Below are 140,387 nucleotides of genomic sequence, written 5' to 3'. Positions count from 1 at the left end.
TAGCCAGCTGAAGTGGTAGTGGGCAGGCCACGTCTGCCGCAGAACCGATGTCCGCTGGGGCAGACGTGTTCTGGAGTGGAGACCGCGTATCGGCAAGCGCAGTGTGGGACAACCTCCAACCCGCTGGACCGACGACCTTAAGAAGGTAGCGGGAAGTGGGTGAATGAGGAAGGCAGAGGATCGTGTGTGGTGGCGCGCACTTAGGAAGGCCTATGTCCAGCAGTGGACGCAAACAGGCTGATTGATTGAATATACCTTGGCGATACATGCTTGTGTGAGTAACCGCAATAAATGATGTAAAGGTGTATCCACAATGTTGCAAATAAAGTTACGACTATTTTGTCGTCAAAAGCTCGATGAATATACCTTGGCGATACGTGCTTGTGTAAGTAACCGCAATATATACATGGTGTAAAGGTAATTTAATTTAATTTAATTTAATTTAATTTAATTTAATTTAATTTAATTTAATTTAATTTAATTTAATTTAATTTAATTTAATTTAATTTAATTTAATTTAATTTAATTTAATTTAATTTAATTTAATTTAATTTAATTTAATTTAATTTAATTTAATTTAATTTAATTTAATTTAATTTAATTTAATTTAATTTAATTTAATTTAATTTAATTTAATTTAATTTAATTTAATTTAATTTAATTTAATTTAATTTAATTTAATTTAATTTAATTTAATTTAATTTAATTTAATTTAATTTAATTTAATTTAATTTAATTTAATTTAATTTAATTTAATTTAATTTAATTTAATTTAATTTAATTTAATTTAATTATTATTAATTTATTATTTAATTATTATTAATTTAATCTTTGTATTTTGAACTACTTACCTAAATAAATAAATAAACTCTAAAAAAATTATTTATTAGTAGGTATAGATTATTATTGGTGTCGTTATTATTTGGTCTTCACTCACTACCCTAATATTAAAAGTATTATGTGCATTTTTATATTTTTCACATTCAAAATGAGACAAAAAACAAGTTTAAATTTAACTACCTAACTTTCAATATTAGTTCTGTGCAATAGTTATTGTAATGTTGCAGAAGCCTCAATAGCTCAATGGGTAAAGGAGTGGACTGAAAACCGAAAGGTCGACGGTTCAAACCCCGCCCGTTGCACTATAATTGTCGTACCTACTCCTAGTACAAGCCTGAGGCTTAGTTGGAGAGGAAAGGGGAATATTAGCCATTTAACATGGCTAATATTTTTATTAAAAAAAAAATGTCATAAGGAATAAAAAACCCATTAGTAAATTAGTAAATGTACTTATATGAAAGCAAAGGGTGACTGACTGATCTATCAACGCACAACACAAACTACTGGACGGATCGGGCTGAAATTTGGCATGCAGATAGCTATTATTAGCATCCGCTAAGAAAGGGTTTTTGAAAACTCCACCCCTAAGGGGGTGAAATAGGGGTATGAAAATTGTGTAGTCCACGCGGACGAAGTCGCGAGCATAAGCTAGTCGCATAATAAAGCAACCAATATAAACGAAACCTTACTTCTTACATCGCTAAGCAATGGCTGCCCAAGCGAAGCCAGTCGCGTCAAAGCCTCCACGGACTCATGTCCGTTGCCCGTGTTACAATTTAAAAAAAACCTCTTTTTGGCATATAAAACCTCCTTGGTTACAAACAATAGTGACATAATCTGTGCCTGTGACAGTTTCGTTTTTGACAGTTTACTTTTTTTTAAATAATAACTTTAGTGCATGCAAAGGGATAACTTTTAACGGTATGTAGAACTTAGAAGCTTAGAGAATAAAATTATTATGTAATTATACGTTTTTAGTAGGGCTTTTACACATTTTTTATAACAAAAGTTTTAAGTGTTTTCAATTATCCATACATATTATAAAAATTAATGTTTTTAATTGTATTTTCGTTCATTCGTTCGTTCGTAATGCGTTCGCGCAACGTTCATCCAATAGAGTTGAAACTTTGTACACTTGTTATCGATACTTGCGGGAAGGTTTCTAACGTAGCATCATCAACGTACAACAGATGGCGCGAAAATCATATTACAACTGCACAAGACTCACATTACAGCTAGTAAGACAAAAAAAATTATATCTTACATGATTTTTAGGGTTCCGTACCTCGAAAGGAAAAACGGAACCCTTATGACTAGATGATGCCCGTGACTTCGTCCGCGTGGATTTAGGTTTTTGAAAATCCCGTGGAAACTCTTTGATTTTCCAGGATAAAAAGTAGCCTATGTCCTTCCCCGGAATGCAAGCTATCGCTGTACAAAATTTCGTCACAATCGATTGAACGGATGAGCCGTGAAAGGCTAGCAGGCAGGCAGACGGACAGACAGACAGACACACTTTCGCATTTATAATATTAGTATTAGTATGGAAGTATGGATAAATTGGATAAAAAAGCTGTGATAGCCTATTTAGGACGTCCGCCTTCTAATCGGAGGTCGGGGGTTCGATCCCGGGCACGCACCTCTAACTTTTCGGAGTTATGTGCGTTTTAATTAATTATATATCACTTGCTTTAACGGTGAAGAAAAACATCGTGAGGAAACCTGCATGCCTAAGAGTTCTCCATAATGTTCTCAAAGGTGTGTGAAGTCTGCCAATCCGCACTTGGCCAGCGTGGAAGACTTTGGCCAAAACCCTTCTCACTATGAGAGGAGACCCGTGCTCTGTAGTGAGCCGGCGATGGGTTGATCATGATGATGATAATTCCTCTTCTAATCTCACCTAACTCTATATCTCTATACATATGAAGTATGTATGTATGTTTATATGTTATGCAGAGTCACGTAACACTTTTCGTAACGTTTTTTAGGGTTCCGTACCTCAAAAGGAAAAACGGAATCCTTATAGGATCACTTTGTTGTCTGTCTGTCTGTCTGTCTGTCAAGAAACCTACAGGGTACTTCCCGTTGACCTAGAATCATGAAATTTGGCAGGTAGGTAGATCTTATAGCTGACATTTGGGGAAAAACCTGAAAACCGTGAATTTAGGGTTAGATCACACAAAAAAAATTAAATTGTGTTCATGAACTAATAATTAGTTTTTTCAACTTTCGAAGTGAGTGACTATATCAAGTGGGGTATCATATTATGAAAGGTCTTCACCTATACATTCTAAAACAGATTTTTATTTATTTTTATGCATTATTGAACTAATAATAAGTATTTTCAATTTTCGAAGTAAGATAACTGAGATAAGTGACCCCACTTGAATGAAAAGTCTTCACCTGTGCATTCAACAGATTTTTATTTATTTTTATGCATCAAAGTTTTTGAATTATCGTGCAAAATGACGAAAAAATACGACTGTAGTACGGAACCCTCATTGCGCGAGCCTGACTCGTACTTGGCCGGTTTTTTTTGTAATGCAGTTATAAACTTGTTCAGGATTTGGGTCACTCGTTCCGAATTTATTTTTGTTGATTCAAAAATACCGTACGCTGTACAAGTATGGTTCATTTGTTTAATACATACCTATAAAGTCTCGCAAATTGCCTGTATGAGGCGAGGGGACGCCCCGCCCCGTACACCCGCATGTCACCCGCGCTTGGTTTATGCGGGCGGGGGATATGCGGGTGTGCGGGACGTCCCCACCTCAATTGCGATCTCGACCTGTCACGTACTTTAAGTATACGCGGCAGAAAGTAATGTACATCGGCCTTTAGAGTGACACTGGGGCCGATTCTCTTGTACACAATCTCTAAACTAAACTAAACTAACAGGTCTAAATCTATTGCCATTCTTTTCCGCAAGCAACATTATGAAAGGGATAGCAATAGATTTAGACGTGTAATTTTAGTTTAGTTTAGAGATTGTGTACAAGAGAATTAGCCACACTAGCTTATGCCCGCGACTTCGTCCGCGTGGACTACACAATTTTGGAACCCCTAATTTACCCCTTTTATTTTTTTTAACTGACAGACTTTCAGACAAATTTCAAACCCGTTATTTTTCTACTTTGGAGCTAAATTTTTCAAAAACCATGATACAAGTTTTCTATGTTTATAATAATTTGTGTAAATAAACAATTTCACGATTCTAACTTCAAAACTGATAGACTTTCATACAAATTTCGAAACCCCTATTTTACCCCTTTGGGAGTTGAATTTTGAAAAATCCTTTTTTTTCTTTTTTTTATTCAGATACAAGTTAGCCCTTGACTGCAATCTCACCTGGTGGTAAGTGATGATGCAGTCTAAGATGATAGCGGGCTAACCTGGAAGGGGTATGGCAGTTTCTATTAAACTCATACCCCTTTGGTTTCTCCACGGCATCGTACCGGAACGCTAAATCGCTTGGCAACACGGCTTTGCCGGTAGGGTGGTAACTAGCCACGGCCGAAGCCTCCCACCAGACCAGACCAGAAATTTAGAAATTATAAAATTCCAAGCCCCTGCCAGGAATCGAACCCGGGACCTCCCACTATTAAGACCGCAGCGCTCACCACTGCGCCAGGGAGGTCGTCAGCCTTTCTTAGCGGATGCCACGTCATAATAGCTATCTGCATGCCAAATTTCAGCCCGATCCGTCCAGTAGTTTGAGCTGTGCATTGATAGATCAGTCAGTCAGTCAGTCAGTCACATTTTCTTTTTATATATTTAGATAATAAAGTATAATAACAACAGTTTTTTTAAAGTCAAAAACTTCATATGTCCTGCAAATTGCTATTGCGCTGGAACCATGTCTCCTTAACATCGAAATTACGTCATTTTGACGTCATTTGACGTATATTTAAGTAAAAATATACCATCAGTACTTCACTGTAGTGCTGACGTCACTAAAATGGCGGCCACGCGCATTAGTAATTTGCAGGACTTTTAACACAATTAATTGATACAAGTTCTCACGGTTAAACGAAAGTTACCTTTATTTTAATTAAATTTTAATGAAGTCATTGCAGACATGTCGTAACTTTAGTTTTGCGGCTATTTGCTAATTTCGTGCTAGGATTGCAAAAAAAGACATTAAAAAACCTAATTACGACGTTTTGTATTAAAATATTTACGTAGAAACATTATTAAAAATGTGTTTGTTAAACGCTCATTATCTTAAAATCTTGATTATGAATTCAAAATGTGTCTCTTATTGACATACTTTATTCATTGTAAATCTTTAAATCTAAATATATAAAAGGAAAAGGTGCCTGACTAACTGACTGATCTATCAACGCACAGCTCAAACTACTGGACGGATCGGGCTGAAATTTGGCACGCAGAAAGCTATTCGCATAGGCATCCGCAAAGAAAGGATTTTTGGAAATTCAACCCCTAAGGGGGTGAAATAGGGGTTTGATTTTGGTGTAGCGGACGAAGTTGCGAGCATAAACTGCATAGTATGAAATAAAATAAAAAAAATTTGAATGATTGAAAAATATGGTATGTACCTAGGTATAGGTAATAACGAAAATTTAAATCATGTCTGGTAGAATCTAAAACCTTAAAAAATATTAATCTTTCACGCATTTGTCGTATATTTATTAATTAGTTAAGTGCTTTAGTTTTTTTAATACGTCTAAATATGTGTAATTTTTTTGTAACTACCTAGAAACTCTTTGCAATGTAAATTGAAAAGTATAATAAATTAACAAAAAAAACTACATTTTGCAATTTTAAAGATTACATAACTCCTTTAGGAGTCGACACAAATGAAATAAATCAATCAATTATTCATATCTTACTATTTAATTACCATTATTCGAAAACCCATCGCTTAATACATTTATAAAGAGTAACTAGACCAAATTATACTGGTACTATTAAGTCATGGACTAACCATTTAAAGAGAACTATGATTGAAAGTGAATGTTAGGAGTTTGTAGTTCAAGTTATATTTGTTGTGTGCTACGTATTTTATACTTTCACTAAACGTAAGGCCATTTGTTACATTGAGTTAGAACATAGAGTAGCAAACTCTATACAACTGGCGTCACATAAGTGGTTAGCTGAGTAGACACTTGCGGTAGAGGAGCGGTGCGGGAGAGTGAAAATTGTCACAAGTTGACGAATCACTGACCTCTCGTGTCACATCGTCATCACACCCCTCCCGCACCGCTCCACTATCGCAGGTACCTACTCAGTTATTCGTTGTGCTTGAAGTTATCTTATCACTCTTTTTTTTTAATGCTGGGAAACGCGTTTATGCATCGGCAAGGCATACGGCATCGGAAGCCAGCCAGCTAACTGGAGGGAAGGTATGCGGGACTCGCCGGCCGAGACGCGACCGGAATACCCACTAAAACCCTGCGCGTCGCTTGGCGAGTGGGTCACAATAAATAAATAAAAAAATAACGGTCACGGCAACACCGAAGCAATCAGACAACCCCCCTCCATAATATTCTCAAAGATGTGTGAAATCTGCCAATTCGCAATTGGCGTGGTAGACTATGGCCAAAGCGTTCTCATTCTGAGAGGAGACCTGTGCTCAGAATCGAGCCGGCGCGTGGTTGATCATGATAATGATATCATCCATAGATCTCGATATTGAATTATTTTGAGTTTCACTTAGTTTTAAGATGTGATGTGTGGCACAATTTGCTAAATAAAAGTTTTTTTCTTTCTTTCTTTTGCTCATTGATACTCTAGTGACTATCAACTCTCTGGCTTGTTGTATGTACGCCGCTAAGTAAATAACTTAACGCTAGATTTGCTTGAAAAAAAATTAGAGTGGGAATCGTAGAAAATCGTGGTTTAATACATTAATGTTTTTATTTTTTGTGACATATTTATAGCTATGAAGCTATATCCAAGATTACGATGTTTGGGATGCAACTTGTGTAGACATTTTAGCTGCATCCCACATTCAGGCGACCTCCTCTATGGCGGGTGCAGCGGCCATCAGCGCCGAACAGGCCAAGAGGCGCAAATATGGAAACCTAGATGGGAGCTCCGTATTCGTGCCTTTTGGTGTGGAGCCCTTGGGGCCGTGGGGCCCGAGGGTTCGAGCTCTTTTTGAGGAAATTGCGAAAAGAGTTATCGAGTCAACCGGGGACCCGAGAGCTGGCAGCTACCTTGGTCAAAGAATTAGTTTGGCCATCCAAAGGGGTAATGCTGCCAGCATCTTGGGTACAATGCCTCGCTGCGGTGGTCTCGATGAGGTTTTACATTTAATTTAATTTTTTTAGTTTTAATTTTATGTGGTTTTTTTAGATTTAAGTTTATTAATAGTTTATTTGTTAACCATAATAAAATTAGATTACGATGGGAATTTTATAAATGGGAAGGTGAGTCTGTCTATCTGTTAGCCTTTCACGGCCCATCTGTTCAACCGATTCCGACGAAATTTGGTATAGAGATAGCTTGCATCCCGAGGAAGGTTGGCTACTTACTTTAATTCCGGAAAATCAAAAAATTCCCACGGAATTTTTAAAAACCTAAATCCCTACCAAAGAAGTCGCGGGTCTATCTATATAATATATAAAATTCAAAGTCCTGACTGACTGACATAGATATCAACGCACAGCCTAAACCGCTGGTCCTAAAGACATGAAATTTGGAGGGTCTATCCTTTGTGAAGAGTAGGTATCCACTTGGATTTTTCGAAATTCCACCCCTAAGTGGGTTAAATAGGGGATGGAAGTTTGTATGAAAGGCGGTCATTTTTCAAGTTATTTGCATGAAAATTGGTATTTGGGTTTTCGGTTACAAACTAAGAAATACGTGTTTTAGGATTTTTGGAAAATTTGCCCATAAGGGTGGTAAAATATGGGATGTAAGTTTGTATGGGAAAGTTTTAATTATTGATATTATAATTGACTTGAAATTTGGAAAGTAGGTTTTTTCTTGAGGTTAGAGGTGAGCTAAGAAAGGACTATGAGAAAATCCCCCCCCTAAAGGCGTGAAATGGGGGTTGGAAGGTTATATGTGTTATTCGGTGCTGTTCAGAGTGCAAAATGCCATTTGTTTCCTGTAGCCCACGCGGGCGAAGCCGTGGGCAGAAGCTAGTCAACTAATACAATCATAACTTAATATCCGAACGCAAGACAGCATGACGTGTTACATTAGTCCCCGTGTCATATTCCCGCGACTTCGTCCGCGTGTACAACACAAATTTCAGACCACTTTTATACCCCCCCCCCCCCCCCCCCCCGGGTTGAATTTAAAAAAAATCCTTTGTCCAGCAGTGGAAGTCTATCGGGTGATGATGATGATGATGATGACGATGATAGGTCGGTATGATAGGTATGCCTCCAATGATCAGCCGAGCATACAATGTTGAAAGCGAAGTATTTGTCAATCGACCGGCTCTGTTTACTCAATTTTGTAATCGATCGGTTCGGATTTGTCGATAACTTGAGATATTAATAGCTACAAGAGATCTTGTATTCGAGTTTTTATGGTTCCGTACCTCACAAGAAAAAAAACTGGCCAAGTGCGAGTCAGGCTCGCGCAACGAGGGTTCCGTACTACAGTCGTATTTTTTCGACATTTTGAACGATAATTCAAAAACTATGATGCATAAAAATAAATAAAAATCTGTTTTAGAATGTACAGTAGGTCAATTTCATAAAACCTGCATCAATCATTATTACAATCTCAATTGTTGTGATTGGCTGAATTTGTGCGATTCTTGTTGCAACAATGCATTGTGGCCAATAGTGAGCGAGCATTAACCAATCAGAGATGATTGCGATCGTGACATTGTAGCGGTCATTCTACCGCAATCGCGCAGCTGTTGCCAGTGCATTTTTGACAGTTCCCACGTGACAGTTGACAGTTCAACAGCCGCCATATGTTGACAGCTTGACAGCAGCTACCGTCGGCCGCACAGATAACATTCTGTACATGTTTACGTAACGCTCTTGTGTAATTGGTGTGGAAATTGCCGACGTAACCACGCGCCGGTCACACTCAAGGGCGGCGTGCGATATTGGTTATTGGGTTAGAATTTACAGCCGTACTCAGAGTCACTTAATCGTTACTTAAATTCAATCATATATTCAAATTAAAAGTTAATTAATTAATAATTTAAACTAAAACTAAAACCTTAAAAAATATAATATTATAACTAAAATATATATTCTTTTAAAAAAAAAAAAAAAAAAACTGGCAGCGTTCCCTCTTTGAATAGCTAGGCTAATTCTTTGTCCGAGGTAGCTGCCAGCTCTTCGGTCTCCTGTGATGTCGACTAACCTTTTTGTTTTTTAGTTAAAACAAAACAGAGCTATATCTCTCACATAAATCTGTCTCGTTTGAACTCAATCTTAAGTAACGATTAGCGACTCTGAGTACGGCGGTTAGTGTTTAACTTGTCATATAGCATCATGATCAACCCATTGCTGACCTCTACTGGGTACAGGTCTCCTCTCGGAATAAAAAGGGTCGTAGTTTGCCACATTGGCAGACTTCACACACCTTTGAGAACATTTTTAAAAAAAAAAGAATATTAGCCATGTTAGATGACTAATATTCCCCTTTCCTCTCCAACTAAGCGTCAAGCTTGTGCTAGGAGTAGGTACGACAATAGTGCAACGGGCGGGGTTTGAACCGTCGACCTTTTGGTTTTCAGTCCACTCCTTTACCGGTTGAGCTATTGAGGCTCTAAACATTATGGAGTCCCTAACTATAATATCCCTAACCATATTATCTGTACCCATATTATAAATGCGAAAGTGTGTTTGTTTGTTGGTTCGTTGGTTGGTTGTTGCCATAGTCAACCATACTGGCCAAGGGCGGATTGGCAGACTTCACACCTTTGAGAACATTATGGAGAACTCTCAGGCATGCAGGTTTTCTCACAATATTTTCGTACACTGTTAAAGCAAGTGATATTTAATTACTTAAAACGCACACACTCGTAACTCCTAAAAGTTAGAGGTGAAAAGGGAAAATATTTTCCGACAGAAATTACTTTATTTTAGTGCTAAAAAATTGAAAAATATTTGTCGTTTATCACCTTGTGACGGCTTCCGTACAGCGTGACGTTAATAATTAATTATGTTAAAAATAAATAAAAATCATGATTTTTTTAGAATTCATTTATTAAAAATAACTAGCTGATTCCTGCGACTTCGTCCGCGTGGATTTACGTTTTTTAAAATCCCGCGGGAACTCTTTGATTTTTCGGGATTGTTGTCGTTGCTTGGTACCTACAATATGAATTCACTATGAACACTTCCTGAATCTTGATAACTCAGGCGGGCAGTAACCCTGTAGCATCAGGATTAACCACCTCCTTTTTGACAGTCGGTTAAAAACCGATGACCTTGAAATATTTACGGAACAATCTTTAAAATATCCCCTTTCTAACAAAAAATAATGAATGAAATCGGACTACGCGTTAATGAATTACAACTCAGTATACATTTTAACTTTCGTCCCCTCTCCTACGGGAACCATGCTGAATTTCGGGATAAAAAGTATCCTATATTCTTCCTCATAGTATGACCTCAAATCGTACCAAGTTTCATTGGAATCCATTCAGTAGTTTCAGCGTGATGCGCGGCCGTGATACAGACAGACAGACAGACAGACAGACAAAAATGAAAAAAACTACAGTTTTGGGTTCAGTATCGATTATAGAGTGCCCTCGAAAAAAAAATTTCAAAATATCTTCAATGTACAGAATTTGACCTGTTACAGTTTTATTATAAGTATATACAAAATATCTTCAATGTACAGAATTTGACCTGTTACAGTTTTATTATAAGTATATTGATGATTGATATTGATAATTGAATTCTAGCCCCATAAACTACCAATATATTACAAAACATCACATCATTTTATTAGTACAGTCCAAGACCCTATTATTTAGGTTAATGTTTGCCCTCAAATAGTTTTTAGTTTACCCCGTCTAAAACCTTTATTTTAATAATTGTAAATTAAAGTTAAACTCGCCCGAAACACTCGACTTTCTCTCTTACGCAAAAGTAAAGCGACCAAGGTACTTGTAGAATGCTAAATAGCAAATAAGTTACAAATCTAATGTAGCTATTGCTTACTGATCAGTTTCGAATTACTTTCTTAGGTTTTAAGTGTTAAAAACTAAAGCACTACTAACAGAAACAAGAAGTTTCCCTAAGGGATAAGATGCCGGAGGATTTCCAGCGAAACATATAAAAAAACCGGCCAAGTGCGAGTCACTCTCGCGCAAAGGGGATCCGTACTACGTCGTACGCATGTCGTCGGATTTTATAGACATTTTGCACGATAATTCAAAAACTATGACGCATAAAAATAAATAAAAATCTGTTTTAGAATGCACAAGTGAAGACCTTTCATATAATATGATATAATAAATAATAATAAATAATCTTTATTTGATAAAAATTTACAAGGTATATATAAGTACATAACCCTGGTAGTAGCAATGCAAAGTTCCTGGCCCCCAAACTAGGATTCCCTGTGCTATGGGAAGCCAGTCTTTCGCCCGAATATAAATAGGTAGGTACAATTAATGTAAATAACTTACTTATAAATACATAAACAGATTACAGTTAACAACTAAACATTAAAACAAATAAGTAGTTTTCTTATTAGATGTAGGTAGATATAAAAGAGAAACAAAAAAAAAACATTAATAGTCGATATTCCTGGCCCCCGAACTAGGATTCCCTGAGCTACGGGAAGCCAGTTGAATATACTTAGTTGTACTTAGAGGATAACAATATAATTTAGTTAATCTAATTCAAAAGATTTCGTTCATTCCTTCATAGAAGTAGGCAGGTAGCTGTTGAAACTATAGTGCCAGAGGTGAGCAGAGTGACGACTCCACGCACACAAAGTAAATGTGGTAGTATATGCAAAACATTGAGATGCTGGTGGATTGTTTAAGTGTATTTAATTTATTATATTTTTCATTATTTACATTATTTTATTTAGATATGTTATATTCCTGTATAGGTATTGCTATGTATACATGCGTAATTTAGTTCCGTTTTATGTTTTGTTATGCCTTAAGATGTTTTCCGTTTCCTCGTAGGATTTTTGGAGGAGCCAATTAGATAATAATTTGCGACATGTATATTTAGATTTGCGTAATAGATTGAGTTGTTTGTTAGCGATTGTGTAGAGAAAAGGTGCTGTGTAGCGAAATAATCTCTGAGCAAATGAAGTTTTTGTTATTGGTTTTGGCCACAGTATTGTACGTTTAGTTGATTGATTATTTGAGTTTTTGTCTAAGTTGTATTTATGAAGTACTTCTGTGGTTTGGTGAAACTTTAGAATAGTTTGTAAATAGTATTGCTGTCTGATTGTCAATATATAGTTTTCCGTATGTAGTTTATAAGTTGAATATCTACGAGGCTTGCCGAATAAAACCTTTAGAGATGATACCCCACTTGATATAGTTATCTTACTTCGAAAATTGAAAATACTAATTATAAGTTCATGACCTTTTTTTTGTGTGTGATGTAACCCCACGTAACAAATTCACCCTAATCTAACCCTAAATTCACGGTTTTCATATTTCCCCCGAATGTCTGCTATAAGATCTACCTACCTGCCAAATTTCATGATTCTAGGTCAACGGGAAGTACCCTGTAGGTTTCTTGACAGACAGACAATAAAGTGATCCTATAAGGGTTCCGTTTTTCCTATTGAGGCACGAAACCCTAAAAAACCAGTCAAGTGCTAGTCATATTCCCGGACCGAGGGTTCCGTACTCGGGTATTTTTTTCGCCATTTTGCATGATAAATAATAGAGGATAGAAGTTTGTATGAAAGTCTATCATTTTTAAAGTTACATCGATGAAAATTGGTAATCAGGCTTTCCGTTGAGAAGAAAAAATACGTATTTCACTATTTTTGAAAATTGTACTGCCAAGGGGGTTAAATAGGGGATGAAAGTTTGTGTGAAACTCCGTCTTTTTTCAAGTTGTTTCCATGAAAATTAATATTTAGGTTTTCGGTTACAAAAGAAAAAATACCAATTATATAAATTTGTATTATAAAAATATAAAAGGTCCCAATTTCAGAATTTTTGAAAATTCTACGATCTTCTAAATTCCACCCGAGCGAAACAGGGGATGGCCAGCTAGTTTTATATAATTTCAAGGTTGTTGACCTCTAATTCTAAAAAGTAGACATATACCTTCTGTAACCTTCTTCCGCATTTTTATTATTTAACAAAACAATACAATTTCACCAGAAATAAAAAAATAAAAGCACGATTAGATAACAAAGTCCCATTCAATTGTCACTTGTCAGTTTATATATCACAATGGTATCTCTAAAACAATCTGTTGGGTATACGCTATCAGTCTTTTATATACTTTCATCATTTTGTTTGTTTATTTTATTAATCACTCGAAAATAATTAACACAATGTTATTTATTATATTTATATATAATTTTGTATTATACAATACAAATATAACTATTACCTACTTAAATCAATTTAATTCTATAAACTTTTTAATTATTATGTAACTTTTTTACTTTTATTATGTAACTGGCTGATGCCCGCGACTTCGTCCGCGTGGATTTAGGATTTTTTTTAATCCCATGGGAACTTTTTAATTTTCCGAGGTAAAAAGTAGCCTTCTGTCCTTCCCCGGTATGTAAGCTGACTTTGTACCAAATTTCATTAAAATCGCTTACTGCTGGGCCGTGAAAAGCTAGCAGACAGACAGATAAACACACTTTCGCATTTACATCTACACATTCGTATTTCGTCAAATTTTCCGGCGAAAATAGTGGCGCAACTATCTGTTAGAATTAAATTAACATAGTAACTAATATGAAAGTCATCAACATTTCTTAAACAAAGATATAATTTAAGCTTAACGACATAATATTTTACAAATTAACAATTAAAATTAACTAAATTACCTTTTTCTTAAACCAAATATTTTATATTCCACTAGCTGATGCTCGCGACTTCGTCCACGTGGACTGCACAAATTTCAAACCCCTATTTCACCCCATTTAGTCACCCACTGACTGACTGATCTATCAACGCACGGCTCAAACTACTGGACGGATCGGGGAAATTTGGCATGCAGATAGCTATTATGACGTAGACTTCCGATAAGAAAGGATTTTTGAAAATTCAACCCCTAAGGGGGTGAAGTAGGGGTTTGAAATTTATGTAGTCCACGCGTACGAAGTCGCGAGCATAAGCTAGTAAGAAATAATAATCATAATACTTATCTCACCTGATTTGACCTGCAGCTCGTTCCAGCAACGCACAAGACTGCAAATACTATTTTATACATGGCATAATCTTGTACCTATATCAAATATTTCAAAAGAGCAACCGCCGAGTTTCTTGCTGGTTCTTCTCGATAGGAAAGGCATTCCGAACCAGTGGTAGATGCATCCGACTATTCGAAAGTACTTGTAAAAGTTCATTTGAATAAAAAAGATTTTTATTTTATTTTATTTTATTTTATTTTATCAATTATTGTCATAAAAACGAGCTTCAAGCGCGTTGAAGTCTAATACACATAACCGTTCATAAAAGTTCATTTCGTTTAAAAATTATGAAAAAGTACTTAATTAAAACTAAAATTTAAATTATACTTAATTGTTAAATTAATAATGAGCATGTATCTTCTATTTACATTATGCATTAATTCAAATTTTCTTAAGAGATTTTTAAGGTTCTTTCGGATATTTTTTAATTCACATACATAATATAAAAGCCCCTTTGTTCTCTTTCTTGTTCTTTAAAGAATAAATGTATAATATAAATAGATGCTATTATGCTGAATATTATTTAGGAAAAGGGATTTGGTAATAGTCCACCACGCTGGCCAAGTGGGGATTAGCAGACTTCACACATCTTTTTAGTTTACGCACCACGGACAAATTTAAACCCGCTATTTTACCTCCTTAGGGATTTTTCAAACATTCTTTCTTAGCGGAAGTCTACGTCATAATAGCTATCTGCATGCCAAATTTCAGCCCGATCCGTCCAGTAGTTTGAGCTGTGCATTGATAGATCAGTCAGTCAGTTTTCCTTTTATATTATATATAGATATATATATTTATAATTATAAAGCCAAGCATAGGCATAGTAATCTTACATAATTATTCGTATTAGTGTAATAAACTGTCCGTCTGTACATCGCATAGAAAGTGGTCCGCATCGCTGGGCATGCGACACGTTGTCACGCAAGGCAATTATATGTGTGTTTGTATCTCCGAGCATTACCCTTGAATATAAAACGAAATACTAAATACTAAACGAATTACTAAATATATAAAACGAAAAGGTGACTGACTGACTGGTCTATCAACGCACAGCTCAAACTACTGGACGGATCGGGCTGAAATTTTGCATGCTGATAGCTATTATGACGTAAACATCCGCTAAGAAAGGATTTTTGAAAATTCAACCCCTAAGAGGGCAAAATGAGGGTTCGAAGTTTGTGTAGTCCACGCGGTCGAAGTCGATATAGTTATCTTACTTTGATAATTGAATATACTAATTATTAATTTCATGACCACAATTTAATTTTTTTGTGTGATGTAACCACAAATTCACGGTTTTCAGATTCCCGTGTCTGCTATAAGACCTACCTACCTGCCAAATTTCATGAATTTCTAGGCCAACGGGAAGTACTCTGTAGGTTTCTTGACAGACAGACAGATAACAAAGTGATCCTATAAGGGTTCCGTTTTTCCTTTTGAGGTGCATAACCCTAAAAATCAATTCCTGTTAGGTCAATTACAGAGCCTCAATAGCTCAACCGGTAAAGGAGTGGACTGAAAACCGAAAGGTCGACGGTTCAAACCCCGCCCGTTGCACTATTGTCGTACCTACTCCTAGCACAAGCCTGACGCTTAGTTGGAGAGGAAAGGGGAATATTAATCATTTAACATGGCTAATATTCTTTATTAAAAAAAAAAAAAAAATGAGGGAAATGACCTTTACTTACTTTTTAAGTGTATGACTCAATCTCAATAAATTAATCAGTTGATTAAACTAATGTGTTATTAGAACGCATAGTAACAGGTTTTAGAAATTAGTTATAACTGACTGGGCTATGTGAGTCGCAACTTGATCGTCAACTTTACACATTAACAACATTAGGTTACTACGACCAGTATCAGTGATTTACCAATAGTTATGATGAAAATTGCCGACTCCTTACTTTTGCAGGCTTTATTCATTTTATCTTACTTTTGCAGGCTTTATTCATTTTATCTTAATTTTGCAGGCTTTATTAATTTTATTTCTCGAACTTTTCTCTACTTTTGTCTTACCTTCATTTGCGAAAAAAAATTAAAATATTAGCTAATCCATCCCGGCTTCGCTCCTAAGCCTCCGCTGTCCGTCCGTCCGTATGTCTGTCTGTCAGCGGGCTGTATCTCGTGTAGTAGGTAAATACTTGCAATTTTCACATACTGTGTACATTTTCTTTTGCCGCTATAACATCAAATAATAAAAAATTAAAATGGCTGCCGTGAAAATTAAAAAAAAAAACAATGATCAACCCTTCGCCGGCCAACTGCTGAACACGGATCTCCTCTCAGAATGAGAAGGATTCGGGCTATAATCTGCCACGCTGTGGTTCAGTGTAGATTGACAAACGCACCTTTGAGAACATCATGGAGAACTCTCTGGCATGCTTCCTCATGACGTTTTCCTTCACCGTTAAGGCAAGAGATATTTAATTGCTTAAAAAGCACTTAACACCAAAATGTTAGAATTTCCTAGGTTTACACCCCCACTATCATTAGCCTATAATTACCACCGTTAGTTATAAATAAAGTTAATAAACAGACATTGATTAGGTAACTGCAAGTGGAATACTAGGCCGAAGAACACTGCAACAATTAATTAATGGGCTGTCTTTACAAAACTTTGCGTGTCTCTAAAAGGAACTTACGTAAGCGGGTTCCGTCCAATTAAGGAACTATATTAAATAGGAAGTTGTAAAAAGTGTAATTTATACGAAAATCTAGGAAATCATTTCCTAACACGACTCAGTTATTTTCGTTTACTATGTTAATAGGTTTAGGTTGGATACACAGACAGACATGCTTGAATTGTCTAATACTCGTATATTGGGTTAATCTATATTAGGTATATGTACTAGCTGACTCGGCGAACTTCGTACCGCCTAACACGTCACTCAATTGTTTTGCCTTCCCGGAACCCCTCCACTAACACTTAAACTTTATGTTATGGTATTAAAGTTCTAATTGACTTTTAAGTATTTTACGAATCTTTTGTATGGGAATATAGAAAAGTGTTGTTTTTAGACTTTTTCAGGCAATTTTTAAAAAAATTCTCTCCGTAAGAAACATCCTCGTACTTCAAGGAATATTATAAAAAAAGAATTAGCGAAATCGGTTCAGCTGTTCTCGAGATTTGCGATCATCAACACATTTAGCGATTCATTATTATATACAGATATAAAAGAAAAAGGTGACTGATCTATCAACGCACAGCTTAAACCATTGGACGACGACGACTTCCATCTTAAACTGTATCATCACTAACCACCAGGTGAGATTGCAGTCAAGGGCAATTTGTATCTGAATTTTAAAAAAACTCAAAGAATGCCAAAGTTCAAACAAATGTACGACATGAAAAGTTTTCATATTTATGTAAAACCTTAGTCATTAAAGAAAAACCTTTTATTAGCAAAGTTTGTCTGACCTTTGGGATTTTGAAATCGTAGTAAGTATACAAATAAGGTTTTTTATCAATATCGGTTCAGTTTTCTAGTTTGATGTAGTATTGTTACTATAAAAAACCAAAATACACTGTTGTAAATAATATTATGTTAATTTTAATTTTTCTATTTTTGTAAATATTTTATTTATAACTCTAGCACAATAGGGTCTTGGACTGTAGTAATAAAATGACGTGATTTTTTGTATAGCGATAGTTTATGGGGCTAGAATTCATTATTATAGAAAATAATTAAAAAAAAAGATTTTTATTTATTTTAACATGAACGTCATGCTGTACGGAAGGTGAATAATAACGTCACAATCCATAGACCTATAGATACAAATCGTAATTTTTAAAAAAAAACGTAAAATTTTCACATTTGAAAAAGACCACAACATTCAGAAGTTATGGTGGAATAAAGAAACTCACATGTATACATATAATTCCGCACAAAATTCAATAGATATAATGTAAATGAGTGAACACTTAATAGGCATATGTACAAACTAGAAATAAGTAGCTAAGTAAAAATGTAAAAGCTTTTTGTGTTCCATAATAAAAAATAAAAAAAAATATACTCCTTTTTTGGGCAGTCATGTAAAAAATCTTGTGTGTATCTAGGTATATCTATGGTGTTCAAATAAAACAAGTAAGCAAGCAATCGGGCTGGTCTTATTTATGTTAATGTTGGTTTCATGCCTTCGCAACTGCATTATTGTCCGATGCACGCAATCCCCTAGTGTGGCATTGGCTTTATGGAAATGAGGGACAGTCTACCATCTACCATTATAATAAATAATTAGTCTAAGTAATTTTCTTTTTAAATGAAAATCTATACATTTAAAAGGAAAAGCTGACTTACTGACTGATCTATCAACGCACAGCTCAAACTACCGTACGGATCGGACTGAAAGAAGTTTGACGCGTTTGGGAAAGCGATTAACGACGTCACAATGCGTAAACTACAAATATTTTTCATTTATTAACAAAAAAAAATCCAGCAAAAATTACTCTATTTTTAAGTTAAAAAACTGAAAAGACGAAGTCGTTCACGGATTGTGACGTCATTATTAACTTTCCGTACAATGTGACGTTATGTTAAAAATCATGTTTTTTTTTTAATTATTCACTATAAGAACGAACTCTAGCCCCATAAACTACCGCTATACAAAAATCACATCATTTTATTACTGCAGTCCAAAACCCTATTGAAGATGTATACTTACGTGTACATTTTTTAGAATCTCCAGATTCGTAATTTCGCATAGCCTCAATAGCTCAACCGGTAAAGGAGTGGACTGAAAACCGAAAGGTCGACGGTTCAAACCCCGCCCGTTGCACTATTGTCGTACCTACTCCTAGCACAAGCCTGACGCTTAGTTGGAGAGGAAAGGGGAATATTAGTCATTTAACATGGCTGATATTCTTTTTAAAAAAAAAGCAATAAAAAAAATTGACGCGCCTTTTTAAAACCTATTAAATCTAACAACTACAATTCAGTTTTATCTCCACCCCATCTTAAAACTACGTTGTACTATAACTTATATCTACTACAAGTTCCCATACCATACACACATACCAGTGATATAAAATGTACCACTAGATAGGGCGCTTCATAGTAACATGTTCTAACGAACATCAGTAATCGTAATCCGCTTTAGACGTTTGTTAAAATTAAACTTTCGGGATATGGGACATTATGATTTGGTAAACTTATTAAATAACTAGCTTATGCTCGCGACTTCGTCCGCGTGGACTACAAAAATTTCAAACCCTTAGTAAACCTTTCCTTCCCTTCAAACCCTTACCACTTTAGGAGTTGAATTTTCAAAAATCCTTTCTTAGTGGATGTCTACGTTATAATAGCTATCTGCATGCCAATTTTCAGCCAGATCCGTCTAGTAGTTTGAGCTGTGCGTTGATAGATCAGTCAATCAGTCAGGATTTTCTTTTATCAAATTTAAATATTGTGTAAAACACTCTTATTAAGTCAAGGCTATTATACAACTGATGAGTTAATTAGTGATAAAGTTGCGTGGAAGTAACCGGTTGAGCTTTCAGTTACCTACAAAATGGTGTAAGTAGTTGTATTAATACATATTGTAACTTTTTATGATTTAAAAAGACCTACTGCTGAGTTTCTTGCTGGCTCTTCTCAATAGAATCTACATTCCGAACCAGTGGTAGTACAAACGTAGCATGAGAGAATGCTGTTTTTTTAATGAAAAATTACAATAAAACTTAAAGATAGCCTTATCTAATTACTATACAAATCATGCCCGTGTGGAATGGTGTCAAGAATCCTGGCTGCATTTCCGCGCTGGACGGCCAGGCTGATCCGTTGCGTAAAAAATGAGTCAGCCTTTCTGTCACCAGATGAGGCTATTAATCGCGGTGGAATGTCTCGTATAAATGTTTTAGCATTAAGACTGCATGGCTGCATGGTCCCAGAGTCTCCACGGCAAACGGAACAAAATGTAACTCTCGATAAGAGAGTCATACTTGCGCTGCTTGCCGTTTTCAGCTGTTTCTGCTGCGGCTCCCGGTCTTTTATTTATTATTATTATTATTTATTATTTATTTATTTATTATTTAATTAGAACGGCCATAAAGCCAATTACACTAATTAAACTACGAGTACAAACTAACATAAACATACATACAAAAATTGTTAAAATTATAAATTTTAAAAAGCAAAATTATAAATTTTCACAAAAATGCAAAATCTGACCCATGAGGTCTTGATGCTGTCATGACACGGGGCCGATGTGTCAACGCTAGTTGCGTCCCACATTAGCGCGTAGTTGTTGTTTTGTTGCCCTACACTACGTGAAATAAATAAATTATTTTTATTTCAATTTTGGTCACGTCGTTACTATGAAGCGCCCCATCTAGTGGCATTTTTATATCGCTGACCTATACCTACTCCTTTCATTTCCTCATGGTCACCCTATCCCCCCCCACTCGAATCACCAGCCAGCTCTAGTGCGCGCTGAACGGTTGGAAAGTGTGGTTCTTAGGTTCTTAGACACTTTGTGAAATAGTGGTACAGTGAATTGAGGTATTTTAGCGTTTAAACTATCGTGAGTGATTTCCATTATATATATATATATATATATATAACTAGCTGATGCCCGCGACTTCGTCCGCGTAAAATTTCTGGTTTCTCATAAGATCTGAAATTTTCCCGCTTCAAAAGGCCTCACTTACCTACACACAAGTGAACTATACAGATTTTTATTATTTAAAGCTAATAACCTAAATGGCAGTTTTCATATCTCTAACTTCAAAAACATAGGATTTTCATATAACTTTTCAACCCCCATTTCACCCTCTTAGGGGGAGATATCTGTCTACGGCTTTACTCACGTATTTAGTCGACGTTAGCCCGACTATAACCCATCCGGGGTCCTTTTTCAAGGGACTCCCTTGAAAAAGGACCCCGGATGGTATCGAAACCAGTCGGGCTAACGTCGACTAAATACGTGAGTAAAGCCGTAGACAGATATATATAATGAATTAAGGTATTTGATTTTTAGTGTTTTAAACAAAAAGGTTGGAAACTAATACATACCACGATTAATTCTCCCGTCCCGTGCAATTGGCTTGAAATATCGACAAATAAAAGCAAAAATTACCCGTTATATACATTAAAAAAGGTAGGATTTTATATCTGTTTTTTTCTATAAAAAGATTCGAAATAGACGCGTGGAAACTAGATTTAGGTTTTGATAAGTTTTCATAGTTTATCTAGGTATGTTTTTTCTTTATCGATTTTTTTCCTTTTTTAAAAGTTTGTTGTGGGCTCTTCTCAGACCTGGGCGCGTTTGGAACCCTCATAGCTTTAGTTTTAAATAGATACGTATTAATTATCACCACTATATCATCTTACAAATTAAAATTTTGACCATCAGTAAAACTTTACCTATTCTGAATAAATAATTTGAGTTTGAGTTTGAAATATATAATTAGCAGTTACATTTTTCGCAATTATATAATTAGGGACATTATCCGCCAATCCGCACTAGGCCAGCGTGGTGGAATATGGCCAAACCCTTCTCATACTGAGAGGAGGCCCGAGCTCTGTAGTGAGTCGGCTATCGGTTGATAATGATGATGATGATGAATTACATTATTGACGTATTTTTTGAGTTGAAATTTGAAAATTGATAGGTCTGTTGTATTTTTCTTACTTACTTTTTCAATAATACGCGTATCTACGAGGTAGATTTTTAGCCCTTTTTACCATGTTAGACCTACCTATTTTCTTCTGAGAAATAAGTTAAAAACCGGCCAAGTGCGAGTCAGGCTCGTGCAATGAGGGTTCCGTACTACAGTCGTATTTTTTCGACATTTTGCACGATAATTCAAAAACTGTGATGCATAAAAATAAATAGAAATCTGTTTTAGAATGTACAGGTGAAGACCTTTCATATGATACCCCACTTGATATAGTCCCTCACTTCGAAAGTTGAAAATACTAATTATTAGTTCATGACCACAATTTAATTTTTTTTGTGTGATCTAACCCTAAATTCACGGTTTTCAGATTTTTCCCCAAATGTCAGCTATAAGATCTACCTACCTGCCAAATTTCATGATTCTAGGTCAACGGGAAGTACACTGTAGGTTTCTTGACAGACAGATAGACAGACAGACAACAAAGTGATCCTATAAGGGTTCCGTTTTTCCTTTTGAGGTACGGAACCCTAAAAATGTCCAAAGGTAATTTAACGGACGAAGTCGGTGGCATCAACTAGTAAACAATAAAAGTACCTAGTCAATAAATAAAACCTAATGACCAGAGCAATCGCAAAGAGAATGTGAATCGTAATAGCAATCCAGACATACCTACCTTTTACATATATCTATATTTTATAATTCATTCCCTTCACATACCTATGCTTGCTCAAGAATACATTTAAAACCTAACAAGTGCGAGTCGGACTCGCGTACTGAGGTTTCCGTACTACAGTCGTGTTTTATCGACATTTTGAACGATAAAACAAAAACTATTATGCATAAAAATATATAAAAATCTGTTTTAGAACATAAGGGCTGCCTGCGTCAAATGTACTAACATTTGACGCCTGCCAGTGACGTCAAATCCTCGACGACGCGACGTTTTGTTAGAAGCTCCCTAACAAAACTTTTTTCTAACTGTCAACTATCTCCAAAAAACCCCTATTAGGTATTATGATTCATCACATCATGATCACCTCATAGCCGGCTCACTACAGAGCACGGGTCTCCTTTCAGAGTGAGAAGGGTTTTGGCCATAATCTACCACGCTGGCCATGTGCGGATTGGTAGACTTCACACAACTTTGAGAACATTATGGAGAACTCTCAAGCATGCAGGTTTCATCACGATGTTTTCCTTCACCGTTAAAGCAAATGATATTTAATTAATAAAAACGCACATAACTCCGAAAAGTTAGAGGTGCGTGCCCGGGATCGAACCCCCGACCTCCGAGTACACGTCTTCTAAACTGTTGTTGTTAACTCTTGACACTGTAAAGAAAAAGTAGTCTAATTTAAAAGGTCATAAGTCTGGTCCTTGACCTGTGACTTTTGTCGCCTGTAGACTACGTGACTTAGTTGCTAAGCTGTTATTTTTTTGTATTAGGCGTGTCTTTGAAATTTTTAGGGTTCCGTACCTCAAAAGGAAAAAGGAACCCATATAGGATCACTTTGTTGTTTGTCTGTTTTTCTAGCGTATATGTCTAGCCCCATCAAGGGAATAACCTATAGCAATATCTTTTAGAACAAGTAAAGAGAAAAATCTGAAAACGGCCAAGTACGAGTCAGACTCGCGCACTGAGGGTTCCGTACTACAATCGTATTTTATCAATATTTTGCACGATGAATCAAAAACTGTAATACATAAAAAGAAATAAAAATCTGTTTTAGAATGTACAAGTAAAGCCCTTTCATATGATACCCCACTTAGTATAGTTGTCTTACTTTGAAAATTTAATAAAAATAAAATAAAATACTAATTATTTGTTTCTGAACACAATTTTTTTTTGTGATGTTACCACATATTCACGGTTTTCGGATTTATTCCTTTACTTGTGCTATATTAAGACCTACCTACCTACCAAATTCCATGATTCTAGGTCAACGGGAAGTACCCAGTAGGTTTCTTGACAGACAGACAGACAGGCAACAAAGTGATCCTATAAGGGTTCCTTTTTTCCTTGTGAGGTACGGAACCCTAAATCTAAATATATAAAAGGAAAAGGTGACTGACTGACTGACTGACTGACTGACTGACTGACTGATCTATCAACGCACAGCTCAAACTACTGGACGGACCGGGCTGAAATTTGGCATGCAGATAGCTATTATGACATAGGCATCCGCTAAGAAAGGATTTTTGAAAATTCAACCCCTAAGGGGGTGCAATAGGGGTTTGAAATTTGTGTAGTCCACGCGGACGAAGTCGCGAGCATAAGCTAGTATAAAATAAAATTCAAATGCCGGGCAAAGCATGTCGCGTATAAGTTGCTAATGCGCGCGGCCGCCATTTTAGTGACGTCAGCACTAGACTGGAGTTTCGAGCTGATGGTGTATTTTTACTTAAATATACGTCAAGGGACGTCAAAATGACGTCATTTCGATGTTAATGAGATATGGTTCCAGCGCAATAGCAATTTCCGGGACGCGTAAGAGTTTCTGTGAGGAGTTTTCTGAGAATTACATACACAAACTTTCGTCAAGAGCCCCCTCGAAATTTTCCGTCACCTCTTCATCTCTTTATTAACATTATTATTATACCTATATAACAATATTGCCTTAGGCACTTGTCCCACCGCCGACGATTAGCGAGCTAAACGAGATGAGTTGAAAACTAGAAACGAGTTGACGAGCAAAGGGAAGCGAGTGTGTGAGTGTGTAATATATTTGTCTTTGGGTATGAAACGAAATGAATTTCTAGTGCCTTATTAACTCGTGGACTACACAAATTTCAAACCCCTATTCTACCCCATAGGGGTTGAATTTTCAAAAATCCTTCCTTAGCGGACGTTCACGTCATAACAGCTATCTGCATGCCAAATTTCAGCCTAATCCGTTCAGTAGTTTGAGCTGTGTGTTGATAGATCTGTTAGTCAGCTTTTCCAGCAATAGAAAGTTTCTTGAGCGACAACATATTGGATAGCTAATGATCGCCCCTCGTCGCCGGTGGGACTAGTGCCTTATTAGAATTCTAAGTCTATTAAATAATAGATTGCAAAAGACCTTTTAGGAAGCTCGTTCTATAGTTTAATAGATTAATTACCCAATATTTCAAGTCGGTTAAACTGGTTTTAACGATTTCCAATTACTAATAAATACTTCCTGACTACGCATGCACTTATTTGAGTTCTTTAAGTAATATTAGGCCACGGGAACACAAAATCTATACTGATATAAATTCAAAAATCTGTCTGCCTGTCTGTCAGTTATCTTTTCACGGCTCATCCGTAGGTCGATTTTGTAAAACCTGCATCAATCATTATTACAATCTCAATTGTTGTTATTGGCTGTATTTGTGCAATTCTTGTTGCAACAATGCATTGTAGCCAATAACGAGCGAGCGTCAACCAATCAGAGGTGATTGCGATCGTGACATTGTAACTATCATTCTCCCGCAATCGAGTAGCAGATTTTGACGAAATTTGGCACAGTACACAGACGAAAACATCATATAGGTATGAGTGACAGAGACAACGCTCTACAAAGCCAAAATGTCATTCTAAAGGCCGATGTACATTACTTACGGCTGCGTACTGCACCTACATATTTTACTTGGACTTTTTATTTCCGAAAATTAAAATTTCCCACGGAATAAAAAAAAATTGAGGATAGTGATATTTTACTGGTTTTTGGAATATACTCGCACAGACAAACATGCAAACTATATTTTTTTTGAATAATAGGTACTTACTACATTTTTTTACATTTCTATTACAGAATTAAACTTAAAACTTTTATAAATGCAAGAAATCGAAAAGCAGAATACGAGTTTTTTCGCCACATTTTTGAAAAATTTCAAGGACTTTTTGTACTTATATCTGAAATTCGTTTTCTATGCTATAGTTATTTACATAATTTTCTATTATTACGACTATTATTTGGGTTAGAAATTTTTAGTGAATTTAGTGATTTTTAGTGTTCTAGAGACAACTATGTGAAGTGAAAGTGTCAACTTAGTGAAAAGTTAAATGAACTGATTTTTGGGATATTTTTCGTTTTTTGGAAATTTCAACTGTGATACTGGAAAGGAAAGACGGTAAGCTTTTACTTTTTCTTTTTTCCCTTTTACTTTTTAGGGTTCCGTATTCAAAAAAAATCGGAAAAAAGGAACCCTCATAGGATCACTTCGTTGTCTGTCTGTCTGTCTGCCCGGTTGCCCGTCGTGTCTGTCAAGAAAACCTATAGGTACTTCCCGTTGACCTAGAATCATGAAATTTGGGTTGTTTCAATAAAATTAAGTTAAATTAAATTTATTTATTTATTTAATAGGCAGCTCAAAGTCTTATAGCACAAGGAAAAAATCCGAAAACCGTGAATTTGTGGTTACATAAAAAAGTGTTGTTTCTTTTACGATGACACCGAACCCTTCGTGTGCGAATGCGACTCGCACTTGACTGGTTTTTTTATATTTTTTTATTTTCATGGCGGCCATTTTGAAATTTATCATTTGTTGTTATAGCAACAATAGAAACACACACTCTGTGAAAATTTTAACTCTACCTATTACGGTTCATGAGATACAGCCCGCTGACAGACTGACAGACAAACAACGAAGGCTTAGTAAAAGAGCCCTTCGGGCACGGAATCCTAAAAATAAATTAACATCTTTGATTACTAGGCCATCCAAATACATAAAATTTTAATATGTTAATAATTTATCATTATTATTTAATATCGAATGTGTTAATGAAATATGATACCAATATATATATATATTTATTTCCTTATTAAAACCAGTTTAGTGAGTTGTTAACTTTAAATTAGTAATTGTTATGTATAAATGAAATATAACACGTCGTAAAATTATACAATAAATGTATAATATTGTATAATTTATTAGTAAAATGTTAATCAATTTTATCTAGTTTAAGGAAGTCAAAAAAAATCTTATTTTAGTAAATCAATATTTTTTTCTACTTTCGTGTAATATTTATCTGCAGATTTTTCGCTTATCCTATTTTGACTAAAATCGATAGTATTTTTTAAAATAATAAACATAAAAACCAGCCAAGTGCGATTCAAACGCGCAGCGAGGGTTCCGTACTCGATTATTTTTTTCGTCATTTTGCATGATAAATCAAAAACTATAATCATGCTTAAAAATAAATAAAAATCTGTTTGAAAATATACAGGTAAAGACCTTTCATATGATACCACACTTGGTACTTCTTACTTTTAAAATTGCAAATACTAATTATTTGTTCATTAACACATTTTAATTATTTTATTGTGTGATGTTACCACAAATCCAACAATAGGTCAACGGGAAGTACCCTATAGGTTTTCTTGACAGACACGACGGACAGACGCACAGACAGAAAACAAAGTGCTCCTATAAGGGTTCCTTTTTCCTTTTGAGACACGGAACCCTAAAAATAAGTGTGTGTTTAAATTTAAACTTCAATAACAAAATAAATAAATAAATATCATTGATGTAAATAGCTAATTAACTAATGAATACTAAATTAAAATGTTTCTATTTATAGCTAATGACCTCACTGAAGTTATTTCTAAATTCTAAGCAACATATTACGACCTTAGGTGACGATGTCATGCGATTGTAACAAAAAATGGCGAAACAGACATTCGAATTTCATGAAAAAGCAAAATAAGAAGAAGAATTGATGATTTCGCAACTTGTACACAAGCCAAAGATATCATAAAACTAGCTATTGCCTGCGGCTTAGTCCGTGTGGATTCATGATTTAAAATCCTGAATTTAAAAACTAAAAAAAGATTTTTGTTGTTTTCTGGTATAATATTATAGCTATTAGTCTATGTCACTCTCCAGGTCTTTAACTATATCCATGCAAAAAAACTACGCCAATCCGTTGCTTCGTTGCTGCGTGATTGAAGGACAAACTAATAACGGAAATACGAAGCTCTAAACACATTTAGCAAGAATAAATAAAATGGTAAAAGCGTGTCTTCCACTCAGCAGTAGCCAGTGACGTAATATCGACATCGATAAAATCGGTAAATAATCGAATTGATCGACTCGATTCGACTCGCCACCTGTCGATGGTTCCGCCGATTAATTGAGCTGCCGAAATTATGAAATTGCAATATCGATGTTTTTATTTTTAGTTCTTGTTTCGATGATTTTCACTTTTAAAAAAACTTGTTAGTGACTTCGCACGGGCGGGCTTTCCTTCTGAAGGCTAATCATCATCATCATCATTTTTTTTTTAATGAATATTAGCCATATTAAATGACTAATATTCCCCTTTCCTCTCCAACTAAGCGTCAAGCTTGTGCTAGGAGTAGGTACGACAATAGTGCAACGGGCGGGGTTTGAACCGTCGACCTTTCGGTTTTCAGTCCACTCCTTTACCGGTTGAGCTATCAACCCATCGCCAGTTCACTACTGAGAAACGGGCTCCTCTCAGAGAGTTTTGGCCAAAGTCCACCACGATGGCAAAGTGCGGATTGACAGACCTAGGTAGGCTATGAAACGACTAGATATCTTTGATTTTTTTATTCAAATATAGCCTTGACTGCAATCTTATCTGGTGGTAAGTGACGATGCAGTCTAAAGATGGAAGCGGGCTAACCTTTTTTTTTTTCGCTTAGGAGGGGAAAATCCTCATGGACATAGTGCCGGACTCCTAGCGACTAAAAACCCCTCCTTTCTCTAAGCAGTAATGTTCCCGCCTTGTTGGCCTACCATTACTGCCGCAGACTAACTCAACTTTCTCCTCTTTCGTCCTTCTCCTTACTTTCCATTATACCTTCCATGTATTTCTGAATCTGCCACTTCTTTTTGTCTTCCAGCATTGTGCTTATGAGGCTCTCCACTCCAAACGACCGACGACCTCCCTGGCGCAGTGGTGAGCGCTGTGGTCTTAAAGTGGGAGGTCCCGGGTTCGATTCCTGGCAGGGGTTTGGAATTTTATAATTTCTAAATTTCTGGTCTGGTCTGGTGGGAGGCTTCGGCCGTGGCTAGTTACCACCCTACCGGCAAAGCCGTGCCGCCAAGCGATTTAGCGTTCCGGTACGATGCCGTGTAGAAACCAAAGGGGTATGGGTTTAATAAAAACTGCCATACCCCTTCCAGGTTAGCCCGCTATCATCTTAGACTGCATCATCACTTACCACCAGGTGAGATTGCAGTCAAGGGCTAACTTGTATCTGAATAAAAAAAAAAAAAAAAAAAAAACTCTCCCAGCTCGGCTACGACATTACATCTTTCTTCCTGAAACTGAGGACAACGGAACAGTGTATGTTCTGCATCGTCTATCGGTTCTATGCAGTACATACACTTACTGCTGTCTCTTTTTTTTATGCGCTCTGTATACTGCATGAACACCCCATGTCCTGTGAAACACTGTGTCATTCGAAAGCGGGCTAACCTGGAAGGGGTATCTTTTTCCTTTTGAGGTACGGAACCCAAAAAATCAGAGATCAACCAAAATAATCATAAAATCGATTTTTAACTATTATGGTCAGGTGACATTTAAAATGGCGAACATGAACAACATTTTACCTTGTACGACTCCAAGCGCATCTAAATATATTTTTTATTTCTTTTGGATAATGTCATCGGATGTAAAGGTCACTTGCTCAAGATGTCATGAGCGCGCTATACAAGAAGAGTTCAAAATGTATAGACAGGATTGATACCCAATTTCACGAACATCCCCTAAACAATCACATAGTTAGATGACCTAAGCTAAACGGTCCCCTAAACCATGACTAAAATTTTGTCTACGTCATCTAAATATATAAAAGGGAAAAGTGACTGACTGATCTATCAACGCACAGCTCAAACTACTGGACGGATCGGGCTGAAATTTGGCATGCAGATAGCTATTATGATGTAGGCATCCGCTAAAGGATTTTTGAAAATTCAACCCCTAAAGGGGTAAAAGGGGGTTTGAAATTTGTATAGTCTACGCGGACGAAGCCGCGAGCATAAACTAGTACTTAATAACTATCTACATGCCAAATTTCAGCCCAATTCATCCAATAGTTTGAGTTTTGTGTTGAGAGATTAGTTAGTCACCAAGATCGGTCAGTCAGTCACCTTTTCCTTTTATATTTAGACTGATGTAAGCTAACTCTTTACCAAATTTCATGAAAATCGGTATAACTGTTGGGCCGTGAAAACCTAGCAGCAGGCAGACAGACTCACTTTCACATTTATAATATTAGTATACGTAATTTCTAAGCTTCGTTTTTTGGTGTCAAGTTCTTGACATTTCTAACACTATGTCAATCTCAGACACTCAGATTACAAATACCTATCTTATTTGTAATTTGACACTTCTAATAGTTTTTCGTCACTCGCAAATACAAAACGGCCTTGTAGTTAGTCCGCTCACCTGTAGAGTGGAGAAATATAGAAAATTAACCTTTTTCCTTTGAAATAAAGTCGCTAATTGCTTAGCAACAATTTATAAATAGACCCAACTAGGTTTCTAGGGTTTCGTACCTCAAAAGGAAAAACGGAACCCTTACAGGATTCAACAAAGTGATCCTATAAGGGTTCCGTTTTTAGGGTAGGTCGAATGCTCGAACGGTCCTCGAATGCCTGCTATAAGACCTAACTACCTACCTGCCAAATTTCATGATTCTAGGTCAACGGGAAGTATCCTGTAGGTTTCTTGACAGACAGACAGACAGACATACAGACAACAAAACGATTCCAATTTTCCTTTTGAGGTACGGAACCCTAAAAATATTAGAAACATTAGTATAAAATCTACATAATATATTGATTATCGAGTTGTTACATAAAAAAATATTTTCTGAATGACCTCTATTTGTAAAGTACTATAGTTTAATTTGGCATAACAAGTTTTTAAAGATTGCACCTTATGATTATGTATTATAGAGGTCAAATTAGAATAATACAATCAATATATTATACTTATCTAGATGACTGCATATTAATAGACTGTAGGAGGTCAGCAAATAAACTTAAAATAAATCAACAAGTAACACGCCTAGGGGATGACATAGAGCTCTTTTCTGATACAAAATATTCTGACATAATAACATGCGAAGAAACAATTTAAAACAGACAAAGACAAAATATAGGGAAATAGGTGTTACTTATTTGCTTTGTGCTGGCTTATTTAAAAACCTGTATATATAAAATTCGAAGTCCTAACTTATAAATCAACGCACAGCCAAAACCGCGGGTCATAGACATGAAAGGAGGTTGTGTTCTTTGTAAAGAGTAGGTGTCCACTAAAAAAGGATTTTACGAAATCCCACCCCTAAGTGGGTTAAATTGGGGGTTTGAAATTTATGTAGTCCACGCGAACGAAGTCGCCAGCATAAGCTACTCGTAGTATAATATAAAATAATAAAACAAATAGGTTAGCTTATTTAATAATTGTGTAAAATTAATTTACTAGCTAACGCTCGTGGTTTCGCTCACGGCCCAACAGTTTAACCAATTTTGATGAAGTTTAATACAGAGTTAGCTTACATCCCGGGGAAGGACATAGGCTACTTTTAATTCCGGAAAATTTAAGAGCTCCCACGGGATTTTTAAAAAGCCCTAAATACACGCGGACGAAGTCACGGGCATCACCTATTCATGAATATAATCCATCAATTATTTGACTCATTGGTCCGGTAGCTTGGCAAACAATCTGTTTATAGTTATTTCTTCCTTTCGAAATGCGTATTACTTTTTGACAAGCACACTTATTAAATCGTGCTAGACTATTATATAACATACTAAGTGTTAAATAATATCCTGAACTGAATTCGCTTGATCACGATACCACCTGATGGTGAGTGATAATGCAATCTAGATGGTACGTGGTGACCTGTTGAGGTTCTAGATTCAAATCTCTCGCTATTACAACGTAACTAGCAACCCGCCCCGGCTTCGCACGGGTGCTTGAAAATAAAATATAGCCTAGCAGCTGATGCCCGCGACTTCGTACGAGTGGATTTAGGTTTTTGAAAATCCCGTGGGAACTCTTGTATTTCCCGGGATAAAAAGTAGCCAATGGGGCCGATTCTCTTGTACACAATCTCTAAACTAAACTAAATTAACAGGTCTAAATCTAGTGCTATCCTTTTCCAAAAGCAAAATTATGAAAAGGATAGCAATAGATTTAGACGTGCCATTTTAGTTTAGTTTAGAGATTGTGTACAACGGAATTAGCCACTATGTCACTCTCCAGATCTTAAACTATACCCATGCAAAAAATCATGTCGATCCGTTGCTCCGTTGAGACGTGATTGAAGGAAAAACCACCAAACAAACACACTTTCGCATTTTTAATATGGTTAGTGATTAAAAAGTGTACTATTGATACCTTATTTGAATAAATGATTTGATTTTCCGGGATAAAAAGTAGCCTATGTCCTTCACCGGGATGTAAGGCCGCATCATCACTTTCTATCAGGTGTGATTGTGGTCAAGCGTTTGCCTATAATGGATTTTAAAAAAAAACTACTCCAGGGTCTAACATGCGCCCCGCGAGAAAATTTTGTCTACGCATTATCTCGTGTTTTTTCATACAAATAAGACTAAATAAAACTAAAATTTTCTCGTGGTGCGCATGCAGGTGAGCGTTGCGCTTTAAAAGAAACAAGAAGCTATAGATTATAGGCTATATATAGTTATAATACAATAAACAAAACACAATACTTGTTCTGGTGACCAACTTAAGTCCGTTATGCAACCTTTATGTAAGAGAGGTTACACCGATATTTCCGTCGGGTTATGACCACAATAGGGCACTAATACAACTGTTTATCTTGTCATCAGTAGCTTTGGGGATCCGTGGTGAAATGGTTCTAATTTTATTGTTGACACAAATTATTAATGAGTTTTTGAGGTACGGAACAAAACTGTTGCAAAGTTGTAATACACAATACCTAAATATTTTATGTAAACTATTGTAAGCTACATTACCTTTGCTAAGTATTTTAATCTAAATATATAAAAGGAAAAGGTGACTGACTGACTGACTGACTGACTGACTGACTGACTGACTGACTGACTGACTGACTGATCTATCAACGCTCAGCTCAAACTACTGGATGGATTGGGCTGAAATTTGGTATGCAGATAGCTATTTTGACGTAGGCATCCGCTAAGAAAGGATTTTTGGAAATTCAACCCCTAAGGGGGTGAAATAGGGGTTTGAAATTTGTGTAGTCCACGCGTACGAAGTCGCGAACATAAGCTACTTTAAAATAAAAAGATAATTGCTTTGTAGATCAAAACGCTAGAATCCAGAGATGTAATATGGATTATTAAAAAAAGAAACATATTGGAAAAGGGGCTGTTGAAGAACCTTTTTTGGAATATTGGGGAGAGAAAAACATGGCGTCGGAGAATCGACACCGTAAAAAAAAGATTCCGACGAATTGAGAACCTCCTCCTTTTTTTGAAGTCGGTTAAAAAGGGTTGAATGTAAAAGTTGTACTATATGCAATGGAAAATATTGAATTAATACAGTGTATTTAATTAGTATTTGGCATTTTATTTAGGTGTATATTTTATATTATGTTAAGATGACAAGTATATTAAATTACTATACATTGAGATTTTCGGTTATTTATGACGATTTTATTAGTTTATGACTGTTTAAATGACAAATTTTTCCATAAAATTACACGTTTATGATATTTTTTGAATAGATTGACATCAGTTATATGATACCTAATTTATGATATGAGGTTTAGACGACAATATATATTAGTCATAATATTAGTTCTTTTTTACTTGACACGATAATTGCAAATGTTATGTACACTTATTATCGATACATATATCAGTGTTTGTGTATAAATGATAAAGTAAATGTAAAATATGTGTTTTACGTATGTGTTCCTAATAAATAAAATAAAATAAAAAAATAAAATATATCTAACAATCGTAATAATTTTCAATTTTTCGACGGTACCTCCCTGGCGCAATGGCAAGCGCTGTGGTCTTGTTAATGGAAGGTCTGGGTCAGGGACTTGGAATTTCATAATTTTTTTCTAGTCTGGTTTGGTGTAAGGCTTCCATCTTAGTGCATCATCACTTTCCACCAGGTGAGATTGCAGTCGAGGGCTAACTTGTATCTGAATAAATAAATAAACTAGGAAAAGGCTTTTATAAAAATAACGTTTCATTCATTTTCCTGTGTACATCGATAAATGACAAGATATGCCCAAGCGAACAAAATTTTTCACGGTTTTGGAACCAGATAAATCAGCGTCATCTCTTAGACACTAATGAACGACCCGTTTGAAATCCAGACGTCACTGAGGTTGCATTGGTCCTAAATAAACATTTTAGGACCAATGAGTCGGTGCCATTTTGCTTGTTTAATGGCCCTGTCCTTACGAAGTAATATTTCATTCTTTTTCCTGTGTAGCATTTTGCAAGTGATTATTTATTCTCTCAAATTACCATGCTGCGTGCGTAGAGATAGTTAACTTGTCTGGCTATAATGTATTCTACCCTTTGTGTCGTGTCCAGAAGGTATGCGTGCGCACGACACTGCATTTCTCGATGCTCAGTGAAATATTGTTCTTAGTTGGACGCCGACTATACCTACTTATTTATTCGACTGCAATCTCACCTGGTGGCAAGTGATGATGCAGTTTAAGATGGAAGAAAGAAAGAAAGAAAGAAAAGACGTTTATTTTCAAAACTGTGCCACACATCACATCTTAAAACTAATAGCTGGTTATTTCAGCGCTTCTTCCACTTGAAGCGGGTTAACCTGGAAGGGGTATGGCAGTTTTTACTAAACCCATATCTCTTTGGTTTCTACACGTCATCGTACCGGAACGCTAAATCGCTTGGTGGTGCCTACACAACTAACCACGGCCTAGGCGTCCCATCAGACCGAAAATCAGTGTAAACATGAGCAATTTTTTTTTAACTTATTTATTGATGTCTAACTTTCACATTGTCTACTTTTATTCCGGGAAATCAAAGAGTTCCCACTTGATTTTTAATAATCTAAGTCTACGCAAATGAAGTGGCGGGCATCTGTAATTTAAAAATACCTATAAAATAAAAAGGTGACTGACTGACTGACTGATCTATCAACGCACAGCTCAAACTACTGGACGGACCGGGCTGCGATTTGTCATGCAGATAGCTACTATGACGTAGGCATCCGCTAAGAAAGGGTTTTTTAAAATTCAACCCCTAAAGGGGTAAAATAGGGTTTTGAAGTTTGTATGAAAGTCAGTCAGTTTTGAAGTTTGAAGTTTTGTAGTTAATATTTATGCAATTAGCAGCATGACATATTTTATGTTAAAATCTCATTGTGAAAGATCAACCCTAAGGGTGTACAATAGGGGTTTAAATTCTGTTTACTCCACGCGGACGAAATCGCGGGCATAAGCTAGTCTAAATATATAAAAGGAAAATGTGACTGACTGACTGATCTATCAGCGTACAGCTCAAACTACTGGACGGATCGGGCTGCGATTTGGCATGCAGATAGCTATTATGACGTAGGCATCTAAGAAAGGATTTTTGAAAATTCAACCCCAAAGGGAGTAAAATAGGGCATCGAATTTTGTGCAATCCGCGCGGACGAAGTCGCGAGCACTAGCTAATCTATATATATAAAAGGAAAAGGTGACTGACTGACTGACTGACTGAATGACTGACTGATCTATCAACGCACAGCTCAAACTACTGGACGGATCGGGCTGAAATTTGGCATGCAGATAGCTATTATGACGTAGGCATCCGCTAAGAAAGGATTTTTGAAAATTCAACTCCTAGGGGGGTGAAATAGGGTTTTGAAATTTTGTAGTCCACGCGGACGAAGTCGCGAGCATAAGCTAGTAGTATATAAACAAAGTCATTACCAGCCAATACATAAGTTGCGTTACAAAACCTATCTATCATTCAGCTATCGGGGTCAGACAAGTATTGCAACACTTTTGTCACTCGAAAGTCTATAGGTAGGTCTTGACTACCTCACGGCACTAAAAGTACCTATTGTAAACATACTAGCGACCCGCCCCGGCTTCGCATGGGGGCAATGTAGATACTAATGTGGTGCCATTGAGGTGTCATCGCCTCGGAAACTCTCAAATGAGATTTTTTCCGACCTAATTCACATTATTTCGATTTCTCTAGGGATCTCTAATTTTTTGAGAATTAAACTATAACTGTAAACCTTCCTCTTGAATCACTCTATCTATTGGTGAAAACCGCATTAAAATCCGTTGCGAAGTTTAAAAGATCTACGCGTTCATTCATACAGACAGCGGGAAGCGACTTTATTTTATGCTATGTAGAGATTTAGCTGCTAAAGAAAATATTTGCAAATGCCTAACGCTTAAATATCATGAATATGATGATCAACCCATCTTCAGCTCACTACAGAGCACGGGTCTCCTCTCAGAGTGAAAAGGGTTTTAGTCATAGTCTACCACGCTGGTCATGTGCGGATTGGTAGACTTCACACACATTTGAGAATATTATGCGGAACTCTGGCATGCAGGTAACCTCGCGATGTTTTCTTTCACCGTTAAAGCATGTGATATTTAGCGTGCGTTTCCACTGACGCAGAGCTGGGCGGAGTGGAGCGGAACGGAGGTTACACAGTTTCCACTGATGTGGAATGGGGATTTCAAGCACTGTGATTCGCTCCGCTGCGCTCCAATCCGCCCAGCTCCACGTCAGTGGAAACGCAGCCTAAACCTTCTTATTCTGAGAAGAGACCCGTACTCAGTAGTGGGCCGATGTTGGCTTGGTGTTATAGCGGCAATAAGAATACATATTCAGTGAAAATTTCAACTAAGTGTTTACCTTTTTTTTAAATAGATATAGCGAGCAAACGAGCAGGCGGGTCACCTGATGTTAAGTGATTACCGCCGCCCATGAACATTTGCAGCACCAGAGGAGCCGCCGATGCGTTGCCGGCCTTTTAGGAATTTGTTGGTCCGCCCCTTGAATACCCCTATGTTGTAATCTAGTGGGAACACCGCCGATGGCAGTTGGTAGAGTTGGACCTATTACGGTTCACGAGATACAGTCCGCTGACAGACAGACGGACGGACGGACAGCGGAGGCTTGTAACCATAATAAGGCTGACCTATGAAGGTCACACATTAACCTGGTGGCATGTAGGCTAATAGGTCTCAACATATAAGGTTCTATGTAATGAGTCCTCAAGCCTTATCTATACAAGCTATACGTTGCCTGAATACAATATCTGTATTATAGGTTATTAAAAAGTATTTAATTTTTTTAAATCGTAATTCAGGCCAAGGTATAACGGTATTTTGAACCTTGCCCATATGATTGTCTTTCACCGATAATTTACATTTGAAATTTAAAAAAAAACCATTTAATTCAAATCAATGAAATACATCACTATGCACACCCATTATTAAGGTCCCAAGAGGGGATTTTGGAGTTTACTCGAGCGCGTCAGATTAAGACAAGGATGCAGAAAAGTGTGCATTTCGTTGATCAGACAATTTGAGCGTGACAAGGATATGGGAGAGTCACAAAGTTTCAAAAATCAGCCATGACTTTTGGTTGCGTCCAAATTGCGTCAGTTTTTTGAAACTATCGATAAATATTTTTGGTTCTATTTTTTCTTTTCTTTTTTAAATTTATAGACTCGCGCTTGGCTGCAATTAGACCTGGTGGGAAGTTATAATGCTTAGATGGAGCGCCCCCTTCTACCCCTTCGTACGACCACCCCCACCTTGCAAACCGGCAGATAAATATTTTTACGATAAAAAAGCAATTTACACTATTATTATCTAAAGCGCTCGAGTATTTCTTTGTGACTATATTTTTTTTACATTTTTGAAAACCTGTACATTATATAACCTTTTTTCTTTTTTGCACCTAATCTTCACAATCCAATAGGTCCCCACGACGCTCGAGTAAATCCGTATTTAGCATTTTTGGCTCCCCTACTATCAGTCTGTAGCCAAGCCAAAACTTTAAAACAAAAGGTCTAAAACCTAAAATGGCGGACCGTTATATTTTTCAAACGCACTTCGAATGTAGGTCTCGAGACGCATGCAAATCACGTATCCGTCCGTCTGTCTGTCACGTTGCATAACTGTCAAACGCTAACGTGAGGCGCAACCATTATTTGGAGGCTTGATTTAGTTTTTGGAGAAGCATATCGACAATGAACTGGGGTACTACCACCGTTTCAATATTGTTTTGACATTTTCATACAAGTTTTGTCAAAACAAGGGCCCCTAGGGTCAACGGGAAATACTACCCATAGGTTTTCAACCTACGACACGACAAACAAATGGATAGACGAACAGACAGACAACGAAGAGATCCTATTAGGGTTCCGTACCTCAAAAGGAAAAACGGAACCCTGAAAGGATCACTTTGTTGTCTATCTTTCTGTCTGTCGGTCTGTCAAAAAACCTACGGGGTACTTTCCGTTGACTTAGAATCATGAAATTTGGCAGGTAGGTAGGTCTTATAGCTGACATTCGGGGAAAAATCTGAAAACCGTGAATTTGTGGTTACATCACACAAAAAAAATTAAATTGTGGTCATGAACTAATAATAAGTATTGTCAATTTACGAAGTAAGATAACTATATCAAGTGGGGTATCATATGAAAAGCCTTCACCTGTACATTCTAAAACAGATTTTTATTTATTTTATGCATCATAGTTTTTGAATTATTGTGCAAAATGTCGAAAAAATACAACTGTAGTACGGAACCCTCGTTGCGCGAGCCTGACTCGCACTTGGCCGGTTTTTTTTTGAGGTACGGAACCCTAAAAATGATCGTCAAACTTCGTTAGGAAGAAGGCACACATAGTTTTTTTTTTTAAGAATATTAGCCATGTTAAATGACTGATATTCCCCTTTCCTCTCCAACTAAGCGTCAAGCTTGTGCTAGGAGTAGTCTTATGTTGATGAGTCTAATAGATGATGAGTAGTCTAATGTTTGGAAGATGTGTATAAAATCCCACGTCGGTTCATCCACGCATCGAATCGTACGGAACACTCAATGCAGTGAAAGTAAGCAGCCGAGCGCGGCGCACTGTCTCCATTGTCTACATACAACACAATTTATTTTTGTCAAACGATTTTAATGAAAAAATTCATCATCATCAACCAATAGACGTCCACTGCTGGACATAGGTCTCTTGTAGGGACTTCCACACGCCACGGTCTTGCGCCGCCTGGATCCAGCGGCTCCCTGCGACTCGTCTGATGTCGTCCGTCCACCTAGTGGGGTCTTCCAACGCTACGTCTATCGGTTGTACGAACTATGTGCCCTGCCCATTGCCACTTCAGCTTCGCAACCCGTTGAGCTATATCGGTTACTCTAGTTCTCCTACGGATCTCCTCATTTCTGATTTGATCACGTAAAGAAACTCCAAGCATAGCTCTCTCCATCGCCCGCTGAGTGACTCTGAGCTTTCTTATGAGGCCCATAGTTAGCGACCATGTCTCGGATCCTTATGTCATCACTGGCAACACGTACTGTTCGAAGACTTTGGTCTGCAAGCACTGAGGAATTTTGGACAAGAAGACATCTCGAAGCTTCCTGAACGCTGCCCAACCGAGTTGGATTCGGCGGTTGACCTCTTTCTCGAAATTGGACCTACCCAACTGGATTGTGTGTCCTAGGTATATATTCTCGTCTACACTTTCGAGTGCAGAGCTCTCAACGATTAAAATTACTTAAATAAAAATCCTCAATTAGTTTTTACAGATGTGAGGACATCAGCGATTTGATTGCGGTAGAATGACATCTACAATGTCGCGATCGCAATCACCTCCAATTGGTTGAGGCTTGCTCACTATTGGCTACAATGCGTTGTTGCAACAAGAATGCTATAAATTCAGTCAATCACAACAATGGCGATTGGAATGATGATTGATGCAAGTTTTAAGGACTCGAGCTACGGGGTCACCATACTTTTTGTTTGTTTGCCCTTATGATGCAGGCATTACGCTGAGCGGTTTACTCACTTATATTGCCACAGACGAACAATATTACATTAGTACGTTTTGTCTGTGATATCGTTAGTGATTTTTTTTCATTAAACATGGAAAGTTATTTACATAAATAAGTAATTATTTTATTATAGTTTGCTGCAGCCATAAATACCTACCCATTAAATAACCCAGATAAATAATTATATCATTAAATCTCATTAACTTCTATATGTTCTGAACTTATGAATAGTGTAGACTATTGCTTAAAATACTGTTTCAACATAATAGAAGCCAATAACTGCTAAACGCATGCTATAGGTTAGAGGCTGGATAAAATTCAAATATAAGCATGACATTTACACAAACACATTTTTTTTTATTATTCAGAAACAAGTTAGCCCTTGACTGCAATCTCACCTGGTGGTAAGTGATGATGCAGTCTAAGATGATAGCGGGCTAACCTGGAAGGGGTATGGCAGTTTTTATTAAACCCATACCCCTTTGGTTTCTACACGCCATCGTACCGGAACGCTAAATCGCTTGGCGGCACGGCTTTGCCGGTAGGGTGGTAACTAGCCACGGCCGAAGCCTCCCACCAGACCAGACCAGAAATTTAGAAATTATAAAATTCCAAACCCCTGCCAGGAATCGAACCCGGGACCTCCCACTATTAAGACCACAGCGCTCACCACTGCGCCAGGGAGGTCGTCAGAAAATCGAATCCGGCTTTATGCGGCTGACGTAAGACGTGTAAAGACAATGGAAACGTGTACTAGTGCACACGCTACGTCGCTCGCGACCTCGGCTCTATTTAATTGGTTACAGACATTTGGTAACTTTAACTGACGTAATCTTGTACGAGGTCCATTATGTCAACAATGATAATGTACTGTCGACCGAATTTCAGCCAATCTCAACCCCAACCTAGACTAGCTGGAGATTATAAGATACTGACTTATGCTGGCGACTTCGTCTGCGTGGGCTATTTTCATACACAAAGGAGATCGCCCGTGAACCTCGGCCGAACCGGGAACCGGGCCCTCTTTTGTGGCGTCGTGTCAAAACTTAAATTATTTTTTTTTAAATGTGTTATTTTTTTACGATTATGTTTTATAACGACTTTTTTTCATTCTATTATTGAAAATATCCACAATTACAGTTAGAATCGTAAACATGCATTTATTTTGAAGAAGTATTAATTAAATATAACCTCAATATCAGCAATATAAAAAATAAGATTTCTTTATAACCAGGGTGAATAAATAAAAATCGTTTGCAGAATATAAAGAGTTAATTATTTGTCTACAAAATAAAATTTAAACCATGGTGACATAACAATTATATTAGGGGGGGCCCAAAGCTCCTAAGAAAATGGGCAATCTCTTTTCAAACCTCTATTTTACCCCGTACGGGAGCGGTGTGTTGTGTAGGCTCGACCTAAGGGAGATGGTTGGTTTTGCTCAGTAGCGCCAGCTGGGCCGACGGTTGTATCTTGAAACTTCTTGATATAGTCCAGCAGGGCGATTGTCTAAAACCTGCATCAATCATTATTACAATCTCAATTGTTCTGATTGGCTGAATTTGTGCGATTCTTGTTGCAACAATGCATTGTAGCCAATAGTGAGCGAGCATTAACCAATCACAGATGATTGCGATCGTGACATTGTAGCTGTCAAACAACCGCGGTAGGGCCACAGACTAGCTGGAGATTATAAGATACTGACTTATGCTGGCGACTTCGTCTGCGTGGGCTATTTTCATACACAAATTTCAAACCTCTATTTTACTCCGTACGGGAGCGGTGTGTTGTGTAGGGTTGTGTAGGGAGGTGGAGATGGTTGGTTTTGCTCAGTAGCGCCAGCTGGGCCGACGGTTGTGTCTTGAAACTTCTTGATATAGTCCAGATTGCAGAAAACCCCGTTAGTGCGAGTACTGTCGGCGGTACATTTGTTCGGGACTACGTCATGAAACGTCAGTGGTGATAATAAAAAGAATACCCGGCTGAGTTTGTTGTGGGCTCTTCTCAGACGTGGGCGCGTTTGGAACCCTCGTAACTTTAGTTTTAAGTTTGCGTAATAATTATCACCACTATATCTTAGTGTTCCAACATCTGACCGTTCAAAAAGAGTTATTTATTACCTATTTTGAATAAATCATTTGACTTTGAAACGTAATCAATTGAATAGCGCCATCTAGTTGCAATTGTGGCAACTGCCACAACCCCATTAAGGGTTGAATTTTCTGAAAACATTTCAGCCTTTACAATCTACTAGGTGCCGTGAGGTCTGCCAATGCTTCTCTTTCCGGTGCGAGGTCGCCATTCCAGCACCTTGAGACCCCAAAGTCTATCGGTTCTTGGAACTATAGTACGCGACAGGTTGAGATGGAAATCGGGGGGGAAACGCCCCGCACACCCACACAGCCCCCGCGCTAACCCGGTGCGGGCGAGCGTGGGTGACGTGCGGGTGTGCGGGGTATCTCCCCGCCTCATGCCCCGATTACCATTTCGATTCGTCGCGTATTATATATGCCTCGCGCATTGCCACTTCAGCTTCGCAACCCGTTAAGCTATGTCGGTTACTCTAGTTCTCCTACGGATCTTCTCTCTTCTGATTTGATCACGTAGAGAAACTCCGAGCATAGCTCTCTCCATCTCTGAGCTTTCCCATGAGGCCCATAGTCAGCGACCATATCTCTGATATGTACAGCAACACACACTGTTTTGTTGTGACTTTGGTTTTCAAGCACTGCAGAATCTTCTATGGATCTAGTTCCTCTATGGATATTTTCAATTCTGACTTGATCTCTTAGAGAAACTCCGAGCATAGCTCTCTCCATCTAAGTCCGAAGATAATTATTGTTATACTACTAAATGCTTGGAAATATTTATAGCTAACTTTCAAAATGGCGATTTGGTTCCAAGGTTGGAATCCAAGCTTCCAGAGACGTCTAAAACCTTTCACTTATCCAAATACCTAACCAGGAAAACTACCATTAATATTATGGCATATTTGCCGTTAGGGTTGTCAATCTTTTATCTAAAATAAAAGGAAAAGGCTGACTGACTGATGCCCCGTTTTTGTAGTCTTTTTAACGACAGTTTATCTATTCAATAGCGCTATTGATCCGATAACTCGTGACAGTGCGTTTCTGAACAACGCAATGCAAGATAAACTCCGTTTAAACTTAACTGACCAATGGTACTGATTCTGAGCACAGTATTTTAATAGTAAGTTATTCATTACTTTGCAAAAACAGTGCATAGAAAAAATACTATTATTAATAAAAGTAATATTGATGGCGAAAAAAAAGAATAAAGTATGCATTTCAAACTAGTTCCCTGTAACAGACCCATCTAGCGACAGAATAATGAACTGGTTATCGGGTTCATAGTTATTGTTGTATTCAGAAACGCATGGACAGTTAACCGACGTTTATCCTATACCTACATAACTTTATTGAATCAATAGCTAATGAGAACGTTAACTGGCGAGTTTAGAAACCGGGCATCAATGGGCGACAACAAATGGGTCGCAGCTATTGTCAGAGTGGCAGGCGGCAATCTTGCGCGCGTTGCCTAGGGGACCCTTTTTCGGCGACGGAGAGGGTCCGCAGTTTCGCGAGGTGACAACCCTATGTCATGTTGGGTGTCGGCCCCAACTCGTGGGTCGTCGACCTTGCATTGTCCTTGCGTGCACTTTTACTATTATTGTAACATTACTGAGGCTGCAACAGGTTTCCTCATATGGGTTTATAGTATATAGTTTCCTCAGTACATAGTACTATGTAAATTACACTATATGTATTGGGAGTTGAGTGTAATTCAAAATAGGTAGGTAATAGGAAAAGCTGACTGACTGATGTATTAACGCACAGCTCAACCTATTGGACGGATGGACCTGTTTGGCATGCAGATAGCTTATTGTGACGTAGACATCCGCTAAGAAAGGATTTTTGAAAATTCCACGCCTAAAGGGGTAAAAAAATAGGGGTTTGGAATTTGTGTAGTCTACGTGGACGAAGTCGCGAGCATAAGCTAGTAATATTATAAATGCGAAAGTGTCTGACTGTCTATTTTTATATGATTTTGATGATTTTGATGAAATTTGATACTGGGACAATTAGTGACAACTTGCATACATGTGGCCATTCTTAGTCCGGAAGTCTCGTTCTCAGTAGTTAGCCGGTGACGGGTTGATGATGATGTAGGTAAGGTCACGTATAGAAAACGTTACCCACAAAATAAATCCTGTTACTTATAAGAAACGTGATATGTTTTTAGGTCACCTTCAGATAGTTTATGGTTTAACCAAAATGTCAGTTATTGAATTTAGAAAGGATCGTCAATAATTCGAATCAAAGTAGGTATCCTAATACTAATCCTAATCCTAATCCTAATATCCTAATTCCTAATACTTAGGGTCTGTTTCACAATCGCCAGATAAACTCTATCTATAGGATAAATATGTAATTTTGACAGATTTTCAATACAAAAACTGTCATAACGTCAAATTTATTCGTTAGATAAAGTTTATCTGGAGAATGTGAAACAGGCCCTTAATATTATAAATGTTACAGCGTGGATGTTTGGATGTTCTTTACTCAATCACGCAAAAACGGCTGAACGGATTTGGATGAAATTTGGAATGGAGATAGATTATACCCTGGATTGACACATAGGCTACTTTTTATACCGGAAAATCAAAGATTTGGAAATTGAATGGAATTTCCCGCGGGATTTGGAAAAATGAAAATCCACGCGGACTAAGTCGCGGGCATCAGCTAGTTTTTTTTTATATTTTCTTTGCAATAGTATTAGAAATAACGTTATGCATTGCTAGACACTAAGGCTGAGATCTATAGAGAGCACTTTGACTTTGCTCAGACTTAAAGTGGAGTTGAAACGAGACAGACTTATGTGAGAGATATAGCTCTGTCTCGTTTTAACTCTGTCTTAAGTCTTACCTAAGACTGAGTGCGCTCTATAGATCTCACCCCTAGGGCCGGTTGTTTCAACAAATTTTGACGGACACGTAACCTTTAAATATGGCGCTAACGAACGTAAGTAAAGAAAAAGCGTTGATTCAGCATCTATTAGCGCTAACGTTCGTTAAAAAGTTACGTTTACGTTAACCAGTGCTGGCGCCATTGGTGATCGTCAAATCAGTTCGTAACTTCATACTTCTTACAAACGGAATATTTTATTTACAAATTATAATGGAATCAATTTAATTCAATGCTTTTAATGGTAGTTTTTTTGAAGATAAAAGTGAATTTGTAAGAAAGAAAAAGTATTTAAAATGCGAAGTAGCAATATTAATAACTATGTATATAATTTAATATACTTAAAATGAAATAAAAAAAGGATACGGAGAAGTAAGTTAATTTTTAGGGTTAGTTTCGCAACCAAAATAACAATGACGAACAGTTTTTTGTACAATGAAGCAACGCACTTAAATTAACAGATGTTAAAGTTCGTCTACGTCTGTTAAATTTTAACGAACGTATCTTACGAAGACCAATGGTTTGAAACAACCGGCCCTTAGTGTCGTGGCTACACCACAGATATCTACGTGTGTGGCTACACCCTGCCAGACGACCTTGAAGTTTAGTCTGGCAGGTCTCTTCATAGTCGCTGATTGTTCCTCCCTGTGTTTGTATTTGTATTTATTTCGATTTAGACTCATTACAAGCGCTTACGAAAGTCAGATCGGCAGAAGGCAGATGTTGAAGAAAATATGGATAAAAACTTTTATAAAATAACGAAGGTCTGGCCCTCCCGGGTTCTCTATAAGTTTTTTCAACACACATACGGACAATACACACTTAATGGCGTTTCTTGCATGCTAATAGTGTTTTGCGTCATTATATAGCTCATTGTTTGGCTTTAGTTTTTGGTTCTTTGTGTGAGACAATAAAAAACTGCAATTGTATACAACAATAGACATTACCGTTAGGTAATATGCACTAAAATGGCATAACAGATCTAACTGTGTGCTTTTAAGCTATTCGAGCCAAACTTCTAAGAAAACGTCGCGTTGAGGCTTCGACGTCACTGGCAGGCATCATAAAATAAAAATAAAATAAAATAAAAATCTTTTTATTCAAATAAACTTTTACAAGTACTTTCGAATATTCGGATGCATCTACCACTGGTTCGGAATGCCTTTCCTACCGAGAAGAACCAGCAAGAAACTCGGCGGTTGCTCTTTTCAAATATTTGATATAGGTACAAGATTATGCCATGTATAAAATAGTATTTGCAGTCTTGTGCGTTGCTGGAACGAGCTGCAGGTCAAATCCACGCTCTTTTATCAAAGTACGCGGCAGAAAGTATTGTACATCGGCCTTTAGAATGACATTTCGGCTTTGTAGAGCGTTGACTCTGTCACTCATACCTATATAACGATTTGTCGGTCTCAACGACACAGACAGTGCTCTACGAATCTGCTATCACCTTCTAAAGGTCGATATACATCACACACCTTTGAGAGCATTATGGAGAATGATTTCCTCACGATGTTTTCCTTCATTATTAAAACATAACTCTGAATAGTTAAAGGTGCCCGGGATCGAACCCCCCATGTAGTCCCGTTGTCCCCGTTAGCCGTATCCCCGTTAACGGGGACATCGGGATTTGAATAAAATTATTAAAAACTTATCCCGTTGTCCCCGTTGTCGTTTCTGTTTAACGGGGACAACGGTATTTGAATAAAATTATTGAAAATCTATCCCGATGTCCCCGTTCTCTATTCCCCTTCAACGGGGACTGCGGTAAATGAATAAAATTGTTAAAAACGCCCGACCTACCGAAAACAAAATTTAATTGTGTTTTATTGGTTGTTACAGGTTACACAATGAAGCGATCTCGGCACAGATGGCTGGGGATCGGATTATTTTGTAAGTATTTTCTTTATTGAATCTGACTGACTGACTGACGCACAGCACTGATCTATCAACGCACAGGTCAAAGGCTGAAATTTGGCATGCAGAATGCAGATAGCTATTTTGACGTAGACACACGTAGACATCCGCTAAGAAACCTTTTTTTGAAAATTCAAAACCCCCCCCCAAGGGGTAAGGAAGGGTAAATATATATAGTACGAAGTAAATATATAAAAGGAAAAGGTGACTGACAGACTGATCTATCAACGTACAGCTCAAACTACTGGAAAGATCGGGCTGTTTTGCATGCAGATAGCTATTATAACGTAGGCATCCGCTAAGAAAGTATTTTTGAAAATTCAACCCCTAAGGGGGTAAAATAGGAGTTTTAAATTTGTGTAGTCCACGCGGACGAAGTCGAGGGAATAAGCTAGCATAAAATAAAGTTGTAATAACTTTTTGTCAAAGTATAAAAACCTCTGGAAAAACCTAAAGTTTGTGTTAAGTTCTCACATTAACATTATTTCTGTTACGTTCGTAATATTGCGTAAGTTCTGGCCTCAGAGTCCAATACGGCCTTGTTTCTATAATTTAATGCTTTGACATTTTTTATATGTTTAGCTACGTTTTCCTCTAAAATTAACTTAAAAATGAGTTTTATGCTTAAGTTATAAATAATACTAGCTTATGCTCGCGACTTCGTCCGCGTGGACTACACAAATTTCAAACCCCAATTTCACCCCCTTAGGGGTTGAATTTTCAAAAATCCTTTCTTAGCGGATGCCTACGTCATAATAGCTATCTGCATGCAAAATTTCAGCCCGAACCGTCCAGTAGTTTGAGCTGTGCGTTGATAGATCAGTCAGTCAGTCAGTCATTCAGTCAGTCAGTCACCTTTTCCTTTTATATATTTACTTCGTACGATATGTAATTAGTGTAATTAGCTTTATGGCCGTTCTAATTAAATAATAAATAAATAAAAAATAAATAAAAAAATAAAAAAATGTAATATAATATAATCATCGATATATGTACCTAAATGACAAGATATAGTCAAGCGAACAAAAATTTTCACGGTTTAGTAACCAAATAAATCAGCACCACCTTAAAAAAATCTTGATAAAAAGTACCATGTGTCACATGTGCAAAAAAATCATATCGATACGTTGTTGCTTCGTTGCGACGTGATTGAATGACAAACCAACAATCCAACAAACAAATAAACCAACAATCAAACACACATTCGCATTTATAATATAGGTAGTAATATGGGTATTGATTGACGATTCAAATCAGTAATGTTAGCGGCATCGCTTTGCCTAGAGTTGAATATTTTAAAAAAAGAATTGTGAGCAGATGTAAAATGGCGGCCAGAAAAGCCGGAGCTATCGATTTGAAGCAGGGAAAATTAGAATTTATAATTATGTCTTGAAGAAGTTAATTAGTTTAGAACTAAAATTGAAGTTTATTAAGCCTTTGTCTAAATGGAATTTAAAGTCAGTTCCTATAAGTTGAGATTATTTTTATTAGTTATAAATGTGTACAAATACAAATACAAATTTGTTTATTGCGAATCTAGGTAAACAGTTGAAATGTTACAAAAACAAAAAGGTACAGTCAAATTCTGCCTATTAACATGCAATATGTTATGATATACCTAGTTTTGATAAAATAAGTCACATCTAATACTTAGTCACAGAGAAAGAAAAATAATAATAATAATAATAGGTTAACGATTGTCTTTTGGCGGTTTTTGTCTTATTTTTGTTTACTTATTAAATATTGTTGGTTTGTCCTTCAATCACGTCGCAACGCGAACGGTGCAACGGATTGACAGGATTTTTTGCATGGGTATAAATAAAGATCTGGAGAGTGACATAGGCTACTTTTTATCCCGGAAAATCAAAGAGTTTCCACAGGATTTTTAAAAACCTAATTCCACGCGGACGAAGCCGCGGGCATCACCTAGTAATTTTATCATTAAGTATGCACGACTAGTACATTAGAAATCTAAACATTCATTAGAATTCAAGGATTTAGGAATGACATGACATTTGACGTGTTTTCAAGAAAACCAATTATAAAAACACAATTTAACTACATTTTAATTATATTACTATAAATTGCTGTTATAAACGACTTCATATAAATTGCAAGTTATCAAAGTTTATTGCTAGTGTTAATTGCAATTTATTGAAAATCATAGCAGATGTTATAAATTTGGTTGGATCCAAAAGTCTTGCGAATCTTTGTTTTTTTTTTAATTTATTTAATACTAGCTTATGCACGCGACTTCGTCCGCGTGGACTACACAAATTTCAAACCCCTATTTCACCCCCTTAGGGGTTGAATTTTCCAAAATCCTTTCTTAGCGGACGCCTACGTCATAATAGCTACCTGCATGCCAAATTTCAGCCCGATCCGTCCAGTAGTTTGGGCTGTGCGTTGATAGATCAGTCAGTCAGTCAGTCAGTCAGTCAGTCAGTCAGTCAGTCAGTCAGTAACTTTTCCTTTTATATATTTATAATATATAATACTAGCTGATGCCCGCGACTACGTTTGCGTGGATTTAGGTTTTTAAAATTCCCATGGGAACTCTTTGATTTTCCGGGATGAAAAGCCGGCCTATGCCTACGTCCTTCCCCGGGATATAAGCTAACTCTGTACCAAATTTCATCAAAATCGGTTGAACGGTTGGGCCGTGAAAATCTAGCAGACAGACAGACAGTCAGACACACTTTCGCATTTATAATATTAGTATGGATAATGCACACGTTATATTACAATTTCTATCTCACCAAACTGCACATCAGTTTATCGGCGAGTGCGCTCATAGTGGATTAATCTAAGCTTACTTCAAATAAAACTGACTGACTGACTGACTGACTGATCTATCAACGCCCAGCTCAAACCACTGGACGGATCGGGCTGAAATTTGGCATGCAGATAGCTATTATGTCGTAGGCATCAGCTAAGAAAGGATTTTAAAAAATTCAACCCCTAAGGGAATGAAATAGGGGATTTGAAATTTGTGTAGTCCACGCGGACGAAGTCGCGAGCATAACCTAGTTAAATATATTTTGAAAATCTTGCCATGTCAACCTGTCACGTACCAAATATGTAAATAAATTTTTGGGTCACATCATTATTAAAAATTTGCCTCTCAAATTTTCCTTATTTCATCGAAATCTCAAGTCATTGAACGATTTCTTGTAATTCGGTCGAAAATTTGTATAAATCCAAGGTTGCAATAAGTAGGTAGGTACATACCAATATTATTTGAAACCTGTTTGATTTTTACTTAGTTTTAATAATAATGTCAGGGTTTTTGGATGCGACCTGTTTTGAATTTATATTTACCTCATTGCTTAAGTCAAGTAAAATGTTATTTTTAGGGTACCTACCTCAAAAGGAAAAACGGAATCCTTATAGGATCACTTTGTTGTCTGTCTGTCTGTCGGTCTGTCAAGAAACCTACAGGGTACTTCCCGTTGACCTAGAATCATGAAATTTGGCAGGTAGGTATGTCTTATAGCTGACATTCGGGGAAAAATCTGAAAACCGTGAATTTATGGTTACATCACACAAAAAAATTAAATTGTGGTCATAAACAGCTAATAATTAGTATTTTCAATTTTCGAAGTAAGATAACTTTATCAAGTGGGGGTATCATATAAAAGGTCCTGTACATTCTAAAACAGATTTTTATTTATTTTTATGCATCATAGTTTTTGAATTATCGTGCAAAATGTCGAAAAAATACGACTGTATTACGGAACCCTCGTTGCGTGAGCCTGACTCGCACTTGGCCGGTTTTTTTATAAATAATCATACTTTATTTTAAACTAGCTAATCATCGATTTATGTTTTTAAAAATCCCGTGGGAACTCTTTGATAGTCTATCCGCATTTCAAATTTCAGCTAAAAGGTACGGACAGACGTGCTCAAAAAAAGCGTGCTTTTATGCTTGCTTAATGTTAGCATGCTCATGCAACTGTTCACATTTGCCAGCAATAAGCATGCTTAAATAAACTGTAGAGTTATATGTTGTATGTTGTACTGAGTACATGCTAATAAGCAAACCCTGTTCAGACGCGCTCGGAGCACGCCCCCTTCTACCCGCGCCTCAGGTAGCATGCTCGAAAATCAAACGTCGGTTGATTTTTGAGCATGCTCGAAATAAGCATGCTCATTACATGACACACGTGCTACTAATGAGCACTTGCTCAATAAAAGCATGCTTTCGTGCTAGTAATGAGCACGTCTGTCCGTACCTTTATGAGCACTTGCTCAATAAAAGCATGCTTTCGTGCTAGTATTGAGCACGTCTGTCCGTAGCTAAATTAAAAAAAATAGGTTTTTGCGTGAAAGAGTAACAAACATACATACACACACACACACACACATAATCACATATATAAACTTTCGTCTGCACTGCGATTTAGAAGAGTAAAATATAGACTATACTTTTTGATTTTGGATATTGTCAATTTCCAGGTGTAGCCCTAGCAATCCTGTCAGCGGACGTCCCCGCCACGTCCGCAGCGCGCGCCACGTCGCTCACCCACGCTAAAACCACAACCACCACCACCGCGGCTCCCGAGGAGGAACCCACGGGGACTGACGATGAAGCTCAGGTAAGGATTATAATAAAAACCAGCCAAGTGCGAGTCAGGCTCGCACACTGAGGGTTCCGAACTACAGTCGTATTTTTTCGACATTTTGCACGATAAGTGAAAAACTAAGATGCATAAAAATAAAAATAAATCTGTTTTAGAATGCACAGGTAAAGCCCTTTCATATGATACCCCACTTGATATACTTCTCTTACTTAGAAAATTGAAAATACTAGTTATTAGTTCATGACCACAATTTAATTTTTTTTGTGTGATGTAACCACAAATTCACGGTTTTCAGATTTTTCCCCAAATGTCAGCTATAACATCTACCTACCTGCCAAATTTCATGATTCTAGGTCAACGGGAAGTACCCTGTAGGTTTCTTAACAGACAGCCGTACGGACAGACAGACAGACAGACAGACAGACAGACAGACAACAAAGTGATTGTATAAGGGTTCCGTTTTTCCTTTTGAGGTACGGAACCCTAAAAAGGCCTTAGGGGTTGAATTTTCAAAAATCCTTTCTTAGCGGATGCCTACGTCATAATAGCTATCTGCATGCCAAACTTCAGCCTGATCCGTCCAGTAGTTTGAGCTGTACGTTGATAGATCAGTCAGTCAGTCAGTCACCTTTTCCTTTTATACACCTAACTACATAATATTTTATTTTATTTTATTTTATTTTATTATAAAGGCACACAAAACAGGTTTCAGCTATAAATGGTCCAAATAAAAATAAAAAACAATAGATTAATATCTAAGCGGTAACCCTTAATATGTGTACACAACAATTCTTAAATAAATATATGCACTAACTAACTGATAAGATACAATTTATAAAAACACAGAAAAAAGAAATACAAGAAAGTTAACTATGAAAAATATACTTAAAGTGGAGAAGATGCAAAATGTTGATAAATATGTTTTTTAAATATGTTCAAATTATTATTAAAAATGTCAATATTATGGTTAGCTGTGAAAAGATCATTGTAAAATATAAAAATATAAAACGCATAAAGGAAATATAAAACCGACCAACCTTGATAACAAGTAGGATTCCGAACCATTTCCTGTTCGATATAAAAGTTGCCATTTCCGGTATTTTCTTTTGCCTTCAATAGGTAACATTGTTTAACTAACACTTAAATACTACATATTGTATTTAATTAATCTATACTAATAAAAAAAAAATTAAGTGTCTGTCTGTAATATCGAAATAACTACCTCTCTTCCAACGCTGCGTCTTCCGGTGCGAGGTCGCCATTCCAGCACCTCGCCTGAGGTGGACGAACAACAACAGGCGAGTCGCAGGGAGCCGCTGGATTCAGGTGGCGTAAGACCGTGGCGTTTGGAAGTCCCTACAAGAGACCTGTCCAGCTGTTGATGATGATGATGATGATGATGATGATGATGATGATGGTGATGATGATGGTGATGATGATGATGATGATGATGATGGTGATGATGATGATGATGATGATGATGATGATGATGATGATGATGATGATGATGATGATGATGATGATGATGAATATGTTATTTTCGTTTTCAGGAAGGAGAAGGTGAAGAATCCAACTCAACTTCAAAACTGACCGGGATCCCCCAATTGGACTACATCCATGACCCCAACTTGCCCCGCGAGCTGAACGGGTACAACCTGTCCGAGTACCCCTTCTACGCCACCGTCCCCCCTCCCGAGACCATGGACTTCAAGTGTGACGGGCTACATGATGGCTTCTATGCTTCGGCGCCTCATAAATGTCAAGTAAGTCAAGAAAAAAACTTTTTTAGACTTTAAAATGGCCGCCAAACACACCAGCTGTTTTGAGGCCGCCATCTTTAAAGTACCAAATAGTTAGTGCTATAATTAAAAATCTTTTTATGAACATGATGGGTTCTATGCTTCTCCGCCCCATAATTAATGTCAGGTAAGGTTTCTTTCTTTATTGTAACTGACGAAATTCCCCAGTACCAGACCAAATTCTTCGGACTATGCGTGTTGCTAGTGATGACATATGGATCCGAGACATGGTCGCTAACTATGGGCCTCAGAAAGCTCAGAGTCACTCAGCGGGCGATGGAGAGAGCTATGTATGTGCGGAGTTACTCTACGTGATCCAAACAGAAATGGGAAGATCTGTAAAAGAACCAGAGTAACCAACATTGCTCAATGGGTGACGAAGCTGAAGTGGCAATTGGCAGGGCACATAGTTCGTAAAACCGATAGATGTTGGGGTCCCAAGGTGCTGGAATGGAAACCTCGCACCGGAAGACGCAGTGTTGGAAGACCCCCCCACTAGGTGGATGGACGACATCAGACGAATCGCAGGAACCCGTTGGATGGCGGCGGCGCAAGATCGTGGCGTGTGGAAGTCCCTACAAGAGACCTATGTCCAGCAGTGGATGTCTATCGGTTGATGATGATGATGATGATGATAATAATGATGAGTGTAGGTTAGCCTCGACGTTTCATTACTGTTAACTTTCGTGAACTATGGAAAGGACCAGAAGTAATATAGTTTATCTTCTTCACATTTTCCAGGTATACCACCACTGTCTCTTCGGCACCAGGTACGACTTCCTCTGCGCTAACTACACGGCTTTTGATCAGAAGACATTCATCTGCCAATTCGTGTCCGAGGTCGACTGCCAGAACTCCGCTAAATGGTTTAGCAGGTAAAATCACAGAATACTTAATAGGTGTAGGTAAACCGCTGTAAGCTTGACCCTTTTGGTCGTCTGCGGGACGCGGGGCGCGGCGCCGCTCAACCAATCAGTTAGTCTACCGCTGTTCGTAACTGATGTCTGATTGGTTGAGCGCGCTCCCGCCCCGCGTCCCGCAGACGTTCAGAAGGGTCAAGCTTACAGCGGTTTACCTATAGCACCTTTCAGCACAAAAGAATCACTTCCATTTTTTTTTAATTAATTTAGGGACACGCTTGACCACAATTACACCGGTTGGAAAGTGATGATGAGGCCTAAGATGAGACACGTTTACCTCGAAGAGACCTATTCACACTTTTTTAAAAGATACCGGATTGTAATGGTGATTGGCAGACTTCACACACCTTTGCGAACATTAAGGACAACTCTCAGGCATGCAGGTTTCTTCTTACTGTTTTCTTTCACCGTGAAAGCAAATGATATTTAATTGCTTAAAACGCACAACACTCCGAAAAGTTAGAGGCCTCCCGAAAAGACGGCTGATGTCCTAACCCCTAGGCGGTACCTCTAGGGTCTGGTGCAGCATAATATTATATTCATGGTTGACAGTCATCACGTAATCATGACCATTAGGGTCAATAGGCTCGTTTACCCAATTTTTCTTAAAATTAACCTTAAATTTTTCAGAAACGAAGCCCTGTACAAATCCGCCTCAACAGAAGCACCATCAACCACCACCACATCGACGACAACCACCACTACCACCACAATGCGCCCCCCGCGTCCCGGTCGTCGCCGCCCTCACCCCCGCTACGATTACTACGATGATGATTATTACTATCCAAGGGATGATTACGATTATGAAGAAAGGTATGATGCTTTTAACAACAATTTTACAGTTACTTTTACATGCACATAACTATCTATATCCTGCTTCGTTTAAAACAATTTTAAAACAAAACGTTTTAAACAGTAATCAACCGTTCCGATACGAATAATTAATGAAATAGGAGCTCTTTTCCATCTTCAGCTGCTTCTTGGCTCGCTTGCTTTCTTTATTAGAGTTGCCTTTAAATTTACATATACTCTTATTTTACCATACCAGAGTAAGGCTCAGTGATTTTGATCTCTGGTACGATTCCTGATAGAAAATATTTCATTGACTTTGCATCTTTGATTTTGCAAAGTACAAAAACATTTTCTTACCTATGGTACGTTGTTGATACTATGGCAGATACATTCATGCAAGTGTCGAAAACAACTATACGAAATTGTAACTCAACAAATTTAGAGAATATCATTACCTAAAGGATATATTATTTTACTTTTCAGGGGAGGTAGAAGGAGTAGGCCACGCTCTAGACCAGGCAAAAGAAGGCCAGTTGCTGACTATGATGACAGGTTTGTATTATAAACTAATTGCTTACTTTTTATCCGATTATCGATGTATAATGAAGCCATCGACGTAATAAACAAAACTAGAACAACACTGAAACATATTGTAGGGCAAAAGTGATCTCAAAATATTAAAATAAATAACTAAAACAGACTATTTTAGTAGTTGAGTAAAATAAGATAAAAAATAAAAAATTCTTTCAGGTATGAAACTCGTCCAAGACCTCGCGATGAACCCGGAGAAGACTATGAAGAAAGGAGAGCATACGATAGACCTAGACCTGGTAAAAGACCATTTTCAGATAACAGAAGACCTTACGATGACGAAGAAAGAAGACCATATAAAGGCGGCAGAAGACCTGGTAGACGCGATGAAGAAGAAGAAAGATACGTACCGGATGACATAGAGGAAGAAAGACCTAGAGGTGGTAAAAGGGGAGAATATAAACCTAGAGATAAGGCTAGGCCTAGAGACGATGATAGAGTAAGAGATGAAATAAGACCTAGGGATGAACCTAGAGACGAGTTAAGTTCAAGAGATGAAATCAAGCCAAAGGATGAAGTTAGGCCCAGAGATGAGATCAGATCCAGAGATGAAATAATACCCAAAGATGAAATAAGACCTAGAGATGAAATAAGACCAAGAGATGAGATAAGGCCTAGAGATGAAGTCAAATCTCGTGATGAAATAGGACCTGAAATTAAACCTAGAGATGAAAGACGGCCTTTTAGAGATGATACAACAGCACCAGACAATTCTAGACCTCGAGACCGTTTTAAATCAAGTGAGGGTAGAAGACTTTATGACCGACCAGCTAGAGGTAGAGATGAAAGGCCCTACTTAAGACCCGAAAGAAATTACGATAATGACGATAGAACTGAAGAGAAACGTCAAATACCTTCAGCTCCTGAAGGACAAACGATGGTTAAACCAAATGGTCGTGGAATTTTCAGTAAACCAAGGCCACCGCCAAAAATTAAAAGGCCCGTACCAATTAATGAAAAAGATAAGTATGATTATGTTCCCATAGCTACAACCAAACCACCGCCAAAAGCTGATGATGAATATTATGACGATTACGAGGAAGATGATATGAGAAAACCTTTGCCCTCTGCGAAAACAAGCACAGTACAGCAAAGGCCGAAACTGGAGCCCGTAGAAAAAGAAAAGTTTAAGCCCACACGACCACATTTCACCAGTCCCGCTGAAAGGTTAAAGAAACCGAAAAAACCTATAGATTACGAAGAAGAGGAATATTACGACGAGCCACCGGCAAAATCTCAAAAATACATCCAAAAAGGAGCGAAAGAACGACCATCGAGATCTAAAGATGATGATTATTACTATGACGATAAAGATAAAATTGCTGAAAGTCCAAGAAAGAATTTGGATGAAGATGTTACGGCCAAAGTTAAAGAAGTAAGGCCCGGAGTTAAAGTTATCAGACGGCCTTTTTTACCGTCTAGGGGTGGGAGTCCTTATCTCCCAAGAGGACTGCAACCGGTAGCTGGAAAGAATCTCCGTTTACCCCCTAACACCACCCCTAAACCTACCACCACTTCTACTACTACGACCACTACTACTTCTACCACTACTACTACTACTACACCAAAACCTACGACTACTACTACTACAAGACCAACTACTACTACCACACGAAAACCTACTACTACTACAACTGAAAGGAAGACTACTACAACCACAACAGAAAAACCTACAACAACTGAACGCCTCACAACAACAGAAAGAACGACAACAACAATCGCAACAGAAAAACCAAGCACAACAGCTGTCCCCGAAGAGGAATACGAATATTATGACGAAGAAGACATAGAATACGAATCGAAAGATAAAAAAGAACCAATCGAATCTACTCCAGCAGAAATTAAAGAACCGTCAACAACAACTGTTCTTACAACAACAAACGCTCGTGAAACAACAACGTATGATAGAGCGCAGTTTTTAGAAGCAATAAAAGATCAACCAAGACAATCAGTCACTACAGATGAAGCACCTATAATTACCACCAGTAATGAAAGGTTTAGACCAGTTACCACAGTACCACCTAGAACTAATCTAGATAACGAAAGGCCTAGGAATCCAGCCAGAAATGAAGAACGAATTCGATATTCAGACATAGATGATAGACCAAGAAAACCATTGTCATCAGACGAAAGAGCTAAAAATCTAGCCAACAAAGTATTAAGAAACTTCAATGATAATTACGATGCTATTAAAGAGCAACTAGAATCCACCTTAACACCAGGAGATTATCTAAAACCTTATTTAAGTCAGTTACCTACACCGTATAGAGAAGTTAAGAGACCAGAAATCAAACCAGAAATCTCTAAAGGCTATACAGCCACTGGCAAACCATTAAAAATACCAGATATAAAACAAAATCTTGCTGATTCTATAGAAAATGAGTACGATGTGAGATTAAACGAAGCGCTAGCCCCAAATTTGCCTGTTAGGATTCCAAGCGGATTTGTTATTCCGTCCGAAAGAGATTACACTTTTTCTAGATTTAGGAATAATCTACATGCTGAACCTCAGTTTGCAGCATCTGAGTTAAGCCATTATCAAGTTAGGAAACGACCTCAGATTTCGGGAGTTAGTATAAGAACGCCTACGTCCTATTATTTGCAACCTCAGAGGATAATTTATGAAGAAAGCCTGGCTAGACCGGCGAGGCAACTGTATAGACAATTAGGGAATATATTTTAGGTTTAAAATGTTAGTGACACGTCAACAGAGATCTCACCAGCGCTTTTCATACAGTCATAGTTTTGAACATTAACCAATCTAACTCAGAACAAATATATTAGATATAAGAATTCCAGATTTCTGTAAAAATGTATTTTTTTAAAGTTCCACAGGCTCAAATTGCCGAACTCGAACCCCTACAAAGTCGAAATTCCACGAACTCTTCTCGCAGCTAATCACTTTCTCGTTTCTAATCAAGTCAAGCCTAAGCTTATAAAATAATAATAATTGTAAATAATGCAAGTTAATATAAAACTATGGGTCGATATTAAAGTAATTTTGTTTTGTATTTTTATATTAATCTTTTTTATAAAACTCTTGCTGGTTCTTTGTTGACGTCTTACTTATAATACAGGTTTGGTTCAAATTATCGTGCTTTTCTTGAGAGAAATTTCTCGATCAAGACTACATCAATATTAGCACGTGATTTGAATCTAATCATCATATGACATCTAGTATCAAACTTACCATCAAGCTGGGTACTCACTAAAGAGGTATAGCAAGTAATTTATCTGGCTGTAATCATAGTCAGATGTGCGGTGATAGTAAAAAAGCGTATACGGTACGGCCCCACCTTTAAAATAAGGACTAAAATCGTACTTTTGACATGAAATTTGACACTTAAAGTCAAAATGGCGCGTGAGAAGACATTTTTTACGCATTATACTCATTTGTCGACTGTGACAAAATTACACACATTACATGCTCCACCTCTAAATGAGTACCCCGCTTAGCTGTGATCACCACGATTGTTGTTATTGTCAGGAGTTGGGGCACTATTGATAAAGCTGTCATTTATAGATAGTTCAATCCACGATGACGCGCCCCACTCTTTGTCCCAATCGGTAACAATGCAAAATATGCTATGTGCTGAGACTGTAAGTTCTATCGTAAGATCAGCGATATGGGCACACGCACAAGAAGACAAATTATGTAGAGATCACTCCCCGCACCCGTGGTTTCCCTGCACGAAAAATAGTGGGGCACGTCTTCGTGGATTGAACTATCTATACTATTGTACACTTTTTGATTGATCAATTGGAATGATCATGGTGATTGCATCGATTACTGACATAGTTTAATGCTAGGGGTCATACAAAGTTGTAACTGCTAGGTGTAACCTTTGAGAGATGGATAGAAAAACCTTGAGCGGTCTTCGATAGACTCCGTAGGTTTTAGTTAGCGTTTTATACATAAATAATAACTTGAACAGAAATGAAATGTACAATTTTAATTCTGATTAAGAGAAAACTGGTTTAAGTTGGAAATAACTGCTATTTAATAAATTATTTTGTTTGATATGCCTTTTTTAGTATTTAAAATGTGTATCTGCTTAGTTAATACTTACAAATATATATAACATATAAATTTTATTTATTAATTTTCTTAATATTTTAATTGTAGGCAAAATCGTGCAATTTATTTTACATATTTATCTACCAGGTCTATATTATTTTATTACTTAATTTAATTTTTAATATTATTTTTTAATTTGTTAGCATTGTAATTGTTCCTAAAATGATTTGTTTATCTAATAAGGTTGTCATTAGATACAACAACAAAAAAACTATATATATATAGTACTAGATATATATTTTGTATTATAAATTTTTATTATCTACACAATATGATGTAGTTTTCCTTTTCAGCTTGTTAATAATACTCCTAGTTACCTAAAGTTGACTAAAATTCTGTAAAGCTAACTTTAACTTAACTAAATTTTGCAGGACTAAAAATGGTATAACCTACCAATCCTTTTAGAAATATTTTCCTTACTGTACCTAGTCCTTAAAACTTGGTTAAACTAAAGTTGAATTTACAAGACATTTTAGTTATCTATCAACAAATTTTAAGGAAAGTTAGGTATTTTTCAAAGGTTACCACAGTTACGGGAAACTTTCTAGTATTAACTGATATGAGTACCTAGGGAGTAAATTTTTGTACAAACTGGACTGACTCGTAATTAACGAGTTTGTTTACTCAAAAATTTACTCTTGACGTATCTATTTTAAGTAATCATTTCATACTACCAGGTTTCATAGGGGCACTGATTTTATTGGTAATTGAAAAATGATCAATTCTTGTAATTATTATTTTAGTGTTTTATAAGACTTTTGTAAAAAATCTAATAAAAATTATACAAATTATTATATATTTTTATTTCCTGTTTATTCTACCTAGATGATTTATTAGTTTATTAGTAACGGACAGCGGGTTATTATTAAAATATTATAATTTATAACATAACTAACTAAGTTGCAAATAACTTAATATTAAATTTTACGTTTAGTTTAGTTAATTGTTAAATTAAAAAAAAACTAAAATTGCTGACCTACCTTATTATTATTATTTTTTTAAAATTTTTTTAACTTTAGCATATTTCAGTTAATGCAGCTATGCCTGAAATTTTTGATTTAGAGATATGTCACTTTTTAGATGAATTTAGTCTTTCAAACTTGTACAAAAAACTGATGCTGGCTGAATAGAAATTTTAGTAATTTTAGTTCGCTCAAATTATAACTAATGTGAGTTATCAGAGTATTAAATATAAAATCAAATCGCATCTGATCAGCGTGGTATAACCAGTGGCGTGCACAGTGTTTGAAGCCAAGGCAGGCTAGGTAGGGTAGGTAGGAATATGCATTGAGCTTATAAGATAAATGGTTAGAGTTGCTATTTATTTCTTGAAATTGCTACTAAACTCTTTAGATTTTGCTTAAGAATTAATTCTAAACCATAGACATTTTATTTGTAAACAGAGGCACGTCAAAATGATAGAAAAAATACTACAGACGTGACAGAACCATTAACAGATTATAAATGGCAAATCTATGGTACTTACATGGCGAAACTCATGAAACTTAATTATGATTTTATTATATTTTAGAAATAAAGTAATTGTAGATTTAAATAGAGTATAATGTAGAAATTGAAGTATATAAATTTAGTAGAGTTTAAACTCTATTGACTCTATTGAATTTAATCTTTACATGGTATCACTATATTTTTATACAGAGGGTGGGAGTTAATCCCAGCCTATAAATGGCTCTGCTTTGACGATAGAGATCATTAATTTTCCTATTTTTAATAAGAAGCTGTGACATACCTACAGGTACGAATATTGTTGATTTTATATTTCTATTGTTATACTATGTATGTTGTTTTATGTGTTGGTTAATGTGTAATTTGTTATACATCTGGTATTCCTTTGTAATAGTTTATGCTTATACCCTATGTGGGTTGGATATGTTATGGTAATACCTACCATAGTTGTATCTATTTTTCAATAATTGTGAATAGACACCGCCGAGTTTTTTCTTGCCAGTTCTTTCTCTCGGTAGATATGCTTTTTCGAACTGGCGGTAGATTTTTCTTAAAGGAAATAATAAATTATATAATGATAAAGCAATAATTAATGGTAAAGATAAACTTTGATTTGGAGGGACTTTTCCCTGAATAAAACAGTTTATTTCCTTATACAATCTTTTATTTTGTTTTCTACCTTCAACCACGCCCTAGCTTTTTGATAACGAACTAAGGTTTAGGCTCTCAGTAGGTGATTCCTGACTCTATTGTCTCTATACTAATGAGGTTAATCTAGCATCAGAAGTGGGATACGATATGGCTGAATTGTGCCTTTTCTAATGCAGTTTGTACAAGTTTCAGAAATACCGGCGAATTCGGATGGCTTTGTGAAAAGCCATCAAAGATGTTCCAACAGGCGTTGTGATGACTGACGTCCACGAGAGGTACCACAATGGACATTGGATACCCTAAATCTGGAAATCTTAATATGAAAATATGGTATGAAAAAAAAAGTGAAAGTGAATTAAAACTTTTTTGCAAGACAATTTTTCAGGCAGGTAGGCCTTAGAAAGTTTTATTGCGTAATCATGGACCTATTAATACTCTGTGTAATGTAGTAACACAGTTTCATAGTACCTGTCGTCATTTTATTTGTTTTAAAACTAATTGTATTATAGAAATAAAGATGTGGGTACTAAATAAATAAAATTTTTGCGGGTAATTTTGTGTTCAGTATAGATGTTCTGTTTCAATGACTCAGATTAATGTTTGAAGGTGTTTAATCGCATGATGTCCCAGCTAGTAACACAAATCGATATTACGTAAATTAATGTTAAAAATTTGCAGGTAGTTAGTTGGTATGAAATTTTTATTAAATGATCATACGATAAAATGTGGTTAAATGTCAGACTGACCGAGCGGTGAAAAACTAAAGCAAGTTTGTCAGTAAATATTTACTGATGATTAATTTGTGTTCTATTTTAATTTACGTCTGACGTCTAGCCGTATATTCGTAATTTATATGATAGTGATGTTGACATTGAATCATTGAATATTGTTTTACGAGTGATGAGTCATCTTACTTTTTTTTTTAGTTATGTTCTTGAGGCATTTCCTATGTAAGTACTTCGAGAACGAAGTACTTTTCAGGTTGGCCGAATAGATGTATATAATTTATTTATGTGTTACATAATGACAGAGAGAAAAGAAGGAAAAAAAAAGAACCAAAAAAAAAAAGAAAAAAAAAAAAAAAATTTTTGTTGTAATTTTGTTTCAAATTAAGAACAATACAGAAATACATATTGCATCATTCGTTAAATATTGATGATTCATTGATCAGAAACGCGATTAGCGTGGCCATTTTTGTAAATTTGCTATTGACTTTGCATCGGAGTTCTCACTCGCGAAACGTAGAGATGAAAGATTTGTAATACCTACCTACAATAATTAAGAAATTTTGTTGGAGTTTATTTTTGTAGTTTTTATATAAGGATAGGTTAGGCTGCTGATGTCTTATCCTGTTGCTATGCCGCTAAGTCTAGTAGCTACTGATTGTTTGATGTCATTGTTTTTTTATATATACCCACCGTTATGTAATGTGATGTAATGGAGCTGCCAATCCACACTTGGCCAGCGTGGTGGACTATGGTTAAACCTGAAACTTAAATTTAGAATATTGGAATTTAGAGATTATTGACTACCCACTTGTGTTTAATATTTTTTAATGCCGTATTTTGTTGTTTTGTTTGAATAATACTTTTGATTTTTTGACGTTTTTGATGTTTGAAGTGTTTAACTATTTTTGATATTGATTACTTCTTTGACGATCTTTTTAATGTAAATTATTTTTGTGGTATTTTTTGACATTTTAGTTTTTGATACCTACCTTTATGTTTTTATTTACGATCTTTTTGGATTTTTATATTTTATTGTGGAAAAATGTTTTGGTATTTATTTAAAAAGGAAGGTTGTTGGCACATCATTGGATGTGGGAAGCAACAAATGTTTTTGTATAGTCCAAGGACTGATTGCAGATAGACAAAAAGAGATTGAATAGAAAATATTTTTGAAAGTAAATAACGATAATTAGATAAGTTTACTCTTTGATTATTTTTACTTCTTCTAACATAGTAGTTAGTTTTGTTTTGATATATCTTACATATAATTACTTTTTATATACCTACCCTTTGTTTTTGACTTTGGTACTTTAGGAGTAAGAGTCGATGGTATTTTATTATTTTTGCAAAATTATTAACTTGAAATTGAAAAAAAGTTCTTATGATTTAACTTATTTTGAAATATTAATATTTTTGTAACTTTTTCATTTTGATGGTTCTTTTTTATGAAACATATTATTTTAAATTCTGATAATTTACAATTTGTTCAGTTGCAATTTTTCTTTGTTTAATATTCATCTCTATATTTTATTGGAATTTATTTAAAACTTTGATCAAATGTTCGATCAATGGGAAAATTGTATAGTGATATATGGATCAAAACCAATGGTGTTAAGGGACAATTTTATGATGGTTTACGATGTTGCCTTAAAACCAATGGTGTTGAAGGATATTTTGTAGATGATACTTTAAAACGTTGGAACCAACGGTGTTGAAAAGTATTTTTATAATATCGCTTTAATACCAGTGGTGTTAAAAATATTTTTTGATATTGGTTTAAAACCAATGGGGTTAAAGGATATCTTGTTTGGAAACATTTATGTGCTGTGGCGAGAAAAATATTTCTTGTATTTTTGAGAGTAAACTGTGTGGTAATTTTGTATGTCACACACATGTTTAAAATGTTTTTTTTTATTTTGTTGGAAGCCACAGACATGTTGTTTGAAAAAAAATGTTTTGATGTTGTTTGACAACTTTATTTACTTTACGAATTGTTTGTTTTTATTTTGTTGCTTCGAGAACGAAGCAATTGTCAGTTTGGCCGTATAAGATAAATGGTTAGAGTTGCTATTTATTTCTTGAAATTGCTACTAAACTCTTTAGATTTTGCTTAAGAATTAATTCTAAACCATAGACATTTTATTTGTAAACAGAGGCACGTCAAAATGATAGAAAAAATACTACAGACGTGACAGAACCATTAACAGATTATAAATGGCAAATCTATGGTACTTACATGGCGAAACTCATGAAACTTAATTATGATTTTATTATATTTTAGAAATAAAGTAATTGTAGATTTAAATAGAGTATAATGTAGAAATTGAAGTATATAAATTTAGTAGAGTTTAAACTCTATTGACTCTATTGAATTTAATCTTTACATGGTATCACTATATTTTTATACAGAGGGTGGGAGTTAATCCCAGCCTATAAATGGCTCTGCTTTGACGATAGAGATCATTAATTTTCCTATTTTTAATAAGAAGCTGTGACATACCTACAGGTACGAATATTGTTGATTTTATATTTCTATTGTTATACTATGTATGTTGTTTTATGTGTTGGTTAATGTGTAATTTGTTATACATCTGGTATTCCTTTGTAATAGTTTATGCTTATACCCTATGTGGGTTGGATATGTTATGGTAATACCTACCATAGTTGTATCTATTTTTCAATAATTGTGAATAGACACCGCCGAGTTTTTTCTTGCCAGTTCTTTCTCTCGGTAGATATGCTTTTTCGAACTGGCGGTAGATTTTTCTTAAAGGAAATAATAAATTATATAATGATAAAGCAATAATTAATGGTAAAGATAAACTTTGATTTGGAGGGACTTTTCCCTGAATAAAACAGTTTATTTCCTTATACAATCTTTTATTTTGTTTTCTACCTTCAACCACGCCCTAGCTTTTTGATAACGAACTAAGGTTTAGGCTCTCAGTAGGTGATTCCTGACTCTATTGTCTCTATACTTCTGAGGTTAATCTAGCAAGCTCTTCTCATTCTTCAGAACCCTTCTCATTCAGACAGAACCTTTCTCATTAGTGGGACGGCGATATGTAGAGATGATGACAATGATCAAAAACAAATTCAGTCTCTAAATTGTTTATTTACTAATACCATTATTAATATATAACTTAGAATAATTCCTTAAACAATGTACAAAATGTTACACTCCTTCTTAATAATATATGATAATTAAAATATAAAAGTGATGACAAATATCAATAAAAATTATTCCAAAATATCAATTTTATTCTACTGTATTAAAAATGAAATTATTTCGAAATTTTTATCATTTTCTAAATTTGTACTTTGTTCATCACCTTTTCCATCACATTTTAGTACTTACTAGCTGATGCCCGCGATTTCGTCCGCGTGGAATTAGATTCTTTAAAAATCCCGTGGGAACTCTTTAATTTTCCGGGATAAAAAGTAGCCTATGTCACTCTCCAGGTCTTTATCTATAGGCATGCAAAACACGTCAATCCGTTCCACCGTTGCAACGTGATTGAAGGACAAACCAACAAACAAACACACTTTTGCATTTATTATTCAACTTCGTATCACTTTCGTATTCAAAAGTAAAATTTTAATTGTTCCATTTGTTACTATTGCTATGCTATGCTATGCTTGGCGTTTCTCAACGTGATCAAATCAGAAATGAGGAGATCCGTAGGAGAACTAGAGTAACCGACATAGCTCAACGGGTTGCGAAACTAAAGTGGCAATGGGCATAGTTCGTAAAACCGATAGACGTTGGGGTCCCAAGGTGCTGGTATGGTGACCTCGCACCGGAAGGCGCAGTGACCCCCCAGTGACGCTGGAAGAGCATTCCACATCTAAGCGGTTCGTATTAAGGGCTTATTCCACCTTCCTAAATCCTACATCCTAAATTGTAGAGTTACCGTCAAACTAGCCAACTTTGCCCAAAAAGAAATTTATAACCAAATTTGCTTTGTAATTTTTAGGGTTCCATACCTCAAAAGGAAAAACGGAACCCTTATAGGATCACTTTGTTGTCTGTCTGTTTGTCTGTCTGTCTGTCTGCCTGTCTGCTGTCGGTCTGTCAAGAAACCTTACACGGTACTTCCCGTTAACCTAGAATCATGAAATTTGGCAGGTAGGTAGATCTTATAGCAGAAATTCGGGGAAAAATCTGAAAACCGTGAATTTGTGGTTACATCACACAAAAAAATTTAAATTGTGGTCATGAACTAATAATTAGTATTTTCAATTTTGGAAGTAAGATAACTATATCAAGTAGGGTCTTATATGAAAGGTCTTCACCTGTGCATTCTAAAACCGATTTATATTTATATTTAGGCATCTTAGTTTTTGAGTTATCGTGCAAAATGTCGAAAAAATACGACTGTAGTTCGGAACCCTCGTTGCGCGAGCCTGACTCGCACTTGGCCGGGTTTTTTTTTTGATAAATTAACATTTAAACCAAAATTTGTTCGATTTCGATGGCGGGCAAAGTAATCCGGACTTTCAGCCATCATTGCCCATATATGTGGGCAATGTGTGCAAATGTGTACAAAGCGAATTTGCTTATAAATTGCCTTTTGGGCAAAATATCATTGAATGGCAAAGTTGGCTAGTTTGACGGTAACTAAACCATTTAGGACTCAGGATTTAGGAAGGTCGAATAAGCCCTTCAGAAAGGTTGAGCAAAAAGTTTAGGTACCTATACGAGATTCTTTCTTGTGACCATTCTTAAATTCACTTATACTATTACTATAATCACACCATAATCTCATCTAGCACTAATCATAATCACTATAGCTATCGTTTTTGAATTTTACGAAGACGAGTGGATCATGCTTGTATCTAAGGCTGAGATCTATGGAGCGCACTTTGACTTTGCTTAGACTTAAGATTGAATTAAAACGAGACAGATTTATGTGGGAGATCTGTCTCGTTTTAACTCTGACTTAAGTCTAAGCAAAGTCGTAGTGCACTCTATAGATTTCACTTTAAGTCGTATCGGTATAAGTAAAGTACACTAAATGTGTGCGTTTGCGAGCGCTTGCTCGCGACTGATTGGTCCGACATGCACGCACACTTACGCAATGTCCGTGTATCTGACGTAACCACAAGTAAAGTTCACTCGTCTTCGTAAATCGCAAGAACCATACAATGATTTTAATCATCACGATCACTAAATGATTATAATCATCACGATTTACGATCACAATCGAGAATTCTCAACATTATTTTTTATATTCCTAAATTTCATACTCCAAGACTTTTCTGGCAGACTTGTCTCTAAGTCCGCATTAACTTTACCGGTTTCATCCGGATTTAAAACGTCTGTTTGTCTGTCGTTATCATGCAATACATCGTTTATATGTTTCTCTTCGTTATTGTCTGGTTGGGGGTCTGATCCATGAATTAGTCTGTTGAGGGGGAACTGCATCTTGTAGAAGAAGTAGGAGATTCCCCAGATGAAGAGTTGGTACAGGCAGACCTGCCACCAGTTCATGACCCCGAAGACCTGGTATAACCACCTGTCGGTCACGAAGTAGATTGTGTAGTATCTGGAAATAAATTATATAAATTTTAATCTTTATGAACATTGTTTGTTAAATAATTTATTATTATTTTATATTATTAATCTATACTAATAAAAAAGGAATAGGTAACAGACTGACTGACTGACTGATCTATCAACGCACAGCTCAAACTACTGGACAGATCGGGCTGAAATTTGGCATGCAGATAGCTATTATAACGTAGACATCCGCTAAGAAAGAATTTTTAAAAATTCTACTCCTAAGGGGTCGTGTGTTTTAAACAATTAAATATCACTTGCTTTAAAGGAAAACATCGTGAGGAAATCTGCATGCCCCATAGTTCTCCATACTGTTCTTAAAAGTGGTATTATATGGCTAAAACCTTCTCAATCTGAAAGGAGAGCCATGCTTAGTAGAAAAAATTAGCCTGCCCGTTTGCTCGCTATATCTATTTAAAAAAAAATGTCAGTCTGATTGTCACCAATGCATATGGGCATTGTTCAATTGAGTTGAAATTTTATACATTTTTTGTTGGCCTTTGTTGGATGTAACAAGGTATCTGATAATAATATGACTACCATCAAAATGCAATAGGTGCCCACAAGAGTCGTTCAAACAAATTCCCAATTCAAAACAGGCATTGCAACTCATGTCTTGAAATAGTCGATAATAAAAAATTAAAAATTATCATATTCAGCCATGCGTACATCCTTAAAAAATATTAATAAAAAACCTACTCTGAGGTAGGTATTAGCAAAAAACCAACAAAACCAGTCCAGTTGTTTTTAAGGAAACAACCTCTCACCTCTAAACTCATAAGATTATTGTAGTAGATATGAAACCTGCAGAAATATGTTTTATCGTAATATATAAGTATTTTCTCTTTTATCAATGAGCTGACTAGAGTCTAGAGCCGACGTGCTCTGAAGTAGATAGCGTAGGCACCAGAGAAATTTTAGAAATTATAAAATTCCAAAATTTCTCTGCCAGGAACCGAACTCAGAACCTCCCACAAAGCAGACCATAGGGCTCTACACTGCACAGGGGATCTTCCGTCCATTAATCACATAATGGGGGGTATTTGGATGTATTTTTTTTAATAGAGATAGCGAGCAAACGAGCAGGCGGGTCACCTGATGTTAAGTGATTACCGCCGCCCATGAACATTTGCAGCACCAGAGGAACCGCCGATGCGTTGCCGGCCTTTTAGGAATTTGTTGTTTAGGAATGATCAGGAAATACTCACACAATAGCATTAAATAAGGCCACCATCTAGAACAGGATGTGACTCCAACTTCTGGTTAATAGGATAGGATGTCTCTTCCAAATTTTCCCTGCTGGCAATCGAACCCGGGATCTCCCATTAATATGACCACGGAACTCAGCACTGCGCCAGGGAGGTCGTCCTCCCATTAATAGGGGGTTTCCGGGATAAAAATGACTAAGAAATACTCACACTATAGCATAAGCAAAGGCCACTATCCAGTACAGGATCAACTCCAACCGCTGGTTAGTGGGGTGCCTCCTCGCCTGGAGTAGGGTCTCCACCACCAGCACCACGGTGATGTTGGTGTGGACGCAGTGGTTGAACCACCAGGGGACCACCTCGTCGTAGATCTTCGGGAAGACCAGCTCCCGGTCGATCGCGTAGACGGTCCAGAACATTCCTGTTACGAACTGAAATGAAAAAATACGGGAATATAGTGTCAGCAACACTGGTTAGATTACTCCTCAAATACAACTTCTGTGTAATAACTCTATGATAAGTATCAGTAAGAATGATAAATATAAATATATATATTATATAATAAGAACTTAATCAGTAAGAATAAATGTAATTGATTATTGTAAAATTAATACTGTGGCTCTACCGCGGTTGTTTGACAGCTACAATGTCACGATCGCAATCATCTCTGATTGGTTAATGCTCGCTCACTATTGGCCACAATGCATTGTTGCAACAAGAATCGCACAAATTCAGCCAATCAGAACAATTGAGATTGTAATAATGATTGATGCAGGTTTTAGACAATCGCCCTACTGGATGTGACGTCACCTGACAGAGCGAGGCGGCTCTCTCAACCAATCATAAATTTGGCATATAAAAGCGATGGAGGTGGTCAGAGAAAGTGCGGGGCGTTGAGCCGGCTCGCTCTGGCAGTTGATTTTTAGCAAGTGAAGTGTAAAGGTGAAAAGTGGAATTGTGAAGTGATAAAAGTGTAAGGTGGTATCATTATAATATTCATTACGAGAAGATTATGTGTTATTTCCCTCCATTATCAATTATAGAATAGTCTGATATCTCCTGACATCACAAAATGTAGGATTCTGTCGCGGTAATCTGAAATGGTGCTGACAATAGTATAGGGATAAGTCAGGATTACAACGTATTAGATTAACCGAGACTTCGTGGGCGCACTGACAATATTCTCGCACTATGAGAGACAACACAAACTACCCTCATTAATTATGAGTCATGACAACAACGTCTCCTATGACTAGATAACACTAACTAACCCTACTCACGTCCCTACCTAGATCGGCTCCTCCATCCCCATACCGATCCCAGACCAACCAATACCTAATTATTACAACATCAACTAGTCCAATTAACAGAAAATCTACAGTACGACACACACAGTGTCTGATAGAATGGATGGACTTAAAGTGGCGGGGAGAAGGTTGATGAGGAAGGCCTATGTCCAGTACAGGGCATTCAGGCTGATGGAATGGATGGTGGACTTACCAGAGTGAAAGGTAACACCATGCCACAGAATATGACATCCCTCCAGTACTTGATCTTGGAGCCAAGGTTGCTCTTCTGCTTGTCGAACCATTCCAGCACGTCATGTAGCAGAGACAGACCCAGGAAGATTGTTTGGAAGGTCTGCGAACAAAGAAACATCGTGTTAATCTCTACATAGTATAAAATAAAGTCGCTTCCCGCTGTCTGTATGTATGTATGTATGTATGTATGAATGCGTAGATCTTTCAGATCCGTTGCGTAGTTACGCAACGGATTTTAATGCGGTTTTCACCAATAGGTAGAGTGATTCTAGAGGAAGGTTTATAGCTATACTTTAATTCTCAAAAAATTAGAGATCCCTAGAGAAATTGAAATAACGTGAATTAGGTCGGAAAAAAATCCTCTCATTTGAGTTTCCGAGGCAATGACACCTCAATGACACCACATTAGTAATGTAGTAATTAGTAAAAATAATATAAATTATAGCGGTCATAGCCTAGTGGTTAAGATTCGATACGTCGGAGGTTCGATCCCGGAAACGCACCTCTAAATTTTCGGAGCTATCTGCGTTCTAAGCAAACACCATTATCAACAAAAAAACCGGCCAACTGCGAGTCAGCCTCGCGCACCGAGAGTTCCGTGCTACAGTCGTATTTTATCGTCATTTTGCACGATAAATCATAAAACTATGATGCATAAAAATAAATAAAAATCCGTTTTAGAATGCACAAGTGAAGCCCTTTCGTATGATACCCCACTTGATATAGTTATCTTACTTTGAAAAATGAAATTGAACTAATGTTCATGACCACAATTTAATTTTTTGTGTGATGTAACCACAAATTCACGGTTTTCAGATTTTTCCCCGAATGTCTGCTATAAGACCTACCTACCTGCCAAATTTCATGATTCTAGGTTTACGGGAAGTACCCTGTAGGTTTCTTGACAGACAGAGATATACAGACAGACAGACAACAAAGTAAATAATTATTGGACGCCACGAGTGATTACACAAGAGTCAATAAATCCGTGACTCGGAAAAAATGGTACCTCGAAGGTACATACCTTATAGCTTATAGACATAAAGAAGGATGTATCTTATACGTATTTCCTTTGAGGTACGGAACCCTAAAAACTGAAGTGCAGTCCACAAATATTTTTATCAGAATGACCCTCTAGTGCGTCCAGTCCCTAAAATAATCGTGTAGAAATAGGTCAACGAACAAACAGACACAGACACTTTATTACTAAATAAATAATAGACTCCCAGACGAAAAGGTCGAGTCGATAACGTCGAACTCGTCTGACACAATAATTTATACGTAACTAGCGACCCGCCCCGGCTTCGCATGGGTGGCAGTGTAGATACTTATGTAGTGTCACTTCCTTACTAATACTATAAATGCGAACATCGCCGCCTCCGTCTCGTTTTGTTGCGTGTAATGTTTGTTAATTTTCGATGGAAGCTTGATTTCTTCCGACATTTTGTTCAAATATCGTCATATTTCAACAAATTAACACAAACTAATATTAAAGTATACCTATAAACCTTCCTCTTGAATCACTCTATCTGTTAGTGAAAACCGCATTAAAATCCGTTGCGTAAACTAAAAGATCTACGCGTTCATACATACAGACAGCTGAAGCGACTTTATTTTATACTATGTTGAGATTGGTGACGACAATTATTTAAACAATTAGATTTCTAATTAATTAAATTATTTATTGTTTATCTATACTTATCTGTATATCAGTACCCTTATTATAAATGCGAAAGTGTATTCGTTTGTTGGTTTGTCCTGCAATCACGTCGCAACGGTGGAACGGACCGACGTGATTTTTTGCATGGGCATAAATAAAGACCTGGAGAGTGACATAGGCTAATTTTATCCCGGAAAACCAAAGTTTCCACGGGATTTTAAAAACCTAATTCCATGCGGCCGAAGTCGCGGACATCGGCTAGTATTGCATAAAATTCAAAGTTCTGACTGACTGACTTATATACAGACTTTGTTGCCTGTCTGTCTGTCTGGCAAGAAACCTACAGGGTACTTCCCGTTGACCTAGAATCATGAAATTTGGCAGGTAGGTAGGTCTTATAGCAGACATTCGGGGAAACATCTGAAAACCGTGAATTTGTGGTTACATCACACAAAAAAAATGTGGGGTATCATATGAAAGGCCTTCACCTGTGCTTTCTTAAACAGATTTTTATAAATTTTTATGCACCATAGATTTTGAATTATCGTGCAAAATGTCGAAAAAATACGACTGTAGTACGGAACCCTCATTGCGCGAGCCTGACTCGCACTTGGCCGGTTTTTTTTAATGAAAATATCAGCAACAAACGAGCAGGCGCCACCGTCATGTCACCTGATGGTAAGTGAGTACCGCCGCCCATAAATATTTGTAGCACCAGGGAAATCGCCTTAGAGTTTTGCTCACAACTTGATGTCAGCATAATGTGAATGAAATGAAAATATAATGTCTAAAAAACCCACCAAGTGCGAGTTAAACTCGCGCACCGAGGGTTCCGTACATACGTACCTACTCTACAGTCGTATTTTTTCGACATTTTGCACGATAGACCAAAAATTACTTATACATAAAAATAAACAAAAATCTGTTTTAGTCCGTCTCTTAGAAATAGCCTTTCTATTTATTCACTAACTAGCTTATGCCCGTGACTTCATCCGCGTGGGCTACACAAATTTCAAACTCCTGTTTCACCCCCTTAGGGGTAGAATTTGCAAAAATCCTTTCTTAGCGGATGCTTGCGTCATAATAGCTATCTGCATGCCGAATTTCAGCCCGATCCGTCCAGAAGTTTGAGCTGTGCGTTGATAGATCAGTCAGTCAGTCAGCTTTTCCTTTTATATATTAAGATGTAGTTCTATGATATAGGTAGCAGAAGTCATGTACAAGTCCTAGTTTAGTGACGGAACCACTTTATCGACCGGACAAAGTTCATCACGTTTCACTCACGTGTGATAAGAGTGATAACAGTGATAAGGTGTGATAAAGGGCGTTACGACACCCTTCGTATCACAAAGGAACTATTTTGGGGTTGACTTGATAAAAAACCGGCCAAGTGCGAGTCGGATTCGACGAACACGAAGGATTCCGTACCTTTACAATAAAAAAAAACTAAGTCCCGCGAATTGCTAATGCACATGGTCGCCATTTTAGTGACGTCATTCGTCGTCGTTTTCGGATTTTCCTTTACTAATTTTGCTATAAGACCTACCTACCTGCCAAATTTCATGGTTCTAGGTCAACGGGAAGTACCCTAAGATAGGTTTTCTTGACAAACATGACAGACAGACAGACGGACGGACGGACGGAGGTACTGACAGACAAACTTAAGACAACGAAGTGATCCTATGAGGGTATATTTTCCATTTGAGGTACGGAACCCTAAAAATTACTCCTCACACGCCATTTTAACTTTATGTGTCAAATTTCATGTCAAAAGTACGATTTTAGTCCTTATTTTAAAGGTGAACCGTTTTGACATGACAGTTGACCCATAAAGTGAAAATGGCGCGTGAGGAGTCATTTTTACGGACTATACCTACTTAGAGCCTCAATAGCTCAACCGGTATAGGAGTGGACTGAAAACCAAAAGGCCGACGGTTCAAACCCCGCCCGTTGCACTATTGTCGTACCTACTCCTAGCACAAGCCTGACGCTTAGTTGGAGAGGAAAGGGGAATATTAGTCATTTAACATGGCTAATATTCTTTAAAAAAAAAACGGTACCGCAAAAATTTCATCGCTTACGGCATCGTACGAGAAAATTCTGACCATGAATTTCTAGAGTGAGCCATGGACCCTACACCTATCCTACAGAAGAACACACACATGACACAGCACAGAATGGCACACAGATACACTGAACGTGGTAGGAATACCTCGTTCCACAAGCAATTTTAGCCTTTACACTTGCCTTTACACAAGTTTAAAAAATGTGTTAAAAGTATGCTCCTAAAAAAAGCATATTATACAGTCGCAGACTATGTAAACGATAAAAAAGCTTGGATTTGACTCGCTCCAGCAATGCACGGGGCTGCAATGGCTTTTATAGTACGGTATAATAACATTGTAAATTGAAAAATTAAAAAGAGCAACCGCCGAGTTTCTTGCTGGTTTTTTTTTTATTTTTTTTTATTCAGATACAAGTTAGCCCTTGACTGCAATCTCACCTGATGGTAAGTGACGATGCAGTCTAAGGTGGGAGCGGGCTAACCTGGAAGGAGTATGACAGTTTTTATTAAACCCATACACCTTTGGTTTCTACACGGCATCGTACCGGAACGCTAAATCGCTTGCCGGCACTGCTTTGCCGGTAGGGTGGTAACTAGCCACGGCCGAGGCCTCCCACCAGAATTTTCCAGGTTCTTCTGAGTAGGAGCGGCATTCCAAACCAGTGGTAAATTAAAACTACCTGACTATTCATAAGCACTTTTAAAAGTTTACATAAATAAAAAAAACATTATATTCTTTTCTATTCGTCGCATCGCAAGGTGCGGCACCGCATCGGAAAGAATAAATGCTATGAGTTTGAGTTTAAAGGTAGGTAGGTAAGTAGGTGGGTAGGCAGTGATGAATTTTCCCTTAGGCCCAGTAGGCCCGGGCCTAGGGCGGTCAAATATTAGGGGCAGCCAATCGTGACAAAAATCACTTTTTGTGCCTAGAAACAAAAAAATTGCGCCTGCTGCGCTCGCGCTTTTATTTATCATTGGATTGTATTTTACTGACAAATCGAAGGTAAATTTTTAATTACCCCCAATCTCTCATCAATTCTGGCTACGGCTATGATTAATGGGTGTTAAGAATGGGGCGACTGGTACTTACTAAATCACCTGGGGCCTAGGGCGGCCAAGACTGATAATCCGCCACTGTGGGTAGGGTAGGTAGGTAGATAGGTAGGTAGGTAGGTAGGTAGGTAGGTAGGTAGCAGTGGCGTGCACAGTGTTTGAAGCCAGGGTAAGCATTAGTCAGGCAGGCTATTTACTGGCAGGTCAAAATGAAAAATATGCATTGAGCATATTGCATATTACAACTGGGGTAAGCACTGCATTTATGCCTCTATGACCTGCACGCCACTGGTAGGTAGGTAGGTAGGAAGGTTGATATCAGTTTGAGTTTAAATATACTTCAGATGTTACGTCTTAATGACGTGCTCTGCGAGGCAAGGAGGACATCACTGGGTTTAGAATAGATCTAGAATAAGAAAAGATTTTAAGGCAATTCATTACAAAAAGCGCGATTTAATTCACGCGATGAAAGTATGTGAAAAGTCTAAATATGCAAAGAATTAGCTTATGCTCGCGACTTCGTCCGCGTGGACTACACAAATTTCAAACTCCTATTTCACCCCCTTAGGGTTTGAATTTTCAAAAATCCTTTCTTAGCGGATGCCTACGTCATAATAGCTATCTGCATGCCAAATTTCAGCCCGATCCGTCCTTTAGTTTGAGCTGTGCGTTGATAGATCAGTCAGTCAGTCAATCAGTCACCTTTTCCTTTTATATAATAAGTAGGTACTTACAAAATTCCATCCAGTTAAATAACCAGGTCCTAAAGTATATAGCACTCTTATATCCGGATTGGGGTGACTCTCAATTTTCATCCCCATAGCGAACAACCCGATGTACACATGATGCAAAATGCCGAAAAAATGATAAACCGTACGCCAATACAAAACCGCGTCATTTCTATCAAATAATTTCTCATTTTCCGTTATTAAAAAACACAAAACGTTATAAAATATGTTACTATCCTTCCATAATTCTTCCATTTTAATTATTAATAACGATTATTGGTTAATATTAGTTCTATTTTAGTTAAATTTAACTTTAATGTTAACTTAGAAACTAAACTGACACCCGCGTCGCGTCGGTGATATTTCGGGCGAATATAATTGAGGGTATGTTAGGGTTTCATTGAGATAAGTGTTGCTATTTCAAAGTTGTAATTAGCACTATTTTAAGTTAACGTTTAGTTATTTATTCATTGATTGTACTATAAATAATTTTTTTACATTTATATTCTATTCTATTCAATTCTAATATTAATTTAATCCGCTTCATACTGTGTATATTGTTATGGTTTGTATTTTCATTGCCTGAAATAAAAATTATTTATTTATTATTATTATTATTATTATTTATAAAAAAGAATTAGCGAAATCGGTTCAGCTGTTCTCGAGATTTGCAATCAGCAACACATTTAACGATTCATTTTTATATATAGAGATAATAACATAAAATTTACAATCTGAATGAATCTATGGCACTAACTAACTAACACTAAGGTATTTGGTAATACCTCATCAATTACCCTGTTCTATGATTTATCAAACACGCTCTGAAAATATCAACCTTTAAATAGATAGGCTAATTACAATTGTTACATAATTTTACATGTAAGTAGATGTTTTTCAAAACAACATCAAGTAAATTAATTAAAACATCTAAAGTGAAACAATAACTCGAAAATAAGTTAATAACTTAACATAAAGATGCAAATTGTTATTTTTCATTTCCGCTTTATGTTGTTGGTAATGTTAAAAAACTTTCAAGGATTTCTTGAGTCATCTAAATATATACAAGGAAAAGGTGACTGACTGACTGACTGATCTATCAACGCACAGCTCAAACTACTGGACGGATCGGGCAGAATATTTGTACATGCAGATAGCTGTTATGAGGTAGGAATCCGCTAAGAAAGGATTTCAACCCCTAATTGGGTGAAATAGGGGTTTGAAGTTTGTATGGACTACGCGGAAGAAGTCGCGAGCAAAGGCTAGTTTCAAGATACAAAGAGCTAACTGACCACTTCTAAATTTGTATGACTTTTGAGCACTACCCATTTTATCGCTACACATCTGCGTATTCTGTATCTGTGTTTTCTGTATTGCGTGTAAGTAATATCCAACACACCTAGTTTCTCCCTTCACCAAAGGTTGCCTGGTAGAGATTGCTGTGAGCAATAAGGCCGCCTTTGCATACAATTATTTTTTAGTTTTAGTATCTGTAATAGTTATGTAATATTTTTTGTGTGCAATAAAGTATTTCTATCTATCTATCTATCTATCATCATCATCATTATCATCATCATCATCATCATCATCATGATTATTATTTCGAATTATTATTTCGTACATCCATGATGAAGCTGTGATAGCCTAGTGGTTAGGACGTCCGCCTTCTAATCGCAGGTCGGGGGTTCGATCCCGGGCACGCACCTCTAAGTTTCGGAGTTATGTGCGTTTTAACTAATTAAATATCAGTTCCTTTTAATGGTGAAGGAAAGTACCGTGAGGAAACCTGCATGCCTGAGATTTCTCCATAATGTTTTCAAAGGTGTGTGAAGTCTACCAATCCGCACATGGCCAGCGTGGTAGACTATGGCCAAAACCATTCTCACTCTGAGAGGAGACCCGTGCTCTGTAGTGAGCCGGCGATAGGTTGATCATGTCATGGCATCCATGATTGCAGGTTTCTTGAAACGCTAAACTCAGTTACGTTAGACAGACTATAATTTTGTATCTTATTATGAAAACCTATCATTAGCTTGTAGCTACTTAATTTTAAGATTATAATAGAATAAGTTAAGCTGTTGGTTTTCCCAATAAAATAAAAATAAAATAAAATAATTTCTATTTTAACAAATTCCTAAAAGGCCGGCAACGCATCGGCGGCTCCTCTGGTGCTGCAAATGTTTATGGGCGGCGGTAATCACTTAACATCAGGTGACCCCCCTGCTCGTTTGCTCGCTATATCTATTAAAAAAAAAAAAAAAAATTACCCCCAAAATAGGGTAAAATATTCCTTGAGAGTCTGGCAACACAAATAAGTATACGCAATAATATTACGATATCTAAGTTATCAGTTGAATGTAGTTTATTGGAACTAATAATGTACTTACTTAATCATGGTCAATTAAGTATCTAATTAAGATAAGTTTAGTCCAATAAATTATACATGTGAATAGGTTACTATAGTAAGACTAGAATCTCATGGCACATTACAACATGGGGTTATTCAAGGGGCGGACCAACAAATTCCTAAAAGGCCGGCAACGCTTCGGGCGGTTCCGCTGGTGCTGCAAATGTTCATGGGCGGTGGTAATCACTTAACATCAGAGGGCCTAACATGCGCCCCGCGAGAAAATTTTGTCTAAATCAAATCAAATCAAATCAAATTATTTATTACTTATTTGGGCTTACAATGGTTCTTAGTCATACATTGTGGTAAATACAGCCAAATACCTTATATACTAAGGCATGCAATATTGTTAAAATTATTTTACGTAATTTTTAATTATTATTTTAAATTTGCTTATTTTACAAAAAAAAAATGTATAAATATTTATAAAATTTTGTCACAATAATAAATTAAATAATACATAAATCAATCAGAACACTTATAACCTCCTCAGAACAATATCAATATGGGCTAGCTACCAAATAATCAATTATATTGTCAAGTATATACATATTATGTCAAAATTATACTTTTTTTTTTTTTTAGTTTATATATTTAGGTATTCAGCTACACTGTAGAAACAATTAAATAATAGCCATTCAAATAATTTACGTTTAAGTGTATTCAGCGACATTGAATCTGCTTTCAAATCATTTGGTAGTTTATTATACAATTTAACACTCATTGCATAACAATTTTTACAGAAGAATGTAGTGTTTATCTTATGAGGTATAATTAATCTATTTGTGTTTCGATTATTTCTAGCAGGTAGTTTTCCTTGACGAGCTTTTGTAAATAGTGCATTGTTTTTCTTTACAAATATAATAATTTCATAAATATACATACATGGAAGTGGAAGTATTTTTAACTTTCTAAAAAGTGGTCTACATGGATCGAGACACAAGTCGCCCTAACACATTTCTTTTGCACTCTAAAGACTTTATTTATATCGCATGAATTTCCCCAAATGATTAGTCCATAACGAAGGCTACTTGATATATTATAACCATGGTAAGCCATTAGCGCGGCCTGCACATTCACAGTTTTATACAACCTTCTTAGTGCAAAGACAAATCTATTTAGTTTCTTACATATCTTTGCTATATGTAATTTCCAGTTACAATTCTACAATCTACGCATTATCTCGTGTTTCTTCATAGAAATAAAACGAGTAAATGCGTAGACAAAATTTTCTCGTGGTGCGCATGTTAGGCGTGCAGGTGACCCGCCTGCTCGTTTGCTCGCCCTTATCTCTATTTAAAAAAAAATGGCAAATAGGCAAAGGCAAATTGTCGGCATAATGACGAAAGAGAAATGGCGAAAAAATTATAGAACTAAATCTGGAAAGCACAGAAATGACATTTATACGGAAATAATTCTCATAATCAGTACCTACCCTTATTATAAATGCAAGAGTGTTTTGTTGGTTAGTTGGTTTGTCCTTCAATCACGTCGCAACGGAGCCAGAAATCGACGTGATTTTTTGCATGGGTACAGTTTAAGACCTGGAGAGTGACATAGACTACTTTTTATCCCGGAAAATCAAAGAATTCCCACGGGATTCTTAAAAACCTTTAGGTGTAGGCGACTTCGTAGGAGGAAGTCGCGGGTATCAGCTATCTTCTAAATATATAAAAGGAAAAGGTGACTGACTGACTGACTGACTGATCTATCAACGCACAGCTCAAACTACTGGACGGATCGGGCTGAAATTTGGCATGCAGATAGCTATTATGACGTAGGCGTCCGCTAAGAAAGGATTTTTGAAAATTCAACCCCTAAGGGGGTAAAATAGGGGTTTGAAATTTGCGTAGTTCACGCGGGCGAAGTCGCGAGCATAAGCTAGTAAAAATAAAATAAAATAAAAATAAAGCACTGGGCATTCCGGTTTTACCAGATTATAACCACAAACTTGAACTGGAATTTACTAATATGACCTAACCGGAATCGAACGTGTGACCTTAGTTTTTAGAGTTATTTAATACGATAGACGACGCTCCCAATGCCATATTTTACATCCTAGTGCTAATAAGTATGGCTAGCTTATTCGCCCCGGCTTTGCTCTTTGCGGCTTTGAGTGGAAGTGTGTTTATTGGTTTGTCCTTCAATCACGCCGCAACGAAGCAACGGTTTTACCTGATTTTTTACATAGTTACAGTTGAAGACCCGGAGAGTGACATAGGCTACTTTTTATCCCGGAAAATTTTAAAAAATCCCAAGGGATTTCTGAAAATCTGTATATACGCGGAGGAAGCCGCGGGCATCAGCTAGTCACTACCCATATCTGCGAAAGTGTGTTTGTTTGTTGTTGGTCCTTCAATCACGCCGCAACAGAGCAACGGATCGATCTATTTTTTGCATGAACATAGTCAAAGACTTGTAAGTCGTAAAACCTGCATCAATAATTATTACAATCTCAATTGTTGTGATTGGCTGAATTTGTGCGATTCTTGTTGCAACAATGCGTTGTAGCCAATAGCGAGCGAGCGTCAACCAATCAGAGGTGATTGCGATCGTGACATTGTAGCTTTCAATCTACCGCACCCGCAATCGAGCAGCTGGAGAGTGACATAGGCTACTTTTTATCCCGGAAAATTGGGGAAGGGCTTAGCCACAGATCACCATGCAGATTGGCAGACTTCACATACCTTGGTGAACATTTTCATAATGTTGACTCTCAGGCATGCAAGTTGCATATAAATAACTATCAGGCATGCAGGTTACATTATGAAGAACTCTCTGGCATGCAGGTTATAGTCCGCACCAAACAAATAGTCATATTTAAACTTAACCGCAAGACGCGTCACAATAGCATTTAGACGTCAGTGGGGCGCAACGTACGGGGGAGAGGAGCACACCAACTCGCGCGCCACGCCGCACCCCGCGTTCGCTATCTGCATTAGTGTGAGTGCTACATCCGTACACAGTACACGAGCGCGTGGAACAATACCTGCGCGAGCTCGCATAGTCGCATCGTAGATCGATGCGACTATTTAATTACTCGTAACTAGGTATATACCGGTAGTCTGTCAAAGAGATACAGGGTACATGAGGATACTCACCAAATTCCAATTAGTAAGAAACCCCAACGCATACTGCTTCGTATCCACAATAATAACAGGAGTTATCCCATCGTCCTTTATACCAAAAAGTATGAAAACCCCTAACGTAGACACTGCATGACACCATAGTCGCAAACGCCACCCCATGAAACACTAAGAAGAGTAGGTTCATGTGGTGGGTACGTACGGGAGAGCGGAGTATGAACCAGCGTACCACGCCGCACCCCGATCTGCATTAGTGTGAGTGCTACATCCGTACACAGTACACGAGTGCGTGGAGCAATACCTGCGCGAGCTCGCACTCGCATCATAGGTCAGACGCGACTATTTAATTGCCGGTAACTATACCAAAGAGATATACTCACCAAATTCTTTATGAACAACAACACTTTCGTATTCAACATTTTGTCCTATGGCGCTTAAGACAATTCTCTGCATTACAAAAATTAAGATACCATCGACAAGATATTTGTATCAGTGGCAACAAAAACTTTTGTCCGCTTGATTTATTTGCTATTCTTATTTATAAATTTAAAAAAAAAATAAGATTCGAGCAAAAAATTAGTGAAACCATTAATAAATCATAAAACGTACAAGTTAGATATTACATTAATCAAATATGGCGGTGTTATTCTTAATTCAAACGCATGATGTATTTATGTCTTTACCAACCAAACGTATCGTACAGACTAAATAACAAAATGATGCGAGTTTTGCAAATTTTTTGTGGGCAGATTTTATTAACACTTTAAGGATAATAACTTGATACTGAACTCCGTGGATAATATCTACCTGTTACAGACTTACTCATTAATGTTGTTTTTAGGATTCCGTAGCGAAATACCATCTGTTTAACCGATTTTGAAGAAAATTTGTAGGCAAAGTTAGATTGCTTTCCAGGGATGGACATTGGACAATAAACATGGGCTAATTCTTATCCCGGAAAATGATAGATTTCCAGAAGTAACGGGTAATCCGAAGAAGTAACGGGCATCATACTCATCGGCATGAGCCTCAATAGCTCAACCGGTATAGGAGTGGACTGAAAACCGAAAGTTCGACGGTTCAAACCCCACCCGTTGCACTATTGTCGTACGTACTCCTAGCACAAGCCTGACGCTTAGTTGGAGGGGAAAGAGGAATATTAGTCATTTAACATGGCTAGTATTTAAAAAAAAAAAAAAAATATCATCTACCTATTTGGTACAGAGATAAAGCTTGCATCCCTGAGACGAATGGCTACTTTTTATCCCAGAGAATCATAGATTCCCACGGGATTTTTATTAGGAACCTAAATCCACACAGTAAAAAGCCACGGGTATCTGTCATCTATTTGGTACAAAGACTTGATACTATTTGAAACGTGTCACCAAGTTCAAATATCTAGGTCACTATGTTACGGAGGACCGTAAGGATCAGGCGGACATAGAACGAGAACGAAGAGCCTTAGCTGTAAGGTGTAATATGTTGGCCCGCAGGTTCGCCCGATGTAGTAAGGAAGCAAAAATTACGCTATTTAAAGCTTACTGTCAAACCTTCTACACGGGGGGCCTGTGGACTAACTACACTCAAAAGGCACTCGACACGCTGAGGGTGCAATACAACAATGGTTTCAGGATACTGTTGGGCTTGCCGCGGTTTTGTTCGGCGTCAGGCATGTTTGCAGAAGCACGAACGGATGATTTCTATGCCATAATAAGGAAAAGGACGTCATCCATCCTGGCAAGGCTGCGTTCGAGCTCCAACAGTATCCTGAATATGATGGCGGGAAAGCTGGATACGCCAATTCTCCAGCATTTCATTCAAGTTCTCGTCCGGTAAATACGCAGAGTATTGACCGGACGAGGGCTTGAAAGTGATCCCAAAGTCTAATTGTTTGCGCCCTATTATGATAGCTGTTGTAAAAATAAAATAATAATAAAATGTTTATACTAACATAGTTTTTAAGCATTATACTAACAAAATATACTAACATAGTTTTTTAAGCATTATATGTGTACTAACAAAATATGGGTCTTTGTTGCCTTATTAAATAAAGAATTAAATTAAATTAAATAAATTAAAGACTTAGCTTGCATCCCAGACGATTAGGTAGATGTAGTTATACAGGGTGTAACCAGAACGCTAGCAAAATCGAAGTACTTAAATAAATAAAATAAAAATATTTTTTATTCAAATAAAAGATATATTGCAAATAAAACATCTGACTGATTCTAGAGGTCAACGAACGTTGTGTAAGCAGGCCACTGGAGGCAATGCCGCGTCGTAGGTGGGGCACTGTCTCGAGTTTTGGACGCCATACATTGCGGGTTTGAAAAATAGTAAATAACTAAAACTACAAAATGAAGCAAATGGTTATTGCTATTAGTTTGTGTTTAGGTAGTATAACAATAATGCGAAGTTTTTGCCAGCGTTCTGGTTACACTTTTCATCCTAGAAAATTATAGAGTTCCCACGGCGTATTCAGTCTACTAATATCGATATATCGATATTATTTGTTCGATATATCGATGTATCGATATAAAATTCCAACTATCGAAAAGGTATAAAAATCGATATTTTTTTCGGACCGACAAACAAAATTACTTAGGCTTTTACCTACTTTTAACTTTAACTATATATTTTCATTCAAAATATCGACGGTATGCAGCATCCGCTAAGAAAGGTTTTTTGAATATTCAACCCCTAAGAACGACGACGAAGTCGCGAGCATAAGCTAGTCACTTATAAATGGATGAAAAACAAAGTTCATTTGGGAAGCAGATTGGCCGTGGCTGCAAACATTATTTCATGTTTAACTTACATGGAAATCGTTATTTTTCGAATCATGAAGTATCTAGTAATGTACTTTTGCAACATGGGTAATTAATATAGATTGCATCGCATCATGTTTATGGCCATTGTATTAGCTAAATTACGCCTTTTGAAGTACTTATGAAATGTAGATTGCAATAATTAATAATTAACTAATAGGGAGAGCCAGCGCGTGCCAGACCTTCGTTGTTTTATAAAAGCTAAAAGTTTATCTGCGTATTGTCCCTAACACTGAGAGGAACGATCAGCGACTATGAAGTTTCATTCCTGGCTCTTAGTCCATAATGACGACTGCGACTTGCGAGAATAAACAAGTGGTTGTTTTAATTATATGTTTTTATTAATTAGTTTTTTAGGGTTCAGTGCATTTTTTTGATATTCTTAATCTTCTATACCTTTTTATATTATATATATATATATATTATATAAAGAGGTAATGTCGTTAAGTTTGTTTGTAGGGGGTAATCTTTGGAACTACTGAACCGATTTAAAAAATTCTTTCACCAGTAGAAAGCTACATTATTCCTGAGTGACATAGGCTTTACGGGATCTTTAAAAACCTAAATCTACGCGGGCGAAGCCGCGGGGATCAGCTAGTTTACTATATAACGAATTTTTGAACGACTTCAAAAAAGTCATATTTAATTCGGATTTTGAATGTACTTTTAAAATCTATTCATTACTTTGACTCATAGATATTACTAGCTTATGCCCTCGACTTCGTCCGCGTGGACTACACAAACTACAAATCCCAATTTCATCCCCTTAGGGGTTGCATTTTCAAAAATCCTTTCGTAGTGGATGCCTACGTCATAATAGCTATCTGCATGCCAAATTTCAGCCCGATCCGTCCAGTAGTTTGAGCTGTGTGTTGATAGATCAGTCAGTCAGTCAGTCATTTTTTTCCTTTTATATATTTAGAATTATAGTTACCCATTTACATAGTAAGTAGTACTCTAGGTATGCGATTGAAGCCGTGATTTTGAAGCTACTATAGTCGTGTTTGGAATTAATGTAAGTGTATTTAATTTAGTAGGTATAAATAAATAAAACCGGCTAAGTGCGAGTCAGGCTCGCGCAATGAGGGTTCCGTACTACAGTCATATTTTTTCGACATATTGCACAATAATTCAAAAACTATGATGCATTAAAATGTGTGGTATCATATGAAAGGTAATCACCTGTACATTCTAAAACAGATATTTATTTATTTTCAAGCATCATAGTTTTTGAAATATCGTGCAAAATGTCAAAAAAATACTACTGTCGTACGGAACCCACGTTGCGCGAGCCTGACTCGCACTTGGCCGGTTTTATCTCAAGAAAATCAAAGAGTTCCCACGGTATTTTCAAAACCTTAATCCATGCGGACGAAGTCGCGGACCTTCAGCTAGTATTATATAATATTAATATTACGTGTAGTGTAGACTAGGAAGCAGATATCTAGGTATAAATAAAAAACCTGTATTTTGAAGGTTATAAAATGTAGTATAAAGTTACAATATCGCTAATTCCTTAAAACAACAAGCATTTAAATAAAAGTACTAAATCTTACTAATATCCTTACTAATATTATAAATGCGAAAGTGTGTCTGTCTGTCTGTCTGTTAGCTTTACGGCCTAATAGTTTAACCGATTTTGATGAAATTTTGTACAGAGTTAGCTTACATCCCGGAGAAGCACTTAGGCTGTATCCCGTTAAATCAAAGAGTTTGAAAAGCGCGTGATGCCAGTGATGACATATGGATCCGAGACATGGTCGCTAACTATGGGCCTCATAAGAAAGCTCAGAGTCACTCAGCGGGCGATGGAGAGAGCTATGTGCGGAGTTTCTCTACGTGATCAAATCAAAATGAGGAGATCCGTAGGAGAACTAGAGTAACCGACATAGCTCTACGGGTTGCGAAGCTGAAGTGGCAATGGCCAGGGCATATATTTCGAAAAACTTATAGACGTTGGGGTCCCAAGGTGCTGGAATGGCGACTTCGCACCGGAAAGCGCAGCGTTGGAAGACCCCCCACTAGGTGGAGGGACGATATCAGACGAGTCGCAGGGAGCCGCTGGATTCAGGCGGCGCAAGACCGTGGCGTGTGGAAGTCCCTACAAGAGACCTATGTCCAGAAGTGGATGTCTATTGATTAATAATAATGATGATGATGATGAATGCTTGTTATACCATGATGCAATAATAACGTACCATTTATTATTGTCCGTTAATTAATTCATCTCAATGATTTTTCCCGCTATTTTTAGCAACAATAATAATATAATAATAATAGCGTGTTATAAATTCTAGAACTTAATAATCTTCTATAGATAATAGGTCTAGGACATGTTATAAATGATTATATTATTTTTACTGGCATTTACCTCAATATAAAAGGAAAAACTGACTGACTGATCTATCAACCCACAGCTCAAACTACTGGACGGATCGGGCTGAAATTTGGTATGCAGATAGCTATTATAATGTAGGCATTCGCTAAGAAAGGATTTTTGAAAATTCAACCCCTAAGAGGGTAAAATAATGGTTCGAAATTTGTGTAGTCCACGCGGACGAAGTCGCAGGCATAAGCTAGTCTCAATATTTAAAAGGAAAAGCTGACTGACTGACTGATCTATCAACACACAGCTCAAACTACTGGACGGATCGGGTTGAAATTAGTAGAGTGGTAACTAGATACGGCCGAAACCTCCCACCAGACAAGACCAGAAACTAGAAATTACAAAATTCCAAACCCCTGTCGGGAATCGAACCCTGAACCTTCCAGTAATGACACCATAGCGCCTACCACTGCGCCAGGGAGGTCGTCAAAACTACATCTTAACCACAAAGCTTACCCACAATTTCATAGCTCTAAAATAAAATAGGTACCTACAGGTTTTTAAAACAGGTCTATTAGGTAGTTATTTAAAAAAGACCGATTTAAAAAATCTCATTGGGGAAAAAATGCCATTAGAGGCGATACTGCGAACTTTTGCGTAAACCAATGACGCAAACTATGTTTTTTCTACTACCTAACTAAATACTAAAAACTTTCAGCTTAAACCGATACGAAAAATTTTTTTCTCGATACAAACTGCAATTGTGCATTGTAAGGTCTAAATCTCCGGTGTATGTCGGGGCGAAACGTGCGTCGAGTGTGTTTTGGGATTTGTGTGGTGCTGCGTGGTGGTGGTGCGTATTGCTTGCCGAGTGGCTGCTTTTCCCGCATGGTTAGCAGTGGGAGGGCGGGCGGTGCATTTCGCATGCTGCATGTTGCATCATACAGATTCGACCAGTTTCAGCGGATATGCTTTTGGTTCATTGACTATCGTTGCCGTCAAGTGTCCCCTTTATTCTTGTTTGAATAGTCTAAAGTCTAAACCATAGAGATATAGAGTTGCCCTAATGTCCTATAGAAAATAGCGGATCGGAAACTAGCTCAAGCTTATCGAAATTTTCATAAGTGTGTAAGAGACAACACTACATTTCAAACTATAAAAACAGGGTTTCGCAACAATCCGCCATTTGCTGTGCCAGTGTAAGTACTTGTTTTTCTTGTAAATAAATAACCTAATCTTTTGTTATGACAGCTGATTAGCTGATACTATCTTGATCTTGATACTATGAACAAGCGCCGCCATTTTCTGTGCCAAAAAATACACGGTAAAACCATAGATATTTTCTCTCTATTAGTTTAAATACTCTAAGGTCTAAACTAAACCTTTGTTCTCCAACAGCGCCCCCCTGTCAATGTCATTCAAGTGCCAAGAGAGCCTTGTTCCACTGTATTTACTGCCTCAAAATTACAGTGAAATAGATAAAACCAAAAAAGAAAAATACTCACAAAATTCCAATTCGTGAAGAAAAATGGCGCCAAAATCTTCAGATCCTTCAGAATGGGATGCTTCAGTTGGTCGTCGGTTATCGTGAACCAAATCACACAACCCCACGACAACACACACACAAACCACACAAAATATATCACGTGAAAAGTTGTGCGCAAAAATAGGTTTATTGTGAACTTTTCTTTAATCGTTTTTGTTGACTGTACTTGGGATTCGACGTCACACATTTTGGAAAATTAAAAAAATCGTCTTAAACCACTGCCATTTTTGTTTTACGGTTTAATTTTTTCAGTGTTTGTTTTAACTTTTGAAATTTAAACAAAAAATATTTGTTTTTTTTTATTTTTTATTCACTTTCATTATCACTTTTACTTTTTGGCTGGCAAATTAAATTGGGTATTTGACTACATCATCATCATCAACCGATAGACGTCCACTGCTGGACAAAGGTCTCTTGTAGGGACTTCCACACGCCAAGGTCTTGCGCCGCCGCCATCCAGCGGCTCCCTGCGACTCGTCTGATGTTAATACGGACGACATTTGACTAGATTAAAAATAAATTATTTCTCAGAAGTATTATGAAAAACCCTCTATTAAATAGAAATGCGAAAGTGTGTCTGTCTGTCTGTCTGCTAGCCTTTCACGGCCCATCCGTTTAACCGATTTTGACAATAGCTTGCATCCCAGGTAAGGACATAGGCTTCTTTTTATCCCGGAAAATTGAAGAGATCCCACGGGATTTTTAAACCTAAATCCTTGCGGACGAGGTCACGGGCATTGTCTGGTATCGAAATATATAAAAGGAAAAGCTGACTGACTGACTGATCTATCAACGCACGGCTCAAACCACTGCTGGACGGATTGGGCTGAATTTGGCATGCGAACAGCTATTATGACGTAGGTATCCCCTAAGAAAGGTTTTTTGAAAATTCAACCCCTAAGGGGATAAAATAGGGATTTGAAATTTGTGTAGTCCACGCGGACGAAGTCGCGGGAATAAGCTAGTCTCAGATTAATCATTCTAGAACTAGCTGCCCCGGCGAACTTTGTATCGTCTAACAGTCGATTATTTTTTCAGGCCATTTTTAAATTTTTCTCTCCGTAAGAACCATCCTCGTACTTCAAGAAATATTATAAAAAAAGAATTAGCGAAATCGGTTCAGCTGTTCTCGAGATTTGCGATCAGCAACACATTTAGTGAGTCATTTTTATATTATAAAAAAGAATAATTAATCTAAGAAGCTAGTCGTTAATAAAATTATAAGTAGGTAACTCAGACTGATTTAATTACTTAAACCTGTTTTTCTATTTACAGCTTAATTTTACACGCTAAAGTCTTTAATCTAAACTAGATGATGCCACCGATTTCATCAGCGTAGATTTAAGTTTTTTAAAAGACTGAAAATGTAACAGATAGACAGACACTTTGAATTTATAAAATCGAATGATTATAGAACTACTCCACTAGGTGGACAGACGCAGTGTGGATATTCTTACAAGAGACCAGCAATGGACTTCGTTTGAGACAGTGGTACTGATTCTGAGCGCAACTAAATTTTAGAGTATTCGCATCCTCTTCTTACTAATGTTATATGAAAAAGACAGACAGAGTTTGACAGTTTTAAATTTAATTTAGAGCTGTCAAGCCGCGTGGCTTCAGCTGCCAGTCTATTGTTTAAATTTGTAGCGTGCATAAAAGTTTAGAATTCTTATATGTAAAATTCATGTTCCGTCGTTTTTTAGCAATATTAAAAAGAAAAAGATGCAGATACGCTAAATTTAGTTTAGCGAAAAAGACAACTGAATCAGCGCCAGTGAAACGTGTTATAAAATGATTTAGCCTTTAAACATGAACATTCAACGATTTTGTTTTATTTTAATTTACTCACGTATTTTTGAATTCTTTACCTATATCTGTGTATATACCTAGATTTTTAGGATTCCGTACCTCAAGGGTGCCAACGGAACCCTATTATTAAGCCTCCGCTGTCCGTCCGTCTGCCTGTCTGTCTGTCAGCGGGCTGTATCTCATGAACCATAATAACTAGAGAGTTGAAATTTTTACAGAGTCTGTATTTCTATTACAATAAAATGTACTCCATATCCATTCTAATATTATAAATAAGAAAGTGTGTCTGTCTATCCGTCTGTCTGTCTGTCTGTCTGCTAGCTTTTCACAGCCCAACAGTTTAACCAATTTTGATGAAATTTGGTAGAGTTAGCTTACTTAACTCCGGGGTTTGCAATAAAAATTTATGAATTATGAATTATGAAGGACATAGGCTACTTTTTATCCCGAAAAATTAAACAGTTCCCACTGGATTTTAAAAACCTAAATCCAGGCGGACGAAGTCGCGGGCATCGTGTACTAACTAATAATTTCAAACTGGCCGCCATAAACATTAAAAAAATTAAAGAGTGTTTTTTTGTACGATGGTGCGGAACCGTTCGTGTGAGAGTCTGACTTGAACTTGACCAATTTTTGGGGTTCCGTAACTCAAAAGGAAAAACGGAACCGTTATAGGATCACTTTGTTGTCTGTCTGTCGGTCTGTCAAGAAACCTACAGGGTACTTCCCGTTGATCTAGAATCATGTTTGGCAGGTAGGTAGGTCTGAAAACTGCGAATTTAGGGTTAGATCACACAAAAAAATTAAATTGTGGTAATTAACTAATAATTAGTATTTTCAATTTTCGAAGCAAGATAACTATATCAAAAGGGGTATCATATCGACACCCCCCACGTAAGTCGTTGTAAGCCACAAAATTGGCATTTTGCGTTTTTTACATAACAAAGCCTATTTTTATCTATTTTACACATTCAAATTTAAAAAATGCTAAAAATGCTATTTTTTAAGGTACTTATGAGACGTATAATGTTGTATTTTACAAACGACGACGACGTAAAACATCACATCGACCTTTACAACGTTTTACGTAGGACGAGGTCACGCATTTGCGCCTTGTATGTAACACATACAACAGATCACGCCGGACTTCAAACACCAGGTTTGTGAGTCAAGTCTCCGATATATCTCGGTTGTCTACGCATTTTTTTATTCTATTATCATATTTTACTAAGTTAATAGTGATGCCAAGCTAAACTATTGTATAGATTACTTACAACAATTTACGTCGTTGAGGATACAAAAAACTGTGTTGTATAATGACATACAACCGTTTACGTTGCAGAATTATATTGATTTTTGTGTTAAGTAATACATACAACATTTTACATCAGCATTTGTAACTCAAAATTTTATTGTATGATCACATGCTATATTTTACGTTGCTATGACATATTTTTTTTCTTACATACAACATTGTACGCCAATAAAACAAAGCTAAAGTTTCGATTGATGACGATGTAAACCTATGATAGATAGTGAAATAAGTACTCGCTTATAATACCACTAGGATATCATGTAAGTAACCAAAAATCAACACAATATTGTATTATTTCAGAGCCTACCTTACCAATAATAGGTTGGTAGGGACTGTCAGACTTTCAGGTGGTTCAGACTTTCTTTACGACCTATCGTCCGAAAATAATAAATAATTTCTATGACCATACTCTCAAGCTCATGGAAAAAAGACAACAAATGTGACTACAATCTAGAGCAGATGCATTTGCTCTGATACACAAACTCGCAACTTCGGAACTTTAACGCCGGATTAAAGATACCATACCAAGTTCTTTGGGCACATTACGAAGAAGAGTGGTACCATCGAACACCTCGTGGTATAAGGTCAGGTGGAGGGCACACGGCCACATGGGCGTTCCCCAACTAGGTGGACAGACTTAATCCACTCCGCAACCAACACGCCTGTCTCCACGTGTGCACATAATGCCACCAACAGAAGTCGCTGGAGGGAGATCGCACGAGCATCAGTGAAAAATTCATAGCCACGACCACTCTGTCAAGAGTGAACGACTCAGAAGAAGAAAGATATTATCATAGAGTGGAGCAGGAGCTTAAAAATATTGGCAAAATATAAGAGCATGGCACAGGAGCGTAGTGGTTCTTATTATTTTATTTTCAAAATTTTAAAAGATGATTTGTTTGTAGTGTAACGGTCCTGTTCTTCAAAAAAGGCGATAACACCTTAATAAATAATAGTTTATTCACTGGAATTTGCATACAGAAGCAGTTTTTGTATTAATTGAGTCACCTTACACATTCTACTAGGTACCTTCTGGTGTGCAAATTAATAGTGAATCTTATATTCAAGTTAATTTGGTTTATTGCATACTGTAATTACAAAGTTAAACATTACTCAAGAAGAAACATAGACTCATTTCGCTTTAGAGACATGTCTACAAGCTGTTGTTATCGTAAGTCAGTCTTATAGGTTCGACGACTTTCAGCATCCTGAACAAGCTTGATTCTCAAATAGCTTAAGCACCATAGATCACATTCAGAAGCTGCAACATTTTATACATACATATAACTGAAGACTATAATCGGCCACTTTGCTAAGCGTTTGTGAACTTTGAGAAAGCTTTCGATTCAGTGGAAATTTGGGCTGTATTAAGGTCGCTATTGAGATTCCGGATTGACTACCGGTACATACAAATGCTGAAGTAGGTACCTGTACGAAAACACCACCATGTCAGTCCACATACAGGGCCAGACGAGGAGGCCAATCCAATTGCAGTGACAGAGAGTAACACTTAACGGGAGACGCAACTCTCCGAAGCTCTTTACTGCTACTTTAGAACACGTCTTTAAGCTTCTGGATTGGAATGAACTTGACATTAACATCAATAGCTACTCACCTTCGATTTTTCGATGACATAGTTGTTATCGCAGAGACTGGGAAACCGGATATACTGCACAGTGACCTTATTAAAGTTTCATATCAGGTGGGCCTGAAAATGAACATGACTAAGACGAAAAGCATGTCTAATATCTATGTTTCGGCCCACCCAGTAGTCTTTGAGAGCTCTTTGCTCAAAAATATAGAAGAGTGTGTAAAACTGGGACACACAACCAAGTTAGGTAAGTCCAATTTCGAGAAACAGATCAGCCACCGAGTCCGATTCAGCTAGGCAGCGTACGGAAACTAAAGTCTTCGAACAGCGCATGTTGCCAGTGATGACATAATATTATGGATTTGAGATGTGACACATAAGAAAGTTCAGAGTCACTAAGTGGGTGATGGAGACAGCTATACTTGAAGTTTCTCTACGTGATCAAATCTGGAATGAGGATATTTGTCCAAAAGCCAGAGTACCTGACATGAACGGTTTGGGAAGCTGAAGTGGCAATGGCCGGGACCCATAATTCAAAGGACTCATAGACGTTGGGGTCCTAAAGTACTTGAACCTCACACCAGAAAGCGCAGCGTTGGCAGACCCACACTATGTATACAAATGACATCGAATGAGTCTCAGGGAGCCGCTGGATTCAGGAGACGCAAGAGCGTGGTGACTGAAAGTCCCTACAAGAGACCTATGTCCAGCAGAAGACTTCTATTTGTTGAAAATGATGAATAGTATCACACATACAATACTATTTTTATAATTTAAGCAACGTACACCGTTGTAATTAACACATACAATGACACACAGTCCTTGTTTTCCCCTGTAAGTTGTTGTAAGTATCACATACAACATTTTCCAAAGATAAAACACCACGTAAAATGTTGTATGAACAAAATCTCAGAAATTTGAAGTATTTTTATAAAGTATTTTTCAGAATAGTTAAAAGTACTGTAAATTATAACCATATACCGAATTTCACAAAAAAATATTGAAAAATGAAGCTTTAATTTCAATTTGTATCTTTAAAACGCTCTACTGAAAAGTTGCGGTTTTGGGGATACAACAACTTACGTGGGAGGTGTCGATATGAAAGGTCTTCACCTGAGCATTTTAAAACAGATTTTTATTTATTTTTATGCATCATAGTTTTTGAATTATCTTTTACCTAACGTACAAGTATAATATACTTATTTTGTATTTTAGATTGCAGGTTAATAAAACCTTAGTCACTTACTATATTTATCCTCTTTTTATTGTTAATAAATAGGTGTTTTTCTTTTTCTTTAACGTGAATAACATAACATTTTTTTAAACTTATGGAAAAATCCCTTTTTCCACAATTTTTTATTTCACTTAAAATTTAAATCTAATAAAACACTTTTTTCAGATTGTTTAATTTAAAATTTAAACAATTGCATTCGATTTATAATTTTAAATCACTTGCTATTATTGTACAAGGATATACCTACTTAGCACCTTTTTATACGATATTTTACACTATTTTTACTAACTTATTTTTTCTTTAAATTTAAAGTAAACAATGCCAACGAAACGAACGACAGTCTCGCGACGTGGATTGTGTATGAAAAAATCAGGTTGTATTAGTTCTTGTGTACGACCTTACGACGAGCGCAAATCTATATTAATATTATAAAGAGGTAAAGTTTGTAAGTTTGTTTGTAGGGGACAATCTCTGGAAGCCTCAATAGCTCAACCGGTAAAGGAGTGGACTGAAAACCGTAAGGTCGACGGTTCAAATCCCGCCCGTTGCACTATTGTCGTACCTACTCCTAGCACAAGCCTGACGCTTAGTTGTAAAAAAAAAAAACTACAGAACTAATTTTGAAAATTCTTTCTCCAGGAGAAAGCTACATTATTCCTGAGAGACATAGGTTGTGTTTTAATTTCAAAAAGTTAGAGATCCCTACGAAAATTGTAATAAGCTATCCGTGCGAAGCCGAGGCGGGTTGCTAGTCGCTACATAATTACAAACCTACTAAATATACCTAAGTGCGCTAGTAAAAATGTCACTATAAAACTTGTCAACTTGCGTGGAATGGTGCCAAGAATACTGGCTGCATTTCCGCGCTGGACAGCCAGGCTGATCCTTTGCGCAATAAACTATTTAGGTAAGATTACAAAATCGATTCAATATTATTATTGTAGGCAATCAATACGACGACGGGCTTTGTAGGAATGGATATTTTTTAAACTTTTAAAAATTCACTTTTTTCACACTTTTTTATCAAAAGCTTAATTTACACGTATTAAGTTGTCAAGTGATTAACTTAATTTTAAGTACTTAATGCATCCACACAACACAAGTAGTTTAGTAAAGCTCTCAAGTTCATATCACATTCAATTTATCTTTGAAAATCACTTGCTATTTCGTCAGCAATAGGACCTTTTTTACAATTTTTTTCACTTATTTTTTTAACGATATTTTTCACTTGTTTTTCTTACAATATTTTTCACTTTTTTTTAATTTTCAAGTAAACAAAGCCAACGAAGGCACGACCGTCTCGCGGAGTGGAATGACTATGAAAAAATCAGGTTGCATAGGTGATCAAACTAATTGTAACTTGTAGTGTATGACCTTACAAACGACGAGTGCAAACCGCTACGTTATTACGTATGCACTAATTATACCTTACCGCAAACTATGTAGTTAGGTTAGATTTCATAATCGGTTCAATATAAAGGTAGTAAATAGTATGATGATGAGCTATGAATTAATGAATATTTATTTAATATTCTGAAAAAAAAAACACTTTTTCCATAATACTTTTTTCACTAAATTATGAAGTTAATCAATATTGTTTTATTACATACCTGAATTTAAAATTTAAGCATTCGGTTTATTATTTGACAATCACTTACTCTTTATTGTTACATTAAGGAAATAGAAGCCTTTTTTTAATTTTTTAATTTATTTTTTAACGATATTTTTCACTTTTTTTTTTATTTTAAGTAAACGAAGGCACGACAGTCTCGCGGAGTGGAATGACTATGAAAAAATCAGGTTGTAATCAACTAAGTAGTTGTAACTTGTAGCGTATGACCTTACTAACGACGAGTGCATAATTACGTATGCAGTAATTATACCTAACCGCGACCTATGTAGTTAAGTTACATTTCATAATCGGTTCAATATCGTTATGATGGGATTTGAATGAATTACTTATTACGTTACGTCGCATACGAAAGGTTCCGTACTATCGTTTAGACCCGTGCTCAGTAGTATGCTGGTAATAGATTAATGATGAATAGTTGTTAGCCGTTAGAAATGACCCAATTCCTTAAGGGTTCATTTTCCTTTAAAGGGATTTATGAAGCCCTATGATCGCCCATTCTTTTATTGGCTTAAACCTACTTAGTTATTGCAACAGTATTGTTAACATATAAACTTACTAATTGGACAACAGTATAGGAGACTCAGACTATACATAAGTACATAATATGCAGGGCATATAGTCAGGTCCATCTTTCCCACTGGGCACTCTGGGCACGTGTCCAGGGCCCACGATAGATAGGGGCCCACTAATCCCTGCCAGATCTCCAAACTATAACGGACCGACTGATATTTTATTACCGAAAAACATATTTATTTCGATAAAATCAAAGGTCAAAAAGGCCCACTCAAACAGAGGACCATAGAGATAGTTAACTATAGCCAAGACTGACTTATATTCAATCCTTCTTGTTTACCCCCGACCCACTACTCTGTCATAGTCGTAGGAGCCCAATTATTCTAATGTGCCCAGGGCCTCCAATAGGTTAAAGATGGCCCTGCATATAGTTCTAATCGATAGACGTTGGGGTCCCAAGGTGCTGGAAAAAGTAGTAGGTAAGTGTTTTAGACCATATTTGTAGATAACTTTATTTAAAAAAAAAATTCCGACCTATATGCTAAAACTTACTAGAACTTACTTTTTAGCTAGAAAATAGAAAACCCATTTTTGTGAATTTTGACCTTTAATATTTTTTTTGCGAAATCAATATGGACTTTGACAATTCATTTATAATGGTATTCCGAACATTCGTACCAATTATAAGCCCTATGCGAATTATTGTATTACCTCTATTTTTTGAGCTATTTTGACCGGGCTAGTAGGTACTTACTAAACGTCAAAATCTGTTAAACAGATGACCCATGAAAAGCTAGCAGACAGACAGACAGACACTCTTTCGCATTAATAATACGAGTATGGGTTATTCGATAATATTTGTTAGGATTTTACTTAATTTCTAATAATACTACCCATTCATGAAATTCAAGTTTCTATCCTTTAAAAAACGTTTACTTAAAAAAAACTTTATTGTTTATACATTGTACTATTATTGTGTAGAACTAAACTTGCCACGAACAACCAATTCTTGTGTTCATGCCGAAGAATTTAAGAACCAAAATCGTATAAAACTCCGAAAATATCTAGCGAAAGTGTCTTTCTTATCCATAGAAAATCAATTTACTTATGAGCAATTAAAGTACCTACCAACTCACATAAAATCGTGTTTATATAATACTATACGCACTATGGTTGACCATGGTTATTATGGATGGCTACATTTTATGGAATCTTAATATGGGGTAAAGCGGCAGATATTGGGAGAATTTTTGTACTTATTACAAACAAGGGCAATACGCGCAATTTATAACTTAAGACCACGCGATTCTATTCGAGAGAAATTTAAATAAATAGGTATTCTTACAGTAGCCTCGCAATATATTTACAATAACATAATTTTTTTAACAAAATATTCTTAGTTACAAGAAAATTGGTGATCTACACAATAGGCTAACTAGAAACCGTAATAAGCTTGCAACTCCTACCTTCCGTATCAGGAAAGTCTAAAAGTCATTTGTGGGACTGGGTATAACCTTTTATAACGAAATCCCGCAAACTATTTTGCCTGTACACAAGTTTAAAAATCTATTAAAAGTATGCTCCTGAAAAAAGCATATTACACAATTGAAGATTATCTAAATGATAAAAGAGCGTGGATTTGACCTGCAGCTCGTTCCAGCAATGCACAAGACTGCAAATACTTTTCTTATACATGGCATAATATTGTATTTCAAATATTTGAAAAGGTCAACCGCCGAGTTTCTCGCTGGTTCTTCTCGGTAGGAAAGGCATTCCGAACCAGTGGTAGATGCATTTGACGATTCAAAAATACTTGTAAAAGTTTAATTGAATAAAAAATATAAAATATCGCATTTTAACGAACCCTGCAAATGAGTAATACATCCGTATACAAAAGAAGGTCGCAATTAAACTTACGCACGGACACCCGCCACGCGAAGAAAGTATCCGACTCCGTGCGAAACGGTCTGCGATACATGTATCACTTGCAGTGTAACTGTGAGCGAGACAGGTATATGTTTGTTGCTATCACTACTTCACTACTAATCCATACTACATATTATAAATACAAAGTGCTTGTAGCTTTAGTTTTAAGTTCGCCACTACAAAAATTATCACCACTATAATCTTCTAAATCCATCAACCGACCATCAAAAAGTGTAATTTATTACCTATTTTGAATAAATTATTTGACAACTTTGACCTAGTGTGTCTGTCTGTTTCCTAGCTTTTCATAGCCCATCCGTTAAACCGATTTTGATGAAATTTGCAGAAATAGCTTACGCGGGAATCATCTAATATTACAAATGTGAAAGTGGGTTCATTTGTTTGTCCTTCAATAACGTCGCAACAGAGTAACGGATTAACGTGATTTTTGCATTGGTGGGTGGGTTTAAAGACTTGGAGAGTGACCTAGGCTACTTTTATTCCGGAAAATCAAAGAGTTCCCCTGAGATTTTTAAAAACCTGAATCCTCGTGGACAAAGTAGCAGGTATCAGCTAGTCTCTCCATATTATAGTCTCAGACCAGGGTACGTTTGTAGTCTCGTAGGTGTTTTTTTAAGTTTACGTAATTAAGAAATCACCATTAACATTTGATAAAATCAAACGATGTACACGCGGTAGGAAATAATTACATCGGCCTTCGTAAAACTAATAGATTAGATAGGTATATAATATTGTGTCAATGATACAAATGTCAGTCAATAATATAATAACATAATCGAATTCATTCTAATTCTTGTTGTGCTTAAATTCTAAAAACTCATCAACGCGACAGCCACTTTTTTGATGCATTTTGAATTTTGTTTACTGGTAGTGCAGTTACAGATTTAGGAATCTACACTAATATTATAAAGAGGAAAACTTTGTTTGTTTGTTTGTTTGTTTGTTTGTTTGTTTGTTTGTTTGTTTGTTTGTTTGTTTGTTTGATTGTACTGAATAGGCTCAAAAACTACTGGACCGATTTTAAAAATTCTTTCACCATTCGAAAGCTACATTATCCACGAGTAACATAGGCTATATTTTATTTTGGAAAAAAATAGGGTTCCGTAAGATATTTGGGTTTTTCGGACACAAGGTGTAAAAAATCAACCAGAAAAGTTACTTATTTTGCGTACGCTGCCTAAACTATAAAAGATAGAACCATAAAATGTTCTAATTAATTGTAGATCTTATAAATATCTACAAAAAAGTCCGCGACACACTATACCCATCTATGTCGAGTGAGGCACAGCAACCATTTTTTTATTTAAAAATCTTGAATTTTTTTTGGACTACATTTAAACGCGTTTATTTTACTCATGCTATTAATTCGTATCAAAATAAATGATTTCATCACTAAGAACAGTTTATGGAGATAATATTTGGTCTTTGAATGATTAAAATTGGACGTTTGGTTTTGAAGTTATGGCGAAATTAAAATATTACGATTTCTGCTGCACGGCCCGTTGTATTATATAAAGAGGTAATGTCGTTAAGTTTGTTTGTAGGGGGTAATCTTTAGAACTACTGAACCGATTTTAAAAATTCTTTCACCAGTAGAAAGCTACATTATTCCTGAGTGACATAGGCTATACGGGATCTTTAAAAACCTAAATCTACGCGGGCGAAGCCGCGGGGATCAGCTATTGCATTATAAATTTCTATACACATGAAATCAACATTGCTCAGTACTAGGATAGGTAGGAATATCTCTGAATTGTGTAGCCAACCATTTTCTACCTGTCTCTTTTCATTTGAGTCCACCACACCGCGCAAACCATTCTACACATATACCCCAGCAGATATATTAGATGACTTTCACACCAGCCCGCCAGTCTAACCTTGGGCGCGAAAGCATTTCACCGCCGAACTGCGCGCGCATCATCCGTCAAAACGCCAAAATGGCGGACAAAAAAGTTCTCATATTATTCCTAATTTGTTTTAATTCCTTCCACATTGTAAATAGTGCTAGTCTTTTTGAAAAATCTTATGAATATGTTATTAATTTTGGAAGAAATGTGGGACCTAGTTTGATGTCGATTTTGGACTGTTTCGGGGAAAATGGCGGGGATTCGTGGTTATGTGCGCGGGAAAAGGCGGGAAAATTACTTGACAGTTGGGACAAGGAGGTTGACAAGCAACGGATGATTTGGGCAGGTAGGCAAAGGTTTATAATTATACAGCCTTATAGAGAAAAACCGGCCAAGTGCGAGTCAGATTCGCGCACCGAGGACTCCGTACTCGGGTATTTTTTCGACATTTTGCACGATAAATCTAAAACTATAATGCATAAAAATAATCCGCATACGATTCAACCTTCCTATTACTTAGGTATGCGTTTTATTTCGATAGTCATTAATAGTTTCATTTTCTATCTAGGCACATATAGTTACCACACGCTAAAATCTCCTACCCCAGATATAAGTTGAACTTTTAAAAAGGACAAATCACATTATAACTGCATATAGGCAAAACCAGCAAAACTAACTTTTTCTCAATTTAAAATTCAATATTTTAGGGTTCCGTACCTCAAAAGGAAAAGGAACTGAACTCTTATAAGGATCACTTTAACGTCTGTCTGTCTGTCAAGAAACCTATAGGGTACTTCCGTTGACCTAGAGTCAGACACGTAAGGGGGAAAATCTGAAAACCGTGAATTCGTGGTTACATCGCAAAAAAAATTTAAAATGTGTTCACGAACAAATAATTAGTATTTTCAACTTTCAAAGTAAGATTATAATATATACCAAGGTAAAGCCCTTTCACATGATAACCCAGTATAATATGAAAGGGCCTACCTGTACATTCTAAAACAGATTTTTATTTATTTTAATGCGTTACAGTTTTTGATTTATCGTGAAAAATACGTACTTAATAGTACAGAACCCTCGGCGCGCGAGTCTGACTCGCGCTTGGCCGGTTTTTTGTTATTAACTTACATAACAAATGACAACAGTTAATATTTTATTATAAGTAAACCTAACAATAAATGTTTACCGCATGAAGTCAGCGACCCCAGTTATTGAAAACGTTTTTCTTTTATAGCTATAGTCTAAGAGCCAAGAGTAAATATTATAATAATACATCCATATTGAATACTAGCTTACGCTCGCGACTTCGTCCGCGGATTTCAAACCCCTATTTCACCCCCTTAGGCGTAGAATTTTCAAAAATCCTTTCTTAGCGGATGCCTACGTCATAATATCTAACTGCATGCCAAATTTCGACCGGATCAGATCATCAGATAGATCAGTCAGTCAGTTAGTCACCTTTTCCTTTTACATATTTATATTTTTTCTAGTCTTATGCTTACATATGCTTAAACTTATGTCTGTCTACTGAAAGCTAAGACTGAACAAAAATGGCGGCAAATAAAAAACTTAGGTCGTGAATCGATTCAGCTGCTCGATTGCGGTAGAATGACAGCTACAATGTCACGATCGCAATCACCTCTGATTGGTTGTCGCTCGCTCACTATTGGCTACAATGCATTGTTGCAACAAGAATCGCACAAATCCATCAATCATAATTACAATCACAACAATTGAGATTGTAATTATGATTGATGCAGGTTTTACGAAATCGACCTACGGGATCAAACCGAGTGCTCACTCACTCTAGTTCACTCTGCATCGAAGGTGTAATCTGTGCGTTGATAGATCAGTCAGTCAGTCAGGACAAGTCTTTTTAAATATTACCTATGTAATTGTATATACAGTAGAAACTCGATTATTCGGCCCTCAGTTATACGGATTCGCGATTATCCGGACTACCAACCGAAAATTGTTCGGCCAAGTGCGAGGCAGACTCGCGCACCGAGGGTTCCATACTCGGGTATTTTTTCCGCCATTTTGTACGATGAATCAAAACTATTATGCATAAAAATAAATAAAAATCTGTTTTAGAATGTACAGGCAAAGCCCTTTCATATTATGATATCCCATTTGGTATAGTTATCTTACTTTGAAAATTGAAAATACTATTATAGTGAACAAAACCCGCTTTTCTTCATACATTCGATTATCCGAGTTTTCGATTATCCGGATCCCTAACGACAACAATTGGTCCGGTTAATCGAGTTGCCACTGTACTGAGAATTATTTTTTATATTCACGTTCCAGCAAAAATGACAACTGTCTCTTACACTAGATGTCAATTTGATAAATAGAAATTCCGTACCCAACCACCGTGTCTTGAATTATCTCTTTAACTCATTTTCACGCATTTTACTTTATTTCTATCATATTTTATATGCCTTAACACCATGGGATAAGGTTCAAAATCCCGTGCAACATTTTCTTTTTGTGGTACATGATGGATATAATTGAGGTAGATTGTTGTATGATGTATCCGTGTTTGAAACGTATGAAACGTTTACTAGATTTTATAGATAAAACTACCTTAAGCCCGCGACTTCGTTAGCGTGGACTACACAAACTTCAAACCCCTAATTTACACCCTAAGGGTTGAATTTTCAAAAATCCTTTCTATGCGGATGTCTACGTCATAATAGCTATCTGCATGCAAAATTTCAGCCCGATCCGTCCAGTAGTTTGAGATGTGTGTTGATAGATCAGTCCGGCAGTCGGTCAGTCAGCATTTCCTTTTACCCAAATTTCGAACCCCTATTTTACCTCCTTAGGGATTGAATTTTCAAAAATCCTTTCTCATCGAATGTCTACGTTACTATCAGTGGCGTACAGGTCATAGAGGCATAAATGCACTGCTTACCCCAGTTGTAATAGCTCAATGCATATTTTTCATTATGACCTGTCAGTAAACAGATTCCTACCTAACTAATGCCTACCCTGGATTCAAACACTGTGGACGCCACTGGTTACTATCTACGTAGCTATCTGCATGCCAAATTTCAGCTCGATCCGTCCAGTAGTTTGAGGTGTGTTTTCCTTTCGTTGATTTTCCAGGCTAAAAGTATGTAAGTATCTTATGTCTGGCATGCAAGCTATTCCTGAACAAATTTTCGTCAAAATCGGTTGAATGTATGGGCCGTGAAAAGCTAGAAGACAGACAGACCAGACACATTTTCGGATTTCCTTAAGTATATTTAAATTAGTTTGGATTACATGACCTTTGCCGTGCATTTTATATGCGTTTCAAGAAATTAAATATCACTTGCTTTAACGGTGACGAAAAACATCGTGAGGAAACCTGCATGCCTGAGAGTTCTCCATAATGTTGTGAAAGGTGTGTGAAGTCTGTCCCAATCCGCACTTGGACAGCGTGGTGCACTATGGCCATACCGAGAGGAGACCCGTGCTCTGTAGTGAGCCGGCTATGGGTTGATCATGATGATGATGACATGACCTTTAAACCTAAGTATGTAATTCAAAATCTTTACCTTTCCAAAAAATTCAAGACAATCAGTTACAATTATTGCGAAATTTTTTGACCATCTTCGTACTTATCTCAAAAGTGTGCCATCGACGTTTTCTCAGGAGAACCAAAAAGCCTGTTTTTGAGAGAGAAAGTTAATTTGTTGTACGAATTACGAATATGATAGTAAGTAATTGCTGAATGAAAGCTGAATAATCTGACGATTTAAGTTGTGATTTGTGATTTAAACAACAATGTAACTATAATGTGCTGTACCTATATGAAACAACATTATAAAAGCGGTGACATAGTCTAGTAATCCATACTTCCATACTAATATTATAAATGAGAAAGTGTGTCTGTCTGTCTGGCTGCTAGCCTTTCACGGCCCATCCGTTCAACCGATTTTAACGGAATTTGATACAGAGATAGCTTGCATCCCGGGCAAGGACATAAGCTTTTTACCTCGGAAAATCAGAGAGTTTCAACGGGATTTTTAAAATCACGCAAATGAAGTCGCGGGCATCATCTGTCTGTATGTCAGCGAGCTATATTTCGTAATCCGCAATAGGTAGAGTTGTCACAGAATGCGTATTTCTCGTATTTCTATTGCCCCTATAACGAGAAATAATAAAAAATTAAAATGGCCGCCATGAATATTTAAAAAAAAAGTGTTATTTCTTGTACGATGGTACGGAACCCTCTGTGGGCGAGCCCGACTTGCACTTGACCGATTTTTTATAAAGATAGTAGTAATAACATTATAACAAATAACACACTTTCATACGTAAGATAAATCAGTTAACAAGTGCAAATTATGTGCGAAAGTTATACCCATTGTTTTAGCATTGTTTATGTGACCACTTTCCATGTTAAGTGCCATGTCTATCGACACTTTCAATCTCACCCAAGGCGAATATCTATAAAGTGTCCATTCTAGTTATTACTAGGTTTTGCCCGAGGCATCCCAGACCCTAGAAATCTTAGAATTAGATTTATTTACATCGATTTGGTACTAAAATATTAACTTAGAAATTGTAGAATATTTTATTTTCGCTTGGAGACTTAAGTCAAAATCAAAGTCAAATCATTTATTCAAAATATATACCACAAGCTGATGCCCGCGACTTCGTCGGCGTGGAATTATGTTTTTTAAAAAGCCCGTGGGAACTCTTTGATTTGTCACTCTCCAGGTCTTTATCTATACCCATGCAAAAAATCACGTCAATTCGTTGCGACGTGATTGAAGGACAAACCAATAAACCAACAAACAAACACACTTTCGCGTTTATAATAAAGGTACTGATAAAGAGTGAATAGAGTTAAGGAAACTCTCGGTTTGATCCTGAGTCGATATCCGCGAAATGTTAGACTAGGAGGGGTGACGTGAAATCAAAGATACCGATAAAGATAAGTCGTTTCATAGGCTTCCTAGCGTTAAAATATGTAAGTAACATTTGACGCCTGCCAGTATAGGTGAAGTTTCGACGTTTTGTTACAAGTTTCCTAACTGAACTGTGTTTTGATGGTGGCCTCTTCGACTATTAAACTAGGCATTGATATGATCTGACAAGAGATACAATACATGTCTATCTACTGATGATCAGTCGACTAGAACGCGGTTAACAAACCAGATCGAACGTAGTTACCTATTTGTTTTATACTTTACTAGATTATGCTCGCAACTTTGTCCGCGTGGACTTCCAAACCAAATTAAAAAGTTATAAGGCTGTGACAGATGGACAGACGGACATGTGCAATTTCACTCAAAATAGACTCAGAGACCTTGCTTCGCTCGGTTAAAAATAAAACATTAAAATAAACTTATGTATGAGTGACAGAGACAATGCTCTACAAAGTCAAAAACTCATTCCAAAGGTCGATGTTCAATATTTCTTACCGGCTACTGTAGGTATTTACTGAATATTGTAAAAATATTTTGCTTGTTTTATGTAAACCGTGATAGCCTAGTGGTTAGGACGTCCGCCTCCTATTCACAAAGTCGGAGATTCGACTTTTTAGACTTATGTGCGTTTTAATTAATTAAATATCACTTGCTTTATCGGTGAAGGAAAACACCGCGAGGAAACCTGCATGTCTGAGAGTTCTCCATAATGTTCTTAAAGGTATGCGAAGTCTACCAATCCGCACTAGGCCAGTGTGGTAGACTATGGCCTCAATCCTTCTCATTCTGAGAGGAGACCCGTGCTTAGTCGTGGGCCAGTGATGGATTGAAATGATGATGAAGACTCAAGCAGCTTTGCGTTGCCCAGGAATTCTAAACCTCGTATCATCATCGTAGTCAATACATCGCTGGCTCACTACGAAGCATAGGTTTTCTCCCAGAATGCCAAAGTACTAGAAGGGCAAAGCTCGCCAAGTGCAGATGGGTAGACTTTACACTGCACCGTTGAGAACTCTCAGGCATGCAGATTTCCTCACGATAGTTTCCTTCACTTGCAAGTGATATTTGCTTAAAACGCACATAACTCCGCAAAGTTAGAGGTGTGTTCCCGGGATCGAACCCCCGACCTTCCCAATAGGAAGCCAACGTCTTAACCACTAGACTATCACGGCTTATACCAATTCTTTACACCTTGGTTACAGAAGCAGCAGACGCTGAAGTGGTATCATCAGGGCGATCCTTCGAGGAGCTACCTTCGAGGCTAGGCAAGGATATCCAGCTCTCCCTGACTGCCTTCACCGACCTGGTGGAAAACGGGATGGCCAGGTAAATGTGCTAATATATTCCTAATCCTACTAAGATCCCGGTATTTATACATTACTAGCTTATGCCTGCGATCTCGAAAATCTAACCCCTAAGGGGGTAAAATAGGGGTTTGGCATAGTCCACGCCAACGAAATCGCGGGCACAAGCTAGTTATAATTGAATGTGTTAAGAATAAGTCCCGCAAATTGCTATTGCGCTGGAACCATGTCTCATTAACATTGAAATGACGTCATTTGACTAAGTAAAAATATACCATCAGCTCGAAACTTCAGTCTAGTGCTGACGTCACTAGAATGTCGGCTACGCGCATTAGCAATTTGCAGGACTTATAGACACTGGGTTAGCGATTCATAATAGGCTGGTCTAAGAGCCAACAACAAACTCAGCCGGATATTCTTTTTATTATCACAACTTTACAAAATCACTTAAACAATATATAAGTCAATGCTTAAACTTATTGGAACTATACTAAGTGCAAGTCATGAGTCAATGACTCATCATAAGTAACATAGAACAACAAAATTGTACTTTGCAAGTAAATTAAGGTCAAAGAACTCATAATTTCTGACCATTAGTATTAGACGCGAGTTCAGTGAAAGTGGAGAAACGTCTCGAATATCGACCAGTGTGGATTCGATTTCCGGTTCGGGACATTTTCTTTTATGACACGCACTAGTATGGTGTAATTTATGTAAGGAGACTTCGGTACTGTTATGTAGCCATATTGATTCTATCACTGACCTCGACTAAAAAAGTACACTGGACTTGCGATTGCCTACCTGTTTTTGAAGCGACTTGATTCCCACCTTTTTTTGCGCTGAGTGTGTTTTTAGTGAGTTTTTAATAGTCCACCACGCTGCATGGCCTAGTGCAGATCGGCAGACTTCTCACATCTTTGACAATGACAACATTATGGAGAACTCTTAGGCATGCAGGTTTCCTCACGATGTTTTCCTTCACCCGCACATAACTCTGAAAAGTCAGTGGTGCGTGCCCGGGATCGAACTCGTGACTCCCGACTAGGAGGCCGATATTTTAACCACTATGTTATCATCGTTTTTTAGGCTTTATACCACAGATTAGATAATTATTACTTCGTCATCTTGCCAATACAAAAAAACCGGCCAAGTGCGAGTCAGACTCGCGCACTGAGGGTTCCGTACCACAATCGTATTTTATCGACATTTTGCACGATAAATCAAAAACTATTATGCCTAAAAATAAATAAAAATTGGTTTTAGAATGTACAAATAAATTCCTTTCATATTATTATGATACCCCACTTGGTATAGTAATCTTACTTTGAAAGTTCAAAATAGCCACAATTTAATTTTTTTTGTATGATGTAACCACAAATTCACGGTTTTCAGATTTTTCCCCGAATGTCTGCTATAAGACCTACCTACCTGCCAAATTTCATGATTCTAGGTCAACGGGAAGTACCCTGTAGGTTTCTTGACAGACCGACAGACAGACAGACAGACAGACAACAAAGTGATCCTATGAGGGTTCCGTTTTCCTTTTGAGGTACGGAACCCTAACTATGTAATATAAGAACAGGTGACTGACTGACTGCTCTATATCGACGCACAGCACAAACTACTGGACGGATCGGGCAGAAATTTGAGATGCAGATAGCTATTATGACGTAGACAACCGCTAAGAAAGGATTTTTGATAATTCATCCCATAAAGGGGTAAAATAGGGGTTTGAAATTTGCGTAGTCAAAAGTAGTAAGCCAAAAACCCATGTTATTAAAGTATTTTAGCGTTAAAACTAGTTAGCGTGGCTAGTTACCACCCTACCGGCAAAGCCGTGCCGCCAAGCGATTTAGCGTTCCGGTACGATGCCGTGTAGAAACCAAAGGGGTATGGGTTTAATAAAAACTGCCATACCCCTTCCAGGTTAGCCCGCTATCATCTTAGACTGCATCATCACTTACCACCAGGTGAGATTGCAGTCAAGGGCTAACTTGTATCTGAATAAAAAAAAAAAAAAAAAACTACCGTGAGTGATTTTCATTCTAAATAATATCTGTCCCTTGAAAAAGGACCCCTTATGGGTTCGAAACTAGTCGGGCTAACTTCGACTAAACACGTGAGTAAAGCCGGGACAGATGTTATTAAAGTAGTTCGAAAGTTGCGCTTTCAAAAAAGGAAGAGAAAGTAAAACTCGGCCTAAGAAAACAGACATACATTTTATAGTTATTTATGTAAAGATCATCGTTATGACTTTGCATATCCTTAGGAGAAGAGAAACTGTTCGTAGCTTAGTCATTATTACCATTTTTGACTGCCTCTAGACTCATTACAAATTTTTGACTGCCTCCAGACTCATAAATACCTACATCAAGAGCAGTGATAGCCTAGTGGTTTAAACGAGGGCCTCCTAATCGGGAGGTCGGGAGTTCGATCCTTCGAAATTATGTTCGACTAAATGATTTACATTTTTCGAAATCCCGCGGGAACACTTTGATTTTCCGGAATAAAAAGTAGCCTATGTGTTAATGCAGGGTATAATCTATCTCCATTCCAAATTTCAGCCAAATCCATCCAGTAGTTTTTGCGTGATTGAGTAACAAACATCCAAACATTCAAACATCCACATTTTCACATTTATAATATTACCAGTAGATGCCCGCGACTTCGTCCGCGTACTGGTTTCTCATGAGATCTGAAATTTTCCCGCTGCAAAAGGCCTCACTTACCTACTCACTCAGTCTCACCTTAAGACACGGAACCCAGAATACCTAAATGCCAATTTTCATATCTCTAACTTCAAAAACATAGGATTTTCATATAACCCTTCCACCCCCATTTTACTCGCTTAGGGGGGAATTTAGTTAGATGCTTTCTTATCTGATACCTACCCCCTAGAAAAAGCCTACATTTCAAACTTCAAGTAAAAATAACAATTGTTAAAACTTTTCTATAAAAACATTGCCCCCTATTTTACCACCCTTAAGGGGGGAATTTCCCAAATTGAATTATACAGATCTTTATTGTTTAAAGCTAATAACCTAAATGTCGATTTTCACGTCTCTAGCTCCAAAAACAAAGGATTTTCATACAACCTTCGACCCCCCCTTTCACACCCTTAATTTTTCAAAACCGTTTCTTAGCTGACACCTACGTCCTAGAAAGAACCTACTTTCCAAATTTCAAATTTTGTAGGCTTTATAGTTTCTGAGATTTCGTGATTAGTCAGTCAGTCAGTGAGTGAGTGGTATTTCTCTTTTATATATATTTAGATTAGGATTAGGATTAAGCTTTTGGTTCCTTTTATATCATGGACTTTCGCGAAATAACGCCAGCTTCTATAGTCTACATATACATGGTCTCCGTCGTACAGTAGGTACGCAGCAGAAAATAATGTACATTGGCCTTTAGAATGACATTTCGGCTTTGTAGAGCATTGTCTCTGTCACTCATACCTATAAGACATTTTGTCAGTCTTAACTACAGAGACAATGCTCTACAAATCCATTATCTACTTCTAAAGGTCGATGTACATTATTTTCTGCCGCGCACTGTACCTAGTTGGCTAATCTCCGTTGATATTGACCTCGGTGGCCGAAATTCGGCCAGAAGGACATATGACTACAGGACCTTGATTTTTTTTTAATAAAACGAATACTTAATTGTGTTTTTCTTATTTTCTGATCGAAAACTTTCACAAACAATTATCTTTTAAGCATAAAAAACGGCCAAGTGACAGTCGGACTCGCGAGAGGGTTCCGTGCCTTGGAAGGATACGTGTAATTATATTGTTGCTAATCTGCAACCGCAAATCTCAGCTGTCATTGTTTAATGCTGCTCTTTGGTATGGCATTTTTAGGGTTCCGTACCTCAAAAGGAAAAAAGGAACCCTTATTGGATCACTTTGTTGTCTGTCAAGAAACCTACAGGGTACTTCCCGTTGACCTAGAATCATGAAATTTGGCAGGTAGGTAGATCTTATAGCTGGCTATAGGGGAAAAATCTGAAAACTGTGAATTTGTGGTTACATCACACAAAAAAAATTAAATTGTGGTCATAAACTAATAATTAGTATTTTCAATTTTCTAAGTAGGTTAACTATATCAAGTGGGGTATCATATGAAAGGTCTTTACCTTTGCATTCTAAAACAGATTTTTATTTATTTTTATGTATCATAGTTTTTGAATTATCCTGCAAAATGTCGAAAAAATACAACCGTAGTACGGAACCCTCATTGTGCGAAACTGACTCGCACTTGGCCGGTTTTTTAAAAATAATATAAGCCATGTTAATTGATTTACATTCCCCTTTCCTCTCCAACTAAGCGTCAAGCTTGTGCTAGGTAGGTAAGTAGGTAGATACAACAATAGTGCAACGGGCGGGGTTTGTTTTGTACCGTCGACCTTTCGATTTTCAGTCCACTATTGACTATTGAAGAAGATATCTAACACTTGAGCTATTGAGGCTCTTTACACATCTAAGAGACAATTAAATTGATGACTTAGGTAAAAGGAAAAGTTTAAAAATATATAATTAATAATTGAATACCTATAACAATAATATTAATTTAAACTAACTATGAATATGAACTAACGATTAACGATTTCCGGTTTTTCCTTTAGGTATCTACTTGTATTGTAAAACCTTGTTTCTTGCTTTTCATAATTTCTAAGTTAACGGAAAGTACGTTACAGGTTTTTGGCCATGTGCGGATTGGTAGACTTCACAAACCTTTGAGAACATTATGGAGAACTCTCAGGCATGCAGGTTTCCTCACGATGTTTTCCTTCACCGTTAAAGCAAGTGATATTTAATTAATTAAAACGCACGTAACTCCGATAAGTTAGAGGATGCGTGCCCGGGATCGAACCCCCGACCTCCAATTAGAAGGCGGACGTCCTAACCACTAGGCTATCACAGCTTCATGATTTATTTGTGAGTGTCAAAATATGTAGCATAAATGACCGTATTACGGAACCCTAAAAATAAGTTTACTTTGTAGTAAACATCCAATGGAAGGTCATAATCATAAGCATGACCGAGATAAACCCAAAATTCTAGACCAACATCCTAGACAAAAATCACATTTACATACAAAAATATTAAATCATTTTCGAAAATCTGAACTTATTAATTATACAAATAATTCTTTACACAATCTATAATATTTATCTATGTAGGTTCTTATATCTAAACTAGCTGACCCGGCTTCTTCGTACCGCCTAACACGTCACTCAATTGTTTTGCCTTTCCGGAACCCCCCCATTAACAAACTTTATGATATTTGAATTTTAAGTATTATTACGAATCTTTTGTATGGGAATATAGAAAAACGTTGTTCTTAGACAGTCAATTTTTAAAATTTTTCTCTATGTAAGAACCATCCTCGTACTTCAAGGAATGTTATAAAAAAATTATTAGCGAAATCGGTTCAGCTGTTCTCGAGATTATTGCGATCAGCAACACATTCAGCGATTCATTTTTATATACATTTAGAGATATATAAAACGAAAAGGTTGATTTACTGACTGACTGATCTATCAATGCACAGCTCAAACTACCGGACGCATTGATTTATTAACTACCTAATCAATGACCGGACGGATCGAGTTGAAATTTGGAATGCAGATGGTTATTATGACGTAGACATCTGCTAAGAAAGGATTTTTGAAAATTCACCTAGATAAAATGTCCACCCACAATAAACCTAGATAATGTGGCTAATTCCGTTGTACACAATCTTTAAACTAAACTAAAATGATACGTCTAAATCTATAGCTATCCCTTTCACAATGTTGCTTGCAGAAAAGGATAGACTAAATTTAGACCTGTTAATTTAGTTTAGGTTTAGAAATTGTGTACAAGAGAATTGGCCCCAATGACGAGATAAATCGATATAATTCTTAGTTTTGTGCGTACAATATCTAATATTGTTGTAATTTCCCTCCTACGTTTATATGAAGAAAGCACCGAACTGAGTCCCCTTAAGGGGGTAAAATAGGGGTTCGAAATTTGTGTAGTCCACGCGGATGAAGTCGCGGGCATAAGCTTGTTAAAAATATAATTGTAACTTTTAGTCTCCGGGATTAAAAAATAGACTACTCATAGGTACTTATCTCTTGTACTGTGTACTATGTACAGTGAATATACTCGTATTATGTCGCATTTCCTTTCTGCCTTTTCTCAGTAATATCTGCTTCCTAAACCAATATTAGTGTTGTTACTTTTGTAGTTTGTTGTGGGCTCTTCTCAGACCTGGGCGCGTTTAGAACCCTCGTAGCTTTAGTTTTAAGTTTGCGTAATAATGATCACCACTATATCTTACAAATCCAACATCTGACTATCAAAAAGAGTAATTTATTACCTATTTTGAATAAATCATTTGACTTTGACTTGACTTTGATATTTGTATTCATATTAGTGTAGATATTATAATAAAATTGTTTTTCCGTATTAAGTATAACTTTACGTATGATGTAATAATATTATCTCCATAACGTATCGTACATCTAAAACGGTCAAATTTTATTGTTTATTCGTTAATTTATTAAGTTGTTACGGAAGCTTACAGCATGATGAATGGACGGATGGATGTATTTACCTGTAACTAGTCGATGCCCGCGACTTCGCTCGCATGGATATAGGTTTTTAAGAAGTCTTGGTTTTCCAGGATAAAAAGTAGTAAATGTCAACCCAGAGTGTAATCTATCTCCAATCATATGTCAGTCAAATCCGTCCAGTAGTTTTTGCGTAAAAGAGTTACAAACATACCTACACGCTGACTGACTACTTATCTGCGGCCCTACCGCGGTTGTTTGACAGCTACAATGTCACGATCGCAATCATCTCTGATTGGTTAATGCTCGCTCACTATTGGCCACAATGCATTGTTGCCACAAGAATCGCACAAATTCAGCCAATCAGAACAATTGAGATTGTAATAATGATTGATGCAGGTTTTAGACAATCGCCCTACGGACTGATCTACCAACGCACAGATCAAACTAGTGGACGGATCGGGCTAAAATTTGGCATGCAGATAACTATTAGGACGTAGGCATCCGCTAAGAAAGGATTATTGAAAATTCATTCCCTAAGGGGGGATAAAAGTTTAGTTCGACTAATACTATGTTGCGAAATGGTTGCAAATTAGATTCTACATCAAACAAAGAAAGTTCAGTGAAATTTGACACTTCTCAGTCAATATTTGAGTTTGCATGCCTTTGCCTACTTTCCAATCTACTCTATTTACTTGAGTACTTAAAGGGCTATGTAGAATACTGAGTAAATGACTTTCCCGGACTTGGTACGGGTGAACTTACGTTTACTTCTTACTTATTTACGTTTATTTACAAAAAGACTTGTACTGACTGACTGATCTATTAACGCACAGCCGCCTGTGTTTCATTAGGTTAGAAAAATTGAAATTTTGACGTTAGGTTCCTTCTGTGACGTATCACGTAGGCACATATTAAGGATTTTTGGAAATTCCATCCCTAAAGGGGTTGAAAAGGGGATAACAGTTTCTATGAAAATCTGTCATTTTTCTAGTTTCAATGAAAATTGGTAAATTCAGGGAAAAATAAAGAACGAATTTCATTATTTTTAATCACCTCCTCAGCGAAGCCGGGGCGGGTCAGCTAGTAATATTTTAAATGCGTATATGTGTGTTTGTTTGTTGGTTTGTCGTTCATTCACGTTACAACGGAGCAACTGGTCACCGTGACTTTAAAAGTTATTTACTTAGAACCCCCGACCTCCGATTAGAAGGCGGACGTCCTAACCACTAGGCTATCACAGCTTTTACATTACATTGATATACTTAGTTAAAACTCTCTTATTAGAATTATGGTATAACCACGAGGTCTTAGTTCTGGGCGAACCACTTGTTTAAATTTTAACATTGTCCACAGAGCAATGGCAAGAAAGAAACACAGCGACAGTGGTGGGATAGACAGCATTACGATTTCGACATCGGACGGAGGCAAGAAAAAAAAGATGAAGAAAAAAAAACAAAAACCGGCAAAGATCCACCTCATTCACCCAGTGATGATGCCAGTAAACAAAATGGAGGAGAAAGGTCCTAAACGGGTCCAATCGTGGGTTATAGGGGATATAGAGGGAGGTAGTAGTCGTTTAAGGGATCAAAAGGGGTACAAAAGTCGTATAGAGGTCACAGAAAAATCTATTAGTGCTATAAAAGATGAGAATGACACAAGTAGTGATATAACGGAGCTGAAAGAGTATAAAAGTAATGTAGAGGGATATAATGGGGTAAATGGGGATAGAGGTAGAAAGGGGAGGGGTATTTTGACCCAGATGTGGGGTATAGGGGAAAAGGCGCTGGATGCGGTGGCAGAGCATGCGTTAGAGAGTGAGAATGCAGAGAATGGTCTTGTTGATCGGAGTTCTATTGCAGGTTGGTTCTAGTGCATGTTTAGTTTTAGTTTAGTTACTTATTTAATATATTTAGATTAGTTTATTTTGGCATATTTTTTTAATGAAAACATTACAATAAAACTTAAAGCCTTATCTAATTACCATACAAATCATGCCCGCGTCGAATGGTGCCAAGAATACTGGCTGCATTTCCGTGCCCCGTTGCGCAAAAAATAAGCCAGCCCTTCTGCCACCAGATGAGGTTATTAATCGCGGTGAAATGTCTCGTATTTTTTTTTGCACTAGGACTCCATGGCCCTAGGCCCGCCAGGGTCTCCACCGCAAACGGAACAAAAATGTAACTCTCGATAAGAGAGGCATACCTACTTGCGCCGCTTGCCGTTTTCAGCTGTTTCTGCTGCGGCTCCCGGTCTTGATGCTGTCTCCCTGATATGACACGGGGCCAATGTGTCAACGCAAGTTGCGCCCCACATTAGCGCCCGTCCCCGTTCCCAGGGAACCAGCGTCAATCCATCAGGTCTCTTGCCATCATCCCGACTAATCCCTGCCGGCTCAATGAGCGCAGGAATATCTATGGTGGCAAGAGCCCTATTATATATTTTTTTTTTTTTTTTTTGTTTTAAAAGGTCTTTTTAAAATTGTGCCAGGGACCCTGAAGTAAGTTTGCAAAAACCTGTATCTCAGGGTCCCCGCTCTCCCTCCTCCATCATTAACAAATAAACACTTATAACAACAATATGAAACTTAAAAATACGTGTGTGTGTGTGTATGAGTGTGTGTGTGTACAAATGTGTATCAGTGTGTATTGTGAGTGTGAGTGTGTGTATGTAGACATATTACTGACCTATCCCGAGAATTGAACCCAAGACCTCTTCATCACAAGACTGGCGAAGTGCTAGATATGCTGGCATTGGTCATTGTACACCTAAATGGTTTGGTAATGACAAAATATTACCTCAAGAATAATTATTTAATAATTAGTATATTTGATTTACAGGCAAAAAGACTTAAAAAATGTTAAGGAATGGTAAAAAATACCTATTTATTAATTTATTCTGGCATGCGTGTTTGTATGTGGCATGCAATCTTTGAAACGTTGCAAGTAGAATACTATGTTAGATCGTATTTAGTAATGTTGAAATTAAGAGTTTTTAGTTCATTGCAAAAAACATGATTTATTATTTTACTAGCTTATGCCCGCGACTTCATCCGCGTGGACTCTCAAATTTCAGACCCCTATTTTACCCCCTTAGGGGTTGAATTTTCAAACTTTCTTAGAGTATGTCAATTGAATCATATTTTTTTGCAATTAAAAATAAAAACTCTTAATTTAGCACAGTAGAAAACACTTATGAGAGCATATAAATAAGTTTAATTCTTTTTTATTTCTATCATAGAGCCTACCTCTATACAAATTCTTTAAAGTAAAGAAAAATGAATATATCAAAAAAATCTTTAGTTTTCAAATTTTTCTCTTCTCGCATACCTACTTAGTTGCAACCTTTTTTTTATTTACCTAGATTTGTTTGTGAAGTAGATATTTGATTGGATTATTGCACTTATTTATACCTATTAGTAGAAATTATAATGCATTGGTAGAATTAGTAGAACAGTGAATGTTTTTCATTATATCTCTCAACTAGCTTATGCTCGCGACTTCATCCGCGTGGACTACACAAATTTCAAATCCCAAATTCACCAACTTAGGGGTTGAATTTTCAAAAATCCTTTCTTAGCGGATGCCTACGTCATAATAACTAATTGCATACCAAATTTCAGCCCGATCCGTCCAGTAGTTCGAGCTATACGTTGATAGATCAGTCAGTGAGTCAGACACATTTTCCTTTTAAATATTTTAAGACTTACCTACTTCTGTAATTCTAGAACAAAGAGGCAAAAAGAAGAAGAAAAAGAAGGCGATCCTGAAGCTGTTGATCTTAGGAGCTGTACTGAAAGCTAAGATTGGAACTCTGCTGCAGATACTTTCCTTTAAATTACAGGTAAAAACTTTCAAATATTAAGCTATTTGCATTTTTCGACCTGGTTCCTCCTTCACCCTTCTACTATGGTACCGCAAGGCGTCGCCAAGGTCTGCACCTGTACGGGTGCAGACTGCAGACCTTGGCGAAGAATTCGGTGGATTTTGTTTCCCAGGTGAAATTCTATAATGTTCACCATTTTGTTTTCCAGGTGAAACTTTATAATGTACAGGTATATAGGTATCCCACTTGGTATAAGTATTTATAAATCCAATAATGTTCACCATTTTGTTTTCCAGGTGAAATTCTATAATGTTCTCCATTCTGTGTTCCAGGTGAAGTTCTTCATAATCGCGCTGATAGGTCTCGGCATTAACCTGGCGAGGTTCCTCATCGAGCTAAAGAACAAGCACCACCACCAGCCACAGAAGGTAAGCATTTTAATATGCATTATAAAGCATATGAATTAAACTGGCCAAGTGCGAGTCGGACTCGCACTTGCAGGGTCCCGTTCCATGTTGTGTGACAGAAATAAGAAAATCTGGTCTGGTCTGGTGGGAAGCTTCGGCCGTGGCTAGTTACCGCCCTACCGGCAAAACCATGCCGCCAAGCGATTTAAGCATTCCGGTACGATGTCGTGTAGAAACAATTCTTCTTCCGCGCTTTCATCTTAGACTGTATCATCACTCACCACCAGGTGCAATCAAGGGCTTACCTATAAAAAATAAAAAATGAATCCTACTTCTGATTCTGATCTGGTTTGGGGTGCAGCTAGTTATCACCTTACGGCATTTTAAATGTACCGCGAAGTAACTTGCGTTCCGGTACGATGCCGCGTAGAAAACCATATATACTTGTTACACGGGTCTTTCACTTACTAAGATACCATCAAAATAATTATTATAATTATAAATTTCTTCTTATGTGAAATTACTGAGGTACTTCATAATGTTAAATTACAAGCGTACATAATATACACTTATTTACATAATTAACGCTAAATTATATAATTTATTTATTTATGTATTTAATTGACTAGAACTTGAATAAAGTTTTGCTTTCATTTTCATTCTCTTTTCCAAAATTCAGTTCTTTACGAAGTAAAATATTTTGGTCACTAGCTTATGCCCGCGACTTCGACGCGACACAAATTTCGAACCTCTATTTTACCCCTTAGGGGTTGAATTTCCAAAAATCCCGTCTTAGCGGATGTCTACGTCATAATAGCTATCTGCATGCCAAATTTCAGCCCGATTCGTCCAGTAGTTTGAGTTGTGCGTTGATAGATCAGTCAGTCAGTCACCTTTTCCTTTTATTATATAGATATTCACTAAATAAAATAGGTAAGTACCTACATTATTTCTGTCAGTCGATATTATAGCTAATCAGAAGTGTAATATTATAGCTAATCAGAAGTGTAATATTTTTCATAGCGTTTACAACCTTGTATGTTTCCACAAAACACGTGTTAAATTTTGCTAGCATGTACCTATAGTTAACACCTTAATGTTAGCATGATAATTGGACATCTAAATATCCTATAAATATGAAACTACTCACTAGATACCTACTAGCTGATGCCCGCGACTTCGTCCGCGTGGATTTAGGTTTTTCAAAATCCCGTGGGAACTCTTTGATTTTCCGGGATAAAAAGTAGCCTATGTGTTAATCCAGGGTATAATCTATCTTCAATTCAAATTTTAGCCAAATCCGTCCAGTAGTTTTTGCGTGAAGGAGTAACAAACATACACACACACACACACACATACAAACTTTTGCCTTTATAATATTATAGTGTGATAGTGTGACTATGCTCGTGACCTCGCCCGCGTGGACTACACAAATTTCAAACCCCTATTTCACCCCCTTAGGGGTTGAATTTTTAAAAATCCTTTCTTAGCGGACGCCTACGTCATAATAGCTATCTGTACGCTTTTCAGCCTGATCCATCCAGTAGTTTGAGCTGTGCGTTGATAAATCAGTTAGTCAGTCACCTTTTCCTTTTATATGTATATTTAGATGAATATCCGGTCAGCCGTTTTACCCTTCTTTTATGTACTGAATAGCTGATGCCTGCTACTTCGTCGGCGTGGATTTAGGTTTTCAAAAATCCTGTGGGAAATCTTTGATTTTCCGGGATTATAAGTAGCCTTATGTCACTCTCCGGTCTTTAACTATCTATATCCATGTAAAAAATCACGTCGATCTGTTGCGCCGTTCCGATAGGATTAAAAGGACAAGCCAACAAACCAATAAACACACTTTCGGATTTATAATAAGGGTACTAAGTAGTTTGAAATGGGAGGAAAAAACGAATGTTTTGAGTTCGTCTGCCAGTGTGCGCTGAGCATTATAATGATCACACCGAGTGTAGAGCGTGTTCACACGCATAGCTAATTTCATTTTCTCCAGATTATTGTTTTGTTCGCATCACTTATATCAAAACGAAAGTGTTCTCATACATCTTAAGTAGTGCCTTTGACAGTTGAACGAACTCTTTATATTACAGTCCGACAGCTCTTGATGATAGTCCTTTCTCAAATTGTACGTTTATTATAGTCTAAATATATAAAAGGAAAAAGTGACTGACTGACTGACTGACTGACTGATCTATCAACGCACAGCTCAAACTACTGGACGGATCAGGCTGGAATTTTGCATGCAGATAGCTATTATGGCGTAGGCATCCGCTAAGAAAGGATTTTCGAAAATTCGACCCCTAAGGCGGTGAAATAGGGGTTTGAAATTTGTGTAGTCCACGCGGATGAAGTCGCGGGCATCAGCTAGTCGTTTTATAAAATTTTACTTATTAACCTCAATAGCTCAACGGTTGAGGAGCGGACTGAATTCCGAAAGGTTGGCGGTTCAAACCACACCCGTTGCACTATTGTCGTACCTTCTCCTAGCTTTACGCTTAGTTGGAGGGGAAAGGGGAATATTAGTCATGATTTGCATAGCATGGCTAATATTTTTTAGCAACTGACCCGCCTCTGCTTTGCTTGTGTCGGATTTTTGAAAATTTAATGAGGGGTGTTATTTTCAAGTTGCGCCGATCTGTTTTTCAAAATAATGTCGTGTTTTCCAGTGCGAGGTCACCATTCTAACACCTTAGGACCCCAACGGCTGTCGGTTTTTAGGGCTATGTGCCAAGCCTATTGCCCCTTCAGCTTCGTAACCCGTTGAGTTTTGTTGTACAATTTTTTTCATCACCATTATCATGATCAACCCATCGCCGGCTCACTACAGAGCACGGGTCTCCTCTCATAATGAGAAGAGTTTAGGTCATAGTACACCACGCTGGGTCATTGCGGATTAGCAGATTTTATCTATTTTGAACATTATTGAGAACTTGCAGGTTTCCTCACGATGTTTTCCTTCACCGTTAAAGCAAGTGATATTTAATTAATTAAAACGCACATAACTCCGAAAAGTTAGAGGTGCGTGCCCGGGATCGAACCCCCGACCTCCGATTAGAAGGCGGACGTCCTAACCACTAGGCTATCACTGCTAATACACAGATATTGCTTAGCAATTAAAACTAGGTGACACCGACACGGCTTGATCAAACGAGCGCATTCGCTCTCGTCAAATAGAAATCAGCTAGAAACAAACACTCGTATGTTTGTATATCTATAGCAATCACTATAGATGAATGAGGTCAATGTACTTGAATACATTCGACTAATTATTGTCGAATGTATTCAAGTAGGGTTTATCTTAAATTTACGGATGCCGTTAAACAATAGAGAGATAGCGTTTATTGATTCATAAAAACTTCTAGGTAAACGCGTCCCATCTTAGGCCACATCTTCACTTTCCAACAGCTGCTCGATTGCGGCAGAATGACAGCTACAATGTCACGATCGCAATAACCTCTGACTGGTTGACGCTCGCTCAGTATTGGCTACAATGCATTGTTGCAACATGAATCGCACAAATTCAGCCAATCACAACAATTGAGATTGTAATAATGATTGATGCAGGTTTTACGAAATCGATCTACAGGTGTGTTTGTGATCAAGTTCAAGCGTTTGCCTATAATGTATTTAAAAAAATCATTCCTAATTAGAAAAGCCTACTATAAAAAAATTATTACCTACTTTGACGATCAATACAGCGCCGCGCCGTCTCCCTGCTAAACTATCTGTGCCTCAACGGGGTTCCAATAATGTCATTATATTATAACATTACGTAAATTAATATTGGAATGCATTGAATAAGTACCTAAATGATAAATAATAAAAACAAATTTCAAATCCCAATTTCACCCCCTACGGGTTGAATTTTCAAAAATCCTTTCTTAGCGGATGTCTACGTCATAATAGCTATCTGCATGACAAATTTCAGTCCAATCCGTCTAGTAGTTTGAGCTGTGTGTTGATGGATCAGTCATCCAGTCACCTTTTCATTTTATATATTTAGATTTAAAGAATGGATTTCATACGCCATGTCTCTATATAAAAATGAATCGCTAAATGTGTTGCTGATCGCAAATCTTTCGCGATTTCGCTAATTCTTTTTTTATAATATTCCTTGAAGTACGAGGATGGTTCTTACGGAAAGAAAAAATTAAAAAAATTGAATCGACTGTTAGGCAGAACGAAGTTCGCCGGGGCAGCTAGTTGTAAATAATATGAACTATGAACGTGTGTCTTAGTCAAAAGTTATTGTGTTTTACACAAACTTCGATTCGAATCATTTCGACAACAATTTCCGTAAAAGTAATTATTGTGAACGCGTCGAGCAGCTTTCTTTATGTTACCGGTTTGGAATACCTACTTGGCGATTTACGTATGCTAAATCCCGGCCTGGGTGAAATCTACCTAGATATTATCTTGATAAGTTTTCCTACTCAACTAACTTTTGACGACCAGTGTTGAAGTCGAACTTTGCTTATCTCGAATATAATAAAAAGAAAAGTTCTGAATAATCTAAAAATGAATCACCAAACGTGTTGCTGATCGCAAATCTCGAGAACCGCTGAACCGATTTCGCTAATTCTTTTCTAGGGTTCCGTATCTCAAAAGGAAAAACGGAACCCTTATAAGATCACTTTGTTGTGTCTGTCTGTCTGTCGGTCTGTCTTTCTGTCAAGAAACCTACAGGGTACTTCCCGTTGACCTAGAATCATGAAATTTGGCAGGTAGGTAGATTTTATATCTGACATTTGGGGAAAAATCTGAAAACCGTGAGTTTGTGGTTACATCACACAAAAAAAAATTGTGGTCAAGAATTAATAATTAGTATTTTCAATTTTCTAAGTAAGATAACTATATCAAGTGGGGTATCATATGAAAGGTATCACCTGTGCATTCTCAAACAGATATAGCTCTGTCTCGTTTTAACTCTGTCTTAAGTCTAAGCTAAGTCAGAGTGTGCTCTATAGATCTCCCGCTAAGAGCACATGTTACGCAGCCAATTATGCTAGCCACAGATCAACGAGGCAGAACCATATTATTTACTATGTATGCAAGGTGTCGGGTCACGGTCATGCTCTCAAGGGAACCGTGTCACTTTGTCTGTCTGTATGACACAGAATATAAGCTCGTATGAATGGAGAGAAAGCGTCATACATATTTAATGTATCTCATACATTAAACATTGTATCTGCCTACTTATTCGATAACAAGTAGGTAGGTAGGTATATTTAGCTGATTGATTGACATGTCAATGCTTGGTCCTTGACCTATGGGAGTAACTATGGTAGCTTCAGTATGTAGCAATTACTTACAAAAGAAAGTAAAATACTTGTCTCCTTACCGATAAGCGTCGAAAATGTTGGCATCGAAATTTTTTCACAATACAATTTGAAGTCAACAGCTTTCGGCTAGGTTGGGCAGCTTTTGGGAAATTGAGTCAAGTCTTCAAAGTCAAAAGATTTATTTAAAATAGGTAATAGATTACTCTTTTCGATTGTCAGTTGTTGGATTTGTAACATATAGTGGTGATAATTACTACGCAAACTTAAAACGAATCTCTTAGCCACTAGGCTAAAAAACTTTGCAAATCGATCCATAAATCTTGCAGAAATCGGTGTACTTATATGTGCATAATACTTATATTATAGATTAAAAAATCGGTCAGATTAAAATCTTTTCGAAAGTTGATTAAAAAATAAAAGCTATGGTTAATATTAAAAAGCAGATATTATAATAAAAAAATCGCTAAAGTCGGCAGGTGTCGTCCAAAGATGTCAAATCGTGCGATGGTAAAAGAATCCGGTCGCGTCTCCCGCTCGCGACGCGCAGGTCACTTTCACTGTGACCTTACGTGTATCAAGACCTTAATTACACGAATTTACTTACAATGCGCTTCTGACTTTAGTTGTTTGAAATCTGGCATAAGTATTTTCTAACTGACTATCATGCTTCTTAATTATTTATTTGTATTTTTGTGTTTTCTTTGGTTATTTATTAGTAAGTTGTTGGAATACTCAATTGTGTTAGTTTATTTTTTAGTGAAGTAGGTAGGTTTAAATTAGTATGTAGTACAGTTTTTATTTTATAGTAGTAAGTTATGTACTTAGTATTAAGAGCGCCACCTCGCCAACAAACTGGCCCACCAGTTTGGCGAGATAGATATGTAGGAAACTTTGTAAAATTATTATGAATAAATAAATTTAAAAAAAAAAATAATAATAATAATAAGGTTTGGAATACTCTTCCACGATATGTGTTTCCTACCAATTACAACCCGAGTATCTTCAAAACAAGGCAAGGTATCTTTAAATAGGCATCTTCTAGGTAAACGCGTCCCATCTTAGGCCACATCATCACTTTCCTTCAGGTGTGATTTTGTGGTCAAGCGTTTGCCTATAGTGAATAAAAAAAATTTAGTATTTTCAATTATCAAAGTAAGATAACTAGTTATATCAAGTGGGGTATCATATGAATGCGCTTCACCTGTGGATTTTAAAACAGATTTATTTATTTTTATAAATCATACTTAGTTGCGCTCAGGTTGTTGCGTTGTTAGAGCCCTCGCCCACGGCGACTTTTTGTAGCGATGCTGTCGCGCGTTTACTAAACGCACGCCAGCATCACTACTAACGCGTGTTAGTCGCATTTGCAACGTGCTACTGCATCGCGACTGTATCGATGCAAACGCGCGACTTTGTCGGATGACATCGGGGGAAGAACGGAGGGAGGGTGGCGCGTGAATAGAGAACCGAGCATCAGTGCAACATTTTTTCTCGTTTGCATCGACACAGAAGCGCGACAATATCGCGTTTGCATCGCGACTGAATCTGAGACCGTGGGCGAGGGCACACAGCTAGCGACCGCTTCGCGACTGTATCGATGCGGACGCGCGACAGCATCGCTACTGTATCGCTACAAAAAGTCGCCGTGGGCGAGGGCTCTTAGGTCGGAAGTGGGTAGTGCTGTATGTACCTAAGTACTTAACTAATTTATACTTAATGTTATTGTTGCAGGTGATATACTATGAGCACGCCCAGCATCAGCACCACTACGACCACGAAGACGAGGAGCACGGCTGGGGACCGTGGTCTCGGAGCATCGAGCCTGAGGTAGGAACCTATACTCGTAACTAACTGACACATTTTGCACAGGTTCTAACAAATTTTGAGTTGTCGCTTGATTCACCCCCCTATCACAGGGTACTAGGAGTGATTTTTTAACACTAAATTAGCTAAAAACATAGTTTATCATTGGCCCCGATTCTCTAGTCTCTCTCTAAACTAAATTTAGAGTATCTACATCCTTTTCTTTTTACTAATGCTAAAAAAGGAACGGAACATGACTTTCACATTTAAAGACTCTAAATTTTAGTGCACAATACAAATTTAAACAGTAGGTTCGCGAGTGCGTGCTAAAATCACGGGTTTTACCATCTAAAAAATAAATTTAGAAATGTCAAACTGCTTCTGTCCTTTTCATATTACAATAGTAAGAAGAGGGTGCGAATACTCTAAAATTAGGTTGTGCTTAGAATCGGTGCCAATGTCTAGAATCAATCTGCATTCAAAACTTATTTTTTTTCAATTTTGTCGCTTCTTACCAAGTTTCCATCACTGTCGGCAATTTTCTTCTGTTAAAATTAGTTTCGACTGGATAAAAGTTGTGACAGTAATAGTCCCGCAAATTGCTATTGTGCTGGAACCATTTCTCATTAACATCGAAATGACGTCATTTTGACGTCAGCCGATACAAAAATATACCATCAGCTCGAAGCTTCAGTCTAGTGCTGACGTCACTAAAATGGCTGCCAGGCGCATTAGCAATTGGGTATTTGACTACATCAAAAATAAATTATTTCTCAGTGATTATTAAATAGAGGGTCTTCCAAAATACAAAAAATCCACGTACTTTGTTGTTGTTTTAAGTGTAATAACTAATAACCATTTTAAATTATCGATTAAACTAAAAAAGCACGTCAAAAGATTATGACGTCACACACAGGTATTCCATAGAATATCGCATACTAAGCGCGCGTTTTGACGTTTGATAAAAAGTTACTGATTTGACTAGTTGTCAAATACCGTATTTCCGGGACTTATAACAATTTATACTATGTTCACAGGAAGTAGAGGCAGAGCTGGAGGAACACATCAACTCTCCGTACCGAGGGCATCAGAAAACGGCACAAGTTTACCCCACCAGGCCGCTTCTAACTCTATCATAACTGGAGGTTACTTCTAAATCCATACTAATATTATAAATGCGAAAGTGTGTCTATCTGTCTGTCTGTCTGTCTGCTAGCTTTACACAGCCCAATGGTTTAACCGATTTTAATGAAATTTGGTACAGGGGTAGCTTACTTACATCCCGGGGAAGGACGCAATCACGTCGCAACGGTGCAACGGATTGACGTGATTTTTTGCATGAGTATAGATAAAGACCTGGAGAGTGACATAGGCTACTTTTTATCCCGGAAAATCAAAGAGTCCCCACGGGATTTAAAAAACCTAAATCCACGCAGACAAAGTCGCGGGCATCATCTAGTAATTCATAAATACATATCAAAAATTGCGGAACCGGCAAGTTTCGATAACTGCAAAGTGTCGCTACTAGATGGCATTAACAGTCGCTTCAGTACTGAGTGAACATACATATCACTCCTGGCAGCAAGCGAACCGTAGTTTAGTGGTCAGAGCGTCGGGCGCGATCCCAGGAGACGCGGGTTCGAATCCTGCCATTTTCGATATGTATTTAAAAATTATTTAGAAATTTCCTTCAAGTGCAGGTAAAAATACTATCATAAAAAAATTATAAATGAAGGTTACTTAACTATAGCTTAAACTTGAAATTAAATTAATTTCTATCAAAAATTGTAAATATGTACTTAAGTACCCACTTTTGAAAGTAGATTTACTAGGTTCCTTACAGCCGCACTCAGAGTTGCTAATTGTTACTTAAGATTGAGTTAAAACGAGACAGATTTAGGTGAGAGATATAGCTCTGTCTCGTCTTAACTAAACTTAAGTAACGATTAAACGACTCTAAGTACGGCTGTATGACTTATTGGGTTCCATTGTCAACTTTAAAACTTGTGTATTTGTAAGATAATTTGGTACTTAAATTAAATTATTAAGTACCTAATATATACCTACCTACTTTTTAATTATTTATTTTTAGTTTTAAGTGAAAGCCATAAATGTTTTTATTCTGAGTGAGTGAATGTGTAATAGAATACCTACATTGGAAAATAAAAATGGTTTATTAATATTTCACATTTTTCTTTTGCCCAATCTTATTCCTTGTCTTCTTATATTTAAACAAAGATATCATAAAACTGCCGATATGTCATCTACATTTGCACAAAAGGAGGAAAGGTTTGTATTTTTGTATGTTTGTAACGAATAAACTTAAAAACTACTGGACCGTCCGACTTCAAAAATTCTTACACCATTAGAAAGCTACCCCGTTGAGTAACTCAACGGGAATGTTTTGAAATTGATGGCACTGTGTCACAGTATTACACACGGGGGTGTGACTCAACGGGAAATACCCCATTATTCCCGAGTGACATACGCTATATATTTTTTAAATTTTAATTAGATATCCACACGAAAATTTTAAACTTCAAACTCCATTAAATGTACAATCTATAATATAAAAATGAATCACCAAATGTGTTGCTGATCGCAAATCTCGAGAACAGCTGAACCGATTTCGCTAATTCTTTTTTATAATATTCCTTGAAGTACGAGGATGGATCTTACGGAGAGAAAAATTTAAAAAATTTGAATAGACTGTTAGGCGGAACGAAGTTCGCCGGGGCAGCTAGAATTCTCAATATTATAAAGAACTCTGAGGCATGCAGTGCAGGTTTCTTCACGATGTTTCCCTTCACTTCTTCAAGTGATATTTAATTTCTACAAATCCATACTAAGTAATATTATAAATGCGAAAATGTGTCTGTCTGTCTGCTAGCTTTTCACGACTCAATAGTTTAACCGATTTTGATGAAATTTGGTAAAGTTAATTTGTACATCCCGGGGGAGGACTTAGGCTACTTTTTATCCCGGAAAATCAATGAGTTCCTACGGGATTCTTAAAGGCCCATCCGTTTAACCGATTTATATGAAGTTTAGTACAGAGGTAACTTGCATCCCGGAAATTGACATAGGCAACTTTTTATCCCGGAAAATTAAAGTTCCTACGGGATTTAAAAAATCTAAATCCATGCGGACGAAGTTCCGGGCATCATCTAGTTCCGAATAATTAATTTGCTTAAAACTCCGAAAAGTTAGAGGTGCGTGCCCGGGATCGAACCCCCGACCCCCGAGCCCAAGGCCTAACTAGAAATGAAACAAAATTATATATAAAAACCAAAAATATATTCTTTTCATTAGTACATACATATATTTTCAACACAAAGTAAAATCAAGACATACACCTCCAGGCACTAAAATCGCGCACCCTTCTCTACTACACTATCGCGGGGAGTATTTGGGGTTCTCTGGCGCATACGTAAAACTCCTCAATTCATACGAGACGCCATTTTGATTATCATAACCAAATTCGCGCATTTCATTCTTCATATCCGTGTCAAAGTCGCTACAACCGCCAAAAACTCGGTTCGGCGTGCGATTGGTCGAAATCCCGGGCTTCTGATTGGCTTGCTTGCTTTCTGTCTCCTGATTGGTTGATGATGATGCGACGGCGTCATCTTTGCTCTGATTGGGTGGAATAGGGCGGAATAGTGCGGAATGTGCGGTGGCCGTGTCTAGATCGGCCTTTCGGGATACGAGTATTCGAATGTCAGTATGCAGGTACAATTTTCCGGATTTTGAGGTCATGAACCTGTAATGAGAGAAAACTCTATTAAATAACTAGTTTGTGCTTGCGAATTCGTCTGTGTGGACTACACAAATTTTAGACCCTTATTTTACCCCTTAGGGGCTGAATTTTCAAAAATCCTTTCTTTGCTGATGTTTACGACATTATAGCTATCTGCGAGCTAAATTTCAGCCTGAACTGTCCAGTAGTTCAAACTGAGCGTTAATAGATCAGTCAGTCAGTCAATCCAGATTACAAACGGATAAAATGAAAAAATCTTAACGCTTTGACGTGCTCCGGCAACCCAAGAAGGGTGCTAAATGTAATACATTAGTAAAATTTTGTAAACTAAACGAAATAGTATAACGGGATACTATAGCGTTTACTAATTTATAATCATAATCATTTCTTAATACAAAAGTACTTGTAAAAGTTAAATTGAATAAAAATATTTTGATTTTAATCACATCTTTATTAAATAAAAAATAATCATGGTTAATTGGTCATACTAATTAAACAGGCGATCGCGACGAGCGTCAAATTTATAATCAAGTCAATAAGGCATAAATAGTAGCGCGAGCGAAGCGAGCTAGAACTTTCGTAATCATTTGATTTATGATTTATTTATTCATTTGCTTTCATGGTTACATGAAGCCCCGTTAGGGCATTGCAAAGTTAGGTACATTAGCAATACATACATGCTAAATATATAATTATTATACAATTACATGCAAACTACGTGTTACATTATTTTATAATAGATTTTATCACGTAATTATACAGGGCATTCATTTTGAATCGAAATTATTTATATTTATTGATCGCACTAATTAATTAAGTTTGTTATAATGTCAATTAGTTTCTTCTTTGTTAATAATTTAGTAATATTAAGTAGGTACAAGTATGTTAATATAAAATAGTTTCGATTATCAGTAAGAATGGGGCCGATTCTCTAGTACACAATCTCTAAACTAAACTAAATTAACAGGTCTAAATCTAGTGCTTTCCTTTTCCGCAAGCAGCATTATGAAAGGGATAGCAATAGATTTAGACGTGATATTTTAGTTTAGTTTAGAGATTGTGTACAAAGGAATTAGCCACACTGTCATATTAAACTTAAATTAACAGGTTATGGTAAGTACAGCATAGTACATCTAGCATAGTACATTCATCTTATTTAGTAGCGCGAGCGAAGCGAACCTGTGTGACTCACCTCAAATGTATGAGATACCGCAGCCACTTGTGCATGTGGTGCGGCTGCGGGGGCTCGGCGCGCGCCGGCATGTACAGCGTGCGCTGGCGCAGGAACGTGCGCGCGGCGGGCGGCATGCTCGTCAGGTCGTACAGCACCACGAACATCTTGACGAGCGTGCCGTGCGGGTTGAACAGCGACACCTGCACGGTGCCCGAGCGCGACACGCGGTACCCGTGCGGGCCCAGGTTGATGTGGCCCTGCGGGGACAACAAAATCCTTTAAAAAGTTCATTAAAACTGCTGATTCTTTGACATTTTGTACTGGAAAATGTCAAATCATCATGATCATCAGCATACTTGCGTACAAAATATAAATACAACATAATTATACCCCAAAATAACTGCTACACTTTCTCAAAAAGCGCATTTGCATTTGGTGTTAAAATTTTTAATCATTTACCACTCAATATTAAAAAAACAGAAGGCAATATGTTTAAAAATAAATTAAGAAATTGGTTAATTAGTAAGGCCTTTTATAATATTAATGAGTATTTTTATGAAAATTATTGATGTAAGTGTAGTATCTAAGTACCTAGGATGTGTTTTTTAGTTTAGTAAACAATATAGTTAAAAATTGTAATATTTAAAAATATTGTATGTAACCAGTATTGCACGCCACAAAGTGGCAAACTGTTAGAACTTTATAACAAGTATAACACCTAATGTACCTACACAGTTAATGCAATAAAATTTATTCTATTCTATTCTATTCTATTCTATTCTATTGCTAGTAGTGACACTCACCATGTATGGTGCGTTGGTGCCGCCCGGCGCGTAGAAGAACACAGTGACAGGTAGGCGTCTGTGCGGCGGGCAGAAAGCGCCCGAGGCGCCTAGTTCTGCCGCGAACCCGTGCACAGTCGCCACGGGCTCCAAGCGACCCTTGAGAGCTGACTCTTCAAAGCTACCTGTAAGATGGATAGAAGAAAAGTTTTTTTTTTTTTTTTTTTAAAGAATATTAGCCATGTTAAATGACTAATATTCCCCTTTCCTCTCCAACTAAGCGTCAAGCTTGTGCTAGGAGTAGGTACGACAATAGTGCAACGTAGTTGAAGAACAAATTATTAAAAATTAAAAATAGTTTTAGGCATCTTTATTGATTTAAAAAAGGCCTTCGATACCGTGAGCCCAAACTTGCTATTAAAAAAACTTGAAACAATTGGAATAAATGGCATCGCCCTAAAAATGTTTCAATCGTACCTAACTAATAGAGCACAAATTGTCAAATTAGGTGAACATCAAAGCAAGGCTTTAGCAGTAACATGTGGTGTTCCACAAGGTTCTATTTTAGGCCCGTTACTTTTTTTGGTCTACATTAACAACATCCAAGAATTAGGATTGCATGGTCATTTAACTCTCTATGCAGACGATACCTGTTTGTTCTATTTTGGGCCATCTATTGGAACTCTTATTAGTCAAGCTCAAGAAGATTTAAACACTTTGTCTGCATGGTTCAAATATAATCTACTAACGATAAATATTTCAAAAACATCCTACATAATCTTTAAAGCTAAAAACAAATTAATTCAATCGTATCAACCTCTTACAATTGACAATACTCCGTTACATCAAAAACACAACGAAAAATACCTTGGATTAAGATTAGATAATTATTTAAACTGGAATACTCAAATTGAACATCTTAGAAGCAAATTGGCAGCAATGACTGGGTCCATCAGAAATCTAGCACGAACTATACCACGTGAGCTTCGTTACACTATCTATAATACACTAATTAAGCCTCACTTAATGTACTTGATTGAAGTCTGGGGAAGTGCTGCCAAGACAAGATTAGCTCATCTACAAACTGCTCAAAATAAAATAATAAAAATTCTTTTCACATATCCCTTTCGAACACATACTAAAAAACTTTACATCGACACCAAAATTATGAACATTCATCAGTTATATATATACAACACATGTATTTTTGTTAGGAAAACTATAAATAAAACAATCCACACAAATATCACATTTACAAAAATTAAAACTAAAACTCGTCGAGCCAGTTACCTTATCCTACCCAAAACTAGAACAAATTATGGCAGAAAAACCCTTACCTATGAAGGAGCTAAACTTTATAACCAAATACCTGCACACATAAAAAATGTACACTCATTCAATGCATTTAAAACTGAATTAGCTGCTCACATTATGAGTAATGCGAATCACTTCGACAAATGCATTGAATGAGTACCTAAATGGCGAATATTTGTAAACTTTATTCTTAGAATTAAGTTCTCATGTAAGTGACTTTGTCTTTATGAGAATAAACTTCTTTAAACCTAAACCTAAAATTAAAAGTGAGGTCGTTTTTTTTGCAACATAGTGTATGAAACACTTAAAACAAGAATCTGATGTCTAAAACGAGTACTTTACATGAAAAATTGAATGGGATTTTAAACTAGAAAAATTCAGAACTCATTTTTTACAATTTTTTTAAAGAGTTTTTGAAAGAAAGAAAAAGTTTTCTTAAAGTTTTAGTGTCCCAAAGGGTGCAATCCGTCTGTCTGTCAATGCAACACTCAGTCAGTGTCCAAATTTTCACAGAATGTGTACATATTTCTATTGGCGCTATAACAACAAATAATTCTTAAAATTAAATTATATTTAATAATGATCATTATTATTATTAAAGTTTTTAAAAAAAAAATGGCCGCCAGGAAATTAAAAATAAAACAAATTTCTTGTAACATGGTACGGAACCTTCGTGTGTGAGTTTTCTATGAAGATCTTACCAAGCAATCCCGTGCTGGGTCCGATGCGCAGTTTGTTGTGAGGTGTACACTTCTTGGGCGGGGGGGTTTGTCTCGCGGGGGAGACAGGGGACGCGGGCGCCGGCGACGGGGGGGAGATGGGGTGGAATAGAGCACTGAAAAAAAACAATCGCACCAATATTATAACAGACGAAAATTTGTATGTATGTGTGTATGTTTGTACGAGAGCGGTGTGCAGGCTCGACACCGTACCAAAGGGAGATCTCCCACCGAGCGGTTGGTAGTGCTCGGTAGCGCCAGCTGGGCAGTATCTTGAAACTTCTATATATAGTCCAGATTGCAGAAAACTCCGTTAGTGCGAGTACTGTCGGCGGTACATTTGTTCGGGACTACGCCGTGAAATGTTATCGATTGAACAGCGCCATCTAGTTGCACCTGTGGCAACCGCCACATGTTATCCACTCACCTCTTGATACCGGAAACTCCGTTAATAGAATCATCAAAATCGAAACAGTTGTTGCCCCTGCGCAGCGGGGCCGGGCTCGAGGTCAGGGGCAGGCCGGTCTTGTTGTGGAACACCATCGATGCTGCCGAATCGAACCTCCAGCGAAATCTGGGGATTCACGCCCTAAATTAATAATAATCTATCTGCAATCTGCCGATAAGTTACTTAGCAACGATGTTATATTTTGTCACAAATTGTTTGATCTTTTTGGGGCTAATTTTTCAATCTCAGAGACTAGACATAAGCTACTTTTCACCCGGGAAAATCAAAGAGTTTCCAACTGGTTTTAAAATCTTTAATCCATGCAGACAAAGTCGATCATCAACTACTAAAAGTACAATAAATTAAAGGATTGCTCAAGTTTCAAGAAGTGTCTTTTAAAATTTTAGCAATCCATTAATTTTAAGCATCTCCTATAGAAAAATCTAAATATATGAAAGGAAAAGGTACTGGACGGATCAGGCTGAAATTTGGCATTCAGATAGCTATTATGACGTGGGCATCTGATAAGAAAGGATTTTTGAAAATTTAACCCCTAAGGGGGTGAAATGGGGGTTTGAAATTTGTATAGTCCACGCAGACGAAGTCGCGAGCATAAGCTAGTTTTTTCTATAAAAAGAAAAACAGACCGTCAAGAAAGCGAGTTAATAAAAAAATGTTAAAAATCAGACGTACCTATCCATTTCAGTCGGCGAAGGCACTTGATTATCCAGTCCCACCTTCTTCTGATCCGGAAACTTAAAGCCGTTTTCATCCACATCCTCTCTAGGAGACTCTACCTCGTACTTGTCAAACGTGCCATAATCACATTTCTCGTACAACACATAATCTTCTCCTACCGAGTAAGTTTTCTGCCTCTTGACTTCAATTTTGGGCGTAGAGAACACCGTGTCATCGCCCCGTAAATTCAGCTGCTCCATATCGTTGTTTTGCGCGAATCTATCACTTAACACCTTCTCGATACGGTCGGTAATCGGGAAACGTCTCAATTTGGGCCGCTTGATTATTTCACACTTATCACTATTAGAATTATCTAGACTTATATTATCACACGTTTTAACTCTATTATCACATTTTAGCTTTTTCAATTGTTTGCTGTCCTCCTCACATTTCCTTCTCGCTCCGTTCTCTCCGTTTCCGATTGCAACTTTCCCGTTTTCTATACTCCGTCCCTTTTCTTCATTTTTCATTGCAATTCCCGTTTGATTTTCAACATTCTCTTCACCCCGCCTCTGGTCATTTTCCCCATTTTTTATATCCCCATTTTCGAATCGTCGCGTCGCGTTTACTCCATTTTCTACTCTCGCCCCATTCTCTCCATTATCTATTCTCATCGCATTCTCTCCACTTCCCATTGGCAGTCTCGAATTTTCTCTATTTTCCAAAACGATTTTTACATTATTCTCCCGATTATCTGCTTTCCCCTTTTCAATAGAGGCCAGGTTGTAATTGCCTTCGGACCGAACCATACCCCTTTCCTTGCATTTCCAACATGTCAATTCAATACTACTGCCACAATTGCAAAGCACATCATCAGTCTGTGTTGCAACCGTATTCGTTCTTCTAAATTCTGTTGGTTGTAGACTTAAAGTTTCAGTAAACGGTGATTTGCTCTCTATTCGACTTGCTGGTAGAGTTAGGTAAGTTTGATTCCTAAAGCATCCTATAGCTCTTAATCTGTCAAATCTAGCTGCTTGTAAGATTGGTATGGAAGTATGCGTTTCTTTTGCTTTTAAACCGTCGCCTTCGGAAGATGTGCTGTCACATAGCTTTTTTAGTTTGCTCTCTTTCCGTAAACGGCGTTTGTATTTGGCTATTTCTTTCATCCGTCGATCGTCTAACTTCTTGGCATCGATTGGTTTGTGAGATCTTTCGTCGGGTTTGTGAGATCGGTCGTCGGATTCGTCGTCGCAACTGCATTTGTGTTTTCCGCTTTCGCTGCAAGGGGTCAGCATTCGATCGTCGAGAATCTTCTTTTCTTTGTCCATTGAATAAACGTATTCGGTCGTGCCTGTGTTCGATATGATTGATAGTCTTCGGTTGCTCGGTCCTGAAAAAAAGATTTGTTTTTTTAATGTTGGCATCTTTTCAAGCATATTTTGTTCGGACTTCTAAAACTTTTGCAGTAAGTTTGACAGTGTGGCTCATACTGTTATACACAATCTCTTAATTCAACTGGAGTGACAGGTATGTATTGCTATTCCTTTCCTAATCCTCCCTGCGGAAAAGGAGAGCACTAGATTTAGAACTGACATTTTTACTGTACATTTGAATATGGGGACATCATCTGAAGCTCCGTGGATACTACTACTGACAGACTCCACTGTGATACTAGATGGCGCTACTCACACTCATACCAAAAAGGATCATACAGCTATCACGCACTGTAAGTTTGCAACGTAGTAACTTACAACGAACAGACTAGATGGCACCACATGTATCTTCCTTCAGTCACTCACTATGAAGCCTGAATCGCGCTAACGAAGTTTTCTCTATACAGTTCCAAGATACGACCAGTTGGTTTTCCGACATACCAACGGTCTGAACGATGTTCCTATTGTTGTGGTTGAGGCCACATCTTTTGCTCTTGTAAAACAGTGTTGTCAACTTACCTATATTGGAGTTGATAGCGTCAGCTGGGTACTTGGCGGTCCGCGGGCCCAGAGTGAGATCATTGAGCTTGCCGACCAGCTCCTCGTGGACGTTGGGCGGCATCTCCTTACTGGCTCGTCTTTTGCAGGTACATTTGACTATGGGGATATCGTCCAGCCTGGAAACAAGAAAATTATTGTTATTCTTAGTTGCAAAAGCTCTCCTATCTTTTGAATGGGTTTCATTTTCGAGGAAAAGGGGGCTATAATGTTCAACTTATAGTTACTTAAGGAGAATTTATGGGGCTGGACAGGGAACTGGTGGTGGTGAGGGGCACGGGAATTCCAGAATTCCACCATCTTGTAACACACCACTTTTGATCACTGGGCTAGAACTGGGCAGTTAAAATGAATGGGGGGGGGGGGGGGTTCATACCTTAGCAGAGCAATATTGGACAGTGGGGGTCGCGGGAAGCCATTTTGTACTCTCATCCCCAACTTAGTGGATCATTAGGCTACAATTGTTGAAACAAATGTGGGGGAGGAAGGTACATACCTGGGCAGAGCCTGCAGCACCACCTTGAGATACACGTTGTCCCCTATGTCGGTGACGGGGAACTGGTGGTCGGTGGGGGGGCGCGGGAAGTCCGCCATCTTGTAGCTCTCTCCGGGGATCTTGATGGAGTAGACGATGTTCAGTTTGCGCTCGTCGAGGTCCGTGTCGTCGCAGTTCGCTTCTATTTTCTTAAAGTTGCACGTTTCGCGGCTCAGCTTTCTCCTGAAAAAAATAAAGAAAACTTAGGGAAATCACTACCCATATTATAAATGTGAAAGTGTGTTTTTTGTTGCTTCATTGGATTATTGGTTTGTCCTTCAATCACGTCGCAACGGAGCAACAGATTGACGCAATTTTTTGCATGGGCGTAGTTAGAGACCTGTGAGAGTGAGAGTGCCATAGGCTACAATTTATCAAAGAGTTCCCACGGGATTTTTAAAAAACCTAATACAGCGCGGACGAAGTCGCGGGCATGAGCTAGTTATTCATAAATTCCAAACTTCAAGATATAAAAGGCTTGGCTTCACAAGGGGAAATTATCGAGCGAGTCTAAAGAAACCAATTTCAAAGATCCCTCTTTAAATAAAAATAAACTTGTAATTCCCGCCTCTAGGCTCAGTAAAGTTAGCAATTCATTTGCTCGTAATTCCATACGTTTCTATAATAAGCTTCCAGAAGACATATTGGAGATGTCTCTCAACAAGTTCAAAGTTTTCATAAAACGTAAACTAATTGAAAAATCCTATTACAACGTAAAGGATTATTTAAATGATAAGCAAGCTTGGGAATGAGTTGCTTAACGACTTTGTGATAGTTCTAATAAGTTTCAATAATTTTGTAAAGTGGTGATAATAAAAAGAATACCCGGCTGAGTTTGTTGTGGGCTCTTCTCAGACCTGGGCGCGTTTGGAACCCTCGTAGCTTTAGTTTTAAGTTTGCGTAATAATTATCACCACTATATTATCTTACAAATGTAACACCATACCAGACTATCAATACGAGTAATTTATTACCTATTTTGAATAAATCATTTGACTTTGACTTTGACTTTGACTTTGAAACTCTGTACCTGTGACACCGAAAGACTTCAGAAGAACACATACCTCCTCTCGGCAGGCTTGTCGTCATTAGTCTTGATGGTGGCCCTCCAGGCCGACAGCTGGGAGAAGTGAAGTTGTGAGCGCACCGCGTTCAGCAGCCAGTGGGCAGTTATTGCAGCTGGGGAGTCGTGGTTTCTAGAAAAAACACCATCAAAATATCAGCAGACTTCACACAACAAAGTACCTTTTTTTTTTTTTTTTTTTTTTTTTTTTTTTAAAAACAATAAAACTTAAAGCTAGCCTTATCTAATTACTATATAAATCATGACCGCGTGGAATTGTGCCAAGAATACTGGCTGCATTTCCGCGCTGGACAGCCAGGCTGATCCGTTGCGCAAAAAATGAGCCAGCCCTTCTGTCACCAGTTGAGGCTATTAATCGCGGTGAAATGTCTCGTAAAAAATTTTTAGCACTAAGACTCCATGGCCCCAGGGTCTCCACGGCAAACGGCACAAAAATGTAACTCTCTATAAGAGAGGCATACTTGCGCCGCTTGCCGTTTTCAGCTGTTTCTGCTGCGGCTCCCGGTCTTGATACAAAGTACCTAATGTTGGGATCAGATTTTTTATCCAATACCTTTTTTTAACTTGAGGAAGCGACGCTTGTAGTTTCTCTACGTGATCAAATCAGAAATGAGGAAATGCGTAGTACAACCAGAGTAACCAACATAGTTCAACGATTTTCGAAGCTGAAGTGCCAATAGGCAGGACACACAGTTCGAAAAACCGATAGACGAAAATGTTGGTGGGGCCATGTCCCCACTCAATTACATTCTATTAGCCTGTATGCGTCCATTGCTGGACATAAGCCTTTCCTCAGCGCGCCACCAAACACGGTCCTCCGCCTTCCTCATCTACCCGCTCCCTGCCACCATCGGTCCAGCGTGCTGGAGGTCGTCCTACCGCCTTTACCGGTATGCGGTCTCCACTTCAAAACACGTCTGCCCCATCAGCCATCAGTTCTGTGACAGACATGACCTGCCCATTGCCACTTCAGCTTGCTAATCCTCTCGAGCTATGTCGGTCGCGTGTGACCTTCTGCAAATTTCCTTGTACCGGATTTTATCCCTGAGAGTGATACCCAACATAGCTCGATCCAAAGCGCGCTGAGCGACTATCCCTAATTGATCTTGACCTTACATGATCAGCCCATCGCCGGCTCACTGCAGAGCACGGGTCTACTCTCAGAGTGAGAAGTCTACCATGCTGGCCATGTGCGAATTGGTAGACATCACACACCTTTGAGAACATTATGGAGAACACTCAAGGATGCAGGTTTCCTCAGGATGTTTTCCTTCACCGTTAAAGCAATATTTAATTACTTAAGACGCACATAACTCCGAAAAGTTAGAGTTGCGTGCCCGGGATCTGACCCCCGATCTCCGATTGGAAGGCGGACGTCCTAACCACTAGGCTATCACAGTTACCCCTACTCACTTGTTAGTAATAGTCCGCATGGTCCACCGTTCGAGCAGGAGAGCCTTCTGTTGGGAGTGAAGCTTGTCGTACATGGCCTCCTCCTCCACTCGGCTGAGGGAGGCGTAGCACTCTTGGCACTCTGGCGCTAGGAGGACCTGGAAGTAACCAAATTAGGCGGGTTCAAAATCAAAGTAATTTAAAGTCTCCAGATTTCAAGATTTTAGATGAATGTTCGGTGCCATCCCGAGAAAAATATCTGGGGCCGAAAAAAAGTATTCGCTATTTAACCAGAACTTTCTTCTTCGAGCCTGACAATAAAGCTCACCTGATCGAACTACAACCGACCACGGCAGCCAATCTTAACAAGGACTAGCCAACTACACCGGTGATGCTATGCAAAAACAGGTGCATTCTCTAGATATGTGGTGTGGTGATTCTTTGGATTGTGTTAGACGGTCAACACAACTGAAGCGAGATCAGAAATACGACCAACGCAACGGCTGTATACGAGGCAAGGGAGTGTGACACTACCAATTGTTCAACTCTGGGTTTCTACTAAAAATTTCTTGACATTAAAACCCACTAACATTTTGCCGAGGCGGTACTCGAACCATGAGACCTCAAGATTCGCAGTCGAATAAGCATTTTAACGACGCGACGAGGCAGTTCCCCGATATTATGATAGAGCCAAAACATGAAGGAATACATACCTCAATACAAACAGGTATCTGTTCCTTCCACAAGGCCTGCACATGGCTGTTCAATTGCGCTTCAACTCCTGGCTTCGGCTCTTCTGTCACTGACTTGGGTTGCGTGATCACCTGTAATTTAAAAAAAAGATAAAATTAACACTCAGCGGGATATAGGCCTTGTTTAAGTGGGATATCCGGTTTCCTGATAGGAGGTTGTAGCTGACCAGGGCCTTCTTCTCTCACTTGCCAGGCACCAGGTTTCCATAGGTTGAAGAGAGACGAAGAAATAGATACGTTTGGCTGCCGTTTGATGGCTAAGCTTAGGAGTCACTGCCATAGTTTGTTGTGCCTTACCAGAGTTTCATTGCCTAAAGATAGAAGATGATAAGTTATATCGAGCTATTTACTCGCTGGCTATGACTGGGAGATCAGTGTCAAGGCGGCGCTGACGTAGGGATAGGCTGATCTTTAAAAACCATTAAAGGTGCTTTCATCAATCGTTGTGTCTTTTCAGGTACCAGGGCTTCATACGCTAAAGGTAATTGATTTTAAGGTATGTTGAGGAATGTTACCTGCTGACTGCTGAGGGATACATGAGCTGAGATTTGAAGTCACTTGTCGCTTCTTATGTCTTATAAGGAGAGCTGCTACATAGGCTGCTAAGGGACGGCATTTTCCGAGTACCGGTTAGCTACCGGTGGGGTGCATTAGGAGGGATCCCCCCGGCAATTTTCAAGGAATGCCCTCTTTGGAGGGGCCGAGCTTTTCGCAGCCGTTACTCGCTGTCTCTTACCAGATACCAGAGCTACATAGGCTGGTATGTTCCGAGACGGTATGTACCTGTTGGCTTCCGCTGGAGCTGGAGGAGCTGGAACTCCGTGCGCGCACTATATAGCGCCCCAGTTGCAGCAGCAGTCCCGTCCCCATTGACTCGGTACTGTGCATGATAGGGAGTCGCTATCGTCACTCGTTGTGACTTACCAAGTACCAGAGCTACATAGGCTGGTATGTACCTGTTGGCTGCCGCTGGGGCGCGCGTCTCCCCTGCGGGGGGAGGGGCTGGAACTTCGCGCGCGCACTATCAGGCGCCCCAGCTGCAGCAGCAGTCCCGTCCCCGTCACCGGGGGCGGCGGCGGCGGCTCGTTACTGTGCATCTGGGGACAACAATACCCCAGGTAAGTATAAGACAGAAATCCGAAAGGTCGGCGGTTCAAACCCCACCCGTTGCACGATTGTCGTACCTACTCCTAGCACAAGCCCGACGCTTAGTTGGTAGGGAAAGGGGAATGTCAGTCATGATTGCTAACATGGCTAATATTCTTTTTTTTTTTTAAAGAATCCGACGAATTGAGAACCTCCTCCTTTTTTTGAAGTCGGTTAAAAAACGTGGTAAACTACTGGTTAAGACAGCCGTTATATGAAAATTAATTATAAGTGTTATTTCTTGCACGATGGTACGGAACCGTTCGTTTGCGATTCCGACTCGCACTTGACCGACTTTTTTACATTGAACGAATTTCGCCATGGTTGTGAATGGCGACCAACACTCGTCCG

At 37.4% G+C, this 140,387-nt stretch overlaps 4 protein-coding genes and 1 long non-coding RNA gene across 12 annotated transcripts; 2 read left to right on the top strand and 3 right to left on the bottom strand.

Annotated features, from left to right (window-relative positions):
- Positions 1-1,589: 1,589 nt before the first annotated feature.
- LOC117994676 (zinc finger CCCH domain-containing protein 13) lies at positions 1,590-60,190 on the top strand. Of its 5 annotated transcripts, none has more exons than XM_069507878.1 (9): positions 1,590-1,761; positions 25,745-25,864; positions 46,562-46,612; positions 51,095-51,234; positions 52,770-52,982; positions 53,760-53,893; positions 54,569-54,751; positions 55,214-55,282; positions 55,481-60,190. In XM_069507878.1, exons 3-9 carry the CDS (start codon positions 46,570-46,572, stop codon positions 58,002-58,004), a joined length of 3,306 nt encoding a protein of 1,101 aa, XP_069363979.1. In that variant the 5' UTR covers positions 1,590-1,761; positions 25,745-25,864; positions 46,562-46,569; the 3' UTR covers positions 58,005-60,190. The 5 variants fall into 5 exon arrangements, with proteins under 5 accessions (XP_069363979.1, XP_069363978.1, XP_069363981.1 ...); XM_069507877.1 differs by having other exon boundaries at positions 25,546-25,864; XM_069507876.1 differs by lacking the exon at positions 1,590-1,761 and adding an exon at positions 20,570-20,648.
- Positions 60,191-65,340: 5,150 nt separating this feature from the next.
- Positions 65,341-95,504, bottom strand: LOC117994835 (androgen-dependent TFPI-regulating protein-like). Of its 3 annotated transcripts, XM_069507990.1 has the most exons (5): positions 95,286-95,504; positions 88,216-88,421; positions 70,517-70,657; positions 69,227-69,447; positions 65,341-67,794 (listed from the first exon to the last, which is right to left on the bottom strand). In XM_069507990.1, exons 1-5 carry the CDS (start codon positions 95,332-95,334, stop codon positions 67,446-67,448), a joined length of 966 nt encoding a protein of 321 aa, XP_069364091.1. In that variant the 5' UTR covers positions 95,335-95,504; the 3' UTR covers positions 65,341-67,445. The 3 variants fall into 3 exon arrangements, with proteins under 3 accessions (XP_069364091.1, XP_034838700.1, XP_034838698.1); XM_034982809.2 differs by lacking the exon at positions 95,286-95,504 and having other exon boundaries at positions 88,216-88,637; XM_034982807.2 differs by lacking the exons at positions 88,216-88,421; positions 95,286-95,504 and adding an exon at positions 76,070-76,431.
- Positions 65,341-110,351, bottom strand: LOC138404321 (uncharacterized). The gene is made up of 2 exons (XR_011238321.1): positions 110,301-110,351; positions 65,341-66,329 (listed from the first exon to the last, which is right to left on the bottom strand). It is a non-coding gene; the product is annotated as an uncharacterized lncRNA (long non-coding RNA).
- On the top strand, positions 96,724-126,443 carry LOC117994834 (uncharacterized). Of its 2 annotated transcripts, none has more exons than XM_069507972.1 (7): positions 96,724-96,830; positions 106,276-106,399; positions 114,292-114,797; positions 116,663-116,778; positions 117,093-117,188; positions 124,190-124,285; positions 125,299-126,443. In XM_069507972.1, the coding sequence occupies exons 1-7, from the start codon at positions 96,767-96,769 to the stop codon at positions 125,398-125,400; spliced, it is 1,104 nt and encodes a 367-aa protein (XP_069364073.1). In that variant the 5' UTR covers positions 96,724-96,766; the 3' UTR covers positions 125,401-126,443. The 2 variants fall into 2 exon arrangements, with proteins under 2 accessions (XP_069364073.1, XP_034838697.1); XM_034982806.2 differs by lacking the exon at positions 96,724-96,830 and adding an exon at positions 100,183-100,491.
- Positions 126,444-127,544: 1,101 nt separating this feature from the next.
- Positions 127,545-140,014, bottom strand: atos (atossa). Its single transcript, XM_034982488.2, has 12 exons — positions 139,847-140,014; positions 138,852-138,962; positions 138,160-138,296; positions 136,727-136,858; positions 135,624-135,845; positions 135,089-135,246; positions 133,152-134,526; positions 132,438-132,584; positions 131,993-132,126; positions 129,999-130,162; positions 129,214-129,452; positions 127,545-128,024 (listed from the first exon to the last, which is right to left on the bottom strand). The coding sequence occupies exons 1-12, from the start codon at positions 139,985-139,987 to the stop codon at positions 127,655-127,657; spliced, it is 3,330 nt and encodes a 1,109-aa protein (XP_034838379.2). The 5' UTR covers positions 139,988-140,014; the 3' UTR covers positions 127,545-127,654.
- Between the last annotated feature and the right edge of the window lie 373 nt (positions 140,015-140,387).

Source organism: Maniola hyperantus, chromosome 27, assembly GCF_902806685.2.
Source record: "Maniola hyperantus chromosome 27, iAphHyp1.2, whole genome shotgun sequence".
Taxonomy (NCBI): Eukaryota; Metazoa; Arthropoda; class Insecta; order Lepidoptera; family Nymphalidae; genus Maniola; species Maniola hyperantus.
Note: the sequence above shows the minus strand (reverse complement) of the source record. Positions and strands in the feature narration are given on the sequence as shown.

Bases quoted from the DNA above. Each gene is read 5' to 3' on its own strand.
- LOC117994835 (XM_069507990.1), bottom strand. From the start codon at position 95,334: ATGAACTTGAGAGCTTTACTAAACTACTTGTGTTGTGTGGATGCATTA. The intron at 88,422-95,285 runs GTACTTAAAATT...TCGAATCCCAAG, and splicing joins GTGTTGTGTGGATGCATTAA to TACAGTCAACAAAAACGATT. The intron at 70,658-88,215 runs GTGAGTATTTTT...CTTTGTTCGCAG, and splicing joins TCTTCACGAATTGGAATTTT to ACCTTCCAAACAATCTTCCT.
- atos (XM_034982488.2), bottom strand. From the start codon at position 139,987: ATGCACAGTAACGAGCCGCCGCCGCCGCCCCCGGTGACGGGGACGGGA. The intron at 136,859-138,159 runs GTGAGTAGGGGT...TGTTTTTTCTAG, and splicing joins ATGCGGACTATTACTAACAA to AAACCACGACTCCCCAGCTG. The intron at 132,127-132,437 runs GTGAGTGGATAA...GTTTTTTTTCAG, and splicing joins GGAGTTTCCGGTATCAAGAG to TGCTCTATTCCACCCCATCT.
- LOC117994676 (XM_069507880.1), top strand. From the start codon at position 46,570: ATGAAGCGATCTCGGCACAGATGGCTGGGGATCGGATTATTTT. The intron at 51,235-52,769 runs GTAAGGATTATA...TTTCGTTTTCAG, and splicing joins GGACTGACGATGAAGCTCAG to GAAGGAGAAGGTGAAGAATC. The intron at 52,983-53,759 runs GTAAGTCAAGAA...CACATTTTCCAG, and splicing joins CGGCGCCTCATAAATGTCAA to GTATACCACCACTGTCTCTT.
- LOC117994834 (XM_034982806.2), top strand. From the start codon at position 100,236: ATGGCGGACAAAAAAGTTCTCATATTATTCCTAATTTGTTTTAATTCC. The intron at 100,492-106,275 runs GTAGGCAAAGGT...CCTTGGTTACAG, and splicing joins GCAACGGATGATTTGGGCAG to AAGCAGCAGACGCTGAAGTG. The intron at 124,286-125,298 runs GTAGGAACCTAT...CTATGTTCACAG, and splicing joins CTCGGAGCATCGAGCCTGAG to GAAGTAGAGGCAGAGCTGGA.